The sequence below is a fragment of the Pan paniscus genome, chromosome 14 (genome assembly GCF_029289425.2).
Source record: "Pan paniscus chromosome 14, NHGRI_mPanPan1-v2.0_pri, whole genome shotgun sequence".
Taxonomy (NCBI): domain Eukaryota; kingdom Metazoa; phylum Chordata; class Mammalia; order Primates; family Hominidae; genus Pan; species Pan paniscus.
Genome location: NC_073263.2, coordinates 54,109,238 through 54,253,416, shown reverse-complemented (window position 1 = coordinate 54,253,416; position 144,179 = coordinate 54,109,238). Strand labels below are relative to the sequence as shown.

General features: G+C 44.6%; 2 protein-coding genes and 1 long non-coding RNA gene across 4 annotated transcripts; 1 reads left to right on the top strand and 2 right to left on the bottom strand.

Moving 5' to 3' along the window:
• Positions 1-60,230: 60,230 nt before the first annotated feature.
• On the bottom strand, positions 60,231-134,457 carry LOC129393643 (uncharacterized). The gene is made up of 3 exons (XR_010109619.1): positions 134,315-134,457; positions 134,026-134,136; positions 60,231-63,761 (listed from the first exon to the last, which is right to left on the bottom strand). It is a non-coding gene; the product is annotated as an uncharacterized LOC129393643 (long non-coding RNA).
• Positions 64,667-69,732, top strand: LOC100983617 (protocadherin-8). 2 transcript variants are annotated; one of them, XM_014347441.4, is made up of 3 exons: positions 64,667-67,710; positions 67,884-68,091; positions 68,583-69,732. In XM_014347441.4, the coding sequence occupies exons 1-3, from the start codon at positions 65,080-65,082 to the stop codon at positions 68,954-68,956; spliced, it is 3,213 nt and encodes a 1,070-aa protein (XP_014202927.4). In that variant the 5' UTR covers positions 64,667-65,079; the 3' UTR covers positions 68,957-69,732. The 2 variants fall into 2 exon arrangements, with proteins under 2 accessions (XP_014202927.4, XP_034792657.3); XM_034936766.3 differs by having other exon boundaries at positions 64,677-67,419.
• LOC100983955 (peptidyl-prolyl cis-trans isomerase A-like) lies at positions 91,706-92,984 on the bottom strand. Its single transcript, XM_034936767.2, has one exon. It carries the CDS (start codon positions 92,982-92,984, stop codon positions 92,463-92,465), a length of 522 nt encoding a protein of 173 aa, XP_034792658.1. The 3' UTR covers positions 91,706-92,462.
• Positions 134,458-144,179: the final 9,722 nt, after the last annotated feature.

Sequence of the window (144,179 nt, the reverse complement as noted above, 5' to 3'; positions counted from 1 at the left end):
GCCTCCAGCATGGCCAGAAGGTGAAAGAGGCAAGAAAGAATTCACCCCTAGAGTCCTCAGAAAGAGCACGGCCCTGCCAACCCTTGATTTCAGATTTCTGGCCTCTGGTACTATGACAAACTAAGCTTCTGTTGATTTAAGCCACCAAGTTTGGAGTAATTTGTTACAGCAGCCCTAGGAAACTAATACAATAGGTAAAACAGCTTTCAAAGCACCAGAAAAGAAACATAAGGGAAGAAGGCAGATATGGAAAACTTGAAGAATCAGCCTCTAGGTGGGCAGACAATAACATCAGTAACATGGGTACCAAAAGTGATCAGCCAGGCCCTGCTGTTTTCAGGAACCTCCACCCGGAAACAGTTCATCCATGGCTATGAAACCTCCAGCCTCTGGATCCCATTTGCCCACATTTCTGTAAACTCCTTCAGCAGATTGCAGACTACCTGACTTTAGGGACCACATCTTACTCTACTTGGTATCCCTAAAAGGGGACTACCTTACAAATGTAGTTGAGGCTCAGTGTATTGTTCATATTGTCACCAAAGTAATGTTTATGAACACAAACTTCATCGTGGCACTTCTTGACATAAAATCTGACAGTGCCTATACCTCTCCCAAGAGGGTATGTGTACTCTATACCCAAGTTACAACATGTGTAATGAAAAGACTCACATGGGGAACTTGTTACCAAAACACTCCCCCACTAAAATTGTCAGACCCTCTGAATGAGCATCTCCAGAGGTAAGGCCTGGCGGGGGGGGGCGGGGAATCTGTTTTTCCTTCTTGTTTCATTATTCTTTTCCTTGATAAATCCCCCCACTCTCCAACATGACTAATTCATTATCAAGAGAAACTGGATACTGCTGCTCTAGAGAAATAAGGGTCAGGATGCTGTTTGCCACATTATTTTTGATAGCATAAAACTGGAACCAACCAACATCTCCCTCAACTGGGAAACAAATAAAATGAGGTATTTATAAAATGGGATTTTATGCAATAGTTAAAATGAATGAGGTTGATCTATCAACATGGATAGAGTTCAAAAACAAAGTTGAGGTGGGGAAAGCAAGACACAGAATAATGTGTTACATAGTATACTACATATGTTGTAAAATGTGCTTTAAATGATCTGAAAGGATAAATACCAAATGAACAATAATCACCTTGAAGGAGGGATACAAAGAAAGGGGTTAGACTAGGTATGATGGTTAAGGGGACTTTAAGTGGATCTGTAGTGTTTAATTTTTTTAAAAAAGGCTAGAAAAAATAATAAAATTGTAACAGTTTTTAATTCTCGGTGTTAGGAATACAGCTATGAGTATCTATTTTTGTTTGTTTGCTTGTTTGTTTTGAGACAGTGTCTCTGTCACCCAGGCTGGAGTGCAGTGGCGCAATCTCGGCTCACTGCAAACTCCGCCTCCAGGGTTCAAGCCATTCTCCTGCTTCAGCCTCTTGAGTAGCTGGGACTACAGGCGCCCGCCACCACGCCTGGCTAATTTTTTTGTATTTTTAGTAGAGGTGGGGTTTCACCGTGTTAGCCAGGATGGTCTCAATCTCCTGACCTCGTGATCCGCCCACCTCGGCCTCCCAAAGTGCTGGGATTATAGGCGTGAGCCACCGCACCCAGCCAGCTATAAGTATCTATTAAATTACTTTTTGTACTTTATTGTATTTCTTAAATTCTCAAAATTAAAAGCAAAGTATGAGCTCCTGAACATGACATACAAACTCTCTGGGATCTGATGCTTGCCCTGAATCATCTCCTGTCCTTCTTCTCTGCATACCCTCTATATTCCAGTCATACCAAAATACTTCCACTTCTCCTCATAATAGTGTGACCAGCTTCCATGACTTTGCACATAGTCAAATATGACCTGTCCTGCCTCTCAAGATCCCCACATCTGCGAGTGATGTTCTTACTCATCCTTCAATGCCCAGTTCTACTGACACCTCCCCCATGAAGTGCTCTCCATCCTGCTCAGACAGAGCCAGGTGCTCCCCTATATATCCCTTAGCACAGATTTTACTCCTTGAATGTCCAGCATCCAGCCTAGTGCATGGGTCACAATCTCTACTCCATTGAGTCCATCAGATGAAGGAAGGAATGAAACAGAGCATATAGCTGGTTTCCTATAAGCAGGACTTGTTTTTACATATGAAATGTCAATTAAATAAAACAAAGCTATTTCAGGGACATAAAGGCCACTCTTCCATAGCTCTTGTGCAACAGAGATAAGAAATTTTATTTTAAGAAGGCTGAGGTAACCATTTTCAAACATATGAAAGGGTTTTGAATGGAGAATTGAGAATAACTGCTCCATTTCGACCAAGCACTGAGATAACATGCTTAAATTATAGCTGGAAAGATACTAATTAGATATTGAAAAGAACTTAATAAGAGCAACATACTATAGTGGGAAAGAGTTTGGTTTTGTAGTCATACAGACCTGACAATGGAGCCCAACTTCTCTGCCCAATGACTGTTTAACTTTGGTCATGTTATTTAATCTCAGTGTCCTCATTTCCAGACTGGACATAATAATACCTATCTTATGTGTTCATGAGAAATTTAAAAAGTGGAACATGGCTGGATACGGGCTCACGCCTGTAATCCCAGCACTTTAGGAGGCTGGGTGGATCACCTGAGGTCAGGAGTTTGGGACCAGCCTGACCAACACGGTGAAATCCCGTCTCTACTAAAAATACAAAAGTAGCCAGGCATGGTGGCACATGCCTGTGATCCCAGCTACTCAGGAGGCTGAGGGAGAAGAATCACTTGAACCTGGGAGGCAGAGGTTGCAGTGAGCCGAGATCGTGCCATTGCACTCCAGCCTGGGTGACAAAGCAAGACTGTCTCAAAAAAAAAAGCAGAACATGTAAAGCCCTTGGCACACAGTAGTTACTTCCCCTAAACCAGCACAGAACTAAAACAGAAAATCCCCCTGTCTTGCAGTTTTTGAGGTTACATTGTACATCACTTGTTTAGTAGAACCCTAGCTTAAAGCAAGAGGATGGGTTCCAGGACCTCCACGGGACCACTGGATCCTTCATGTTTATTGTGTAGTAGAGCCTTAAGGGCTACTCAGGGAGAGGCTGTTAGACTCCTTCTATGGGAATTAGCCTGCCAGAACAATGTCACAATTTGAGCTAAATGATTATTTTTGTGGCCAGGTATTCTGCACCGGTGTTTTTATTTCATCTCTTTAAAAAGAGATGTCACTTGTGGTCCTGATAACAGACTAGGCTAAACTGTTTAGCATTTTCATTTTAAAAGGTGATACTTAAATTGTCTTTTTAAACTTTCATTGTAAAAGGTGATAGTTAAACTGCCTTCCTTCAGCTCTAACATCCACACCTTCCCCGTTCCAGCCCTGATAATAAGGTCTGGAATTGTGCTTCAATTGCATTTCTCCTTCTCCTCTTCTCCCAACTGGAGATAGAAATAAAGACTTGCTCAAGACTCTTTCAGATTTTTTTCTGTCCCAGTCTATTCATCCTTACCCCTAGAAGAGGTGATATCAGATCATAACCTCTTCTTGATTATTTTGGGGATCATGAACTAGGAAATGAATTTATGCTGTGATTCTAGCAGCCTCCATTTATAATGAGATCAGTCTTCAATTTACCCTGCTCTAAATTGAGAATATATTTCTTATACAACAAGATTAGAATTTACCTCTAATTGGAAAAACATATGATCCAGGATTAACATCTCTAGCAGGGCTAGACTGACAGCCTAGATTGGGAATCTGAGTGACATCTGTTTTAAATCCTACTGTGCCACCCACCCCACCCCATCTTCCTCCTGCCCTCCACTCTTCCATTTCCCCCTCCCATCTCCCCTAACCTGCCCCTGGTGGAATGACAAAGAGGTATCTTCTCCACAACTCCCAACAATATGTTCCATAATTAATACAGCTCTTCCCCCATGGAACCATGGTACTGTTTACACTTGCCTTCTCAAGGAGCAACAGAGAGGGTGGTTATTTCCTTCACAGGATGTGACAGAGTTCAATATGTAATGAACAGAATGTCATAATAGCTCAGTAAAGGCACTTTGTAAAACACATGGAACAAGTAATTTTTAAAAACTCGAAATGAAGATTCAATTCCAAAGGGACGAAAGCCTTTGGGTTTTTTGACAAAGCAAAATATTCTAAAATTCAATTGTTTAATAGGGTTTTCCCCAGCAGCACTAGCACATATTAATTCTCATTTTAAGGCGGCATGTTTATTTTAGTTCCAACCTACTTTCAATGGTAGGTAATTAGGGAAACTAAAAGTGCATATCTTATTACTTAATTTAGAGTCTACCACTGTGTTTCTAGGCCTTTCTCAGGATATGTTTTAATGATACAGAACAGTGAACGATTTTTATTCAACTTTAAGTGCTTGAGAAAAGCAGTGAATAAAAGTCAGGTTACATATTCTGGTTTTTAAAAGAAACTTCCTATTATTTTAAATACCAGCTTTGGCACATGTAAGCTAAACGCTCCTGTAATAAATTTCACCAGAAGTTCCCAGAGCTCCAGACACAATTGCTCCAGTCATTTCTCTGAAGTCTGGACACTTGTCATATGATTCCTACCATTGTCACCAATAAAGATTGTCTCGGGTGACCATCGTGGAAGCCACAAGTGTTGATGGAGTATCTTTCTATCTAAAAAGAGGCAAGAATCCACACCAGGAGCAAGAGCAATTATACAGAATCACAAACTCCCAATGTTGGCAGAGACTTAGAGGGGTACCATCCAACAGAAATACAACATAAGCCACATATGTAATTTCCCTTTGTCTATTAGCCACATTTTTTAAAAAGCATGCAATTGATTTTAACAATGTACTTCATCTCACCCAATATTTGCAATATATTATTTCAACATGTAATATAAAAATTATTAATGAAGTATTTTATCCTTTTGTCATACTAACTTTTCAAGATCTAGTATTTTACACATCTCAATTCTGCCATGAAATTTTTGATGGTTAAAGTGAAATATCTAGGTGTGATGGCTCACACTTCTAATCCTAGCTACTCAGGAGGCTGAGAAAAGAGGATCGCTTGAGGCCAGGGGTTCAAGACTAGCCTGGGCAACACAGCAAGACCCCAATTTCTAAAAAAAAATACTAAACACATTTTTTGTAAAGTGAAATAAAGTCCTATCAGAACAAGAAAATACACTTAACAGAAAAAAATTTTTACACTGCTTTAGTTTTTAAATTTTAATTACAGTTAAAAATTCATTTTCTCAGTTGCACTAGCCACATTTCAACTACTTAGCTGCTACATGTGGCTAGGCTACCTCACAGGACAGCACAGACACAGGTCTTGTAGTCCAAGCTGACATCAGGCTCTGAAGCCTGCCAGCAACGAGGCTCCTGCTCCTCCCCAGAGGCGGCTCAGCCAGTGGTGAACTCAGGTGGTTAGAAAATTTCTCCTTTATGTTGAGCTGAAAAACGCTACCCTGTCCTTTCCATCTTCAGATCCCAGCTATGTTTCCCACAGTCTGTCCCCCTACCTAAGGGGTGATGAGAGAAATCCCACAGCCCAGCCAACCCCAGGGCTCCGGCAGCCCAGACACTCCCAGGTGGCTCTCCTGAAGTCTCCTTCCTACAAATCTGTCTGCCCAAAGGGCACCACATCCATTTAAGAGGAGTCAGGCTCTTTGAGAAACTCGTTCTCACTGCTGTCCCCTTGATCAGGACAGAGGAGAGGGTGGACCAGAGGAGCAGTTAATAACAGTTTTTCCCTGAGGCAAAGTGGCTCTGCTCACACTGGGCTTATACCATAAAAAGAAGCTGTACCCCCACTGACCCTGAATACAGGGAAAGGGCTTGCAAAAAAATGACCCCTCAGTATCTGGCAGCAGGAGATGTTTTCAGATAGGGTACTTTTGGGGAAAAGGTGAGCAGAGTAGGTAAAACTGGTAAACTGTGATACACATAGAAATACCAGTTGTAGGTGAACGGGATCCTATGATAAATGCTGTTAGTATGGACATCTTACCCTACCCCCCTCCTATCAGCATCCTCACCTCATTCCCATACCCCCGCCCCTGTAACTTGGTTTTTTGTTTTTGTTTTTGTTTTTGAGACGGAGTTTTGCTCTTGTTGCCCAGGCTGGAGTGCAATGACGTGATCTTGGCTCTCTGCAACCTCCGCCTCCTGGGTTCAAGCGATTCTCCTGCCTCAGCCTCCTGAGTAGCTGGGATTACAGGCGCCCACCACCAGGCCCGGCTAATTTTGTATTTTTAGTAGAGAAGGGGTTTCTCCACGTTGGTCAGGCTGGTCTCAAACTCCTGACCTCAGGTGATCAGCCCGCCTCGGCCTCCCCAAGTGCTGGAATTACAGGCGTGAGCCACCGCTCCCGGCAGTAAGTTTTAAGAACTCAGCATGTGTCCCAGATTTTCATCTGTGTGTAATCCAGTATAGCCCTTTACGTACACATGCACATGCGGAGTTTGAGCAGCTTGTCATGGTCTCTTTCACAAAACTGAGATCTTCTTATACACGCTTTCCTGCACCTTGCTTTTCTCACTTAACTCTTTTTAAGCTGGATGAGAAAGCAGAACCTTCTGACTATTTCCCACTTATCCCCGTTCGGCCCCTAGATTGTGGGGGCTGGCAGGAGACAAACTGCAAGATCACTAGAAGGGGTGCGCCTCTGGCAACACATGCTCTGGGGCTCCGCGTATCCTCGCTGCCAAAGCAGGACTGGCTCCCTCGGCAAAGCAGAAGAGAGATCAACACCAGGACTCCGCAGGCTTCAAAGTGGCTGGGAGTGCGGTTCTTCACGCGTCAGCCTGGCCAGAAGCCCCACTTCCCACGCCCCGCCCCGTCCCTTCCCTCACCTTCAGCGCTTTGTGTTGCGGCACACACACAACTTCTCCCCATCCCCAAGATTAAGGGAGCATCCAGGAAATTGAAATTCAAGCCCCTAATTGGAAACCTGGCAGGTTTACAGGTGTGACTGGAGTTCTTCACACCAGGTGTACTGAGTTGAAAGGAACAATTATGCAGCGGGTCCAGAGAGGAGCCCTCATTCATCTTGGAAATCGATCACTACCCATTATTTTGCTCACCTCCATTCTCCCATCCCTGCTCCGACCCCTTAGACCCAGACAGCAGTAGTGCCCCTGGCAGGAGCCAGCTGTGTCCCTCAGCTTCACTTGACCTCAGGGAAGCAGTGGAACTACATTCTCCAAAATGTTTCCTGCGCCGGTGTCTGAAGTACCCCCCGGAAATAATGAGGAAATGTTTCCTTCATCCATTTTTAATTGCTGCAGATTATAATTACATTCTTTGGGAAATAAATACTTAACCGCCTTCCTTTAGATTTTTTTTCAGGCCCAGGGAGGACTGTGATGTAAAGCTTTCAGTTAATAGCTTAGTTTATTCTGGTGTCATTTCTTTTATTTCCTTTCAGCTTGTTATTTATGGTTTAAATTTTTTGCACCCTGGTGCTTGGCCTGCTTTCCTCAGGAGGATAATTAAGAAAAAGAATTTAGATGTTCAGGCATTTTTTACATTGGGCTGCAGGCAGTAGAAGTGTTCAGGGGAAGAGAGGGAAATGTGAGAGAAAGGAGCAAACACCACTGCAGCCACCACCAAAACCCCACAATAAAATCCATTACTTCCCTAAAGTGCATTAAGGTGTTATTCTCGTCATTTGGGAGGGCACAACCCATTATCCTAACACTCAATGGATTCCCCTAGACAAATAGCTAAGTGACAGGACTCTTGCATGTGAATAAATTACCATAGAACTCCTCAGTGACCAAACAGTCCTATAATTGCAATGGGATCGACATTCTCTAAAGTGTGTCTGCCCCACAGCCAACCCGATCTTGCTGCATGTCTATCGGCCTGTAAGACAAATGAGATCAGAACAGAAGCCAAAATAAAACTGAAAGACTACTGCTCCTGTTACACAAAGCAGTGAGTGTTTAATTAGACAGGGGCCATGAATTGCAGCCTTCAAAATAGAGGGGAAAAAAAAACAACCTTTCTCCATGAGTGACTCTTCCTACCCTTGAAGACAATCATAATGAAACTGACAAATACACCTTGGAGGCCAGCTTCACGAATCAAATCGATTTATTTAATAATTTAGGAATCACTTGCAGCCATCTCTCCCATTAAAATCTGAAGGGCCATTGTATTCTCTATTTCCTCGGTTCCTTTCCTTTCTCTTAGTTATGCCTCACTGCCTTTAATAAATAAGTAATACAGAGAGAAGAAAACACTTATCTGGAGTACCTCGACTTCGCCTTCACCCTGCAGGGCTCTCTGATTCTTTTCTACCTGGAAATAAATGGAGTCAGGAGCAATCTTTTCTCCCTCAAAGGCTGGGGCGGCAGGGTTAGGCCCCCTAAGTGTGGTCGGTCATAGTAGCCCCGGAGCCCAGGGCACTGCTCAAGCCAGGAGAAGAGCTGCAGAATAAATAATGTGTTAAGACAAGCTCACAGAGGCAAGGGCTCATCCCAAAGGCTGAGTGAGCGTCCACAGGCTACTGTCCAGCTAGCAAATGGCAGGAAACTACTGCAGCTAGTAGGAAAATTCCAAAAGCATCAAAGTAAACTGTGATCATTTGTAGTTTATTGCTCAAAAGTGAGGGCTGCTGAACCCAACCGCAGTTATATTTCCTCATGATGCTTTGAAGAAAATGGGAAAGAGATTGCTATTATACAGTAGGTCTCAGAAAGCAAACTTGCTGATGGAGCAGGAGCGTAGACGACTCAGCTCGGCCACCCCCTGCTCTCCGGCTCTGGGCAATGCAATCCTCCTTCTCGCCTTGAAGCCACGGGAGATGTGGGGGTCCCACAGAGCTGCTGATCACCTGCAGCGGGGTGAGATCTTGCTCCCTGCAGAACCACCCTAATGATAACACAGGAGCCATACTGGTCATGGACAATACTGACTTCATCCACCATCCTAAGCCTCCAGGGTTGAGCTGGAGGCACAATTAATATTCATTTCCCAGCTCCTGTCTGAGCTCCCTTCCCTCGGCCAGCCATTTCTACTATTCACAGGTCCTTCTCCAGCCTTTAAAGAGTTACTCCCCAGTGGAAAGCTGCCCCTCTGCCTTTCTCCAATCCTGGTCTGTAGTCTAATTCCTTTTGGCCCTTATAGGCGTGAACCCTCGCCCCCAGGAATTTCCCCCCAGCACTGGAGGACATGCATGTCTTCTCAGTGATCATCTGATCATGTACTGTCTTTTTCTGTGCCTGTCTCCACTTGCCAGACTGAAAGCTCCTTAAGGGCAGAAACAAGCCTTCTTGGTTTTGTATTCCCATACCTAACATGGTGCACAGTATGTGCGTAAGAGACATATGTTAATTAAACGTTGGGGGAAGCTGAGTTGGCTCACTGCTGACAGATATAGAGCACTTGCCACTGGTTTATGGCATAAATTGTGCTTCCTGGGTTTTTCAGGTGGGAAAAAGAGAAAGAAGAGGGAAGCACAAATGTCTGTCTCTCCTGGAAACCAGAATCCAGAGTCTTCACCCCACAGCTGCTGGGAAGGTAATTTATCCCTGCCAGGAAAACATGGGCACCAAGCCACGTAGCAACTTCTCTCCCTCCACAAATTAATCATGATTCCGGTGTTAATTCCATAAATAATTCATGAAGTCAAATATAAAGTATCACAACACTCACATCAGCTATACTGTGCAGCTTCATACGCAGGAGAAATTTAAACAAACCTGGAAGCTTCTCTGGTTTGCAGGAAGTTCTGATATGGCTAAATGCACATTAAATTTAGCCAAATGCCCTTTGAAAGTAAATATTCATTGAACACCCTGTCTGTGCTAGGTACGATGCTGGGTGAAACTGAATAAAGGACAGTCTTTGCAGTAAAGGACACAGTCTCTCCCCTGCAGTCAAGAAGAGGAAACGAGAAAACATCACAGAATGTTAAGCGCTGAACAGATAACACAGCGAGGTTGTATATATAGCACAGTGGTTAAGTCTCTGTGCTGTGCAAACAAATCTGGATTCTAATCCTAATTCTTAGCTGTGTACCCTTGAGCCAGTTAATCTCTCTAAGCCTCAATGTCCTCTCCTGTCTCTTCATCTGCTAAGTGGTATGATGACAATAATAGTATCTATCTCACAGGGTGGGCCTACAGAAAAAAGGCAATTAATGTTGGAGATTAACATGATTAGCATTGCAACATTAACATTACAATATATAACACACTCTTGGGGAGTCAGAAAAGGTTTCTTGGAGAAGGTTTCAAAGGCTGCCTGGGGGAGAATGAGGAATGTGGGGGGAAAAAACAGTTCCATATTTTGTGGGGCCTAGTGCAATATCAAAGTGCAGGTCCCCTTTTTTTTTGTTTTAAGACTTCCAAGAGAGTGACAGCAGAGCATTGAAGCAAGTCAAAGTCCTTCTAAGAAAGGACACTGGGCACCTGCATAGGTCGTAGCCCCAGATGCTGTCCCTGAGAGAAGGCATGCTCCCTACAGTCCCAAACATGGGATTGATACTTGCAGGACAGATGGTTTTGACTTCCTAGAGAACAAATTCTAAGCCTCAGCCATCCTCCAAATGATGCTTCCGACTGAACCGCGATGTCAGAATTGACTTTCAAATTCAAGGTAGCTATATAATCTAGTGGCTAATATCAGGTTGTGGGCACATATGTAAATGATGTAAATGCACCTCCCATTCCTCTGATACTCTCTGTCATGCACAAGGGAATGCATGAGGCCACTTCCCCGGATCCCTTACTGGGTCTTAGATTCCTTGGGAGAAAAAAATTTTCAATGGGAAGTACAGAGTCTGAGAATCAGGAGTCCTGGGTACCAGCTCCAGGCCCTCCACTCAGGGCAAGTCACCTGGTGTCTTCGAACACCAGTGTCCTCACCTGTGAAATGCAGAGACAGAATCACTGATCTCTAAAGTTCTTTCTGGATAGACTATTCCATATTTCTGTGGAATAGCAGCAGGAGAAAGAAATAAAAGCCTGCAAAGCCAGAGTAAAGTAATAATAATTTTAAAACAAGCTCTATGCCTGCTGATTTTTTAATATACCATTTCTGGTCTGGAAAAAAAAACTATATTATGCAAAATAAAATGCGGTTGAAAATTCCCATAATGTCCCCGTGTGTGTTTCATTTAGCAGGTGTCGTGTATTTCATACCATTCAGGCTTTGTGTAATAGGGGCTCTGAAGCCCAATCACTGATAACACTCTTATTTAGACCACTCAGCATGGGGAGCATATATTTCCTGTACATCACTGGCTGGTTTTATTGCTTAAAACATTTGCATAAAGCCAAACAATTATCCTCAGGGGATGGATCATTTGCTCCTGCTTTTCCTTACCTGAAGTTGCGATCCTTCAAACCCCCTTCTTGGAATCACCTCCCTGGTTCCCAATTGTGAAATTATTCACTGAGTACGTCCAGGAACTTGGGCAGACTCCCAAAGGCTGCTAGGTCCAGGGGCTTTCTTCTCTAGAAACTCACCTAAGGAATTTCATATCTTAGGACGGTGGTTCTCAAACTGTAGTGTGCGTGGGAATTATGTGGAGGGCTTCTTAAACACAATTTCGGGGCTCCACTCCAAGTTTCTGGTTCAGTAGATCTGGGGTGGGGCCTGAGCATTTGCGATTCTAACAAATTCCTAATGATGCTGATGCTGCAGGTCCCAGAACCACACTTTGAGAACCACTGTATTTAAGAGAAAAATATTAATAGCAGCAAGGTCCTGGCCAACTCATAAATATCTAAAACACTATCAGGTGGGCCGGGCGCAGTGGCTCACACCTGTAATCTCAGCACTTTCAGAGGCCGAGGCGGGCAGATCACGAGGTCAGGAGATTGAGACGATCCTGGCTAACACGGTGAAACCCCATCTCTACTGAAAATACAAAAAAATTAGCCGGGCGTGGTGGAGGGCGCCTGTAGTCCCAGCTACTCAGAAGGCTGAGGCAGGAGAATGGCGTGAACCTGGGAGGCAGAGGTTACAGTGAGCCAAGACTGCGCCACTGCACTCCCGCCTGGGCAACAGAGTGAGACTCCAACTCAAAAAAAAAAAAATTATCAAGTGAAAGCTTACCTTGCTAATGAATGAAAGGCAGGATTCTTAGAAATGCTGTGAAGTGGCCGGGCACGGTGGCTCACACCTGTAATCCCAGCACTTTGGGAGGCCGAGGCAGGTGGATCATGAGGTCAGGAGATCGAGACCATCCTGGCTAACACGGTGAAACCCTGTCTCTACTAAAAATACAAAAAATTATCCGGGCGTGGTGGCGGGTGCCTGTAGTCCCAGCTACTCGGAAGGCTGAGCCAGGAGAATCGCTTGAACCTGGGAGGCAGAGGTTGCAGTGAGCCAAGATCGTGCCACTGCACTCCAGCCTGAGCGACAGAGCAAGACTCCATCTCAAAAAAAAAGAAAAGAAAAAAAATGCTCTGAGGTTGGGCCTACCCTAAAGAGGGAATCGTATCTTCCTACTAGGTTTCAACCTCTACATAGAGAGATGATTGTTTTGATTTCACCTGGGAGCTTGTTAGAAACGCAGAATCTTAGGCCCCAACCCAGATCTACTGAACCAGAATCTGGCTGGCTTTAACAAGATTCCTAGCAATTTGCATGCACATTAAGGATTGAGAGGCACTTCTCTAAGTAAAATAGGGGTGGAGAGAAACACCTCTGACACCAAGGAGACAGATTTCCAAAGGCGTGTCTCCTTCTCTTGTGGATTTTAGCCTGGTTGGAGTCTAACTGGGTTTGGGCAGCAGGTCCACACAGGAAGCATCCCCTGGGCGGTGCCCAGTCTGGCCTCAGCCTCTGCCTCTCCTGGCTGCCAGCAGCTGCCCTCCCCCACAACCCCAGCCATCCAGATGGCACCAAGAGCCTAATTGCCATTGTTAGTATTGATGGCTCATTCCAAACACACCTGGCTGTAGTAGATCTGGACTGGGAGATACAGGGGGGTGTTAATGTATGTGTAAGTCTTTTCTCTCTTCAAGTTAGACTCCAACCAGGCTAAAATCCACAAGAGAAGGAGACACGCCTTTGGAAATCTGTCTCCTTGGTGTCAGAGGTGTTTCTCTGCATCCCTATGTTACTTAGAGAAGTGCCTCTCAATCCTTAATGTACATGCAAATTGCTAGGAATCTTGTTAAAGCCAGCCAGATTCTGGTTCAGTAGATCTGGGTTGGGGCCTAAGATTCTGCGTTTCTAACAAGCTCCCAGGTGATGCTGCTGCTGCTGCTGGCTTAAGGATTTAGGGAGCACTGCAACCTTGGGGAAATGTGTTTATAATGGAGGCTGAGAATGAAGCCTCTTTTCACGCAGACTGAAAACTTCTGTGAGCAGTGGGTCATTGCTTCTTTCCTTCCAGTGCCCCCCAATATCCAGAAATGAATGACCATCAAGGTCATTTTCTTTTATTATCCTCAAACTCTAGTAACAATTTATTAAAGTACCCCTGTCTCACCCCAACTCTTACCCAAGTAGTCGGCACCCCCAAGGAGAAAGAGAGCATGGAGCAAGGCCCACCCCTCCCTGTCTGCCTCACAGAGACTCCCCTCTGTATTATCCACCGAGGATAAAGAGGGAACTTTACCTAAAATTACAATTCCCCCTTGAAGTCTCTGTAGCCAGGGCCCTATCCTGGAATCTGTGACCCTAGACTCAAACAAATCAGTACCTTGATCATTTTCAAAGAGTTTTCACATGCCTTTCTCATTTTGCTTTGGCCACAACATGGGTGCCAGGTTACACCAACTCCATTTTATACCCGAGGCTCAGACAGGAGCAGTGAAATCAACCAATTCTGAAATGGAGGCAATCAAAGCTGATGAAAATCAGGTTTGATTGGGCTGAGTCTGTTAACTGGGAATAATCACCATCTCTTTCCTTGAGGAACTCTCACAGTGACTCTTCGGCAGTTCATCTTGAGTAACTAAAATGAGTAAGGAAGCATCTTTGTTTCGTGGAACTGGGTTTGGGCGGCAGGTCCACATAGGAAGCATCCCCTGGGCGGTGCCCAGTCTGGGCTCAGCCTCTGCCTCTCCTGGCTGCCGGCAGCTGCCCTCCCCCACAACCCCAGCCATCCAGATGGCACCAAGAGCCTAATTGCCATTGTTAGTATTGATGGCTCATTCCAAAAGAGCAGAGAGGAACAGGCAGGAGAGAAAACATCTCTCTGTGGAGCCACCTACTGCCTGTGTTTAATGCAGATGAGCATCTAACTCTGTGACTTCTGGCATCTGTGTCCACAGGAAAGCGCTGGAAGCCCCTTTTTTGCTTCAGAAACTGTATGGAAGCCATTAGGAAGGGTGCCCTTGCCACTTACTGGCCCAACTCTCCTGAAAAGACATTAGCCTCAAAAATTAAAAAGCCTGACAAGACCAAGTAGTGGTGAACATGTGGTGCTTCTGGATCTCTTATACAGTACTCTGCAGAGGAGCCTGTATATTGGAACAACCACTTTGGAAAATTGTACATTATCTAGTAAAGCTGAAGATATCCATGTCCAGCAACCCAGCAGTTCCACTCTGAGATGTGCACCCTATAGCAATGCATGCCAGGATGCACAGATAGAACGTTGAAAGTAGGCCAGGCACGGTGGCTGATGCCTGTAATCCCAGCACTTTAGGAGGCCGACTCAGGCGGATCACCTGAGGTCAGGAGTTCGAGACCAGCCTGACCAACATAGAGAAACCCCATCTCTACTAAAAATACAAAACTTTTCTGGGTGTGGTGGTGCATGTCTGTAAGCCTAGCTACTAGGAAGTCTGAGGCAGGAGAACTGCCTGATCCCGGGAGGCGGAGGTTGCAGTGAGCGGAGATTGTGCCACTGCACTCCAGCCTGGGTGACAGAGCAAGACTCCATCTCAAAAAATAAATAAATAAATAAAGTTGAAGGTAGTGTCATTCATAATCACCACAAACTCCAAACCACCTGAATGTCCATCAGCAGTAGATTAGATAAATAAGTTGTGGTAAAGGCAATCAATACCTTTGCCATTGTTATTATATGAAAATGAATAAACATAATCTTAAGCAAAAAAAAAGAGACAAAAGAATATACACTGTAGGATTCCACTTATATAATGTTCAAAATCATCAAAATATCAAACCACACACTGTAATGTTTAGGGATGCACTTGAGCGTGGTAAACACCAAAGTAAAGCAAAGAAACTATTACCAGAAGTCAGTACAGTGTGGCTAATTCTGGGAGAAGAAAGGAACTGTAGAGGGGGATGGGGAGTTACTAAGGTGCAGGCAATATTCCTCTTCTTGACCTGGGGAAAGTGGCTACCCAACTGTCTGCTTCTGTACATGGGTGCCTTTGTGCATTATTCTGTTGATATGTTCCACTTCACACACACACACACACACACACACACACACACCAGAAAATGTTAAGAAGAAAGGCAGCTCCCAGCCGGGCGCGGTGGCTCATGCCTGTAATCCCAGCACTTTGGGAGGCTGAGGCAGGCAGACCACGAGGTCAGGAGTTCAAGACCAGCCTGACCAATATGGTGAAGCCCCGTCTGTACTAAAAATACAAAAATCAGCCTGGCGTGGTGGTGCATGCCTGTAGTCCCAGCTACTCAGGAGGCTGAGGCAGGAGAATCGCTTGAACCTGAGAGGTGGAGGTTGCAGTGAACAGAGATTGTGCCACTGCACTCCAGCCTGGGTGACAGAGTGAGACTGTCTCAAAAAAAAAAAAAGAAAGAAAGAAAGAAAGAAAGAAAGGCAGCTCCCCAGGCCTGATGGCAGCTGCCCCCTACTGGAACCCAAGGAAAGTGCAGGTTCAGAGGAGGTATTTGGTGGGTGGGAGGGGGTGTTGAAAGGGACACAAGAGCTGTTGTGGCCTCAGAAGAAGTTGTACCCAAATCCCTTTTGGAATGTTTCTTAAAGTTTTATTCATGAGTTGTTAAGCATTTTGTTTAGTAAATCGGTTTATCCCAACCACCTCTGTGGAGGTGGCAGATGGCACCTAAAGAAAGCCTCCTCCTAAATGCAGCCCAGTCTGTTTTCTCACCCTCTGCTCAGGCCTTGGCCGCTGTTCCCAAGGCTCAAAGAAGTAGTCAGAGAAGGAGGGGAAGGGAGGGAGAGAGGGGTTTGTCGGCAGCCGGCGAAGTCTGTGGGGATGGATAGAAACATGGTGTTTACAAGAAACAGCAGCCCCAGGACTGAGCCTTTTCCTTTGCTGGAAGCCCCGCAAATGCGCACCAATATTGAAGCCTGGGAAACCCAAGCTGCTAAATCTAACCACTGGGGCAACGGCAGGGGTGTGCAAGAGCCAAAAAGCATGGGAGCATTAATTTGTATGAAAATCCAACGAGGAATTGTGTTAAGAGTGAGGGTGAGAGCCAAAAGGATGGAATGCTTAACTCCTTGATGCAGTCAATAGTCCCATCTGGTCCTTCTGACTGTGGGAGAGAGTCTGCAGTGAGGCCTTTTCCAGGCCCTGACAATTCATCTGAAAAGGAAAAGCCAGCACAGACGTTTCCAAAGGCTTCAGTCCTGAGTGGGACAGGAGGGAAGTGAAAAAGGGACAATAAGACATAGTTCTATTATTTAATATTTTCTAAAATGGCATAACGGGGCTATTAATCAGGTTAAAATGTGATTTTCCTTGTGTCTCATGTTAGTGACAACCCAATTTAATAAAAGAGCAGGCACTTGTAAGAGTCCTTGGGTCTGTGCTTTTAAGTGACACTTTGTATCTCTCACCTTTTTTAATTTGAAGATGTTTGAATTTTCATACTCTAACAAAGACCTCCCCACAGTTCCTGAAAGAGTGTTTCAAGGACTTTGGAAGCCATTTCTAATTTGTTGCCTTTAAAGAACTGTCCCCAAGTATAATGATGTTCCCAAGCCCCAGGTTTCAGGCCAGGCACAGTGGCTCACACTTGTAATCCCAGCACTTTGGGAGGCTAGGCAGGAAGATTGCTTGAGGCCAGGAGTTCAAGACCAGCCTGGGCAACACAGTGAGGCCCTGTCTCTACAAAAAAAACTGTTTTAAAATTATCCAAGCATGGTAGCATGCGCTTGTAGTCCCAACTACTCGGGAGGCTGAGGTGGGAGGCTCGCTTGAGCCTGGAAGGTCAAGGCTGCAGCAAGCCGTGATCGTGCCACTGCACTCCAACCTGGGCAACACAGTGAGACCCTGTCTCAAAAAAGAAAACAAAAGGCTACAAGAAATAGATTACCTATAACTCTCCATTATTCACCAAACATGTGTTAAGTGCTGAGTAGATGCCAGACCTGGAGTGCATACTGCCTCATGGTGGAGCTTACCTCTGTGGGGAAGGAGGGTAAGACAGTATGATTTGGGGTGGTGAACACTCTGATGCAGGACAGCAGGGCATTGCAAGGCTTGTGGAAGGGGCACCTCACCCAGGCTCAGAGGCTCAGGGAAGGCTGCCCAGAGGGAGTGACATGCAAACTGAGATCTGAAGGAGGAGCAGAAGCTGGCTGTGTGAATGGCAGAGGCCAGCAGTGTTCCGGGTAGAGGAAATGGCACATGAAAAGACCTGAAGAGAGGAGAAAGATGGTGTGCACAGGCTCAGAGCGGGGAACTGAGGAGGGGAGAGAAATGACACCCAGAAGCAGGAGACTCCAAATCATAAGGGACCTGGAGGCCATCGGAAGGAGTCAAACTTGGTTCTAAACTCATGAGAAATCTCTGAATGGTTGGGAACAGATTTCTGAATTAGAAAGATGCCATTGTGTAGAGCTTGGATTAGGAGGAAAGCAAGACAGGCATCAGGAAGACCAGGTGGGAAGCTTCCTCAATATCCTAATGTAAGACAATAGAAGTGAGGCTGGATGGGGACTGAAGACACAGGAGAGGAAGGGCCTATGCCTATTTTGCCTCACTCGCCTGGTAAAAGAACATTTCAGAATACATCAATTTCCAAGACAAGCAATCAATCACTTTCTGTTAAGTGTGACTGTGTACCTACTATGCACCAGCATGGAGCAGTGCATGGACCATTGCTTCAACGATGCCAAGATGCCGCTCAGCAGGCATGCTAACATGGCACCATTCCAGCCTCATGAGCAAGGGCTCTGGGGTCAACCTCGGTTTAAATTCTGGCTCCACTTACTTTCTATGTGACCAGAGACATGATATTTAATGTCTTTAAACTCATTCTCCTCTTAATAAAGTGGGACAAAAGTGCCTGCCTTTTAGGTTTGTTGGGAAATTTAATTGGGTTAATATACGTAAAGAGTCTGTCGCAGTACCAGGCACAAAATAGTTGTTCCATAAATGCAGCTGGTGCTGCTGCCGGTGGTGATGGTGGTAGTAAACTTTTTGGTAGTGCTTTCATAGTTTAATTCTACAAATCCTGTTTTAGCATAGCTGGTAAATCCTGCGCAGACAAGCGGATGTTGTTCCCTGCATTTTTCCTGTGGTTGCCATGCAAGTGAAAGTCAATGCTGTGGTCCCGAGTGCCCAGCCGACAACATAGCACAGTTCAAAAGAATATTGATCAGACACTTACAGGAGTGGGGATGCAGTGAGATGCTGCCAGCATCGGTATGGTCACCTGAAGATGGTGACAATGACATCTCTGAAATACAGACAACTCTTTACTCTCAGATCCCATACCCAAGAAGATGCACAGTGGGCCCAGACAGTTTCACTGAGCAACACGAGGGTGTAAACTGACAATAAGAAGACTAGGAACACACCCTGGATTGCAGGAAATACTACATGCGTGGAGCTCAAAACATTCTCCTGTAACACGTTGCTGAGAGCTGCCCTGAACGCTGTTGCCTAGGCAGCAGAGCATCCAATGATGGACTGTGGAACAAGGAAATAGGAAAACAGATCAAGAAAAATGGCATGACCTTTGGGAGACTGAAAAGCAGAATGAGGCCAGAGCTACATTTAGCTCCACACTAAACCTATGCTTTACAGACCAAGAGTGTCTGACTTTCTTCTGAGCGCCACTATCTGCTTTTTTAATTTTTTTTTTTTTTACTTTGCCAACAACAGGTCAAAACAGAATCATCCTCAAGTGCTCCAACATTGAAGCAAATTAATCTGCAACTCAGCCCCATGGGAATGAAACCATATGGAAGATGGATATAATAATAGCGACGTAGTAGAAAAATGTTTTGAGATTTTAAGCAATGTTCTTGTGCCCTGCAATACCTTCAGTCCTTCTACCCACCCCTTTCTCCCCAGGCAGACACTTCAGCATCTAGCACTTACAGCCTCAGGAAAGGAATGGCACAGCAGAATCACTGAGAAAAAGAAAAAGTCAACTCTTGATGTGGGAGTTTCAAATCTGAAACTCACAACTGAGTTTAAGGCAAAGACTTTTGCATTCCAAAAGCTTAAGAGAAAGCTATTGTCCTCAGGGGTTCAGTACTGAAGATGATGGGTGCAGTCAAAGGGGAAGTGAAGGTGGCTGGACACTGGTGTGTATCCTCACCACACCTCCAGGCAAGTGCTGGTGGAGAGGGCCCAATAAAGACCCCACAGGGATTCTAGAGGATTTGAGAGCTTTCCAAGAGAAGGCAACAAGAAGTAGGGCAGGCCTGGGATGGCTGTATGGGGATTGTAGGCAGGCAGACCCGAGAGAGCCTTGCAGAGTTTCCCTACTCCCGGCATGAGGGGAGCAACCAGATCTTCCATGTGTCCAAAAAAAGAACAGAAATAACCAAGTAAAACACAGATCTGGAGAGGGCTTGCAGATGAGAGGAGAAAATGCAACCACCATCTTTGCAGACAGAAGCCCAGAGAGCTGATGGGAATTGAAAGGGAGGGAGAGCAGGAGGTCACAGTTACGAAGAACCAGACCTTCTCCCCAAAGATTCAAGTAGGCTGAGATCCTGAATTGATTGAGTTTAAATTTTCTCTACCTGGCAGAGACTTTAAAAATAAAAGAAGAAGAAGAAATTAAGTTCAGGTACAAAAAAAAACCAAAAAGTCACACTTTACATCTTTGCACTCCTGTGTGGCATGACATAATACTATCCTCACCATTGTTATTAGTGAGTATGATAGCTGCCCCTGGTAAATCACCTACTATATGCCAGCCATTGAGGGTGGCACATTGTACCAAGCCCTGTACAAAAATTGCCGTAATTATTTCTCCAAATAATATTCTGAGGTGGGATATTATTCTCTCACTTTTACAAATAAGAAAACTAAAGCAGAGATTTGAGTACTTTGCCCACAACCTCACAGCTATTAAGCAGATCTGGAATTTTACCCAGGTCTTTCTCTCCACTGGGGCATAGCCATGTAGCTTTTGCTTGACTAATAGACCTGGCACAACCATAGACAGTAGGGATAGAAGGAGGTGCTGAAATTAACATCACACAGTGAGGCATACTGACAAGGGCTGTGTTGCCACCCTTTACTCACATAAATGAGCTGACCTCTCCATGGGTGAGCACCCCAGTGACTCAGCATCAGTCAAACGTGTTCTTGCCAGGATCAGCGATGGATTTCCCATAACTCCTCAAGCCCATCCACATATAAACGTGTGCACACACAGTAAGCCCAGGCAGGGAGGTGTTAGGCCTGCCAGACTCCAGATGCCCCTTGACACAGCAGCCTGGCCCAGGACCAGCTCAGGCACCAGAAGGACAGACCCAACAGGAGTTTCGTTTGTGTTTTAAGAGATATCACAAATCCCTGTTCAATATGCATTTAGGGATGATTTATCATTTGCTCAATGAGATGATAGCTTCCTGCACTCTTTGATTTTAGGCCTCTCATCCTGCTTGGTGGAACTGATGATGGCAAGGCAGCAAGCTCTGTCAGAGGCTGGGAAGGAGCTATTTCAAACTGGCAAGGAAATAATCCTTTAAGTAACAGATTTGAGCTAAAAGTGGCGTTTTGCCCTAAACAGAGTCATTTATATAAAGTCATCAGCTTCCATCATGCACATCCTCTCCTCCCAGGGAGTAGGATTCCAATCAGGATGCGGTTTCCCCCACATGAGGATATTTGAGGACCATCTGAAGGTTGCAATTCAGACTGCAAGCATTCAGTGCTTAATTGTCACTATATCTAACAGCAAATCCTTTCTCTTCCAAATTAAATCATCCCTTCTAAATCCTAAAACCAATATCTTAAGTCCTTTTTACTTTTCTCCATTCCTTATGCATCAAAATCCATATTATGTTGATTCTCCCTCCCCAGTAATCCCCAAAAGTGTCCCTTCCCTGCTCCCTAGTTAAACCCCGCATTCGAGTATAAATCCCTTCCATAACAATCGATCCAGCCTCTCTAGCATGGCCCTCCCAGGCTTTTTGCTTCTGTGTTACTTTCCCTTTAATTTTTTCAGTCGGGCCCATTTTATCTTCCTCTAGGACCACAAAAGCCCAGATAAGCAAAAGACTTTTTTGTTTAAAAAGCGAAAGGAAAATACCTGAATCAAATTCGATATGGTCTTTTACCTTCACAGCTGCTCTCCTCCTTCCTGCCTCAGACTATGGATTCATTGTTGGTTAATGAGATAAATTTTCTTCCATTGACATAGCACCCAATAATACCAGAGTATTTATTGAGCACCCTTTCTGTGCCACACACCCTGCATGATGCTGGTGATATAAACATGTGTTCTTGCCAGGGCCGGCTGTGGATTTTCTGTAATTCCTCACACCCATCCACACATAAGCATATACACAGTATGTCTGGGTAGGGAGGGGTTGTTAGGCCTACAAGCCTCCAAGTGCCTCCCCGCATCCCCACCTGAATGCGTAGTTTGAATTGCAACCTTCAGATGGCCCTCAAATATCTCAGTATGCAAGGAAACACCTCGGAATTGGAATCCTACTGTCTGTGAGGTGAGAATGTGCATTAACAGAAGCCAATGATTGTAAATGATACTGCTTAAGGGATATAAAAATAAAAATAATAAAACACAAGCTCACATTTAACATGCAGAAAATGGGAATGTTCACAACAGCCCATAAATACTTCTAACTCCAGCTCTCAGCTCAGGAAGATAATCTTTCTCACCCCTTTGTACTTCCATCTTAGCACTTATTCACAATGAACTGTAATTGCTGGATAACCTACCTATTTCCCCCACTAAACAATGAGTTCCCTGAAAGCAGCAACTGCTTTATTCACTGTTGAGTCCCCAGTATCTGGCACAGTGCTTTGTACCTGGTAACAAGTGTGTGCTCAGTGACTATTTCTTGAATAAATGAATGAATGAACTAACAAGTGATGTGCCATAAGAACAAATAAAGGTGGGTTAGGAAAGACTTTAGGAGAGGCAAAGCCTGAGCTGTGCAAAGGCTTGGAAGTGTGAAACTTCTCCAGGCACTTATAGAATGGCAAGTAGATGAATGCACTAGAGCACTGGACCAGTCAGCAGCCAGAAACCAGGCTGGACGGCAGGTAGGGCCGGGCTGGGAAGAGCCTCATGTGCTGAGGAGGTTTGATAAAATCCTATGTAATAAGGACCATGTTCTGTCCTCTTGGTGTCCTCCAACCCTCTTAAATTACTCCTTCTCCTTCTGCTAAACATATCAACATATAGCTGCATTTCATTCGGGAGAGGAAAGTGTGATGGAAATAGAATTTCCTAAGGTCCACTCAACAACAAAATAACCCCAAACAACCCAATTTAAAAACAGGCAAAGAGCTTAAATAGCCATTTCTCCAAAGAAGATATACAGATGGCCAATACATACCTGAAAGATGCTCAACATCGCTAGTAATTAGGGAAATAAATGCAAATCAAAGCTACAAGATACTACTTCACACCCATTAGGATGACTACTATCAAATGAACAGAAAGTGGCAAGTATTGGTGAGGATGTGGAGAAATTGGAACTCTTGTGCATTGTTAGTGGGAATGTGAAATGGTAATAACACCACAGAAAACAATATGGTGGATCCTCAAAACTTTAAAGACGGAATTACTATATGATCCAATAATTCCACTTCTGCGTATATGCCCATCTACCCAAGAGCAAAAGGTAGAAACAACCCAAACATCACCAACATGAATAGATAAACAAAATGTGGCATATACATACAATGGAATATTATTCAGCCTTATAAAAGGAAGAAAGGAAAGGAAGGAAATTCTGATACACAGTACAACGTGGATGAACCTTAAAAACATTATGCCAAGTAAAATAAGCCAGACACAAAAGGACAAATATTGTATGATCCCACTTATGAGGCACCTAGAAAAGGCAAATTCATAAAGACAGAAAGTAGAATAGAGGTTTAGTGGCTCGGAGTAAAGGAAATGGTGAGTTATTATTTAATGGGTATACAGTTTCAATATGGGATGCTAAAAAATTTCTAGAGATAGAAAACGGTGATGGTTACACAATATCGCGAACTTCATGCTGCTGAAATTCACACTTCAATGTGGTTAAAATGATGAGTTTTATGTTAAGCATATTTAACCACAATAAAAATATTAAAATTAAAAGCTTTTAAGGCCTTGGTTTTTCTTTGACATGGCAAATTTGAGGGACTGGGGAGCATCCCATGTCCACCAAATCTCCTCATTTTCTCTCCCAGTTATAATGCTGGAACATATTGTTATGGGTACTTCTTCTGTTATCCACTAAACCTCTTCACCTCTTCAAATTCTTTTTTTTTTTTTTTTTTTTTGAGACAGAGTTTCACTCCTGTTTCCCAGACTGGAGTGCAATGGTGCGATCTAGGCTCACTACAGCCTCTGCCTCCTGGGTTCAAGCAATTCACCTGCCTCAGCCTCGCAAGTTGCTGGGATTATAAGTGCACCACCACATGCAGCTAATTTTTGTTATTTTTAGTAGAGACGGGGCTTCTCCATGCTGGCCAGGCTGGTCTCGAACTCCTGACCTCAAGTGATCCACCCGCCTCTGCCTCCCAAAGTGCTGAGATTACAGGTGTGAGCCACTGCCAACCTCTTCAAATTCTTAATGAATGTGAGTCTTTCCATGACACATTTCGGTCATCTCCCAGCTTTGAAGGGCTTTTCAGAGTTCAGAGGGCTCAGAGGTGAAAACATAGCACCTCTCACAATTAGGTTTACCTGGTTCCCACTAATGATTTTACCTAAATTATCCACCTAGGATGCCAAATTTTTAGCACTTAGTGTTTTTGAATATATTAAAAGAACTGTCAGCAACCCATAAGTAAGAAGTGTAATTTGCTTGCCTATAGGTGAGCAGGAGACTGTTGTGACCTCTTGAGGGAAGTTTTTCACCAATTTGTGAAAGGAGGAAAATGTCTGCCTCTTGCCCTCAAGAAGTGCCGTGTCTGGCCAGCCCCCTGTAACAGCCAAGTTACCCTCAATTTCTTGAAGGCATAAACCAAGATGGTGGTTGGGGCAGGCATGAAGGCAAACAGAGACGCCCTCAGGGAACACTGCACAGCACTTGTGGTTCTTTATCCTGAATATTAGTCAGTCATAGGTAATCATTTGAAACATTAACTGATGTTCGCCAGTATTTCCCATAATTGCAATACTTTCCGCCACTCAGGCAGATGAGAATTCTGTTTTTGTCTCCTCAGGGAAGGCCTGACACAGAAGAAAATGAGAGCAATAGTTTGAGAGAAAAGAGTTTTGAGTTTCAAAAGCCTAGGACTTGGGGCATAAACAAAAGATTTGGAATAAAATGTGATCAGTCGGAGCCAGTTTTTCCTGTTCCTGAGAGCCAGATAAAGTTTGTCCCAAATGAGGAAAGGAAAAAAGAATAAGAGGTTTAGAAACTACCAAGCCTCTGAAAAGGGCTCATTCCCTGCCCCTGCTCCTGCCCAAATCAACCCATGCCAGTTACGCCCAGAGAATGCCAGGTCTGCTTTGTGCATGCCCAGAGAGCCCAAAGATCTGGCACCGTGTCCCCACCATTAGCTGAGGATGGGAGTAGGAGAGGAGACATGCTGGGTTAGGTGTGAAGGTAGAAGGTCTTGGTCAGCTGTCTGAGTTTCCTGTGGCCCCAGAATGACAGGGAGCAACAGTCATGAGCACGTGTCAGGAAAGCAACTAAAAGAGAGAGCCAGGCTGGGAGAAGACATGGTTGGCCCACATTCCCAGGTGTGACCCAGGTGGACAAATGACTGGTCACCACCTAAGAACAAGGATGTCTTAGCAAGTGTGTATGGACAGAGGGCAACTCAGAACCAGAGACCCCCCTACCACCTCCTGTGAAAGGACACAAAGCCCCTCCACCCACCAGCCCAAGCGTGGCCCCTATCCCAGGAAAGGGAGAGGAGACTCTGAATTTATTTAAATTAAGTTTCTGCCTCTTGGTGCAACAAAAATTCAAATGAGAGATTCTGGAGTGATGGAGGTAACAGAGTAGTTCCATCTCTTAAAAACCTGAATTTATGGTCTCTGATTCACACCTCCTACATATGAATGTGTTTGTTGCTTGTTAATATCCAGTGAAGTCATGTTTGACTCAAGGGTTAAGTTCTAAAATTGGCCCATGAAGTGACAGCCAATTGTATATTCACAATTACCCTTGAAAAACTCTTAATTTACTTATAAAAATAGAGTACTGTGCCATCATTCAATAAATTCAAAGCAGCCAGCTTTTCCTGCAGCTTTGAAACAGATTGATGGTTTCTATTTTCCAATTGAGCACCAAATATAGTAATTGGCTTTTGTTTAGAAGTATGTTCTTCAAAAAAATAAGTATTTTATCTTAAAATGCTAAAATCACACACATGATTTCATCACACAAAGAAACCAAGGCCTAGTTAGGGAAACAGAGTCCTATGTTCCTATCTAACTTTAGGGTACCCTCTCCTGAGGGGAATGGAAGGAGAATCTGACCCACAACTTAAATGTCATTTACTCCTTCTCAGAGAGCCTAACGCTGAATTCACATGAGCATTCTCCACGTGTATTTTGTGTGGCCTGTGTTAGCAGTATCTTTAAATCTGACTTATGTAGGAGTGATATCAGAGGCTTTAGAACCAGAGCACTTCCATCTTGAATGGGGGCTGGGTAAAATGAGGCTGAGACCTGCTGGGCTGCCTCCTAAGGAGGTTAGGCATTCTTAGTAACAGGCTGAGCTAGGAGATCACAAGGTACAGGTCACAAAGACCCTGCTAATAAAACAGGATTCAGTAAAGAAGCCAGCCAAAACCCACCAAATCCAAGATGACTGCAAAAGTGACCTCCGGTCATACTTACTGGTCAGCACCATGACTGCTTACAAATGCCATGGCAAAGTCTAGAAGTTACTCTACATGGTCTAAAGGAAGAGGAATCCTTAGTTCCAGGAAATCCCTGCCCCTTTCCCAGAAAACTCATGAGTAATCCGCCCCTTGTTTAGCATATGTTCAAGAAATAACCATAAAAATAGCCAACCAACAGTCATCAGGGGTGCTCTGCCTATGGAGCAGCCATTCTTTTGTTTCTTCACTTCTCTAATAAACTTGCTTTCACTTTACTCTGTGGACTTGCCCCAAATTCTTTCTTGTATAAGATCCAAGAACCCTCTCTTGGGATTTGGATCAGGACCCCTTTCCAGTAACAGTGATACTTATGTGAAATGAACATTCTGGAAACTGTATATCAGCTGTAACTTCACACCAACATTGAGGTGAGACTTATTACTTCTTCACATTCACCAAAAGACCCTCTTACTCCAAAGCATTCTTCAGACATGATTTCCCGAAGGTTTTGCAGGTGAGTCAGAGGAGGGGTTTACATCACACAGAGCACAGCTCCATGTCAAATATCCCCATGAATCTCCCTCCCCAGCCTGACAGCCACTGGGTCCTCTTTCCTTCATCACCATCCCTGTCCAGCATTTGCCCCTCCAGGGTTTCGCCTTTCATCCCTGTTCTTCTCCTTCCCACGTTTCTCAATCTCTCCACATTTGCATACAGACTTCATCAATTCAAACTTACATCCTCCCTGCCATCAAGGCTTTTAACAAAAAGACACCTCCACCTGCCAGAATCCACTGTCTTAAAAGGTAAAGGAAAATGGGTAACCATTTATTTCCTATTACACATCTATCACACATTAGCTCATTATAAATATAATCTGAATTTAATTCATCACCTTGACAGCTACCACTTACTATTGAGCTAAATATGCTAGATGCTTTATATTTGCTATCCCAGTTACTTCCTACAATAATTCCTGGAATGGTCTCCAATTCACAAAGGATCAGAGAATTCAAAGTAAAGTCACATGTCCCAAGTCATGCAGCTCAACCTAAAGTCCATAAGTTTATTCACCACACTACAATGCCTTCTGCTGGGGAGAGTAAAATGGCTTTCTTACCCAAACTTCTGTTTCACACCAGATTTGTCCAGGTGGCCAGATTTTCAGATAACCACCCTGGAGTGATAGTCAGCCGAAGACACAACCACAGATACCAGGATAACAGTGCCCAAGAAGAGAACTATAACAAACACTGTTAGCCAGCTAGTCCAACCTCATCTACCCACCTTCCAGTTAGGAGTGGCTACCTGACACAATTCTGACCCATGAGATACAAATGGAGGTCACTGTATGGGGCTTCCAGGAAAGCTTTTCAGAAAAGAAACACCAAGTCTTCCTTCATCTTCCTGCCTAAAACACAGATGCCATGCCTGAAGATGCGGCAGCCATCTTGTACCCACAAAGACAAAAGCCACCTGCTGAGATGATACCATGGAAAGGTGGACAGAGCCCTGACAATATGGTTGAGACATATTTCAACTGCAGATCACCTACCCTGGTCTACTGAATGGAAAAAAAATACTCATTATTTCCTGAAGTAAGGTTTTCTGTGACTTGCAGTCAAAGGCATTCCTAACAGATCCAATTCCTCTCTGTACTGCTTTACAATTGATGGGTGGTCTCTTTTCTGCTATAGGACACACCTCAACAGCACTCACTAGCCAAGGACTGACCACTGTCTGCTCTACTCAAACCGCGGTCTTCACTTCTCAGATTAACAAAAGTCAAAACTGTCCTACCTGGGGGACAGAGTGGAACTTAGCAAATACTATATCTGAATGAATCAAAATTATACAGGCTGTGCCCTGGTGGAGTATGTAATTAAAAGGACTAAAATAATCATATGCTCACAGGGAAAGTTCTTTTCATATTTTCATAAATTTTGTTTTTAATGACCAACTTTTTCTGGGTAGATGGTGCCTCTGCTTAGTTTCAGCAGGGGCTCCTGATGCACAGTGAGATCTGAATAGCAGAGTTAAGATCGGAAAGAGAAATTCTGCTGTGTCACTTTCAAACCACTAAATGTGTTCCCTAATGATTCTGGGCTAGGAGTTTTGAACATCTGAAAACCAAAGGAGACACCAAGTCTGCTAAAAAGAAAGAAGCACGTTGGTGGTTGGCAGCCAGTCCCACATTGAATCCGGTGATGGCCATCTTACCTATGAGGCATCCCCTGCTGTAGGTCAGATCCCCACCAACAATAACCCACTTCCCACTAGTGTTACTAGGAACAAAATCCATGAGCGTCAGGGCTTGCCACATTCATCCTCGCATTAAAGGGCACAGAAGAGCCCTCGGCCTCTCTGGGTAAGCCAGGCAAAGACCATCATAGGACTTGCTGCACCACGACAGGACTGAGACATATCAAAAATTTAGACATTAACCCCTATTTACAACATTTGTTCACAGCATACGGCCGAGAACCTTTTTAGTAAATCACTTGAGATAAGCTGTCTGGCCCCAAATAAAAGATGTTTGCCAATTTCTTGGTAAGGCAGAAGAAGAGCTCTTTATCAAAAGCATATTAGCATATTTTGCCTCATTAATAACTTCACTGCAGCATTAATTTGCCTAATTATCACATTTGGAATTCAACATGGTATCTAATTAATTCCAAACCCAAAAAACAAATCCAGAATTATAAAGCACACTGACGCGCTCCCGCCTGTGCATTCCTTCTTTCCCCTGTGTGTGTGTTTGTATAAGCAAGTGTGTGTGCTCTCGTGTCTCCTCGGTGAGATCATATTCTTTATTCTGTCTCATGTAATAAGAATCCATTATTTGAATCCAATTTTTCTTCTAATGAGGAGATTATCTCCCAGGCCTAGGAGTTTTTGTTTTCTAAGTCATCTTCAGCCCTCTTTCTCTCTTTTTTTTTTTTTTTTTTGCTTTCTTCCTTATCATGGTCTTTCCTAAGATTTGCAGGAATGCAGACTTTCAGAGCCAAAGGTCTTGACTTTGTGACATAAGGAACTGTCATCAATTTTCTCTATCAGTCAACAACTTCCATAAGTAAACTAAGACTGTCCACATTTTTCCCTCCAGAGAAAAGTCCTCCTAACCAATTTTCAAAAGCCCTGAGTAAACATTAGATGGCACTATCAAAACTAAAAGTCAAAGCATATCAGCTGAAACTTCCTGAAAGGTTTGAGCTCTTGAAAAAATGAAACTGCAGAAAACTTTAGTTCCAGGGCTCAAACCAACAGCTTTTTACTCAACAACATCACTCTCCATTCACCCATGCACCTCTTGCTTCCCACAAAGATACCTGATGGTAACAATAGACCATATGCTACCATTACAGTGGAAAAATACAGAAAAGACTTAGATCTGCATGACATTGTAGAAGGATAAAATAGTTGTTTAAGTAAATGCTCTCCCCTCTATGCCAGCTTTGGGGCTATTTTTAAAGTGTAAAGTTGTGGCTAAAGTCAGATCAGGTCAACATACTGGGGATATTCAGATTTTAAGAGGCGTTGCAAAACACCCAATGGGAAATGCAGCCCTAGCAATCCAAGACGTAAAATGTGGAGCCTGCCATCTTCAATTAATGCGTCTTAACTCAAACAGGATATTTATAGATTACGAGGCATCTCCTGCTATAGGTCAGATCCCCACCAACAATAATCCACTTCCCTTGGCAGATAATTTTCTATATGAATGTATATTTCAAATACTCCTAGACTATAAGCCTACTGGATTTTTTTTTCTCTAGACTATACTTCATGACCAAGAATAGTCCAACTCCAACAGTTCAAGCATGAATATCAGCAATGACCAAGAATAAAAGATGTTGCCTTGTGAGTTGAGTTTTTCTTTCTAATACATGTAGCATCAACATGCTTCTGAAAGCACTTCCAAAATGCCCAAAATGAACAGCCTTAAAACCAGTCTAGCAAACTTCCACACTGCACATGGTAAAAGTCCATGGTAAAAGGAGGACCTATCTAGGTCTCGATATCTTATTTTGATATCCAAGCATCAGGAGTAGATCACAAATTTCTCAATATCAAAGACAAAGGCCTAATGAAAACATGAGCCAAGAAACCTTCAACAGAAGAATGAATCCATTCAAGCTAATCTATAAAAGAACATCATCGTCAACACTCTTTTATCCTGGAACCATAAGACTGCTTATCTGCGTCACTGACCACTGCAGCCCCAGAGTCTGCCCTTTACTAAAGGGAGGATGTAACAGAACCAAATATCTGCTGGACCCCCAGCCTTATGCCCACTGACAGACACAGGCTTTGGCTAAATCACCAGTGAAAGAAGGGAAAATGCATTAAAGGCTCTCTCGTGCTCCCCTGAAAATAGGCATGAATCCACATCGTAAACCTGCCACACCATCAGGAAAGATTTACTGTTTATTCAGGAGACACAGAAGCCCAGAATAACAAGGGTCCAAGGTTAAATAGCATAAGCAAGGAACTGTGTGAGCAGCTCTGGCCACCTCCCAGCCCTGCATCCTCACTTCTGTGAGCCCAGGAGGCATGGAGTAGCTTTTCAAACCTCAAAAATGTCTCAAGAAATAAAACAACCAAAACCATTTTTTTAATCCTTCATGCTCAATAAAGACTGCACAGACATAAAATCCCTCATTTAAATGCTTGCAGTTTTAATATAAAATGTATTATACAGGAAAAAGATTTTATTACCATTAAATGCTTGCTGCAATCCAACAAAAGAAAAAACTGACCTTGATTCTAAATCTTCTGCCTCCCCCCACCACCTTTATTATCCTTAGTGTTACTTACTGAACATACTTTCATTATTTCTCTTCCTTTTTAGAGAAATAATGATTTTTCCCTGGAAGGTTAGAAAACGTGCATTGTTTTCTAAAGACAATCCAACAGACTGTTTTGCAAAGAAATGCTAATACAAGAATAACTTCCGCTCTGGAAGCCAAAAAAGAAAAATCTCTCTATCTTAGAAAATAATAATGGCAATTGGCTTCCTCTGGTCTTCCAGACTAAGTTCAGAGAACAAGCAGTAAGGCAAAAGGAAAGTGATATCTAAAAAAAAAAAAAAAAAAGTTCTTCTGGAACTTATATTTAGGAGATCCTTAAGAAAAACAAACAAACAAAAAAGGACAAAAATCATCACTCTAATAAAAATAGTCACTAATAGATGCAAAATCAAGACAGCAGCTATGACATTACTAAGGTGATGTATACCTGTAACAGTTAAGGTCCCAGACATAACAAATGGCACACTCCAATTGGGCAATCCAATTGTCTTAATAAAGTGGCTAATTTACAGACCTGTGGGCAGTGTTTAGTGAAAACACAAGGGATAGTGCAGTCCCCAGGAACTAGCAACAGCAGGAAGCTGTTACTCCCCCAAAGCCCAAAGGGTAAGGGGAGGGAACAATTGTTAAAACCCTGAGGGCACTGCAAGGAGAGGGCCACCTGGCAGGATCTGTGGCATTCAGTAGAGAACCAGAACAGAGAGAAAACTGGGGATATGAATACCTGATGAAGTAGTCATTAGAGGTCAGTCTGCCAAACACAGGGCAGAGGGGAGAAGAATAGAGAATAGATCCGAAAGGACAAACAGACATCCAGCACATGAGGGCCAACGAGTTCAAACAAACACACAAACAATAAGAAAGAAAGTAGAAACTCAATCAAACCAATCATTAAGAGCCTCATAATAAGAATGGTGAATTCACATAAACTTCCGAGGTCAGACATATCCAGATTCAAATAAAGTCCAGCTCTGCCAATGACTGTGATGTTGAAAATCTTACACACTAAGCCTGTTTCTTCCCCTGTAAAATGGGGATAATACCACACAGACATTTATGAATCACACCTAAGGTAGAGCCAAGCATTTACCAGACTCTCGATAAATACTGGTTCTTCCACCCTCCTCACTCACACTCCTTTCCTTTCTACAGAGACTTTTAATGGAACTCATGTTACAAAGAAGGAGGAGGAGGAGAGTCGAGTCACATGCCTTTGTGGGTGCAGACACAGCTTGGCGTCACAGCATTGAAAGAATCAAGAACACCTCATTCCACCATTAGTTTCCGTGATTTTGTCCAGCAACCTGTTGACCAGGTAATGAGCCTGGAGAGGCCAAACTCAAAGCTTTGAAAGACCCTCTTCTGCATAATATGTTCTCCTGCTCTCCGTGGACGGCTCCTTATTAGGGTGGAATTGCTGTGGGCCTGTCATGTTCCTGGGCTACAGTGGGGCTGGCAGATCTTCATCCTTCTGCACCTTCTTTTCCTTTATTCACCTCGAATCAGAAGCAAGTGAGCACCTAACAGGACTGACACCGGATTATGCATAAGTCCTTCTAAGAACCTAATGCTAGGCTCTTTGCTGAATAAAAACAATGTCTGTTTCCTTTCATCTTCTGAGAGACTCTACATCTCATTCCTCAGGGCTGTGCCCCCACTCCCCCAGCACAAAGTTCGCTACCTCTCTAGCTTTCATGAGATATGAGGAAAGAAACTTTACAGCTTTTCTGCACTAAAATGTAATAACTTTCTCCACACGGCTGCACAAAGGATTTCTCTGGGAACAAGGGACCAAGTTTCACAGTTGCATAAATATAAACTAAAGTAGAAATCCATCTTGGAGTCTGCAGGCACACAGTCAACATTCCCATTTTTCAAGAGTCTCAAGGTCATTCTTCACTCTGTGTTCTTTTGGCTCGGCTTTAAAATTAAGCTGGTTAAATAATTCATGACATCATACCCATTAAATATGAGTATTTTCTACCAAAGGAAACTGCCTTTTTTTTTCCATTCACGGTGGAAGAGGCCCAGACAAGCCCCCGCCTAGGAAAGCAGTAACGTTCTGCAACAGCAACTGATGAAGTTTCAGAGAGAGGCTTGCAATTTCGTCTGCTGCTGCACACAACCAGTTTCATCAGAAAAGCCAGTGCCATATGCCAGAGGAGACAGGTTAAGCCTCTTAAATGTTCCTGACAACAATGAGCTTTCATTTGTAAAAAGTAAACATCTGCCTCCTGGGGAAATAATCTACAAAACAATGGGGATGGTTATTTGTTTGTTTGATTTATTGTTACTGCACTAGGGGCTGGGGAGTTTCAGACATTCACGGTATGTCAAAATATGGATAATTTCTTAAAGATTAAAAAAATGTTGAAAGCTTTTTTAAAAGACATCAAAGAAGAGCTCTGCATGCTATAGATACTTACAGGGAAAAGCTGATGATTTTAAAGATTAGGAAAGAGAAGACCAGAATTCAGGCACTGGCTCTGCCACTACTAGCAATGTGTCTTGGGCAAATTATTTAACTTCTCTGGGCCTTATTTTCCACATCTGTAAATGAGGGTCAAAATGGAATCTATTCTACTAAGTCAAAGGGTTATTATGAGGCACTGATGATTTATGACTTTAGAAGTACTTTTTAAACTGTACAGAAAAACAAATGTTAAGGTGGTGGTTGGTATTAAACAGACAAAAGGGACATTTTCGCTCTACACTTTTAAAAGTCAATGGGAAGATTTATTACCTAAATGGAAAATGAAATTTCTTCTTACTTATGAATCTTCCTTGGAAATGGCTGCATCCCCCAGCTTAACATAGCTGAGTGTGCAGGTGACAATGATCATCTGACCTGTTAAAAGCAGGGACTATAGTGATCACTGGTGTGGGTTGGAAGAAGGAAAGGTAATCAGCATCATCGTCATTATCATCATCATCAACACCTATGGTTTGCAAACATCCTTTTGGTCATTTTTTAATTTGATACCCATAAAAGCTGTAAGTAGGTATTTTTAGTCTTGTCCAAAAATGAGAAAACTGAGATTCAAAGAGGCTTTAGATTATGCATAAGTAGCAAGGACAGTATTATAATCCAAACCTAAGAGTAGAGAAAATAGTAATGATTGTCCCCTCCTTTTTTGTGCCCCACTGGGCCCCATACAGACATTTAGCATGGCACACATAAATGCCCTCCTACCTTGCTTTCTGTCTTTCTTCCCCTACAAACTGCAGAAGATTCTTGAATAAGAGCCAGCCTCTTGATCACATTTGAACCCCTAATCAATCCCTAACACAAAACTTGTCACATAGAGGCACCCGAAAGGATTTCTTGAAGGAATGGGAAAAGGAAGTGAAGAGTAAAAGAGGAAAATGATAGTGGTTTTGTTCTCTTTCCTTCTTTCTTTTTATTTATTTATTTATTTATTTATTTATATTTTGCTTAACTTGTAGAAATGTCTCTTTACTTCTGAAATTCCTTAGGCTGTGGGAACAGGCCCCTCTCTTGGGCTCAATTATGGAGTCCATAGTTGGAAGGAAGCCAGTGAGTGCAACAAGATTCAGGGAGGCTCCAGGCATGTGCAGCTGATTGGGGAGGCAGTGCAGAAAGGGGAAGTACAGCAAAATGCCTCTAGAAATCATTCCCAGAACCACTCAGGGAGATGTGTGCCAGAGTCTGATCAAAGCTGTCTACTATATTCTGGACCCAGACCACACAGGGCTTCGTCAGCTAATATAAGCAGCCAGCACTAAATACGGAGTTGGATAAGTGAACAGCATGGATGCCACAGTGTTGGTTCAGCATGTTCTGTATGACTCGCATCTTCAAGCAGATAATCAAATACATCTGCACTTAATGACACCTCTGAAGGAACAAAATGAGCTAGCTTGAGCCAATCATTTTTAAAAAAACATTTTACATAAAAACTTGCTGTAGAATTAACAAACTGCCACTGGCTTATACCTTTTCTCCTACTTCAAAACTGGGCACCCTTCCCAACTTCACCAACACTCCATCACCCAGATTTACAACCATGATACTTTTTTTGCCTTAGGAAGTTTTTAATTTGAAGATATCAAGCATATGCAAAAGTAGGGGAAAAAAGTATAATGCATTCTTCTGTACTCATAACCTAACCTCAACAACAATCATCTCATGGCCAGTCTTCTCTCACCAATAACCCACCCTCCCCACCATCTTCTTCCCTATATAGGATTATTTTGAATCAAATCCCAGACATTATATCATTCCATCCATAAATATTTCAGTATGTATCTCCGAAGATAAGAGCTCATTTTTAAAGCATTTCTGGCACCATTTTTAACCTTATTCTTCATCCTTCGCATCTAATTTATCAATAACTCATAATAGTTATTTTTCTGTCATGGTGTTTCCCTCTTGTTTGTTTGTATTTCTGCAAACCCCATCCTGATCTTAGTTCTCAGCTTAGAAAACCGAAAATACCGGCCGGGCGCGGTGGCTCACGCCTGTAATCCCAGCACTTTGGGAGGCCGAGGCGGGCAGATCACGAGGTCAGGAGATCAAGACCATTCTGGCTAATATGGTGAAACCCCATCTCTACTAAAAATACAAAACAAAATTAGCTGGGCGTGGTGGCGGGCGCCTGTAGTCCCAGCTACTCGGGAGGCTGAGGCAGGAGAATGGCATGAACCTGGGAGGCGGAGCTTGCAGTGAGCCGAGATTGCGCCACTGCACTCCAGCCTGAGAGACAGAGCGAGACTCCATCTCAACAAAAAAAAAAAAAAAAAAAAAAGAAAAGAAAACTGAAAATACCTCCTACTAAGTGTCCTGACCCTAAGCTACAAGCCATCTTGTGTTAAGCAGTTTTTATCATTGTTCATCAATACCCTCTTATTATCCCTTGTTCAAGAATCCATGGTGGAGACCTCTGTTTCCCATTATTGATATTAGACTAACCCTCCTACTAAAAGAAACTTGAAATTAGACATAACATATGAAGTAACTGTTCTCACAAATAACATACAAACTCACAAAACTGATTTCTTGAGAGATAGGAAATTGACAGGCTGAGATCCCATCTTTACACCAGGGGACAATTTCTCAACTGTGTGGTAGTAAGCGGGAGTCCAAGCAGGGCACAGCAGCCCTGGTGAGCTAAGTAGGCAGAGATCATAGCTTGAGGCAGTCGAAGTGGGTGGCATCTATGAGGCAGGGCACAAAATTGAGGGAGCTACACAGACGGATCTTCAGAAGTCCATGTGGGGATCTCCACAAGGGCTTAGCCAAGGACTGAATGGTATTTATGTAGGGAAAGTTTAGACAAAGCTGCTCAGAATGTGGCTTATTCTGGGATTGAGAGCAGAACAGAGATACCAGAGGATAAATAAGCTTTGTTGGGGGATGTTGGAGTTCCAGCTCTGCAAGAGGGGAAAAACCTCAGCAACACCTTGTTCACAGCCCAAGCATCCAGCCGAGACACCAGAAATGCCACTACTAGAGAGTAAGAATTACATCCCAGAGCAATGCTTAAAATAGACCTACCCTACCAAAGTTTAAAACCAAGCTTTCACAGGATCAACATGCCAGAAAAAAGATTGGAGATTGAGTCCCATGAGTTTAAAGGGCTTTGAAAACACCTTGGGATTTCCATGACACTTCCTAAGAAAGCATACAACCAAGCTTATACAAGTTCAGTGTGATCTATTAGTCATTCCACTACCTACAAAAACAAAAATAAATGGAGGAATATCACAAAATTCAGTGTCTGCAATGATTTATCACAATATGCAGTATACAACCAAAATTGACATGCACACACACACACACACATACACACACACGTGAAATATAATGCATAATAAATAGAAAAAGCAGATAATATAAACCGACCTGGAAGTGTTCCACATATGTAATATATCAGACAAAGAAGCTATTATAAACATATTCAAATAATTAAAATATGTTCAAATTATTAAAGGAAAATTCAATCGTTTTGGGTTTCCTGTTTTTTGGTTTGTTGGGTTGGATTTTTTTTTTCCTTTTATTTCTGGCAAGCTGTGAAAACCAGACTTTTTTTAAAAGAATATTTTTTAGAGATAGGATTTTGCTATGTTGCCCAGGCTGATCTTGAACTCCTGGCCTCAAATAAGTCTTCTGCCTTGGCTCCCTAGTAGCTGGGACTACAGGTACATGCCCAGCTTTGAAAATACAATCTTAATGAATGAAAAGATATAAGCTTTCAGCAGAAAAAATGGAAACCACTAAAAAATAGAAACACTAGAATGAAGAGTACAGTAACTGAAATGAAAAATTTACCACATGGCTTTCAGCAAAATTAAAGTGGCAGAAGAAAAATTCAGTGAATTTAAATATGAATCAACAAACATTATCCCATCTAAAGAAGAGAGAAAGAGATTGGATAAAAATGAATAAAGCCTCAAACACCTAAGGACAATATCCAACAGTCAAACATATGTAATTGGAGTCCCATAAGGAGAAGAAGGTGATAATAGACCAGGAAAATTATATGTGGAAAATTATGTGAGCAAACAGATGAGCTGTGGGACAGAGCTGAGTACTTAGGCATTGGAGCCAATTAAAGCAACAAGCCAAAAATGAAAGGGTTAAGTCTTTAATAACTTACTGTGATGATATATGCAAAAGGCTAAAACAGGAAAACATTGACTCCCCTTTGTTTCATTCTTCTCTTGGAATGGTGTATCTGTTGAGGCTCATTTTGGGCAGAGCAGATGTAGAGAACGTCTCACTATAGACAGAGCCTCAAATAAAAGCCCCCAGCAGTTTTATGAAACAGGGGATCAGGAGGAGGGGCAGGGGGAAGGGCTGGAGTAGAGAGAATTGCTGGGTGTTGGGTCACAGTAGGCCAGGTGCAGTGGCTCATGACTGTAATCTCAGCACTTTGGAAGGCCAAGGTGAGTGGGTTGCTTGAGCTCATGAGTTCAAGACCAGCCTGGGCAACATGGCAAAAACCCATCTCTACAAAAAGTACAAAAGTTAGCTGGGTGTGGTGGTGCATGCACATCTATAGTCCCAGTTACTTAGGAGCCTGGGGTGGGTGGATGGCTTGAGCCCAGGAGGTGGAGATTGCAGTGAGCTGAGAGCACTCACCACTGCACTCCTGCCTGGTCAATAAAGCCAGACCTTGTCAAAAAAAAAAAAAAAAAGGAAAGAAAGAAAAGCAATGTGAGCCTGACTGGCCAGGGGGACCTGAGTCCTTGACTTTAGCTCCCTTCAGAGACTGCAATGCACTATCTGTGTGCCAAGTCTGTGTGAAGAGGGCAGCTTTCTCCATGAGGTCTACTATACAAAGCCTTTTGAATTTGGTCGGGCCCAAAAAAAATCACACAAGTGTGTTTAACCAGAAAGAATAGCTGAAAATGTCTCACATTTGGTGAAAAACTTTAGCTTATAGATTCATGAATCTCAGTGAATCTCAAGCAGAATAAATACAAAGAATACTGGTGCTTCCTTGTCAAACTGTTGAAAGCCAACAGTAAGGGGAAAATTTTGGAAATAACCAGAGGAAAACAGACATCACATGCAGGGGAACAATAATACAAATGATGGTTGAGTTATCATCAGAAAAGAGGGAACTTTAAAAAGAAGGAGGAGGAAGAGAAGGAAAGGAAAAAGAATATAAATAAATAAATAAATAAAAAGTTAAAAAAAATTTCAGAACAAAGTTCTCTGAGGACAAAAATAAAATAAAATAAAAAAGAATGAAGGCCAAAAGTCAAAGGAATCACATCTTTAAAACATTGGAAAGAAAAAAATAAACTGTCAACCCAGAATTTTATATCCAGCAAAAATATCCTTTAAAAACAAAAGTAAAAAAAAGACATTTTCAGACAAAAAAGGCTGAGAGAATTTGTGGCGAGCAGACTTGCACTAACAGAAATGCCATGCCGGGTGTGATGGCTGATGCCTGTAATCCCAGCACTTTTGGAGGCTGAGGTGGGCAGATTGCTTGAGTCTAGGAGTTTGAGACCAGCTTGGACGATCTGGCAAAACCCCACCTCTACCAAAAATACAAAGAAATTAGCCAGGCATGGTGGTGCACAGCTGTGGTCCCAGCTACTCAGGCGGCTAAAGTGGGAGGATTGCTTGAGCCCTGGAGGTGAAGGTTGCAGTGAGGCAAGATTGCACCTCCAGCCTGGGCAAGAGAGCAAGACCCTGTCTCCAAAAAAAAAAAAGCCAGAGACTGTTCCTCAGGCTTGGAAATGATAGCAGACAGAACAAGAAGGAAGGAAGAGCACCAAAATTGGTAAATAAGTGGGTAAACATAAAACACTAGCTTTGTTTCATCTCATAATTTCCTTCAAGAAAACTACTCGAAGCACAAGTAGTAATACTGCGAGGTGGGATTTATGTTGAAGTTAAAGACGTGACAAATAGAACAAAGGCTGGGAGAGAGAAAAATGGAATTATACTGTTGTAAGATTATTAATTTGTGAAGTGAGAAATAGGGAGTTTGAATTTTCAGGTTTGAAGTAGGAGGTGAGAAGTGGGAAGGGTACCATATTGACTGACACCTGACAACTTCAAAATCACCTAACAAAAACAGAGAGTGTGACTCCTCTCCAGGGTATTTGAATTTTACTAACGATTCTGAAAAAGACTTGAGACCCAAAAAAAAAATGACTACCTCATAATAAAATGGTAAGCTATGGTGTTTGAATTTTGGAGTAGGAATCTCTGTTACCACCCCCTTGAGTCATCTGACACAGATGACTGCCTATTTTGCTAATGTATATGACCAGGCCTCATTCTAACTTTCAATTTGCTACAATCTTCAACTTACTAGAACCTCCTTTCACCCTAGTATCTGAGAGAGATATATATAGCATATAAGAATATGCTTTAATTTTTATATTTTACTGCATATTGTCATATATTCTATTGCATGTCCTATCTTGAATTATGTTTTACTATAATGTGTTAATGCTGTAACAAAAAATACCATTTAAAAAAAGAAAAAGATGCATATTGCATGGTATGTTATCTTTTTATCTATTATATGTTATCATACCAACTATTGTAAATTATGGCATTTTCTACCACAGGTTTGGGAAAACAGGAGCATAACAGAAAGTCAGCAAAGAATGGAGCAGTCCTGAAAGCCAGCACAGTGAAAAGGAATAGAGGGGATCTTCATCAATTCTTAGAAGCTAAGCCCTTTAGCTGATCAACATCACCAGAAAGGAATAATATTATCATGATTAGTCAGTATTAATTCAAAACTTGAAGCCAGAATGAAGAACTTGCAATGGCCAGTACCTATCAGTCAAATTTGTCTCTTTTGTCTACTTCCCTCCCTCCCCCAACAATCTCTCTCCCTTCTCCCTCTGCTCCTCACCTATTTCACCAGTCTCTTTCTTGTCACTGTCATGGGTCCCCTAAATCATTTATCTGAGTTCCCTATAAACTTTAACTCCATCCTCCTCTGGGGCCAACCATTATTTCTTAGACCCTGTCAGGCCCAAGTTTGTAATGTGAACCCCTTCACAAAGACCATCTCATCCTACACACATAAATCTGCCATCATGAAATAAAGATTTAGGCTTTAGTCGTGCCATTTTATTCGCTGTCCCTGAGTATAATTTGGGGCTGATGAATTCTAATAACAGTATATTGATGCCTTGATGTGTTTGATGCCCTGATGGACCAGACAGCTATAAACATCTTACAAATAGCCCACTTGATTTTGCTGGCTCTTGAATTCTCCACATGTCAGGACACTAGTTAAAATAATTTTTGATAGCCTGAACCTGTTACCACTTCAAGCCTCCAGCCTGGACCTTTGCAAATCAGCCAGCAGAGTGGGCAGTTTACTATTCCCACATTTTTAAAGTTTTCTTCTGATAATATTGCCTGAGTGGATTTTCTTTTGCTAAAGAGCTTTAGGTCAGTGCTGATACATCTGACAGCTGCTTTTCTTCATCGTCCCCAGGTGTCGGGGCAGTCAATTGGTCACTCTCCCATCTCCATGCTCCTTTTTCTTTCATTGCTTCTGACTGCTGCCTCTAACTTGCCCTCTCTCCCAGCACACAGAAAGACTGAGGTGAGGAGAGGGTGGACAGGTATGTCCTTTCCAATCTATGACTCCTTGTATTTCTTTTCTGTGCAATGTGTGTACACCCACTCCTAGCTTATTTTTTCCTTTTGGTCAATAATTCCCTTAAATATTTATAGAGTGCTTTCTATGCACAGGCATTGGACATCAGCAAAATATAGAGCTTATACTCAAATGTGGGCATGGACAGCAGACACGAAACAACTAATTAGTCAATGAACAATTTAATTACAAATGTGAGAAGTGTTAGATGGGAAAGATACTATGAAGGCATGCAAGTGATGACTCAGCCCAGTCCAGAGTGTCAGGGAGGGCTTCTATGAGGCATGATTTTGAGCTGAGTAGAACTTAAGGAGCAAAATGGTTAGAGGAAGAGAGGCAGAGGAAATTGGAGGGGCCAGACCAAAAGGTGGAAAGAAATGTGGCCATTTGGGTCCCTGGAAGATAGCTCTAGCGTGGCTAGGGTGCCAAAAGAGAGTGCCACCAAATGAAGGTGGTGCAGTGAGCAGGAGCTGGTTTCCACAAGGCCCAGCAGGGCACAGTAAGGACTTGGGGTCGATCTGAAATACAATGAAATTTGGGAGATTCCAGTCATCCATATCATCAATTGCAGTCAGCTCTATAACCAAAAAAAAAAAAAAAAACCCAAATCCACAAATGATGAGACATTGTCCAACTTCTAATGCCATTGAAGGCAGAGAAATCTAAATCCTCCAGCAGCTGCAGCTGAGGCTCTGCCATCCTGCCCAGGAATGCTCCTGGTTATATTAAGTTAACTGAAACAGCACAGTCAGCTGCAGTCCTGGCTAAATGGGCTGAGTGTGGTCCCACTTTAGCCAGAGATGAAGCTCTGCCTTCATGCCATCATAACCTTCAAGAGGTCCAAGTACCCTGCCCTCTCATCTGTGGGCACCTGTAAATGTGCTGGTGGTGTTCATAAATTTGGGGCAGATGGGGTATTGGGCAGAGTCTCACTGCACAGATGACCATTGCTCCAAATATGATCACTCATTGGACAACAGACTGATAACTAAGAATGGGTGGTCCTCTCCGGGTAGCAGTGAGATGTCCTCAGGCTGCTCAGCTTCAATGCAGCAACCTGGGACTAGCCACCTTGCTTACACAAAGAGGCTGCCATTTCTCAGTCTCACTTTCTGCTTGGTCTCATGTCCCCCTCTTCTCTCTAGCCTGCACACCTATGTCAGATGCCTTCCAGTCACTCCTTCAGATCCACTCTCCATTCTTGCTAGCAGACTCCATAATCCAGAAGTTTGGCCCATGCCCACCACATCAATGAGCTCCCCTGCCCTCCAGTTTCTAGCTGAAGTCAGCTCATGGGCAGCACTAGCAGAAGGACAGAGGGAGAGAAGAGAATGCATTTTGGGCTTATTACTTCAGCTCTCTCCCTAGGGGTCACCATGGGCTGACGATACCCTCAGCCAAAGGTCACTGCTCCTGCGAGATGGGCCTCTCCAGACAGCTGGCCTCACTGGCTCCAGATACTCCTCCCTCTTTCTGTTCCCTCAGGCCTGGGAGTGGCAACAGCTCCTGGTGCTGCTAATCCCTTGGACACTGCACCATCCCTCTTGCACTCCCTACACTCTGCCTGCATCATTGTAAATAACACCTTTATTAAACTCCTCAAGGTGCCTAATTTTAGAGTGCCAAGCTTCCCTCCCAAACCCTAACAGCTATAGCAGGAGACTCAGAGCAGAGCAATCTCAGCATTCTAATTCAATCTTGGGCCGATGACTACTTGTTTTACGTTTCTGGAAGATTTTGATTCAGATTCCCTAATGACTGACCTATGTAGACCCTCAAACAAAGTGAAGGAATTTGGTAAGTGTGGAGGAAAGAGAAACACATGGCTGATGTTTAGCTCCTCCCCTTTCTTAAAAGGCACCACCTGATCTGTGTCCCTCATCCACACCCCCCACCTCCAGCCACATTGGTCTCCTTACTGTTCTTTGACCACACCAGACACAACCTGCCTGAGGTTTTATAGACCTTATTCCCTCTGTAATACTCTTCCCAGCAAAATCCATGTGACTCACTCCCTTACCAGGTTTAGGTCTTTTCCTCCAATATCACCTTTACAACTAGGCTTCCCTGAAACCCTGTTTAAAATCATCCTCATCCCAGCATCCTCTACCGCCTTCCCTGCTTCATGTCTCTCCATACCATGTGTCACTTTCTAATGTACTCTGTAAGCACTGATTGCATTTATTGATCACACACACACTCCCACATCGGCACATGAATGCTCTATGAAATGCTCCAGGAAGGGTGGAACTCTGTCTGCTTGGCTATTACATCCCCAATAATCAGAACAGAAGCTCACCTGCAATTTGTTGAACAATTGAAATCCCAGTTCCAGGAAGGGACGTGTAGAAGGGAAGTGGCTGCATTATTTTGGTCCCCAAACTTCTGGTCTCTGGGCACAGCCCCTTTCTGCCAAGTCACACCTTCAGTAAGGGTCCATGCCTCATCAACAACATTCTGCAGGACAGAGAAGATGAACTCTGCTGGGTGGTGCCACATCTTGTCACATCCAGTTTGGCTGCATTCATGGGGAGGTGATGGGTCATTCTCTCTTGTCTCCATTTCAGAAGCTGAACTATGCACTGGAAGAATAAAGTTCCTCTTTATCTGGGAAAATGACCTCACTGATCCTGGAGGAAGATACACACTTTGAGCAGATATATCTGTTCACACTCTATTCGTTTTGAAAACTCCTACTACATGCTAGGCTTTGTGCCAGAAGCTGAGAAAGCAATGAATAAAATATGGTCCTTTCCCTCCAGGTGCTCTGACATACCATGCTGGACTTCTACGAGGTGAAAAGATGAAAGGCATTCTCTTCTGTAATACAGAATCAACGCATTAGACTTAGCCACTGCCTTGCAGTGCTACATCACTAAATACGTGGGGAAACTTTCATACCAGGAGAGCCAGGCCTTGACCCTGCATTTACAGGCTCTGAGAAATTAGAGACATGGTCTACTCCAATATCTGAGATCCAGAGAGTGAAAGCCCAAAGTCTGGGTGAGTTACCACCGCATCCTGGGATAGACAATGACCACAAACTCCTCAGGGCCAGGACAGAATCCTCGGGCTCAGCACCTGCAGAGTCCCTCACAAATAAGTTTGTTTTGAGTGAGTGAAAAAAATGAATGAATGAGAAAAAATAAAGGAGGTAGGTGAATTAAAGTCACAAGTGGGTCCAATAGTCAGTATAGCTTCCATTACTTCTAAACTATAACAGCTATGGTTCCAGAGCCTGCAGGTGTTCTGGGCTGAAACTCGCGGGCTGAGAGTCAGGGCCTCAAGAGGGGCTCAACATTAGGAGAACAAGCTCAACAATAGTAAAGATTAGAAACAGAGAACAAATCAGTAAATTTAGTTCAGGATTAGCTATTTGGACCCTCAGGTGTCAACTGAACATTGATTGTTCATTAGATAATGCAATTTCACTCAACAAAAGGCACAGCGAGAGCCCTGGGTGGTTTTAAATAGCAGAGTTGGGTATTTGCACCCTTTCGGTTCATGTGCTCTGTGAGAAACTAAATGTAGTTTCTAAGGAATCATGCGCAGGCACAGCTTTTTAAGATAGCTATCAATCTGGCCTAAATACATCACTCTGTTCACAGGATTTCCATTAAATTTCAGTAACTGTCTCCAAGAGGTTAGACTTCAAGAACCAGAATCAAGGATGCAGGCTCCAGGATGACCAAGGGGTTAGGGGCAGGTCACACAGAGGCCCCGTGCAAAGAATTAATTCTCTGAATGCTGGGCTCAGAGGATAGGATCAAACTTAAAGATCTGCACAGGCCACCTCCCAGCTGTTGTCCTATGTCTCTGTTGTTCAGGTGGGGCTGATAAAAACTCTTGTTCCACTGCATCTCAAAGTAGCACCAAGAATCTGGTTATAAAGCAACTAGATATGGAAATGACAATTTTATGTACTAAGCAGATGTGTGCTGCTTCTGCCATTTCTTGGGCATATGTAAAACTTACAGGGTGTCAAAACCTCAAAACCACAGCTTTAAAACAGTACCTGTTCTAATTCAGTTCAAATTTCTAAAATGATGGTTGGCACTGTCTTCGTGCAATCAATCTGAGAAAGCTTCTGTCAACTCCTTTGCAGATGCTTTCAGTCCTGAGTATTTCCAGAAAGAACAGTACTTTTCTGTGAATAGTCTGCCAGCTGGTCTGAGAAAAGCAGGTGCAGATCTTTTTAAATACCACATGTACTTGCATGCTTTCCCTGTACTTGCATACTCCCCTCCCTCCCCCGCCGCGATTTTGAGAAAGGATTGTTTTGGTTGTTTTATTTTTTTTCTTCTACACAATTTTCCCCAAGACTACTATGGTCAAAAGCAACAGTTATAAAAACAATGTAAAGTGTTCATGCTAGTCATTTTAACTTCACAGCAGATTCTTAACACTTTGTACATGACATTCTGTTTGTTTGAGGATCTGTCTAACCCAGGAAGAATGGCTAAGGCTGTTATGAAGAAGGAAAGAGGAAATTTGTCCCCAGTTTCCTAGGACCTGTGTAAATGATGGCATCCCATTATCTCGACAATGGGCTAAGAATGGCACTGTGCTGCTCACTCGCCGTGATCCTGTTTCCCAGAATAACCGAGGCAAGAAGCTGGTTGCACTATTTCTTTGTGGCCTTGCCATCACTGCCACCCTGCCATTGCATTAGATTTTTCCATTTTGGGCATGAATGAAAATAAAATCAGAAGACCCCAGCTATCTTTGATACAAGCCTAGAATAGAAACTAGAGAAATAAACAGCTCCAGTGCCTCACTCATCACTCTTGCAGGTAGAATCCTATTACATTTGAAAGTGTCCTTTGAAATTCTGATTAGTCTGAAGCCTTTGAAAGCAGATAGTTACGCAGCAGCCCATCTATAAAGAAATATTCTCTTGCTATCTCACAGCTTCCCAGTCTTTTGACCCTACACCTTCTGGAAACCTCTGGTCAGCCTCCTGCCACCACAATCAGATGTTTTTGAGCTCACCAAGGTAAAGACCCTCCACCCTTACCCTGCAGAGACTCATGAAGCTGGAGGCAAAGGGCAGAACCAGTCATGTTAGGAAAATAGTTACATAAATTGATCTGAGAGAGCAGACAGCACCAATATAAATGGAACCAGAGGGACACTGACTTCATTTACTCATTGATTTAACAAATATTTATTGAGCACCTATAATGTACCAGGTACTCTGCTGGCTGCTAAGAATACAATGGTAAGAAAAACAGACACTGCCTTCTCAGGTTGTACAGTCTGGTCAGGGAGACAGGCATTAATCAAATAATCCCATAATCATAGACACCAGCTGCTGAGGCCAGAGCAACAATGCAAGGTCTACAGGGTCCTGAGAGTGTGTGGTGAGGGCTCTAACCTAGCCATGGGAGCCAGGGAAGACTGGAAGATTTCAGTGGAGGCATCATTTGACCTGAGTTCCAGAAGGTGAAGGCATGAAGGAAGGAAACCAGGAAAGCCTTCACAATGGAAGTTGTTCTGGTCCTACAGTTTAATCCAACCTGGATAGACTCAGAGTGCCCAGTGTTCAGCAAGCTGCCTCACTTAGGCCAAATGTCTGACATGCACAGGACCAGTGAGGTCTCTTCTGTCGTTTCATATGTTCTGAGAATTTATTCTTGGTCAGATGCTGTGTTGGCCCTTTGTGCACATTATCACATCCATTCCTTACAGCATCCCTGGCGAGTCAGCAGTATCACTATCACCATTCCATAAAGAAAAAACTAAGGTGCAGAGGGGTTGAGCAACATGCCCCAGGCCAACCAGTAAGAGGCTGTGCCAGGATGTGAAGCCAGGTCCAGCAGCTGTAAAAATAATATTTTTGAGGGCGGGCGCGGTGGCTCACGCCTGCAATCCCAGCACTTTTGGGATTTGGAGGCCAAGGCAGGTGGATCACCTGTGGTTCTGAACTCTGTGCTCCTAACCCCACCCTTAGCCATCTCAGATTAGACATTTTGTTTCAGCTTCCCAGGGGGAGCAATTCATCCTTCTGAAGGCTGAGATGTTTCTTCTTTAGGTCTCATCAAAATTACTCGTTTGAAAGTAGCACCTTCCTCCCCTCTTTCATGAAATATAAGCAACAATTTGCCCACAACTTTTTCATTAAGCAACACACACACACACACACACACATTTTTTTTTCCAAAATTTATTTCAGTTCAGGCGGTGTATGTGCAGGTTTGTTAAACAGGTAAATAGTATTTCACTGGGGTTTGGCGTATGAATGATTTATTCATCCAGTTAATAAGCATATATCCAGTAGGTAGTTTTTTGATCCTCACCCTCCTCCTTCAGGTAGGCACTGGTGTCTATTGTTCCTGTCTTTTTGTCCATGTGTACTCAATGTTTAGCTCCCACTTATAAGTGAGAACATGCGGTATTCAGTCTTCTGCTCCTACGTTAGTTTACTTAGCATAATGACCTCCAGCTGTATCCATGTTGCTACAAAGGACATGATTTCATTTTTTATGGCTGCATAGTATTCCATGTACACACACAGCTTTAAATGCTTGAAGACAGAATGTGGGCACCATTCAGCTTTCTCTTCTCCAGGAATAACAAACCCATGTCCTCTGTAAAATGGATGTCTGCACCCAGAAGCAACAGCAGGATTTCTTGGAGCAAAAGAAAAATGAACAAGGCTCCTAGTGGGGTCAACTACAACATTCCAGCAGCTGTAAAAAGAATATTTTTGAGGCCTGGCATGGTGGCTCAATCCCAGCCTGATTACTCAACCTGTAATCCCAGTACGTTGAGAGGCCGAGGTGGGTGGATCACCTGAGGTCAGGAGTTCAAGACCAGCCTAGCCAACATGGTGAAGCCCCGTCTCTACAAAAAATACAAAAAAATTAGCCAGGTATGGTGGCGTGTGCCTGTAGTCCCAGCTACTCAGGAGGCTGAGGCAGGAGAATCACTTGAACCCGGGAGGCGGAGGTTGCAGTGAGCCAAGATCATGCCATTGCACTCCAGCCTAGGCAAAGAGTGAAACTCCATCTCAAAAAAAAAAAAAGAATATTTTCGGAGGAAATAGAAGAAAATATTTTTGAAGTTGGAGCCAAGTTCCAGTGTTTTTCTACAACTTTTTAATTTTCAGTTTCCTCATCATTCTTTTTTATTTGCCTGAGACTCCCAAATCCTAAGAACTGAGCTTTTGGATCTCCCCAGGAATGCAGCAGAGTCAGTCACTGGAACACATGAAACTAAATCATCAGGAGGATTGCTAAAGGACTCCAGAGCTTCTTCCAACATTACTGATTTCAGGGACAGGTTCTGACTGACAGCCAAAATTTTTAAAAGGTGCTAAAACTCGGTGTATTTGCATTTACACATTGTAAATCTCATTAGAGATGTGTCAGCGTGCTGGGTTCCAGTGTGGAGAGCTGGCAAGGCCCTGCTGCTGGGGAATGTTGCATGCTGTCAATCCCAGCACCTGTCACATGGACCAAAAGTCAGTTGCAACAACTTTCACTGTGTGCTGCTCACCACCTTGTGGATTACACAAAGATCAATCCCAAAGTTTTGTTTGTGGCCTTGGTTAATCAAGATGAGTGGAAAATTCTGGAGGTATTCAGAGTACAGAATATACCCCTGAAAAAAATGCACACTTTATTCCTAGCTGGAGCTTTAATCCCATATTCTTAAATAGTCTCTTAGTCTGGTCAGCTAGGCTTAACCGCACTTGAACGATCTGTTCATCAGGATTAGGTTCATTTGCATATGCTTTAGCATAACCAACATAGAAGCTTATTTCTCTCACATAAATCCAAGCCAAAGAGCTCACAGGGTGGCTCTGTGGTAACAGGGACTCAGGCTCCTTCTAGTTTGTTTCTCTGCCATCCTCAGTACATGACTTTCACCTCATGGTCCAGGGTGGCTGCTCCCATTCCAGCTATCACACATGTATTCTAGACCAGTGGCTGACAAATTAAAGCCCATAGGCCAAATCCCATCTTCCACCTGTTTTAATAAATAAGGTTTTATTGGAATATAGCCACGCCCACTTGTTCACATATAGTCTATGGCTGCTTTCACAGTTTAATAACAGAGTTGACTAGTTGCAACAAAGACCATATGGCCCACAAAGCTGAAAATATTTACTCTCTGGCCCTTTACAGAAAAAGTTTGCCAACTCCTAATCTAGATGATAAAAATAAAGACAAAGAAGATCACAGCACCCCAGGCCATTTCCCCAAAGTCACATATGACATTTCTGCTTATATTTTATTGCCAGAATTTATTCTCATAACCATACCTAGCTACAGGGAAGACTGAGAAATGTGGTCTTTATTTTAGATGGCCATGTGCCCAGATAAAATTCAGAGTTATCTTTCTACGGAAGAAGAGGAAAAGGAATTTGAGGAGTCAATTTCTCCTCCAAGGACCCTTTTGGTGCCTTAGACTCAGGACAGAGACAGGATGAATGGCTAACTCTGTCCCTTCCCTAGGTCCACAGACTAACTCTGTCCCTCTGGGTTCTAGCTCTCAGTCAGGGTTCATGGAAACAGAACCAAGCAAAGTTGAGTTCCTCCCCCTAATGACTATGGTAGAGCTGGCCCAAGCAAGAGACCCCTGCCTTTTTTGCTTTGAGCCACTGTTGGGTTCTGCTTGCCTTTAACAGAAAGGCTGTCCTCTGAAGGAAGGCAACCCAGGCCCATGTTACCACATTACCACGTGGGAAGGACAAAAAGCAATGCAAACAGAGATGGGTTAAGAGACAGAAGCAGTAAATGTCCATCAACAGATGAATGAATTTTTAAAATGTGGTATATATACACAATGAAATACTATTTAGCCACAAGAGAGAATGCAACTATGTCTTTTGCAGTAACATGGATGGAGCTGGAGGTCATTGACTTAAGTGAAGCAAGCCAGGCACAGAAAGTCAAATATTGCATGTTTTCACACACAAGTAGATGCTAAACTATGTGAACACATGGACTTAGAGAGTGGAATGATAGACAGTAGAGACTCAGGAGGGCGAGGGAGTGGGGAGGTGAATGAAGAGAAATTAGTCAGTGGGTACAATGTGCATTATTCAGGTGATGGATACCTAAAAGCACTGACTTGACCACTACACAATCTATGCATGTAACAAAATTAACATATACCTCATAAATGTGCACAAATATAATTAATTAATTTTTTAAAAAATGTTTTAAGAGGCAGAGAGAAAGAGAGGTGTAAGAGAGAGACCTGGAGAAAGCTTTAAGGTAGGTATACAATTTTGTTTAAAAATCCAGGTGTGAAAAAAAATTCATCACTTTATTTTCTTTACTAAATCCAACTGTAAGCCACCATCCTTCTGAGGTAGTCAGAAATTCATTGCAGTGAGTATTGGGGCTCCCTCTCCAGATTCAAGCAAAAGTCCCAGGGGCTTCTGCAGTGACACCCCCCACCCCCATCATGAGTCACGGCAGGTACACCGGGACACCATATGGTCTCTTCAGGTAAGGCTGGGAGACCCAGAATGCAAGACTCCCTAGAAGCACCACCCCTTCCCAGGCCTTGCCCCTCCCCAGGGCATGGCACTCCTGTTTCTTTCCCAACAAAGGGAAAACTCATAGTACACCCTCATCCACACTCCCAGAAGCATACTCCTTTCTCTCCTGCCCCTCTGGCTCTTCAAGCAGCTTCTACTCTATGTCCAGTGAAAATTATATAATTAAGGACTACCTTTTGGAATGGAAGGTGGTAAGAAAAAATGTAAAACTTAATATTTTATAGATAGGCAAGTAGATAGATGTCCGTCTATAAATCTAGATACAAAGAATTAAAATCTGTCTATCTCCCCTACCCTGTAGCCTATTTGCATGTCTCTATGGATTCCTGTAAATCTTGACCCCAAGATGGATTTCCTCCTGAAAGGGGCTGTTGGTGAATGGAATGATTAGGTTTGGAAAAGAGGCAGTCATCTTGAGCGCCCCCTGGAGGCATGTCTCCAAGTAGCCTGTACTTGCTCTGATAACCACACCTAAATTTAAGCCTATCCTGAAACAATCATGTATGTGGAGGTCCTTGTTGCCAGTGGAAATTGGTGTTTGCCAAGTGTGGGAAACAATCAGGCACCATTGATGAATGGAGTTGGACTGGGGCCTGTAGAGGGTTCCTCAGGGTGGGCTAAGCGAGTTAATATTCAGCCCAGATGCACCAGTAATGTACTTATTGTTAAAATACTCAAGTACAGCTACAGTACGTGGTGTAAATCACTAGTACTACCCTAGCCTCTCCCCTAGTTATCTCCTCAGCTTCCCACAATCCAGAAATTAAAGGGTTAATGCATGGCTCAGTGGGAAGCCTGCAGATCTTGCCCCAAGGCTAAGATCAGTGTCCATTCTAATTGGTCAATGTCCATGACACACCAGTTGTTGAATATCTTGAAATCACTCCAGATGAGATGTTTTAAATGGTGAAGAATATAAGATAAGGTGAGTCTTCACTTCAGGGGTCACCAGGCACTGATGTGCAGGCTGTTCACTGCACAAGTTCCCCTGACTGGGGAGTCAGTGGGTTCCAGCCTGTGCTCTGTTTGCCAAGCCACGTGCCCTGGTGTGGGACTGCATCTACCCAGAGGAAAGAAGACTTTCTCTGATGTGTGTAGAGGTGCCATGTGTTCTAGCAGCTGGCTCACTTCAGAAGCTCTTTCAAGCTTCCAGGCCTGGGTGGAAGAGGGCCTGACCTAGGATGGGGGCCATAGGCTGGGAAGTCAGAAATAGCTGCAAGAAACATTTGGAAGCATCATACAACCCTAAAAAGAACTGATAGGTTCAGGTGCAGTGGCTCATGCCTGCAATCCCAGCACTTTGGAAGACTGAGGGGGGCGGATCACTTGAGGTCAGAAGTTCAAGACCAACATGGTGAAATCCCATATCTACTAAAAATACAAAAATTAGCTGGGCGTGGTGGCGCACACCCATAGTCCCAGCTACTCAGGAGGCTGAGGCAGGAGAATCGCTTGAACCCGGGAGGCGGAGGTTGCAGTGAGCTGAGATCACTGGACTCCAGCCTGGGTGATAGAGTGAGACTCTGTCTCAAGCAAAAACAAAAACAAAACAAAACTGATGGTTAGAAGAGATGAGGGAGAGTGAAAATGTAAACCTACTTCCTATCTGAAGTATTGAAAGACTCTGTGCTGGTGACAGAAAGAGAGATCAGAAAAAAATTATCAGTTGGAGAAATGATGTGATGAATTTTGTTTGCTGCCTACTGGGTGGGAAATTATAGCTAAGTATACAAACAAGATGCCCAAGTAAAACAGAGTGGGAGTGCAGGCAAGTGGTCAGGGCTCCAGATGGAGAAGCTGGAGTTCTGCACATTGCAAACCTTGAGGGGCCTCTGAGAGGAGACAGAGGACCCAAAGAGCCCTTGAGAGTAAGAAGGTGGTGAAATAGGGTGCAGCTTCTTATAATGGAAAGCACTTGGGTTTTTGCACCATTAGAATTGGATTTAAGTCTGTCCTTGCTACTAACCAGCTGAGAGCCCTTGAAGACATTAACTTCTCTGAGCCTTGGTTTCTTTGAAACTTATCATAATAAGACCTACTTTACAGAGCTGCTAAGAGAATTAAATTAAATATGTGAACTGCCTAGCAGAATGTGTGGCTAAAAGCAAGTACTCAACACCCATTGCCATCATTAGAAGTATTATTGCTATTATTATCAGCAGAGGGCTGCATCTTAAAAAGCCTTGGTGAGCACCTACAGAGCAGGATAGGCGCGCCTGCAGAGCCAGTCAGGACAGATTAAAGGGATGTATCAGTGGCAAACTTCCCAAGATCTGTCCTAGGATTACGCCCCTTTCTCCTAGAGACAGAATTTAATATATGAATGTGATTTTGATAAATGACATGTAATATGAACTTATCTGTGAATGAACTAGAACCACCTTCAAGCTGGGTTTGGCAACAGGAGAGATGAAGGCTGGGAAGCAGTGATGCCATAACCATAAAGGCCCTTGATGAAGAAGAAAGATTCAGCAAAGGCCTAAAGGCTTAAGCTGCCTTGGCCAGCTGGAGTCAAGCAGGGGTGGCTGGGAGGAAGCCAGCCCTGTCTTAGGGAGCCAAAGTCAGTCTGGAGGCTCTCAGGGAAGAAGGATCAAATGTTTCCAGTTATGGAACCAGGAGAAGGCCGAACAGTCCAGATGTCACCCCGTCTGCATCTGTAGCATCAGGACTTCCTAGTAGTGCTGTCCAAGACCTGACCAGCCTTGAGATGCCCGTATTGAGTTGAATCTTTGACACTGCCCTGCCCCCATGGCCTGACTCACATTTACTAAAGTCAACCAAAAGGAGTCTTCAGCATGTGTGCAGGGCAGGGAGTCAATATATGTGCCGCTGATACAACTGAGGGAGATGTTATTTCAGAAGAGCTCTAAGGCCAAGACAGTCGGGTCTTTTCACTTCTTCATTCATTCAATATATCCAACACATATTTATTGGTGACTTCTTAATGCCACGCACTGAGCATGAAGCAGTGAAAACCTCCTGTCTAACCAATATCCAGCCTCTAGCCCCTCCTATCCCCAGCTAAACAGAGTGCTACCTTTCTTCCCTTTAGCACTGTTCCCCACCCCATGGTTCAAGGGCATCAAAACTTTCTGATTGACTTCAGCCCTAGTCCCCAACTTGCCTTTCAGCAGCTACCCCAAGCCACTTCCTTTCCTGTGTCATCTCTCTCCCACACTTGTCTCTGCGCAACTGGCTTAATGTCTCTTTAGTTTAAGCATCTCCATCAGCACTATGGCCTAATATATATAATGCCTTACAGTTCATAAAAGACCTGCATTCTTTATATCACAGAACCCTCACCTCTACTCTGAGATAGGTAGGGTAAGAATTATCCATTTCATTTAACCAACTTAGAGTGGATGAGGAGACTAGGATGGTACCCTGTGCCTCCTCCAATTCTCTAAATTCTGTATTAAAATATTGTTTTATGTATTGCTTATACCTGCCTACTTCCAAAGATAAATGAATACTATATTCATCTCTAATGGGATACTTTAGTCCCCAGCTCTTTTGGATACTGGTGGTTATAACTGAACTTTGAGGGTACACAGTAGCAATTATTCTTACCCTATGCATACTCGCAAGTCCAATACTTGGCCAGAAACAGCCCCTTCCTTCTCCCAAGGAACTCACCGCACTATCGCCTCTCCTTCTCAAATAAGTTCCTAGAATCTGATCTCCTTTCCCGGGCAGATCTCTATCTATAACTAACTACCTTACACTAAAGTTGGGCAACGTGACTGACACTGTGAAGACAGTGTGACTGTCTTCCCCACTGACCAACACACCCTAGAGGGCAAGAGCTTATACCCCAGTGCCTAGTACTGTGAATTACACACACAATAATGAATTAAATTCTTCTGGTTCAATTCTTCCTAAATACCATTCATGATCCCTTCTGCAAAGATTGCCCTGCAAAAAATATTTGTTCTTCAGCCTTCCCAAAGTGTTAATATTCATATTTACATTGCTCTCAGTATTTGTTTAGTTGTCCTAAGCACTTCTGTCCTAAGTACTTTTGCTTAAACAGGTGATTTAACCAAACTCTAAAGCACTCAGCATGCCTAGTTCCACATTCTGAAAGTTGCTCAGTAAAAGGTTTTTGATCTTGGTGGTAGGTTGATGGTGGTAAAAGTAAAAGCCATTAGGACTGTAATTAATGAAGATGGTTTATGCAAGTTTTCCCCAAGCGCAAGTGAGAGGACATGTAATCCCATTACCGATACTTGATCTTTCACTCTCGGGAGATTTCCCCACTAATTAGTCAGAAACTGTAATTTACCCTATACTTGAAGGAATGTGTCACATGAGGACACTTCTGATTTATTTCTGACCTTCTCTGAATTTAGAGGCACATATGCCGTTGACCAGCATTCCTCCCAATTGCCATTTTCCTGCCACCACAAAAAAAAAAAAAAAAAAAAAAAAAAAAAAAGAAGAAGAAGAAAAGAAAAAAAGGTAAGGATTTGTCTAAGACCTGAGAAGGGAAAGCAAGCTCAGAATACATGTCCTAGCACTCCACTTTTCTAAAGGTTTTGTCCAACTGTCCTGCTCTGTTTTCTCAAGCCTTCCCTCTACTGACCAATGAGCTTTCTTCTACATTTTCAGGACTTTGAAATGTACAAAGAAATGTAAGCAGAAGTGGTGTCTGTCATACCTGGGTGGAAACTTTAAAAGCTAATCCACAGCTTGTTCCATACCCTCTCCCTTCTGCCACAGCAAGGAGAAAGTTCCAGATGGTGGCTGGTCAATAAGCCTGGGTCCCCAAGTGAGAACAGCATGTAACACATCCCCCAGCCAATTCATGATGGACATGGAGAGTAAGAAAGAAAGAAACTTTGCTGTTTGAAGACACTAAGACTTGGGGGTTGTTTGTTACTGAAGCATAACTTAGCCCATCCTGATGGATATAATCATCCTATGTTATGGAAACCCTATCTCAGACTTAAACAAGTTATGTTTTGCTATTGCCCCCTACATTTTCTCCTAGAAGCCTACCTTCACAGTTGACCTCAGTGGGCAGCCTTTCCGGTCCTTATAGATTTCATGGCACCTTATTCCTAGAATTCCCTCTCCAAAATAATCTAGTCACAACATTCCACTCCTGGGGAAAGCCACTCCATTCCTCCTTTTCCAAAAGTCCAGCAAAAGCCTCCACTGGGGTTTGATGGAAAGGTGTGTAATCTATCACACATCCTATATTGTTCCCTTTTTCCAGCTCCCAGCCCTGAAGGATGCAGGGTCCGGCAGGGCCCCCTGGCCACTGAGGGAACAGGAGTCACCCAGTCGCCGTGTTCTGACAGCTTGTCACATTATTTTTCCCTGTGGGGGCTCTGCTCCCTCCATCTAACCTTCTTCTCTGTCCCCTTAGACCAGAGGCCTCTATACAAGGCCCCCGAGGCAAAGCAAAGCAAGATTGATGCCCTACGAACGGCCATGCCCGGGAGGGCTCGCGGTTCAATGCATAGAGCAGCCCATTCTTCCCCATTTCAGGTTCCCACACTGGACACCAAAGCGGGAGCTCAGAGCCAGGGCAGCAAGAATTCAACCTTTGTTCATCCTCCGAACACAAATGATCCACCACATTCCCCAATCTCTCCAACACAGGCCCTTGCACCTCGCCTACTCAAAATCTTTCTGAAGGTGTCCCAGGCCCTTTGGACAGAGGAGCTGGAATCAAAAGGTGATTCAAAAAGTTTAATTGTAGCATGAAAAAAAAACCCACTCATTTAAATACTGGCCAAGGAGAAACCCATCTCCCATTCCCACACCCACCAATGTGCCTTCCTCCCCACTTGCCCCATTAAAGCAAGTGGTGCTTGAGGGCTATAGGCTGGGTAATTCTGCTACAAAATCATAAATTAGCATGAATACCAATGGTTTACTTGCATCCCCAGTCTCCTGAACGTGCAGGTAAAAGCCTCCTAAAGGCTCAGACCTAAGAGCAGGGCTCTGGGACTTCCAGGGGCTGTCAGGCAATACATATAAAAATGATTTCATCTAAATTCCCTGAGAGGTTTCATAGACCAAAGCACCTCTGAAGGACAAAGAGACAACTGTAAAATTACCTGAAAATAAATGCTTCTAAAGCGGTTGGAAGGAATCCAGGGTAAGGGAAATTCGAGGGCCAATAACTAATCCATCAGCTCTTTTTTTTTTAATCCCACATCTGGATTTTTTTTTCCAAGGTCATAGCCTGTCACCATGCAGTTTATCAGCTGTCACTCCATCTCAATTCTGGGTGACGTGAGATCAATGGTGTAAAACTGCTCTCAGATCTATAGAGAAATTTATAACATCAGGCTCCACCGTGTCCTGGCTGGTCCTGGGTCCCAGGGTTCTGAGGCAGAGGCTGCCATGAAGACTTCATTTCCATTTCAAAAGTGGATTGTGACCCACTTAAAGCAAGTGAGTTCAAGCTGTCAGATGCAAAGGAAGACCTAAGTCAGAAGTCTTCTGCACTTACAGAACAATGCTTTGAGGAGGAAGAAAAAAGACTAGCCAATGATTAAAATTCTCTCTGCCTAGAAAAGGCTCTAGCGACCTGCCTTAATTTCTTTTAAGTCATGTGGGATTTATTAATAACAAAACCCTAAATTTGTAGCAACATATTTTAGGCTCTGAGATCAATTAATCCATCCAGTTTATGTAACTATACAACTCCTGCATGTAGTTTAGGCACAGATTTGTGGTTCTTCACTGAAGGTTTACTTCATTACCCACAACCTCTTTTTCCCCCATGAGCTCTGTAATCTCTTCTAATTCTGCCTCAAAGTGCCCAAGCACCAAAAACAAGGTCGTAGGAACCCAGGCCACATCCCATATCCCAAACCCTCCAGCCAAAAGGCTCCAGGGAAATTTTTAATTTCTTCCTCTCACACACTGAATCCTTGGGGTGTTAAGGGAAACACCCCTGGGCCATGGACAGCTGGAGAACATCCCACTTCCACCCCACCATCATTTGTCATGGACAGACGTCCAACAGAAGATACACTGAGGTGCCACTAGATTTGCTTGTGGTTGAATCCAGAGAAGCCTCAACTTGTTGAGAAAAAGTAAATCCTCTCTCCCACCACTGTCCACCTGCATTCTTCTTGGAACTAAACTCAAGAGGAGGCTCCCAGGAGGAACTGCATTCTCCAGAGGGCTGGTGATGGCTGGAAAACACCAACCAGCAACTCCTACACCGTTTGCTTCAGCTCCTGGTTGGAGGGAGATGGGACTCATAGTAGGAAACACAGTCCTCAGGCTCAGCCCATAGACGAACAAGTGTCATCAGAGTGTGCTCCTCTCTCCCCTGAGTCTCTTGGGATTTGGCCTTACCAGTCACTCACTACTCTTCCCTAAATAGTTACTTGAGAGAATTACCCTTGACTTTCCTTCCAGGTCAAATTTCCACCAGCGCAGGCTTCTTTCTCCACTTCCCTTTCCCTGCACCTGATTTTCTTTCACTTTACTCTGGTGAGCCTATTTATGTCAAGGTGACATCCTTCAACACTCTCCATTGCCTTAAGAGTAAAACCCAAATGCCTTAACAGGATACACAAAGCACCCACCTGCTCATCCTGGCTTTCATCACCTCTCTGTACTCACTAGGTCCTTTCATAGAGCCTTACACCCCAGCCCTGAGACCTTTGTTTCACTTGCTATTTGTCCTGCAAGGAATGCTTTTTTCATCTCCACCCCTACCTTCTCCCTTTCTACTCCTAGCTAATTTCTATTCATCCTTCAAAACTCAACTCAAATGTCACCCAAAAGCTTTCCCTGAGTATTCCCATTTCCCAGCACAACTTGGCCTCCCTCCTCTGGGCTCATACAGTCAGGCAGAGCATACCTGTACCGTTCTTAGGCCCCGTGCCACATGTCCAGATATTCCTCTTCCTCAAGAAGCCACCTGTGATCAGCAGCAGTGTGGGCCTTCCTCACAGCACTTCTCACACACATTTGCTGTCTGATTACTCTTCTGTCTCCTCATCCTCAGGGTTGGCAGGATCTAACTTTTTATTTCAGAACAGTTTTACATTTATAGAAAAATTGTAGCGCTAGTCCAGAGAGTTCCCATAACCCCACATCCCTTGTCATTAACATCTTACTCTGGTACTTTTGTTACAATTAATAGCTAATATTGTTATTATCTAAAGCCCACATTTTATTCAGATTTCCTTGGTTATTCTCTGATGTCCTTTTTCTGTGCCACAATACCACATTACATTTAGTCATCATGTCTCTTTAAGCTCTTGCTGTGACAGTTTCTCAGATTTTCATTGTTTTTGACTATTTTGACAGTTTTGAGGCATACTGGTCAGTTTTTGCAGAATATCATCCTTCAGTTTAGTTTTATCTGACGTTTTTCTCATTATGAGACTGAAGTTCTGTGGTCTTGAGGAAGATCACAGAGATAAAGTGCCATTTTCATCACACCACACCTAGGGTGCATACTGTCAACATGACCTATCACTGTTGATGTTGACCTTGAGGACCTGACCAAGGGAGTGTTTGACAGCTTTCTCCATGTAAAGTTACTCTTTTTCTCTCCACTCCATACTGTATTCTTTGGAAGAAAGTCACAATCCACGTAGTCCATACTTAGAGAGTGGGAAATTATGATCCACTTTTTTGTGGGCAGAGAATCTACTACATAAGTTCTTCAACAGTCTTCCTTGTGGTAGAATTGTCTCTTCTTTCCTATTTATTTATTTGATCATTTATTTGTATCAGTATGGATACTTTATTTTTTAATCTGTTTCCACAGCATTTATCACAAAGTCTAGAACTTAGTAAGTTCTCAATAATATTGGTTGAGAGAATGAAGGTGTTACAGACTGACCTCTGAAAACTCATAAGTTAAAGGCCTAACTCCTAGGACAACAGACTCTGACTGTATTTGGAGACTGAGCCTTTAATCAGATAATTAAGATTAAATGAGATCATAAGGGTGGGCTCTAATCCAGTATGACTGGTGTCCCTTTAAGAAGAGGAAGAGATACCAGGGAGCTCAGCACACAGGGAAAAGGCCATATGAGGACACAGAGAGAAGGCGGCCATCTGCAAGCCAAGGAGAGAGGTCTCAGGAGAAATCAACCCTGTTGGCACCTTGATCTTGTACTTCGTGCCTCCAGAATTGTGAGAAAATAAATTTTTGTTGTTTAAATCACCCAGTATATGGCATTTTGTTATGGCAGCTCTAGCAGAGTAATAGAGGGGTCAAACACTTTTTGTACCTTGGCTCAGTATAAGTCAGCAGGAGGTCACCTGCTGCTCCTAGGCATTCCACTATCCAGGCATTCCACTGTCCAGGAGGGAAAGTCCCTTGAAATATTCTGCTCCTCCAGAATTATGGGCTCCTGTCCATTAAATATCTGTATCTGTAGGTGGTTTCAGTCAGAATACATGGCTTTTATAGAAATGAGTAGGAAAAAACTCTACTGAGAACTCCTTTTTGTCAACATCTGATCTCAACTAGCAAGTAAGGTACCAAAAGGTTTTGAAATGACATGAGGGCACAAAAATTGGTGGAACCCTCAGGTGACCATTGTCTCTTTCCTCTGGGATCTATATACCTACCACAATACCTATTATTTCCAGAGAGGAATGAGGGAATTGGGGAGACAGTTGTCACCAAAGCAAAGAAGCAGACAGGAAATGGGAGAGTTATTTTTCTTTCTGAACAAATCCCTCGCCTATAAAATAAGAGGTTTAGATTACATAGTCTTTGATGTTTCTTCCCTGTGCTTTAAAGGGAAATAAAAAATAACATGTGTTCCTAAGCACCTGATATTATATCATCTTACACAGTCTTCAAAACAACTTTGCAAAGTACTATTATTATACCCATTTTGCCGATAAAGGAACTAAGATACAGACAGGCCGGGCGCCGTGGCTCATGCCTGTAATCCCAGCACTTTGGGAGGCTGAGGCAGGATGATCACTTGAAGTCAGGAGTTCAAGACCAGCCTTGCCAACATGGTGAAACCCCGTCTCTACCAAAAAATACAAAAATTAGCTGGGTATGTGTGGGGGTGCAGGCCTGTAATCCCAGCTACACAGGAGGCTGAGGCATGAGAATCGCTTGAGCCCACGAGGCAGAGTTTGCCGTGAGCGGAGATCACGCCAGGGCACTCCAGCCTGGGCAACAGAGCAAGACTCCATCTCAAAAAACAAACAGAAAACAAAAACAAAAAACAATACAGAGAGAAAATAATTTGCACGGGTCACACAGCCAATCAGTGTAATGATCAGATTTGAACCCAAGCAGGATGATTCCAGATCCTGCAGTCAACAGCTGCGTTCTGCTTCTTATCAGGTAAAGCAGGTCTCCCAGAGTGACACACAGAACACACAAAATGAAGAGTGGCCCAAGATCTGGAAATGATCCAGGGTTTGTGAGCATCTGGCACTGGAATCAATCCAAAATCAATGTTTAAATAACAGTTACCTTCACCCCCAAATTGTCTCATTGTCTGACTGCTGAATTCGAATCAGGGCTATGGAGAATGCTGCTTTGTGGTTTACTATACAGTTTAAAAGTCACCATGCCTGTACTGACAGCCCAACAAATACACACACAGAGAGAGATAACTTTAAAAAAAAAAAAAAAAAAAGAATTTGGAGTGTAGAAAACAGCTTGGTTGCATTTCTAGTGCACCAACCCCAGAAAACCCAGAGGCTTCAGAATTTGATGAGATTTTTGCAAAGTGTGTTTTCACTACAAAAATGAATTAGATGCCCCGAAGAGCTTCTTCTGTTCTTTGCTTGGCCGAGCACTTGCTGCAAACTTCCCTGAGGGGTTTACCCAATGGTGAGCCTGTAGGAGGAAAAACCAGGGCCCTGGGCTTATTTTTAAAGGAAAAAAAAAAAGTAAAAGTTTAAAAAATAACCCCTCTTCATTCATCCTTAGAATTACACTTTCCAGTGAAGTCTAGTACCCTTTCCTGGTAGATATAATCCTAATTAAAAATAAATTACATGCTGTATAGAACTTGAAATGGACAAGATAATCCTATTACATATGAGAATATATCCTGATTTTCTTTCCCGCTAAACTGTGGGAGATATCAGATCAGTCTGAGCCCCCCATTGTCGCCTCTTTGAAAACTTTCCTGGAGCCCTAATCCATCACGTGACGCCCATGTCAATCTTGGTGTTTGCACGCGAGTTTCACAATGCCGGCATTAGGCTCGGTAACAGAAACCCAGCTTTGCGGAGCCCGCAACATTTGCATTCCGAGAAAACGCCGGCCATTGTGGAGCTGTGTTTGTTCTCAAGATTGCGAGACAGTTGCCGGCGAAGTTGCTAAAACCGAGAGAAAGGGGCTCCTTTGAGCCTGCCCAGACCTTTTGGTATGATAACAAGGCGATTCGAGCGGATTTTGTGAGGCCTGATCAGCACCCGGGCGGGCGAGCTCCCCTCCCTTTCCCCTACTCCTCTCCAGCGCCACCTCCCCGGACATATTTTCCTTCCCGGGGAGTTGCTGCGGACGTTGATGTGCTATTTTAAATCGTATTTCCATAATCGAGCGGCTGTCCGCTGCCGGCCCGGAGCTCACGGTGTTCGCGTGCCTTCACACCTCCACCGCCGGCACGGAAAGACCTGTGCGCGCCGGTGGCGGCTGGAGACTCGCGGCTCCCTTCCCGGGCTCCCCGGCTCCCGGCTCTCAGCCTCCCGGCGCCGCCGCCGTCGTGGCTACTTCCGATCGACGAGGGCCTGGCCGCGGAAAAAACACTTTAGACCTGCTACCAGCCACCCTACACCCCTCCTCCCGCCTCCTGTCTTTTGCCTGCCCCTACTCCCCTTTCGTTTTCCCACTTTCAAGCACGCCTTGGTTTATTTCAGCCTTGAGAATGAGCATGCTGACGCGGAAGCACTTTGAGTAGAAATTGCAAGTAGTTCCGAATCTCTGGCCAAGCGAAAAACCCAAACTTAGCGCGTGGCGGGGCTCCCGAGTCCAGCCCAGAACTGCGGGGTGCAGGTGCGCAGGGGGCGCTGGCGCGAGGTCCGGGTCCCAGCCATTCGCGGCCGGGCTGTGCTCGCGGAAACCGCTGAAATCCCTTCCTTTGGGACTCCGGCCCCATTTCCATCCACTTTCCCCACCTTCCGGGTCCTCCGCCCGGCAGCAGCAGCGCCAGGCGGGCCTGACCTTGCCCTGGGTACGCCAGCGGAAGCGCTGAGGCCGCTGTCCACCAGCCAAGTTCTGAACCTGTTCCCGTCTGGGTCTCCGGGGGAAGAGGGGTGAGGAGAGATGACGTTAGCCTAGGGGCGCTAAAGGTCACCAGCCAGCCCCAGGTTGGGGTGGGAGTGTTGCGGGGCTCGGAAGGAAAATAGAAAGTTCCTTCGACTGCGTGTACCCCCCAAGGAATATCTCCTGGGCGGGGACGGTGGGAGGGCTACATACTAAATCGCACTTGGGAGATGGAAGACAGCGGAAGAAAGGGCTGCGATTTGGGCTCCTGTAGGGGGCGCTCCTCCTTCTACGTCCCCGCACGGCTGCAGATGCCTGGCCTTACTGCTTTTAGCATTCCCAAGACTACAAAGTGGAAGAGGTGGAGAAGGGAACCCAGAGACACACCGCTCTGAGGAAGTCTCCAGCCACTCATCATCCCCCTCCCCAGTCTTATAAGAGCTTGTATTTATGGATGGCTGGAGCTGCATGTTCCGCTCTCTGACAGTTGGAAGCACCTCTCATCCCTGCCACCCAGCTCCCTGCTTGGTCCCCCTACTCCAAGGAAACTCCTGACCCTCTTCTGAAAAAAAACCCAAAACACACTCCCTCGAGTTTGAGGGAAAGGAAAACATGGATAGGACGCTGACAGCAGGACCAAAATCGGGATTCTGAAGAATGTTTACTGAATTCAATCTGCTTACCAAACCTATCGCCTAAAAAGAAAAATTTCTTCCAGTGAGTGGCTTTTGTTTTTTACCTTTCCTCCTTCGTGTGTATTTGCATAGCCTGCTCAATAAAGCCCTTCAGTAAGAATCATTAAGAATCCGTCTTGTTGCAGATCCGAGCTCCATCTCCCTGGCCGTCAGGGATGGGAGGGGGCTATCTGTGGGGCAGCGCAGCGCCCGGCCAGCCCCAGGATCCGCCCAGCCCAGATTTTGGCAGTGCCGAAGCTCCACACTTTCCTAGGCAGATGGTTAAGTTCCCCCCACGTTCCTGCCAGGTTTCAATGTCACGCTGTGATTTTGTTCTTCTGGAACCGGACGAGTGTTGCTTCCCAGAGTGGCCCTATTAGAACAGAAAGAAAATCCTCTAAATAGGCGGAACAAGGCATCAGGAGGAAAAAGTTCTCTAAATGCACTTTAATACGAGCCGGGTGTTGTGTGGAATTCAGCGCCCATCACCGTTTAGCCGGAGAGTTATGGCAGTGATTGGGGATGAATAGAGGAACATAATGGATACATGTGGCGTTTGCTCATTATATTCAAGTTAGTCCAACTCCGCTGTGGAAACTGTTCAACTTTCTCTCCCCTTAGCTTGTCACAGTGAAATAATACAGACATTGGGGCCTCCAATGGGATCGCCTGCCACACCATTCTATTTCCACTGCTAACGAGGGCTTCATAAGCCTTTGATACAGTCTGATCTTTGAAACCTTTCCAAATCTCCTCAAGCTTATGCTAAATCCTATTTGGAACTTTTTTTTTCCTTGCCTGCTAGCGCCCATGGCTTAAGAAGGCCATTTGGACAGTGACGTGCATACTAACATATCGCGGGGCTCTTTTCTGAAAGGGAAGTGGCAGCTCTGATCACCGGGGCTCACACGAGCAAAACACAATTGCGTACACAAATTTGAATAAAATCAATTTTCCCTTATCCTTCAGGCTTCTTAATCGAGAGGCTATTCCAGGCACCGTAGCTAGGAGAGAAGGAAAGCAGAGCCTCATTCAGCAGAGCAAGTCTGTGGGTAGGGGGCTGCAAGGGTTTGGAAGCCTCAGAGGTGCAAAATGCAGAGTGTGTGTGTTGGCAGGGGCTGGGGGAAGGCGGAATCAGAAGCCACTGAGGTGAAACCCCAGCGTGTTCGCACTTAGTTCTAGCCGCGGCACGGAGGGAGGCAGGCGACAATTAACAAAACCATCCGCTCCTTTTACTCCTGGAGCCCTGTGCCAACTCCTCTACATGCAGGGTGCTGACAAGAAAAGGGGGAAAAAGCAAAAGGAGTTAAACAAAAGAAAGATTCCCTAATTTTCCTTTCTTGTTTTCCCCTCTAAGCCTTTCCACATTAAAGGGATTGTCAGAGGCAGGCGGAGGAGCGACGCGAGGGGGAGGCGGCCATTGGCTGCCCGGCTCGGGTGATTAGCATATCGGCGGCTATAAAGGCAAAGGCGGCGCGAGGCGGCGCAGCTTCTGTAAGAGACGGAGAGGCGCAGAGTGAGGGCGGGTCCGCGCGTCCTCAGAGCCCGCTGGAGGCTCGGAGCTGCTACCCGCAGACTTCTCCCGCACAGGGCTCGCAAAGAGCGTGATTCCGAGAGCCTGAGACTGACGCCCGACCTGGAAACCAGAGAAGACTTCCTTAGCCTTTCGGATCGCACATGAGGCTGGAGGCATGAGTCCTGTGAGGCGTTGGGGCAGCCCCTGCCTTTTCCCCTTGCAGCTCTTCAGCCTCTGCTGGGTGCTCTCAGTGGCCCAGAGCAAAACAGTCCGATACAGCACCTTCGAGGAGGATGCCCCCGGCACGGTCATCGGGACCCTGGCCGAGGACCTGCATATGAAAGTATCGGGTGACACAAGCTTCCGCCTGATGAAGCAATTCAACAGCTCTCTGCTCCGGGTGCGCGAAGGCGACGGGCAGCTGACCGTCGGGGACGCCGGCCTGGACCGCGAGCGGCTGTGTGGCCAGGCCCCGCAGTGCGTGCTGGCCTTCGATGTGGTCAGCTTCTCGCAGGAGCAGTTCCGGCTGGTGCACGTGGAGGTAGAGGTGAGGGACGTCAACGACCACGCGCCGCTCTTCCCCAGGGCCCAGATCCCGGTAGAGGTGTCCGAGGGTGCGGCAGTGGGCACGCGCATCCCCTTGGAGGTGCCGGTGGACGAGGACGTGGGCGCCAACGGGCTGCAGACCGTGCGCCTGGCCGAGCCGCACAGCCCCTTTCGCGTGGAGCTGCAGACGCGAGCGGACGGCGCTCAGTGCGCAGACCTGGTGCTGCTGCAGGAGCTGGACCGCGAGAGCCAGGCCGCCTACAGCCTGGAGCTGGTGGCCCAGGACGGCGGCCGCCCGCCGCGCTCCGCCACGGCTGCCCTCAGCGTGCGCGTCCTGGATGCGAATGACCACAGCCCGGCCTTCCCGCAGGGCGCCGTGGCCGAAGTGGAGCTGGCGGAAGACGCGCCCGTGGGCTCCCTGCTTCTCGACCTGGACGCAGCCGACCCCGACGAGGGACCTAACGGCGACGTGGTGTTCGCTTTTGGCGCCCGCACCCCGCCGGAGGCGCGCCGCCTCTTTCGGCTTGACCCGCGATCAGGCCGCCTCACCCTGGCCGGGCCCGTGGACTACGAGCGTCAGGACACCTACGAGCTGGACGTGCGGGCGCAGGACCGCGGACCCGGGCCCCGCGCTGCCACCTGCAAGGTCATCGTGCGCATCCGAGACGTCAATGACAACGCACCCGACATCGCCATCACCCCGCTGGCCGCCCCAGGCGCGCCGGCAGCCTCACCCTTCGCCGCTGCCGCCGCCGCCGCTGCACTCGGGGGAGCGGACGCTAGCTCGCCGGCGGGAGCCGGGACGCCGGAGGCTGGTGCCACTTCGCTGGTGCCGGAGGGGGCGGCGCGCGAGAGCCTGGTGGCCCTGGTCAGCACCTCGGACAGGGACTCGGGCGCCAACGGGCAAGTGCGCTGCGCCCTCTATGGGCACGAGCACTTCCGGCTGCAGCCGGCCTACGCGGGCAGCTACCTGGTGGTGACCGCGGCGTCGCTGGACCGCGAACGCATCGCCGAGTACAACTTGACGCTGGTGGCCGAGGATCGCGGCGCGCCCCCGCTGCGCACAGTGCGGCCCTACACGGTGCGTGTGGGCGACGAGAACGACAACGCGCCGCTCTTCACGCGGCCGGTCTATGAGGTGTCGGTGCGCGAGAACAACCCGCCAGGCGCCTACCTGGCCACGGTGGCCGCCCGGGACCGGGACCTGGGCCGCAACGGCCAGGTCACCTACCGGCTGCTGGAGGCAGAGGTGGGCCGCGCCGGGGGCGCCGTGTCCACTTATGTCTCGGTGGACCCAGCTACCGGAGCCATCTACGCGCTGCGCAGCTTCGACTATGAGACGCTGCGCCAACTCGACGTTCGCATCCAAGCTAGCGACGGCGGCTCCCCTCAGCTTTCCAGCAGCGCCCTAGTGCAAGTGCGCGTGCTGGACCAGAACGACCATGCGCCAGTCCTGGTGCACCCGGCGCCAGCCAATGGCTCCCTAGAAGTGGCGGTGCCTGGGCGCACCGCAAAGGACACGGTTGTGGCCCGTGTGCAGGCCCGGGATGCAGACGAGGGAGCCAACGGGGAGCTGGCGTTCGAGCTGCAGCAGCAGGAGCCGCGCGAAGCCTTCGCCATCGGCCGCCGCACGGGGGAGATACTGCTCACCGGCGACCTCTCGCAGGAGCCACCCGGCCGCGTGTTCAGGGCGCTCCTGGTCATATCCGACGGCGGCCGTCCCCCGCTCACCACCACCGCAACTGTCAGCTTCGTGGTAACAGCAGGGGGCGGGCGTGGGCCGGCTGCGCCTGCCAGTGCAGGAAGCCCGGAGCGTTCCCGCCCGCCTGGCTCTCGGCTCGGGGTGTCCGGGTCGGCGCTGCAATGGGACACGCCGCTGATCGTCATCATCGTGCTGGCCGGGAGCTGCACGCTGCTGCTGGCCGCCATCATCGCCATCGCCACCACCTGCAACCGCCGCAAGAAGGAGGTGCGCAAAGGGGGGGCCCTCCGGGAAGAGCGGCCCGGGGCGGCGGGCGGCGGAGCCTCGGCTCCCGGCTCCCCGGAGGAGGCCGCCCGGGGAGCCGGGCCCAGGCCCAACATGTTCGACGTGCTCACCTTCCCTGGCACCGGCAAAGCGCCCTTTGGCAGCCCCGCGGCGGACGCGCCTCCGCCTGCGGTCGCCGCGGCCGAAGTGCCGGGCTCAGAGGGCGGCAGCGCCACTGGGGAAAGCGCCTGTCACTTCGAGGGGCAGCAGCGGCTCCGCGGCGCGCACGCCGAGGTGAGGCCTTCCTTCGGCTGGGCGCCCCCCTCCGAGCTCCGCGGACAGGCTGGGGGAAGGGAGACTGGAGGGGTAGGGTGGGTGCATGCAGGTAGACAACCTGTCGCACTTGTTTTTTGTTTGTTTCTTATCCAACCCTCCCCCCACTCCCATTCCCCTATTCCCTGCTGCAGCCCTACGGTGCCTCCCCGGGTTTTGGAAAGGAGCCGGCGCCCCCTGTGGCGGTGTGGAAAGGACACTCATTCAACACCATTTCTGGCAGAGAAGCAGAGAAGTTCAGCGGCAAAGACAGCGGTAAAGGGGACAGTGATTTCAACGACAGCGATTCCGACATCAGCGGGGACGCTCTGAAAAAGGATCTCATCAACCACATGCAGAGTGGTGAGGACTCTTCTTTCCCGCCAAATTCGGCATTCCTCCCTTCCCTCCCCTTCACCACTGTTTGCCTCCTCTCAATCTCGGTTCCCAGCCCCCTTCCCTCTTCCCCACTTTTTCTCACTCCTACAGCTGCGGGTCCGGGCCTGCCTCACACGGTGAATTTCAAAATGCCAAGTCGAGGCAACTCCAGCTCTTGAATAAAACACACCCTCATCCTGTTAGGCAGCAGCATGGGTGATGCTAGCCATTAAAAAGTGGGTTCTGCTTATCAATTTTTTTTTTCACTTCCAGCTGAAGAAGCTGGACCAGCTTTGCATTAAGATGGCTTTACAGGAAGCAATGTGCCTTCGATTCTTGAGACACGGTGTATATCTATGCGCACAGCCTTTCCTTTCAGCTGCCCTGACCCAGGCTGACATGCTGAAGATGGAAGCCTGAGTATGTATAATCTCAGGAATAATCGTCATGCTGTTTCCTTTTCCCTTCCGTATTAGGACTGTGGGCGTGCACCGCTGAGTGTAAGATCCTGGGCCACTCTGACCGCTGCTGGAGCCCATCCTGCAGCGGGCCCAACGCACATCCATCGCCTCACCCACCAGCCCAGATGTCAACCTTCTGTAAGAGCACGTCCCTGCCTCGGGATCCTCTGCGCAGGGACAATTACTACCAGGCCCAGCTGCCCAAGACAGTGGGGCTGCAGAGCGTCTATGAGAAAGTACTGCACAGAGACTATGACAGGACAGTCACTCTGCTCTCCCCTCCCCGTCCAGGGAGGCTCCCAGATCTGCAGGAGATTGGAGTACCCCTCTACCAGTCCCCTCCTGGCAGGTACCTGTCCCCGAAGAAGGGAGCCAATGAAAATGTGTAATCCCATGCTGCATGTCTTCACACATATACAGGTCACTCCGAGAAGCCCCTAAGTTATTGACCGGTTTCAGTGTTGTATATATAAATATGCAAGATGTGCCTTACAATGAAGTTGTTGGAAGCTATTTCCAATCACATTGGTACTGTTTGGTATTTGCAAACAAAAATGTAGTTAATGTAATTTTTATGAAATGTGTGCAGTATTTAATTTTTCTTATGCTATTGACTTTAATTTCAATTGCGGCTTGCCATTTTCTTAGTGTTTTTAACCTGTACATTGTGTAATGTAATGTTTGTATATAATGAAATTTTGTTATATTTTTATATAATAAAAGCTAAAGTGGAAGTTATTGCCAAAGGAACTGTCTGTAAGACAAAAAACAAAACATGTTGGAATTACTTAATTGAAATTTATCTTTCACCTGAAACAACCTAGTGTTTGAGAAATTTTGCCTTGCCAAGTATAACTTGTATATCTTGACTCTGTGGTAGATTTCAAGTTCAATGTTATTTAATTACATTTGGTTTTCTGTAAACCGTGTCACTTATAAGCACAGTAATAAAAGATTTGTCATGTGTTTGAAGAATCTGCTAATTGCTTTTCATGAAGCTGCCTATAGTCAGACATTCACAAATAATTTGAGTATCAGAATGAAACCTTCTTTCAAGTGCTAATTATTTGGGCATTATTAATGTTCATGACAATATTAAACCTGTAGGATTTCAAGTATTGCAAAATGTCACCCAAGTATTAAAAACGTGTGTTGATTTCATAAATTATGTGCATCTCCATATGTATTAGTCTATAAAATCCCTGCTCTCATTTATTCACTAGGTAAATATTCATTGAGCAGCCACCAAAAAGTGAAGAAAGCTAAGTTTGGGTTGTTCATTCACTAATTAAACAAGCATCTGTAGAACTTTTACTAGCTGCTGGTACCTCCTCCTCAAGCTGGAGTTTGAGGTGAAGAAGACGTAGTCCCAAAGAGCCCTCAGCTTATTCGGGGTGTTAGTATCAAAAAGACTAACATCTTAGTCTTTTGGAATATAATAGGTTCCCACTACATTCTGTCCTACTTCCTCTTTCCTTGCCTTCCTCTGGAGCCAGTCTCCAAAGTAACTATCAGCCCTATTCCACTCAAATTTATGGGCAAAATGACATGATGTTTGGGATTCGCTTTAAAATGTTCTAGAAAAAAACACAGGGAGCTATGTGAAACAAGATCGATTTGATAAGATATTGATAATTGTCAATGCTAGCATAGGTGCATGTGAGGTAGGGAAATTTCGCCAGTATCTCTAAATGTTTGTGTTTGAAAATGTACATAATGGAAAGTCTTAAAAAAAGACACTCAAGAGTACTATGCCTATGTCTTATACTCTATGGATTTCATTTGAAATTAAAATGATGATAAGCATAATGAGACCTAACATTTACTGAGCAAGTCTTCTGTGAGCAGAGCTCCTTACCAAGCATTCTGCATGAATTATCTCATTTAATCAGCAAACTACCCCCAGGATATGGGAAGTATCATTAACTCCATTTTGCAATTAAAGAAACCGAGGCACAAGAAGGTTAGATAAAATGCCAAAAATCACACAGCTAATAAGTATCCAGGGTGAGATTCAAACCTAGGTTATTCAGTGCAAAAAATAAAACAAAGTAATGAAACAAGTTGTTTTTGGTTTGCTTTTTTTTTTTACCTGAAAGAAACAAGGAGTTATGTAGAAAAGTCCCAATGCATTGCCTTTGCTGCATGATTACTGTTTAGCCCTTTATATTTGTGAAGTGCCTGTGTTCCTTTATTACTAATTATAGAGTGTGCGGCAGTGTAATGAATAGAGAAGCCCTCAAAGCTGCCTGTTGAAGTCATAATTGAAACCAGTGGTAGCTCCAGGCTGAACATCAGGGTGGGTACACACAAGTGCTTCACCACCCACAGCCCGTGCAAAGTTCAGCCGTTTCTGCAGGCAACGGAGTCGCACATGCGCCTGACAAGCTCAGACCGCCCAGACCGTGGATTCCGAAAGAAAACATTACAGCTCCAGAGCCATGATGGCCAGGCCCTAGGGGAACAGACTCCCAGGTAGACCTACCATTATAAAATCTAAAACTTTATTCTCGAGCCAGCCTCATCAAACGCAAAATAGAAGAATGAATGATCCCACTGCAGTCTAAAAGCATCCAGTCTCTGAATGTGTTTGCTGCTTTTGTCCTTCAAAAGTAAAATAATGTTATTGTCATTATTTTATTTTGTACCGTGCGAATTATTTCGTTACTCCAAAAATTTGGGTTTCAAAACCTCTGACTTACTATCATTTTCTCCCTTAGCAAAATAACCACTATCAGATCTTGTTTTGATTTGAAACTTTAAAAAAATCAAACACACAATTTCAGTCCTCAACATTGTTTGCTTAAACAAAAAAGGTTGGGGTGTTCCTCTATGGGCCAGCAGCAGGAACTCTCCAAGAAACAGGAGCTGTATGTGGGAGGCTTTTCACTTGTCTCCAGAAATGTTTACTCTCAAGCACATTTTTAAGAAAATATATTGCTTTATTTAATTAAGTGAGATAATACATATGCAGAATTCTTGGCACAATTCTTGGCCTGTAGTAAGTTCCCACTACAGTCTATCCTACTTCCTCTTTCGTTGCCTTCTTCTGGAGCCAGTCTCCACAGTACTATCAGCACCGCCCCACCCACTGAGGAAGACAAAGTAGACCCAGGATGCCCAGCCTTGCTCTGACCCTGTTTTGCTGTCTTCACTCCCTCCACTTTCACCAAGTAGTCCAGAGCCTCATGTGTAGCCAACACTTTACAAACAAGCACGGCTAAGGTGAATATCATTGGCAAAATCACAAGCCTTAGAGGTTTGTGATTATATCACAGATACCTCTCTGGAAGTAGAGGCCAACAACCCTTGGACACCTTAGCAGTGAATACTGGGACATGAGAAAGCCCGTGGGGAAGACAGAGGTCACCTCAGGAGAGAAAGCTAAAGCCAGGCTTTACCTGTTTCACATTTTTGTCTCTGGCCCCATTGACTTGGATGTTCTACACGTCTTCCTATAATAAAATATCTATAAGGAAACCACTTTAGAAAGTTAAACTGTTAGTGGTTTCAACATCTATTGAAAAATGCATTCTGAAATAGAGCAAAAACAGGAATCATGTCTCTAAATACAAATATATATATATATATATATATATATACACACACACACACACACATACATACAGAGAGAAAAATATATATTTATAATCAGGATGAGTTCCATGCCATAATGAGCTAAATATCTGGCTTATTTCACTTGGCAAATATAAACTTTTAACATCTAAAAATTCCATTTTAGAAGACAAGCATATTCACTTTACTACTGAATATCCAATAATAGGATAATTGGAATGCTGTAAGCTCTGAAAGCAAACTGAAGCAAAGAAATACAATACTTGATGGGGCACTGTGCTCTGCAACAACTCAGAAGAGCTTTGAAATGCTGTCTTGGTTTTCAACAGCTATGCAATAACTCAAAAGGGTGTTTATTATTCCCTTTCTTCAGGGAGAGACAATCTGCAATGGAATTCACCAACAGGTTCAAAGTCAACTAATAAGTGAACAGCAGGTAGAAAGAGACACCAGGCTATTTTAAAAGCCATCACTTAAACCACCAGATTAAATGTGCAGGGGGGAAATCATTCATTATCAGAGTCAGGATTTGTTCCCACAAAATCTGTTTAAAGAATTTCAAACATGTCAAACTGAAGCCTGCATAGTTCAATATGGAATTAGGAAAATTCCATTTGCCAACCCAGTGTGACACTTTGCTATATCACAGACACCTCCAACTCAGGATGCCCAAATGAAAAGCAACTTCTCTTCTGTGCCATCACTATGGCCAAAACTACTCCTCTGGCAATTGTTTTAAACTCAATAAATGGGACTGCAAATTTTAGACAAAACTAGAAATGCAAAAGTCATTTTAAGACTCTACCCTATTTCTTACCCCTCAATGATCCAATCACTCATCAAGATCTATTGTCTACATTCCAAATATTGTTTAATTGTCCCTTCACTTCATTGTAGCAGATATGATGCTCTGTCCATGTTCCCATTGCTGACATCTGAGTCTACCTCAACTGCAGTGGACAGTTCCAGTTGCACTATGGCAGTTTCCTTCTCAAGCACCCATCTCTGCTGCTGCAGACTTGCTGAGCGCTTGCGGCCCCACCTGAAAGTTATTCAACCTCTGCACAGAGCAGCCTGGAAGTACTAAGATCTGCAGAAGCAACCCTCAACCAATGAGCGATAGGAGTTAGTGGTTAAATATCCCAGCTCTCCCATCTCTCAAAGGAATCACTTTGAGCTGTGATTTGCACAGTTCCCACGAGCGTCCCCAGGAAACATAAGCCTCAGTTGCCCACAGCAGCAGCCCACCCAGTAACACCTCCTTTATTGGCTTTCCTGCCTTTCCCTGCTCACTTTCCTCACTGCCTCGCTTGTGCTTCCTGGGATCACTTTCCAAATAAACTACCTGCACCCAAGTCCTTGTTTCAGTGTCTGGGTATAGGAGGACGGTCCAAGTTAGGATGGCTGCATAATAATAGGAATAAGGGTTTTCTTTCTTTTTTTTTTTTTTAAGAGAATACTGTGTTCCGCCAGGCACGGTGGCTCACGCCTGTAATCCCAGCACTTTGGGAGGCCAAGGCGGGTGGATCATGAGGTCAGGAGTTCGAGACCAGCCTGGCCAAGATAGTGAAACCCTGTATCTACTAAAAATACAAAAATTAGCCAGGCAAGGTGGCGCATGCCTGTAGTCTAAGCTACTTGGGAGGCTGAGGCAGGAGAATCACTTGAACCCGGGAGGCGGAGGTTGCAGTGAGCCGAGATTGTGCCATTGCACTCCAGCCTGGGCGACAAGAGTGAAACTCCATCTAAAAAAAAAACCAGAGAATACATGTTCCAAAACTTCACCAAGCACTTTATGGGTATTATCTAATACCCCCAACTGTACATTAAACCATCTTATATATGGAAAAAACAAGGCTTAGAGAGGTAAGGTAAATTGCCACAGGTCACACAGCTAATGTTAGATGGAGTTAGAATTAAAATCAAGATCTGAAACAGACTAAATCATACCACTGTATTCAACTTTCATTGCTTCTTTTTTGGGTTCTAGCATAAATCTTCTATCTGCTGTCTCTGTGTCCACTGCCTGTCTCCCTCCACTCCGTCTTCTACACTGCTGCCGTAAAGATCTTTTTCTAAACACCTGATCTTGTAACTCTCATGATTTCACATCACCTTTAAAGTCCAAAGTGCTGTCCATGGCATCTCAGATCCTTCGTGCCCTGCCTCCCTCCTCAGCCTCAATCCCGCTGCTGTCTTCCCTCCCATGCCCTTCACACACCTGATGCTTCAGCCAGAAGAATTACTTTGTTTCACCTCTCATTTCTGATCCTTCCTCCTGGAATGGCATTCTACTTCCTCTCCCACTCTCCCCACCCACACTTTTTCTTCTCTGAACCATTCCTCTTATCCTTCAAGACTGTTTAAGAATCACTTTACTAGAAAAGATTTCTGTGCCATGCCTTCCCCAACCCCCTCTCCCAGCCAACAGCCAGGTGAGCCCTGCCCCTATGTGCAGCCTCAGCACGGGGCCAGCTGAGGACAACTGTTGCTTCACTGCTGGCTCATGAAGTCAAGGACTGTCTGTGTCATTCAACTGGGTATCCCCAGCACCAGGTACACTGGCTGGTACATCATCAGGATTCAATTTAAAAAAGTGCTTGCTGAATGGAATGACTCCCTGAGCTAAGCACAGAAGGTCATAGTTATACACCATAGCCAAGAGGCTACAACCACTAGTCACCTTATCTCCCCACAGGGGGTCAGAGCTAAATAAGCCTCCGAATCAGACACAACCAATCGATTCAGCTTCTCATCCACCCCAGCTAGTCTAGTGACTGGAGTGTTTGGAGGATGCAGGAGCAACAACAGCCCTGGCCAAGTCCAAGTCACCTTACCCACTGAAGGTCAAGCCTTCTTCTCTTCCTGCCTTAGTGCAGCAGCATCTTTTTAGACCCAACTTAAAAGAGGCCCAGAAGTTTCTGCGGGGTCTCATGTATCTAGAGATTGATATAGTCTAGTCCATTTGGGTACCTTAACCCATGCAGCCCAAATAATCCAGATAATTGTCAAATCTCTACTTTGTTCTTTGCAAACACAGCATACCCTAAAGTTGATGAAAATATCAGATGGTTTTCTTTGCTAAGTGTTATTAGTTTCTTATTTTATTTGGCCAAATTTTCTTCCTGTCAATTCTAGGAAAATAGCAGTAGAGGAGTGAGGATTTGCTTCTAATGAATGTCACTAGATCATCAGAGAAAGTGCTGGGTTATGAGGGTGGGGGTAGAATCTCATTTTTATTCAGCAACGGACTTTCAGCCACCATTTAACCTCGTTGTGATTCTGCTTATCAGCCCAAAGTCCTTAATCACCACCCTCACTGAAGGTTGGAGAATGAACTAATGAAGATGCTTAAGTGCTTCCTGGAATGCTAAGGACTCAGTCAGCTAAAGAAATTCAATGTCACCATTCTGTCCCTGGTATTCCTCTCTGTGTCTGTGGTGGTGCATCTCCCAAACTATGTCTACAAACAAGAGTTAGTAAAAATCACATTCTACATAATTATCTAGTTATTTTTCAAGTACTCACATGGAACTTTTAAGCATCTTTATTAAAAAATCCTTCAATTCCTCAATTTTGTATTATTGTTTTCAGTCAAATTCCTGAAAAACATTGTCTGGGATAGGGATTCTTGTAAAAATCATTTATTGAGGAAGTGCTCACAGAAATAAAGAGAAGCAGCCAGGCTCTGTGACTTATGCCTGTAATCCCAGCACTTTGGGAGGCTGAAGCAGGAGGATTGTTTGAGGTCAGGAATTCAAGACCAGCCTGGGCAACATAGCAAGGCCCCTGTCTCTTAAGAGAGAAAGAGAGAGAGAGAGAGAAGCAAGCAGGATAGGATAGGAGAGAATCTCAAGAAATGGTGGTCTTTGTATCAGCCTGGCCTCATCCAGAGCTCTGGAGCACAAATTGGTCACCCCTTGAGGCAAGAGGCCAGACTTTTTATACCCCATGTCAGTCACTGGCCTCTGGATGGGGGAGCAGGGATGCATTGCCATTACTCCCATGGCAAGGGGGCTCCATGTTTGGTTAATGGCAATTCTCTCAAGAAAAGAGCTACCATGGGCCAGGCATGGTGGCTTATACCTGTAATCCCAGCACTTTGGGAGGCCGAGACAGGCGGATCACGAGGTCAGGAGATTGAGACCATCCTGGCTAATACAGTGAAACCCCGTCTCTACTAAAAATACAAAAAGTTAGCCAGGCGTGGTGGTGGCTTCTTATAGTCCCAGCTACTCGGGAGGCTGAGGCAGGAGAATGGCGTAAACCTGGGAGGCGGAGCTTGCAGTGAGCCGAGATCGCGCCGCTGCACCCCAGCCTGGGTGACAGAGCGAGACTCCGTCTCAAAAAAAAAGAAAAGAAAAGAAAAGAAAAGAAAAGAGCTACCATGAGCCTCTTGCAGCCATAATAGCTAGGAAGGAGTACACATGTTCTTCAAGTGCATGCATGTGGGGAGGGCCACCACAGCATCCAGTCTATTAGTGGTTTTCAAATCACTATCACCTGGAGGGGCTGTTAAAACACAGATTGCACTGGGCACAGTGACTCACAACTGCAATCCCAGAGACTCAGGAGGCTGAGGCAGGAGGATCACTTTAGCCCAGGAGTTTGAGACCAGCCTAGGCAACAGAGTGAGACCCCATCTCTAAACACACACACACACACACACACACACACACACACACACATTGCTAGATATGATACTTTGGGGACAGGATCCTTTAACTGACATGTCTAACAAGTCCACAGGTGATGCCAATATTGCTAGTCCAATGACCACCCTTTCAGAACCACTGCACTATAGAGATTGTGCAGTGTTGGGCCAAGATACCTTCTGACTTGCTATGATTTGGTCAGGTTTTACCCAGATATAGAATATAATCTTCAATCACTATCTTCAGAATGTTTGATTCTGTTGCTGGAAAGGGTCCCAATCCAGACCCCAACAGAGGGATCTTGGATCTTATGCAAGAAAGAATTCAGCCAAGTCCATAGAGTAAAGTGAAAGTGAGTTTATTAAGAAAGTAAAGGAACAGTCTGGGCGTGGTGGCTCACGCCTGTAATTCCAGCACTTTGGGAGACCGAGGCAGGTGGATCACCTGGGGTCAGGAGTTCGAAACCAGCCTGGCCAACATGGTGAAACCCTGTCTCTACTAAAAATGCAAAAATTAGCTGGGCATGGTGGTGGGCACCTGTAATCCCAGCTACTCAGGAGGCTGAGGCAGGAAAATCACTTGAACCTGGGAGGCAGAGGTTGCAGTGAGCTGAGATCACACCATTGTACTCTAGCCTGGGCAACAAGAGTGAAACTCAGTCAAGAAAGAAAGGAAAGTAAGAAAGAAGGAAGAGAGAGAGAGAGAAGAAAGAGAAAAGAAATAAAGAATTGTTGCTCCATAGATAGAGCTGCCCCAGGGGATGCTGGTTGGCTATTTTTATGGTTATTTCCTGTTAATATGCTAAAAAAGGGGTGGATTATTCATGAGTTTTCCAGAAAAGGGGTGAGCAATTCCTGCAACTGAGAGATCCTCTTCTCCCCTTTTCAGACCATATAGGGTAATTTCCTGACACTGCCATGGCATTTGTAAACTGCCATGGCGCATGGCACTGGTGGGAGTGTCTGTTAGCATGCTAATGCATTATAATTAGTGTCTAATGAGCAGTGAGGATGACCAGAAGTTGCTTTTATTGCCATCTTGGTTTTGCTGGGCTTTGGCCAGATTTTTACCGCAAGCTGTTTTATCAACAAGGTTTTTGTGAACTGTATCTTATGCTGAACTCTTATCTCATCCTGTAACTTAGAATGCCTAACCTCCTGGGATTGCAGCCCAGTAGGTCACAGCCTTATTTTATCCAGCCCCTATTCAAGATGAAGTCACTCTGGTTCAAACTTCTCTGACAATTCTATGCTTGTCACAAACACAAAGAGCAGGCATAAAACCCCTGAGTAGAGAAGGGGTAAAATGGTGAGGGTGGAGGTTACAGTTAAAAAGGCAGGGCCCTTGTCTCATCTACCAAGGCATCATCAACACCACTTCCTACCTCCTCCCCCTTCCCCCCTCCCCCTCCCCATCACAGCACTCAGATAGGAGGTACAGGAGGTGGCAAAGAGAGCATAGAGAAGTCTGCTGATAAGCAGTCCCTGCTGCACACAGATGGCCAAGCCCCCTCTGGAGTGCCAAGTACAGCTCTGAGTGGTACACCTTGTTAGGGACACAGAGCAACTGAGGCATGTTCAGGGAGGAAGGATTCAGAGATGAGGGGACTCAATGCAATAATGTTTTGTGAGGGAGACTTGGTAAACAATCCATAATGACGTAAGATACCCACAACTGGGATGGGCTATCTCTAGAGGTGGTAAATCCTTGTTACTGGAAACTTTCAAGCAAAGACTAGACAACCAGCTGATGGAATGAGGTGGGAGTGGAAGGCATCTGGATTGGAGGTTGAATCAGGCCGCTCCTAAGTTTCTTCCCAAGCCTATTAGTTGATGACTTTAATGATAATTTTAGGTGTCAGCTTGGATGGACTAAGGGATGCCCAGATAGTAAAACATTATTTCTGGGTGTGTCTGTGAGGGTGTTTCTGGAAGAGATTAGTATCTGAATCAATAGACTGAGTAAAGATTTGCCCTTAACAATGTGAGTGGACATCGTCCAACCCACTGAGGAACTGAATAGAATGAGAGCATGGAGGAAAGGCAAGTTTTCTCTTACTGAGCTGGGACATCCATATTCTCTTGCCCTGGGACATCAGAGTACCTGGTTCTGACAACAGTAGACACCTCCCCCACCCCCTACTCCCACTTTGTTCTCAGGTCTTTGGTCAAGGACTGAATTACGCCACCAGTTTTCCTGGTTCTTAACTTGGAAACAGCATATTGTGGAGTTTCTCAACCTGCATAATCACATGAGCCAATTCTCATAATAAATCTCCTCTTATATACCTGTATGTATCCCATTGGTTCTGTTTCTCTAGAGAACGCTGACTAGTACAATGACTTTATGCAAATTATTGGTGCATTTTTTTCTTCCACTCTCTAGATGTTCTTAGGATCCTGTCCTGCTTTACCTGATTCTCAAATGACAGAAAGCTTAGCACTCTAGCTCTTATCCCAGTTGGCTTGTAAGAGCCCCTCAATTCCTTCCAACTTTCTGAAAGAGCCAGAATAATTCCTGCTTCCCTGATTGGATGCTTAGCTGATCTGGGAGACTAAGGCTGTTATTTTCTCCTTTTATGGTATAAAGCCCAAGTCTTGCCCCAGTGAAATTGCTTTTGATATGTTGTAAGGTATTTTCCAAACCACCTTCAGTCACTTCTAAAATATACTGCTCACAATAGCCCTAGGAGAGCCGATGAGGATAAGCGGTCCATCATACAGAGAGGGAAACTGAGATTTTGAGATTATCAGAAGCAGCTGGCTTCCCAGCCCCTTCCTAGGCTTTCCACCTTACATTTCTTTAATGCTTATTAAATGGAGATATTTATTCATCATAAGTCCCCAGACTTATGTTCATGGTAAATCATTTAAGAATTGAGTCGCTGGGGTTGTTTTGGCCAACCTCCCGCATTCATTCATCCCAGACTCATGCTCTAGAATACAAAGGCACTGTGATTCATTTCTACTCTTCAGCTTCACTAATCAGAGAAGCCCATTGCTCTTGCCATGCACTGGCTGATATAACAGAAATTTCTAGGCTGAGGGCATTAGATTCAGACACAGCTAAAAAGAAATGTCAGGCGATCTGATTTACTATAGCTGTGGAGATGTGGGGAGGGAAAAAAAAAAGCAAAACTAGGTTGTTTGTGCTCTCTCTTACTCCTGAAGCTGTAGACACAGACAATTGCCATTTGCTTGACCAAGTCATCCGTGTGGGGATTGCTAGGCTTAAGTAGTTCCAACCAGACAAAAGGAATGTGCAGGCCCAGCCGCTGCATGGGAAACCAATTTATAATGAGCTTCCAAACTCCCATGAAATGTAACGAGATCCAGAAAATTATAATTTCCAGAACTCCTCTCAGAAGGAGTCCTGTGTGGCTGGCATTTTGGAAAGGGGGGCTCAGGCACATTGGGGTGCAGGGGAGGTTGGCTGCTAAACTGCCTTCCAAGGGGCAACTATCATAAATTGTGTTGCTTTTGTTTGCAGAGTGGGCAGGCGAATTTGGGGAAAGCTGAACTGCTAGGAGGAGAGGGTGATTATCTTCCTCTGCACTTTCCTCACACAGCACTCTGCCATTCTTCAAAATAAATGTGAAATGAATATTTAAATAATATAGGCTTAGGGGACTAAAATCTTACTTGTAATACTTTAGTTCTTTTATTTAAATAGATCTACAATAAATATGACAAAACATTCGCATTTGTCAATTCTGGTTAGTGGGGCACACAAGTGTTTGTCATATATTTGTTTTTATTTTCAACTACAACAAAATAGTCCTGCTTTGAAAGATCACTCCATTTATTATCTTGCCCAGGGTTTCCATAGGTCTTTATTTTGTAATATAACACTGCCCCCATTCTCTCCCCCACCTTCCTACCCCCCAACTGAGCACTGCTCTGAATAGGATAAAGATCAGCATATGAATGGTGGCCATGATCACGGACTGAAGATATGAACACATGGGTAATCTCGTCAGAGAGAAGCATATGAAGGTCTGGGATGATAGATGATGTCTCTGAAAGCCCATCTCTTCTCCAAAGACCACTTTAGTGTTGGCGCCACCATTCCCATTTTGCTGATGTGGAGAGTACAAGAACAACCCTTACAGGGCAGTGTTTATGTTACAACGGGCTTGGCGCTAGGCCAGGATCTGTCTCTAAGAGGGCGCTGACAACATAAATGAGCATCCTCCCTGGCACTGCCTGTAGGCACCTCTTTATGGATGTTGACTATATGATGTTCACACCCAGTCTAATATGGCCATGCTCCTGTGAGTAAACATGATCTCTTTTCACTTTGAAGGGCCTTATCCTTTCAAGCACCAAATAATCTAAGGAAGAGACAGAAAAGGGGAATTCAGATTATGGCTGATATGGTTTGGCTTTGTGTCCCCACCCAAATTTTATCTTGAATTGTAATCCCTAGGTGTTGAGGGAGAGACCTGGTGGGAGGTGATTAGATCATGGGGGCGGTTTCCCCCATGCTGTTCTCATGATGGTGAGTGAGTTCTCATGAGATCTGATGGTTTTATAAGGAGATCTTCTCTCTTTGCTTCCTACACACTCTCGCCTGCTGCCATGTAAGCCGTGCCTGCTTCCCCTTACTGCCATGATAGTAAGTCTCCTGAGGCTTCCCTGGGCATGCAGAACTGTGAGTCAGTTAAACCTCTTTTCTTTACGAATTACCTAGTCTCGGGCAGTATCTTTGTAGCAGTGTGAGAACTGACTAATACAGTGGCTTTTGGGTAGATTTGAGACGGGACTAGTTCTCAGTCTATTAGGTCTGGATGTAAAAGATTCTGGATGGGCTTGCAGTAACCCTGAGGAGGTAGAAGGTTAAAGCAGTGTTTCTCAAAGTACAATCATTGGACTTCTGGAGATTCTTTAGAATCTTCTGGAAGGTCCACTAGGATAAAACAATTTTCATAATACTACTATGTTATTTGCCTTTTTCACTGGGTTGACATTTGCTCTGATGATACAAAAGAAAGAGTGGGTGAAACTACTACTGGTGCCCTAGCACCAATCAAAATAAGAGTGCCACACTACTAATCACTGGATTTCTTGCACTTACAGAAAAAAGTCCTTAAGAATGACCTTGATGAATCAGTAATAAGTATTACTTTCATTAAATCTCAACCATTGAGTATATGTCTTTTTAACGCTAATATTCTGTGTGACAAAATGGACAGTATGCAGAGAACATTTCTGCTGTGTTCAGAAGCACTATGGTTGTCTCAAGGAAAAGCACTAGCCCAGCTGGGTATAGTGGCTCATACCTGTAATCCTAACACTCTGGGAGGCCGAGGCGAAGGGATCACTTGAGCCTAGGATTTTGAGATCAGCCTGGGTAACATGGCAAAACCCAATCTCAAAAAGAAAGAGAGAAAGAGAAAGAGAGAGGGAGGGAGAGAGATAAGGAAAGAAAGAAAGAAAAGACAGAGCTCTCTGCTGGTAATAATACTAACAAATGTTAATGTTTCTAAATTTAGTTGATCTACATGACTCAGTGAATCAGTATTTTCCCAGTGGACAGTGGATGATGTCACAAAGTCATGCATAGGTAAATGATCTGTTTAAAGTGCAAGACAGACCAATGTAACAAGGGATGAAAAGTTCATTGATCTGGTTTCAGATTCCAGGGCCACTAACCTGTAAAATACTACCACTTGTAAAGTTTTGGTATAGCGGATCACAAAGAGGGCCACAATTAAATGAAAGGCTAATAAAATACTCTTCCCTTTTCCAACTACATGTCTATATGATAATGGATTTTCTTTATATACTTAAACCAAAACAACATATTGCAACAGCTTGAATACAGGAGCAATTATGAGAATCCAATTATCTTCTATTCAGCCAGACACTAAAGAAATTCGTAAAAATGTAAAATAATGCCCATTTCTCATAAAATTGTTTTGAAAAGATACTTATTTTTTGTAGTAATTATATTATTTTGTTAATATGCATTGGGCTCATCATTTTAAATTAGTTATTAATATTTTTAAGAATCTCACAGTTTTAATTTTAATACAGTAAGTATATATACATAAAACATTCATAAACAAAAGTTCTTCAGAGTTTTCAATAATTTTCAAGAGTGTTACAAACCAAAAATTTGAGAACTACTGAAGTAGAGCATCATGTGAAGATTAAATTAACAAATATTATATATAAAGTGTGTGGCTTATAAAAAGTGCCTAGTTATAATATGAATAGCCAATATATATTTACTATGTTCAAGCACTATTATAAGTGTTCATTTAACCCTCACAATACCTCTGCGAGATAAGTACAGTTATCTTTTTAAAGATGAGAAAAATGAGGCACAGAGAGGTTAAGTAACCTGTCCAAAGTTAAACAGCTAGTAAATGGTAGAATTAGGATTTGAACCCAAATAGTTTGGCTCCAGATCTGGGTTCCAAATACTTATATTATATTGTCAGTACCTGTTGATGTTGATGTTAGTCATTGTTGGTAATGGTTGTAAGCTAGATTCTGTAGTTTCACATGCTGTATTTATTTTCCTCTTATTATTTTAGGCCTCTTTATAAGGTGTTATTTAATATTCAAAATTAGGCTCAAATCTGCCATGGGATATTAAGGGACTGGAATAAGAGATGGTATTAGTGGAGAAAGCAGTACCACCTCCTATTTTCATGATAGAAACAGAAATTCACAAAGAGCTCAAAAGAATCAGGGCTAAAAAGTCCGGCTGTCCTTCCTCATGCAGAGATTTCACCTCTACAGTCAACTTTAGGGGATTCATGCTACATTTGTCAAGTAAGTTGGCACTTTCCCTATATGCAGACCCCAGCCCTCAAGAAAATGACAATCTAATTGAAGGGAATAAAACAAACATATGAAATAACAGCTAGAACAGATGATAGTAGCTAATTAAGTTCTAAATTAATATGAAACCAGATTGAACTTAAAAAAAATCTCTTAGATGATTCAGAAAATACTTTGGAGCCTACAGTGCCTCTGGGTCAGAATTAAGAACAGTAATTATTATTGTACTCCTGATGTCACAGAATTCTGAGTTCAATTCTTTCACATCTCAATTTGGCAAACTTTTTTTCTACGACTGGTAATCCTGGATTTGGTTCTCAGTTCTCCCCTACGCCCACATAGAGTGCTTTTTCCAGAATGAGCTTTGCTTAGTTGCCATCAGCTACCATCCCTGCACTAAGGGATGCTTTTTCTGTGCATCACTGGGATGCTGTTGAGGACCTTTGTTATAACCCACGGAGTTTTGTTTTTTGTTGTTTTTTTTTGAGACGGAGTCTCGCTACGTCGCCCAGGCTGGAGTGCAGTGGCGCGATCTTGGCTCATTGCAAGCTCCGCCTCCCGGGTTCACACCATTCTCCTGCCTCAGCCTCCGGAGTAGCTGGGACTACAGGTGCCCGCCACCACCTCCAGCTAATTTTTTGTATTTTTAGTAGAGACCGGGTTTCACCGTGTGAGCCAGGATGGTCTCAATCTCCTGACATTGTGATCCACCCACCTCGGCCTCCCAAAGTGCTGGGATTACAGGCGTGAGCCACCGCGCCCGGCCACCCACGGAGCTCTTTTCATGGCTGATGCCTGTCAAGTACTGGTACCAACAGTGATTAGACTTCTAGGAGCTACTGGTCTGTTTTACTTTCATGCACATCATGAAAGTTGTACGTAACCACGTTTCTTTTCCTGTTTTGATATATAGATGTTTAGAGCCAAGTTTGGGGCTAACCTGTTGCAGGCTCCCTTTTTGGTATGTATTTCTATTTTGATCTTACTCTCAAGCTCATTTTTAAGTTATGTTCTTTTGTTCCTAATTGTAATTTTGCTGGCTTATATTTTACTTATCCTTAAAACCCAGTTTAAATTCTTGCAGGAATAAGGTGGGTTATAGATAACCGTTCTGTTCTGTTTCCAATATGGCCTTGTGCAAGGCCTTCAAATCTCTGGGCCTCTTAAATGCTCACCTCTAGAGTGCCTTTCAGCTCGAACATTTTACGATTCTTAGTAGTGGATATATCAGAATTATGGTTAACAGAATCTTTTAGGGCAATGTTAACCGAATTGTGCACTAAACATGTACAATATTTGCTGTGATCCGTCTTAGATGTTACCAATCAACCGGTATTTGGAAATAGATGCAAACAGTGGAGGGTGGAAATACCACTTTCACAATACTTCCCTCTGGTCTTTATCTGTGGCGAAGACATTTTTGCAATGCCTTGTTGAGCACCTACTTTGTGCAAGGCAGAATGCCAGGAGCAGAAACAGCGAATACAATATGCAAGATCTGGTCCCTGCACTTGAGAAGCTTAGCAAAGAAGGGAAACAAACTCTTAGGAAGAGTGTACAAGGGAAGGAGAAGTGAGAAAGGGCAGAAATGCTAAATCAGGGCTGAAATTAAAGGGCCAAACTCCTTAGCTACTCATAAGTAAAGCACAGTCAGCCTCGACCAGAGAAGAGGTGCTGAGGGCCAGGGAGTCCCTCGGCTGGCCGCGCTGTGGCAGCAGCAGCAGATGAGACCTAAGACCCTAGGGGAAGGAGACTGCTCGCCCTGCTGCTGGTGCCAGAGCTCTGCTCATGTTCATCCATAATAATAAGCGCTTCACACGTGAGTTCACTTGTCTTTCCAGGCTCTGCCAAGTTTAGGTGCCAGATGGCACTTGCCTCCCACATCTGATTTACTGTAGGGCAGACCAGCTGTGCCTCAGCCCAGGGCAGGCCCACATCTGGCAGCCAGTTGGTAAAATTCTCTCCATATGATGCTTGTGCCCTCATATCATATTCCCCAGAGCAATTCTCTTTCTGTCAACTTTATGTTTGTCTCTTCCCTGCTTATTCCTACGACTATTGTTGAATACCTCTTGGCAATGGATCTGCTTAAGCACCTTTATGTCAGAGAAAAGACTCTCACTGTGAAATGTAAATAATGCTACTACTATATTCTGTAGTAAAAATACTCACGGGTAAAGTAATGTGACAGACACGGATGGCTGCATACCCAAAAATTACTCCTTCCTTTTTCCTGTGTTGGTAAGGCTGACTATTCAGGGAGGCAACTCGCTCCTGCGAGGACCTCAATCCCCCAACCCCAAAGGATGTCAAGGGATTGCTCCAATGTGACTCCATTTCCCTTTTTAGTAATTGGTTTGGAGATTAGAGGGTGACAGGACTGGCCAATGATACATAAGTGAAAGTCTGGTACGGGGATTTTAGAAATAATTTTGCCCTCTACAAAGAGAGAAAGACATCATCCAAAACAAATAAAAACATACATGCACACAAAGACTTGTCCCTGAGTGTTCAGGGCAGCTTTACTCATACCAGCCCGTATTAGTCCATTTTCGTACTGTGTCCGAAATTGGCGGGTTTTTGGTCTCACTGACTTCAAGAATGAAGCCACGGACCCTCGCGATGAGTATTACAGTTCTTAAAGATAGTGTGTCCGGAGTTTGTTCCTTCTAATGTTCGGACGTGTTGAGTTTCTTCCTTCTGGTAGGTTCATGATCTCGCTGGCTTCAGGACTGAAGCTGCAGACCTTCCCGGCGAATGCTACAGCTCTTACAGCGGCACATCCGCAGCTGTTTATTTTTCCTGGAGAGTTCATGGTCTTGCTAGTCTCAGGAGTGAAGCTGCAGACTTTCCCCTTGAGTGTTACAGCTCAAAAAGACAGTGCGCACCCAAATAGTGAGCAGCATCAAGATTTACTGCAAAGAGCTAAAGAGCAAAGTCTCCACTGTGGAAGAAGACCCAAGCCAGTTGCCGGGGCTGGCTCTGCAGCCTGCTTTTATTCCCTTATCTGGCCCCACCCACATGCTGCTGATTGGTCCATTTTACAGAGAGCTGATTGATCTGTTTTGACAGGGTGCTGATTGGTGCCTTTACAAAACTTGAGCTAGACACAGAGTGCTGTTTGGTGTATTTACAATCTTTTAGCTAGACATAAAGGTTCTCCAAGTCCACACCCAACTCAGGAGCCCAGCTGGCTTCCCCTGGTGGATCCTGCACCAGGGCTGTGGGTGGAGCTGCCTGCCACTCCCGCACCTCCCGCCTGCACTCCTCAGCTCTTGGGCAGTCCATGGGACCGGGTGACGTGGAGCAGGGGGTGGCGCCCATCAGGGAGGCTCGGGCTGCGTGGGAGCCCACTGCGGGGGTGCTCGGGCATGGCAGGCTGCAGGTCCTGAACCCTGCCCCATAGGGAGGCAGCTGAGGCCCCACAAGAATTCGAGCCTGGTGTGGTCCTGCCGGCAGTGCTGGGGGACCCGGCACCCCCTCTGCAGCTGCTGGCCCGGGTGCTAAGCCCTCCACTGCCCGGGGCCAGCAGCACCGGCCAGCCACTCCGAGTGAGGGGCCGCAGAGCCCAGGCCCACCCGGAACTCGAGTGCCGCATGCAGCCCGGGTTCCCGCCAGCACCTCTTCCTCCACACCTCCCAGCAAGCAGAGGGAGCCGGCTCCAGCCTCAGCCAGCCCAGAGAGGGGCTCCCACAGTGCAGCGGTGGGCTGAAGGGCTCCTCAAGCGTGGCCAGAGCGGACGCCGAGGCCGAGGAGGTGCTGAGAGTGAGCAAGGGCTGCCAGCACGTTTTCACCTCTCACTACTGCTATAAAAAAATACCTGAGACTGAGTAATTTGTAAAGAAAAACAGTTTTAATGGACTCACAGTTCCACATGGCTGGGGAGGCCTCACAATCATGATGGAAGGCAAAGGAGGAGCAAAGGCACATCTTACATGATGGCAGGCAAGCGTGTGTGTGCAGGGGAGCTGCCCTTTATAAAACCATCAGATCTCCTGAGACTTATTCACTATCACGAGAACAACATGGGAAAACCTGCCCTGGTGATTCAATTACCTCCCACTGGGTCCCTCCCATGACAGTGGGGTTTATGGGAGCTACAGTTCAAGATGAGATTTGTGTGGGGTCAGAGCTAAACCATATCACAGCCCTAAACTGCAAACAACTCAAATGTCTGCCTGCAGGTGAATGGATGACAAATGGTGGTATAGTCAAACAACAGACTACTACTCAGCAAGAAAAGGAGTGAACTACTGATACATGCAACCACATAGATGAGTCTTAGAATTAGTATGCAGCACCTGAGTCCATACTTTGTGTCTAATTTCTATGAAAACCTAGAAAAGATCAATTTAATCTATAGTGATAGGAAGCAGATCACTAGTCACTGGGGGATGGTGGGGAGATTGACCGGAAAAGGGCTCAAAAGGACTTCTTGGGGTGATGAAAGTCTTCTGTATCTTGATTGTAGTGAAGATTATACAGATGTATACATTTGTCAAAACTTATCTGGCCATATACTCAAAATAGGTGAACTTTGTTACATGAAATTCTATTGCAATAAATTTGAAATGGAAAGAAAGAAGTAAGAAGAAAGCTTGTACCTTCTTCCTCCATGAATATTGTTGTACAGAGATGCATGCTTGGAGCTGAGACAACCATCCTGCAGCTACAAGATGATAAACCTGCAATTCCCAAACCATGCACTGAGGCACCCTGGAATGCTACAGTGAACTCCAGAGGCATCACAATGTAAATTTGCAGGGGAAAATTTTAAAAACAGTGATAACATATCAAGCATCATGAAAACTGCTAGATCCAGACAGTTCATACTTTCAATATTAGATTGCACTAAATTCCTTTTGATAGCATATCTTTGTGAAATGCGGTTTTCAGCAGTTGTAATTTTTTTAAAGTACTGTGCAAAAATGAAAATGCAATGGGAGTTGAGGATAGCAGTAAAGTTCAAGAAGTTGTATAGTGCCCATCAGAATTATGGATCCCATTAGTAAATAATTACAGTTATTTACCAATGAAATGAAAATACTTTGTCTTTCAATTTGCGTGTATTATTTTTTTCAAATGGCTACTAAATTATTAGGTCATGAATATCTACTAAATTGTTTGGACCTATTAATAATTACCCAATAAACATAAATTTTAGGTATTTATTTTGGCCTAGTGGCACCATTAAAAAAAAATCACTGAGACACTAAGGGTACTACAGACCAGAAAGTTTGGGACCCTTTGTAATAAACCTGAGTAAAAAGCCAACATGCTTAAGGAGTATAAATATACAGTTAGATAGAAAAAATAAGTTCTAATCTTTGATAGCAGAGTGGGCAACTGTAGTTAACAACAATGTATTCTATTTAAAAATAGCTAGAAGAGAGGACTTGAAATGTTCCCAACGTATAGAAATGAGAAATAGTGGAGGTGATGGAGACCCCAAATACCCGACTTGATCATTACACAGTCTATGCATGTGACAAAATATCACATATACTCCATAAATATGTACAAATATGTGTATCAATAAAAATGTTTGTTTAAGCCAATATGCTAAGAATGGCTGAGCAGATAAAAAGAGCTGGGGTCTTTAGTAATATCACTGCCTTGCCACACACGCATACAATGAAACACCTACCTCCAGACTTTTATGTAAGATACATAAATGTCAATACAATAAATGTCTTTATGGCCTAAGCCACTATGATAAGACTAAAAAATCAAATAAATAATAAGAATCATCTACATACCCCACATCCTGACTTTCCTCCTTGAAAGTAAGGCATGTATCCTTTGAGTGCCTTCTCTATGCATTTGTATGCAAATAGTTATCTCTAAGTGTGTTTATAACATAAATGTAACAGTTTTATAACTTGATTTTTTCACTTATGCCTTAAAGAGTTTTTGAAACTGCTGCTTATATCGCACTGTGTGAATGTACCATTCCATTATAGATGCGTATTCAGAGGATATCCAATTTTTAAGATAAGCATCATTGTGGTGAATACCCTTGTAAATGTTTCTGATGCAACATGCCAGTATTTCTGCAGCTATAGAGATGCCTTGGAGTGATAATTCAAAGAATGTACAAATTTTGAATTTTGGAAGATACCGATGGGCTGAACCAATTCAGTAGCGAGTAAGAGTACCAATTTCCCCATGCCCTTGTTAAAGCGGTCATGGTGGATGCCTCCTTATCCACGTGATAAGGATAAGCCCATTTCCCTTTCCAGAGATGGGTTTAGGGAGGGAAATGTGACCCAATTCTGGGCTAATGAACCATGAAGGAAAATGTGCCTGGGGAAACTTCTAGAAAGGTTTCCTTACTCCTAAAAGAGTCACAAGAGAAAAGATCCCCTCTTCTTGTGAAACTTTTCAGGACTGGATGTGGTATCTGGAACAGGCTTAACCCTTTTGCCACTCTTAAGAGTTACGGCCTTAGGATGAAGTTTGGCAGAGCAATAAAGAAAGGTCATTATAAGTCACTGAAGGTACCACACCAGGAAGTGGCCATATCTGTAGACATTTGGTTATGTCAAATAACAAATTCACTAACTCTTCAAGGCAGTTTAAATCATGTGTTTATGCTACCTACAACCAAAAAGCTTACTGATATATATGTGATATTATTGAATGGTTTCTATCATTTAAAATTTGTGTTCAATCTTAGTGTGGATAAAAATTGATGTCACATTCTTATTTTAATTTGCATTTCCCTTTTATTAATAATGTTGAGTGTTTTTCACATATATATTGACTTTTGTATTTCTTCTACTGTGAATTGCTTATTCACGTCCCTTGTTCATTTTTTTTGATTGTCTGTTGATTTATGAGAGTTCTTTAAGTATAATATACATTAATCCTTTGTGTATTTTATATCTTGCAAATACTACCTCCCACAGAGAATTTTTGTGTCTTGGATTTTGTTTTGTTTTGTTTTGTTTTGTGTAGTCAAATCTACCCATTTTTTCTTTTCTGTTTTTTTTAATCTGTGTCTTACATAAGAAGGCTTTCTCCATTTCAGTATAATTTTTCTTAAATCTCCTATTTTTCCAATATTTTAAAGTTTAGGTTTTATGATTAGCTTTTTAATACCTCACCCATTTATTTTTGTGTTGGCACAAGGTTAAATTCCAACTTTATTTTTCAAAATGAATAGGTACTTTTCCCAACATTGTTCTGAACATCACCTCCCACTACCTGAAATGCCATTTTCATCAAAAACTAAAGTGCCATAAATTGATTTGTGTTTCTGGATCCTCTATTCTGTATTACTAATCTGTCACTTTTTGCACAAGTTTAATTCTTAAACTTGAGGACCATATTTTGATATCTGGTAGGGCAAGCCTCTCCTCCACTATTATCAAAATGTTTCCCAGTTATTCTTATGCTTTTTCTCCCCCAGATTAATTTTAGTATATGTTTACCAAATTCTGGGGGTTTTATTTGGATGGCAGTGACTCCAAAGACTGCCTTGGGGAGCACTGTCATCTTTACAATGTTGAGTAATTCCATTTTGGCTGTGTCTCTGTTTTCAGGGTTCAATTCTTGGTTTTTATAATAATGTTGTCGTCATCATTTTATAGTTTTTTTCATTATTGCTCTTGCCCATTTCTTGTTAGGGTTATCATATCAGTATTCTTGGTGTTTTGTGCATTTTATTGTTGTGAATATGATTTGAATCTTTTATCCCTCTTGTTTTCTTAGTTATTTATAGTATATAGAGAAGCTATTAATTTGTGGAGATTAATTTTGTGCCTAGCCATCTTACTGACCTATCTTATAGGATCCAACTATTTGTCAGTTGATTTGCTTGCACTTCCTAGCCAGGTTATATAAAATATTGTTCTTGATTTGGTTTAATGCATTTGACCTTGACATTGTTTCATCTGATACCAAAATGACCATACTTGCTCTTTTTGTCAAACTTTTCCTGGGAAATATTTTCCCATCTCTTTATTTCCAACCTTAATGTGTGTGCATGTGGTATGTGTGGGTTGTTTATTTGATTTAGATCTGTTTTTTAGGCCAGGCATGGTGGCTTACACCTGTAATCCCAGAACTTTGGGAGTCCGAGGTGGGTGAATCACCTGAGATCAGGAGTTTGAGACCAGCCTGGCCAACATGGCTAAACCCCATCTCTACTAAAAATACAGAAATTAGCCAGGCATGGTGGCACATGCCTGTAGTCCCAGCTACTCAGGAGCCTGAGGCAGGAGAATCGCTTGAACCCAGGAGGCAGAGGTGCAGAGGTTGCAGTGATCTGAGATTATGCCACTGCACTCCAGCCTGGGTGGAGTGAGACTCTGTCTCAAAAAAAAAAAAAAAAAAATCTGTTTTTTTTGTTGTTGTTGTTATTTACTTTTTATTTCATAACCATAAACTTAACTCTGCAATCCAGCTAGACGTGGAAAGGAATAAGGAAAACATGGAACCCAAAGGGAACTGCAGCGAGAGCACAAAGATTCTAGGATACTACAAGCAAATGCGGTGGAGGGGTGCTCTCCTGAGCTACAGAAGGAATGGCGTGGTGGTTAAGAAAAAACACAAGTTGGCCAGGCATGGTGGCTCATTCCTTTAATCCCAGCACTTTGGGTGGCCGAGGTGGGTGGATCGCCTGAGGTTAGGAGTTTGAGACCAGCCTGGCCAAAATGGTGAAACCGCATCTCTACTAAAATTACAAAATTAGCCAGGCGTGGTGGCGTGTGCCTATAATCCCAGCTATTCGGGAGGCTGAGGCAGGAGAATCACTTGAACCCGGGGGCAGACCTTGCAGTGAGTGGAGATGACACCATTGTACGCTAGCCTGGGAAACAAGAGTGAAACTCCATCTTAAAAAGAAAAAACACAAGTCAAATTCATTAGAGTTGTCCACAGTCAACAATGGTGATCTTGCTGGTCTTGCCATTCCTAGATCCAAAGCGCTCCATGGCCTCCACAATATTGATGCCTTCTTTCACCTTGCCAAAGACCACATGTGTGCCATCCAACCACTCAGTCTTGGCAGTGCAGATGAAAAACTGGGAACCATTTGTGTTGGGTCCAGCATTTGCCATGGACAAGTAATTGGTTTGGGGATGTGAGGGTTCAGGACCTGTATGCTTCAGGATGAAGTTCTCGTCATCAAATTTCTCTCCATAGATGGACTTGCCACCAGTGCCATTATGGTGTGTGAAGTCACTGCCCTGACACATAAACCACACAAACCCTGGAATAATTCTGTAAAAGCAGAAACCCTTGTAACCAAATCCTTTCTCTCCAGTGCTCAGAGCATGAAAGTTTTCTGCTGTCTTTGGAAACTTGTCTGCATACAGCTCAAAGGAGACGTGACACAAGGGCTCATTATTGACAGCCATGTTGAAGAACACGGTGGGGTTGACCATGGCTGATAGTATGGGGTTCCTGGCAGCATCTGCAAAGCCAAGATCTGTTTATTAAAAAGGATTGTTGAATATCAAATCTTAGAACATCTATCCATTCATTCATTCAACAAATATTAATTGAAGGACTCAGCAGTGAACAAACAATTACAATCCCTGCCTTCATAATGCTCACACTCCAGCATTTGACATACTCACACACTTACTATGATCCCTGTTGTGTCTGGATTTATTCCTGACAGCTTGTTTTATGCTTTCTCTTTCCATGTGTTTTGTTATTTATTTTTTCCCCTTATTTGCCTTTTTTATTGGATTGGGATTTTCCCCCTTTATTGGTTTGGAAATTACACATCCTATTTCTATTTTTTTAGTAGTTGTCGTTTTGACAAATTTTTGACAAATGAATAAAATTTAAATTTGCTATTCATGCCTAGATTTACTATCTGTAGCTTCTCCCTAATGATATGAAACTCTTAGACACTAACAGCATTTCCATCCCACCATTCTCTCCAATGACATAGTAATTCAGAAGTTTAGTTCCAGACTACTGTGGAACTAAATTTGTACTATGCATCATGTTTATTTAGATTAATCACAACTTTTGCTGATGACTTTGCTCAACATTATTTTGCATATTCCATAGTCTTACATCTTGAATCCATTTTTTCTTGTTGCTACAATTCATTCCCAAGAAATTCTTTCAGAAAACTTCTGTGAATGGAACACTTTCTGAGTCATTACACATTCTAAATATCTCTTTATTTTGCCCTCGCACTAGAATAATAGTGAATGGATATAGAATTCTAGGTTCAAAGTTCACACAGAACTTTGAAGAATTCTCTGTGTTATCTTCTTTTGTTCCGTGTGGCTGACGAGAAGTCTTGATGCCAATCTGATTTTCATTTCTTTGCAGGTGCATACTACAGAAACAACTCAACTGCCTTCAGCAAAGTATGGAATTTGGTGACTTATCCCTGGAAAGTCCAGAGGTGGAGCTGGCCTCAAGTATGGCTGAGTAGTTCAAATGGTGCCACTGGGGTTTTCTTCCATGTCTTGTGACTCTGTTTGTCTGTATTTCTTTCTGTATGTTTGGCTCATTCTGTACTACTGCAACAAGCTTCCTCTGCAAGAAAGACAACTACATGCAGCTGTAGCCAACATTCCTGTGGCCACATAACCCCAAAGGAAAGAGACCAACTTCCCCATTAACACATGAAAATCCTGGGGAGGGCTTGGAGTGAGCCCTTTTTGGTGCCATGCCCATTCTGAGCTAATCACTGTAACCAGAAAGTGGGATTCTCTGATTAGTCATGTGTGGGTTCTGGGCTTCTCCCTGTGGCCTGGGTTGGGGTGGTCCTGAAATTCATAGTCCCATCTGAATGACATATAGAGAGAAAGAAAAGAAGGAGAAGGGAGGAAGGGAGGGAGGACGGCAGGACAGACATTCTTACTGGAAGAAAGGAGAGAAAAAAGCAAACAAGAAAGCTATAACTGTAACTACTATTGTCCACTATAGTAAATGGAATTTCTTTTGCTCTCTGGAAACATTTCAAATTTTCTTTTCACTGGTATTTTCTGGTGTGGATGTTTTTATATTAGTTCCATTAGCTTTCAATGGCTCATTTTTTTTTAATTCTTTTAGTATTTATTGATCATTCTTGGGTGTTTCTCGGAGAGGGGGATTTGGCAGGGTCATAGGACAATAGTGGAGTGAAGGTCAGCAGATAAACATGTGAACAAAGGTCTCTGGTTTTCCTAGGCAGAGGGCCCTGCCGCCTTCCACAGTGTTTGTGTCCCTGGGTACTTGAGATTAGGGAGTGGTGATGACTCTTAAAGAGTATGCTGCCTTCAAGCATCTGTTTAACAAAGCACATCTTGCACCGCCCTTAATCCATTTAACCCTTAGTGGACACAGCACATGTTTCAGAGAGCACGGGGTTGGGGGTAAGGTTATAGATTAACAGCATCCCAAGGCAGAAGAATTTTTCTTAGTACAGAACAAAATGGAGTCTCCTATGTCTACTTCTTTCTACACAGACACAGTAACAATCTGATCTCTCTTTCTTTTCCCCACATTTCCCCCTTTTCTATTCGACAAAAGCACCATCATCATCATGGCCCGTTCTCAATGAGCTGTTGGGTACACCTCCCAGACGGGGTGGCGGCCCGGCAGAGGGGCTCCTCACTTCCCAGACAGAGCGGCTGGGAAGAGGCGCCCCCCACCTCCCAGACGGGGTGGCGGCCGGGCAGGGCCTGCCCCCCACCTCCCGGACGGGGCGGCTGGCCGGGCGGGGGCTGCCCCCCACCTCCCAGATGGGGCGGCTGCCGGGCGGAGGGGCTCCTCACTTCCCAGATGGGGCGGCTGCCAGGCGGAGGGGCTCCTCACTTCTCAGATGGGGCGGCCAGTCAGAGACGCTCCTCATCTCCCAGATGGGGTGGCGGTGGGGCAGAGACACTCCTCAGTTCCCAGATGGGGTCACGGCTGGGCAGAGGCGCTCTTCACATCTCAGATGGGGCGGCGGGGCAGAGGCGCTCCCCACATCCCAGACGATGGGTGGCCGGGCAGAGACGCTCCTCACTTCCTACACGGGATGACGGCCAGGAAGAGGCACTCCTCACTTCCCAGGCTGGGCGGCCAGGCAAAGGGGCTCCTGACATCCCAGACGATGGGCAGCCAGGCAGAGACGCTCCTCACTTCCTAGATGGGGTGGCGGCCGGGCAGAGGCTGCAATCTCGGCACTTTGGGAGGCCAAGGCAGGCGGCTGGGAGGTGGAGGTTGTAGCGAGCCGAGATCACGCCACTGCACTCCAGCCTGGGCAACATTGAGTACTGAGTGAGCGAGACTCCATCTGCAATCCCGGCACCTTGGGAGGCCGAGGCTGGAAGATCACTTGTGGTCAGGAGCTGGAGACCAGCCTGGCCAACACGGCGAAACCCCATCTCTACGAAAACCAGTCAGGTGTGGCGGCGGGCGCCTGCAATCCCAGGCACTGGGCAGGCTGAGGCAGGAGAATCAGGCAGGGAGGTTGCAGTGAGTCGAGGTGGCGGCAGTACAGTCCAGCCTTCGCTTGGCATCAGAGGGAGACCGTGCAAAGGGGAGAGGGAGACCGTGCAAAGGGGAGGGGGAGGGAGAGGGGGAGAGGGAGAGGGAGCCAATGGCTCCTTTTAAATAAATGATTCTTGTCTCTCTTTAGCTTGAAGAAATATTTCCTCCATTATCTCCTTCCTGCCTCTGACTCTGTTCTCTGACTCTGGAATTCCTGTTCAATTGGTGTTTTGGGCCTTCCTGGACTGATCCTTTTTGTATTAACATTTCCTATATTTTTCATCTCCTTGTAGTTTTGCTCTACATTCTTTTTTTTCTAAGATAATTTATTATTGAATAAAGAAGTCACAAAGCAAAATGGAGTGGGACAGATGTCAAAGATAAATTGAAAACATAGTTTCTGTCAAATGTTATTATGGATTTCCTAAGTTTAGAAACAGGAGAAGTGCCAAATGAAAGTACTTGTTCAAATTAAGTCTTTTTAAAAGGTCTGTGATTTGAAAGGAAAATAACTTTTCACTAAAAATATTCTTATTACATGAAAGCCATAATTTAAGAGACTGAGAAAAAAGCTTTTTAATTAACAAATAAACTGCATCTCCCAGATACACTTAGGAATATTTGTTTTTAATCAGTCGGTCTTAAAATCACTGCTTCCACATGACAAACTAACATGAATCGACTATGGGTTGACATCATCTGATCCACACTGAAGTTTTCCATTTTTTGTCACACACTTCCTTTCCTGCAGCTTTCAGCAAAGCAGGTTTGGAGGGAAAGAGGATTAGAAAGAACTACAATTGGTTCCCCAGTGAATAACTCCTCTCAAAGTGCTAGGATTTCAGGCGTGAGCCACCATGCCTGGACTATTTCTCTCCTCTTTCTATCTTTTATGAAGTCTGAAATTTCCTCGAGGGCACCTTGGTTATTTCCCTCCTAAGCCCTCCAGTCACTTCAGAGGCCCTCTCCTGCTGGACTGTTTCCTCTCCTGTGTGTTTTACCAGCCTCACTGTTTGGCCAGAGGTTTAGTAAGAGTTGCAACTTGCCTTTCTAGTCTGAACGCAGCTCTCGTTAATTTCCTAACAGCTGCCCCAGGACTCTCTTCTTTACTGCATATGCTGAAGTTGAGCTCAGAGTTTCTCTCCTTCTACTCTTACTTCACAGTAGTCTTCTTCTAGGTGGGTTTTGTACGAAGGTTTTCTTAGCTCCTTCCAATCTCATTCATTTGAGGAATTTTTCTCAATTTCTGATTTTTAATCTCCTTTTACTGCATTGAGGAAATTGGAGAGAAGAAAGCTGTGTTCCAAAGCATGCATAAATTTATTTTATATATTGAACTCCCCAAGGAGCACTACAAAGGCATCGGTTTGCTAGAATTTAATTTACATATAAGAGTGATGTGAACAAAATTTTTTATTTTTATTATCATTATTTTTTTGAGACAGAGTCTCGCTGTGTTGCCCAGGATGGAGTGCAGTGGTGTGATCCCGGGTCACTGCAAGCTCTGCCTCCCAGGTTCACACCATTCTCCTGCCTCAGCCTCCTGAGTAGCTGGGACCACAGGTGCTCACCACCACGCCCGGCTTTTTTTTTTTTTTTTTTTTTTTTTTTTTTTTTTTTTTGTATTTTTAGTAGAGACAGGGTTTCACCGTGTTAGCCAGGATGGTCTGGATCTCCTGACCTCCTGATCCACCTGCCTCCGCCTCCCAAAGTGCTGGGATTACAGGCCTGAGCCACCACGCCTGGCGGAGATACTTTTTTTTTTAAGTACATCCTCCCCACTACTTTTTCATAATGGGTCTCTTTAAGAGGTGACAGCGTGCTGGCAGCCCTTGCAGCCCTCACTCGCTCTGGGCGCCTCCTCGGCCTTGGTGCCCACTCTGGCCGTGCTTGAGGATCCCTTTAGCCCACCGCTGCACTGTGGGAGCCCCTTTCTGGGCTGGCCAAGGCCAGAGCCGGCTCCCTCAGCTTGCCGGGAAATGTGGAGGGAGAGGCTCGGGCGGGAACCGGGGCTGCCCGCAGCGCTTGCGGGCCAGCGCGAGTTCTGGGTGGGCGTGGGCTTGGCGGCCCCGCCCTCAGAGCCACGGCCGGCCCACAAGCCCTGGGCAGTGAGAGGCTTAGTACCTTGGCCACCAGCTGCTGTGCTCAATTTCTCGCTGGGCCTTAGCTGCCTCCCTGCGGGGCAGGGCTTAGGACCTGCGGCCTGCCATGCCTGAGCCTGCCCCCCCACCCCCGCCGCCTGCTCCTGGGCGGCCCGAGCCTCCCGGAGAAGCTCCGCTACCTGCTCCACAGCACCCAGTCCCATCCACCACCCAAGAGCTGAGGAGTGCAGGCGCATGGCGCGGAACTGGCAGGTAGCTCCACCTGCCGCCTGGTGCGGGATCCACTGGGTGAAGCCAACTGGGGTCCCGAGTGTGGTGGGGACTTGGAGAGTCTTTATGTCTAGCTAAGGGATTGTAAATACACCAATCAGCACTCTGTATCTAGCTCAAGGTTTGTAAACACACCAATCAGCACCCTGTGTCTAGCTCAGGGTTTGTGAATGCACCAATCAGCACTCTGTATCTAGTTAATCTCGTGGGGACTTGAAGAAACTTTATGTCTAGCTAAGGGATTGCGAATGCACCAATTGGCACTCTGTATCTGGCTCAAGGTTTGTAAATGCACCAATCAGCACTGTATGTCTAGCTCAGGGTTTGTAAATACACCAATGGACACTCTGTATCTAGCTAATCTAGTGGGGACTTGGAGAACTTTTGTGTCTAGCTCAGGTATTGTAAAGGCACCAGTCAGCACCCTGTCAAAATGGACGAATCAGCTCTCTGTAAAACAGACCAATCGGCTCTCTGTAAAATGGACCAATCAGCAGGATGTGGGTGGGGCCAGATAAGAGAGTAAAAGCAGGCTGCCCGACCTAGCAGTGGCAACCAGCTGGGGTCCGTTTCCACCCTGTGGAATCTTTGTTCTTTCGCTTTTTGCAATAAATCTTGCTGCTGCCCGCTGTGTGGGTCCACACTGCCTTTATGATCTGTAACACTCATTGCAAAGGTCTGCAGCTTCACTCTTGAAGCCACTGAGATCACGGACCCACGGGGAGAAATGAACAACTCCAGACACGCTGCCTTAAGAGCTGTAACACTCACTGTGAAGGTCTGCAGCTTCACTCCTGAGCCAGCGAGACCACCAACCCACCAAAAGGAAGAAACTCTGAACACATCTAAACATCAGAAGGAACAAACTCCAGACACACCGCCTTTAAGAACTGTAACACTCACCGCAAGGGTTCTCGACTTCATTCTTGAAGTCAGTGAGACCAAGAACCCACCAATTCTGGACACACTTTCATACTCTAGGAAGAAGTCAACTCCCTGGAACAGTGGCTCCTGTAACTGCATCTAAAATAGGTTCCCTCCTTTCCCACCCATATTTTCTAATTCAATATTCTGTTTCCTCGCTTAACACAACTTGTAATTATTTTGTTTACTGTTGGGTATTTTTGTTTGTTTTTGTTTTTTATCTGTCTTCCCGACTAAATTGTAGGCTCCAGGAGAGAAACATTTCTTACATCAGCTTCTATTTGTTAAACTTACTTAAACCAGTGTTATTAAGAAGTAGACTGGGCACGGTGGTGGCTCATGCCTATAATCTCAGGAGTTTGGGAGGCTGAGGTAGGTGGCTCATTTGAGTCCAGGGCAACATGGCAAAGACTCGCCTTTACAAAAAATACAAAAAAATGATCTGGGCATGGTCACACGAACCTGAGCGCTTGGAGTCCTAGCTACTCAAGAGGCTGAGATGGGAGGATCTCTTGAGCCCAAGAGGCAGAGGTTGCAGGGAGCCAAGATTGCACCACTGCATTCCAGCCTGGGTGACAGACAAAGCGAGACTCTGTCTCAAAAATGAAAATAAAAAAGGTAAAGTAATTTTCCCCAAGCCAACAGTGAAATATTCAAGGTTAGGAAAAGAAGGGATATGTAAAAGCAAACAACCTGGAAAATCCTCACACTGTATATCATTTCATAAACAATCAAAAGTTAAATGTTGAACCAGAGATCTCACTTCTGTGTTCTCTACACATTCTCTTCTCAAGAAACGGCTTTCCCAGCCTTCTGCTGAAACCTCTGGCCAAAGATAATTGATCTAAAAGAGGCCACCTGATTGGACCAATTTGGTCAAATAACCATCTTTAGAATAATCCTATTGGTCAATCAGAATTGCTTATTGGGGGAATTTGGCTTGGGGATTCTGGGATTCTCTGAAGATCAGGGAAGAGGCAGAAATGCTTGGTGCATGTGTGACTTAAGAAAACCACTCAGCCGAGAAGAGAAAAATAAGCTGACAGAGGGAAGCAGGACCCTGAGGCCTCTTGGTGGCTTTCAGTTCAGGAACTGAGCCCCATTCAGCCCCATGGGAGCCCCACTGTTGTCTCTGCCCCTGGACTCTGTGAGACAAATTTTCCTTTTTGCCTAAACCAACTTGAGCAAATTGTGGCCAAACAGCCCCTGATGAAGGCAAGTGTAAATTGTTATTTCTCACCTCTTCGTGTGTGTGTTGTGTGTGTGTGTGTACTGAGGGAGGGACTATTTGACCTTATTCCAAAGGCCTTCCCCTTGGTATATGGAGATGATAAATTCTTTCTTACAATTAGGTTCTGTGTTACACACCAGCAGCATAAGCCATGGGGTATCATTTCTGAGACACCCCAAAAGCCCTTTGCGTTCTCTAAACTCCTCCTACTCTTAAAATTGTACCATTTCCATTTAATACTTGGGCTTAAATCTTGTCTTTCTGAAACACTGTTTCCTGGTAAACAGGTTCCTTATAAGCAGAGACTGGCCCTCTTCATATTTGAGTTCTCACTGCACATAGACTGGTATAAGAGTGGAACCTCGCAGGAACTCCAGTTGGAATAAATGAATCAAATGGGAAAATATGGTGAGGACGGAAAGTCGTGGGTGCCACACTCAGACGTCCTCAACTTCACCATTTTGGGCTCAACTAATTTCAATCCTAGGTGAGTTGTAAGATGTGACAGTTACAAAGAATTGAAAATTCCTGAACTGGGTGACAGACTTTACATCTGTCTTTGCAGTTTCCATTTACTTTTACAAGCATTAATGCCACCTGGCCAGATTCATTTAAATGAAGAGGAGCAGAAACGTTTATGTGCACAAGGGAATGGAAAGGCATAGAGGGGGAAGAAAAGAAAAAGAAAATTGCCGGGCAGAAAGGTGGAGTCATCTCAATGTCTCCCTCCTGCTTTCTCTCTTCACCACCCTTGCTCTATTTCATAAGTTTTATTGCCATCTTGACATTATCTAAATTATGATTTGAAATTCATTCAAGCAGACTAACTCGTGGTTATATTTGTAAAATTTGAAAAAACAAATTTAATTTCTTTCTTCAGGAAAAAACGAGTCTGATAAATACAACTAAGGGACTGTTCATGTGCACCCAGTGACTGGAACAAGCAGATGCATGTTTTTAATATCCATTCTCATAAAAGCCTGGAGGTTAGCCTCTCAACAGCACCCTGCAGGATTCCACACCATCTTTTCAAAGCACTTCACTAATGAGCTGCCATCATTTGTGCAAACAGCCTTGTGAGAAGGAGGAGGTTGTAGCTGTTCCATTTACAAATGAGAAGAGTGAGGTTTGAGGGAAGTAGACGAGTTTTCCCTACTGTGCAGTAAACCCAGATAGGGCTTTAAGCTCTGAGCTCCCTGCACTTGATCCCATGAGCTAGGTTACTATTTGAAATGAGACTCCTTCAGACAACGAATTCTTAGATTCTGATGTCACTAAAATGGGGTAGAATGAAGAGAGAAATTCCACAAATGGAGACAGACTTAAAGCATATGATATACAACATCCATGGACTTACATCCAAGGCAAATATACAATTTTTTTTTCACATGGCTCATGGACAAAGGCTTTAAGAAAAATAATAGCAGTCTCAGGAATCATGTTCTTCCTAACAAGCATGAGTGGCACACTATTCTATGTGGATGTAGGCCCAAGGAGTATTTCTGTATGCTATTCTGGGTCCAGCACAGGATATGAGTTTAATTGGAACTGTTTTAATTCACATCTGGAATTTTCCAAAGAATAGCTCATTGACTAATTGGCCCCTTGAGTTAACAAATGGTTGCTATTTTGATGACTGAGTTTTTTAAATCTGTAACAACTTTTTTTACTCCGTTCAGTTCAACATACATTTATTGGGCAAGCAACAATGCTGGATATTGGGCAAGGCAAGGAAGGATAGAGAAGTTGGGGAACAAAGGTAAATAATATGCAGTCTGTTGCCTCCAGAAACATAAAGCCTATTTGCATAAATAACTGATTTAACTATAAGGCAAATGGAATTTGATACTATAAAGGAGGCAAAGATATGGGAAGGCAGAGGAAGAAATAATGAGTGTTATAAAAGGTAATCAAAAGGGGCAAGAGGCAGGGAATTACAAGGCTTCATGAAGGAGGCAGCCTCTGAGCTAGGCCATGTAGAATGCATACAATGTCAATAGGTGAAGGAGAAAAGAGAATTCTAGGCAGAGGGAACAGGACAGAAAAGACACAGATGGAAGTAGAAAGGCTATGAGTGACTAAGTTGGAAGTGTAGGTTGAGGTCAGGTTGTGAAGGACCTTGAATTGAGTTCTGCAGGCAGTAAGGAGTCACCAAAGATTTTTGAGTAAGGAAGCCAAGTGCTCCCCTGCCAGCCTGAAACAACTGGGTTACTTCTAAGAAGCAATGAACTATTAGCTGATGTAAATCATGCTATTTGGGGGCCTCTTTGCTGCATCAGCTTAGCCTTACCCTAACCAATAAAAAGGCCCTCATTTTACAAATGAGGAACCTGAAGCTTAGAGGAGACAAGTGACTTAACCAGCATCATGTTACCATAACTCTACCATGTAGAACCAGGGCCAGACAGGAAATCTGGGCCTACATATTCTATAGCCCCAAAAGATGTGATGATGGTGGCGGTGGTGGCAGTGGTAATGGTAATATGATGGTGATGATGGAGATTTTTTGTTTTCGATAAACTGGTATTTCAAGGTTTTGTTTTTATACCTCTTCTTTACATTTTTCTATTTTTTAATGTAAAAGCATGGAACAGATTCACCATATAATCATTTTAATCAATTTTCTGCGGTGATAACTTCCCTGCAACTTAATTGGCAAAGTTGTTTCCCAAACTAACAGTACTACGGCATCATCTAAAAGTCACCTCAAAGAGACAGAACAATTCATTAAAAACCACTAATGTCTGCAGGGTTTAAAGATGTTAAGTGTTCATTTGGAGAATGAGAAATCAACGCACATTGACTTTTGCCATCCGGGTTTGTCACGCTCTGTGTCCATGGGATGACTCACATTGCTAAAGCCCAAGTTTAATTAACATGCTTATTCTGTGCCGCTACTTCCATTCTAACAAATTAAATGTTTAAACAGCCAGTGCAAACATTTAGATCTGAGTCAAAATTGTTTGCACTCTGCCAGTTTAGGCATTTAATTTATTATAATCCTTTCCATAATACATACTTTGAAAGTCATTCTTTTGCACTGAAAAATATTGTTAGTATTTCAGCTGATGCTATTGAATCTGAGACTATCAGAATGTGATGTGAGAACTAAATTGGACTGCAAATAAGGCCAATAAATGAGATAATAAATGAATCCTCATCTATCCTAACTTCCTCAATTGACCAAGTGATAATAATGACAGGTGCCAACTCAGGCCTGACTTTTGTCCCATAATCTCTGCTCTTGTGGAGAGATGCTACAAGATGAGACAAGGATCTTGCAAAGCTCGTAAACATTTCTTCTTAAGAGCCTTTCCTGGATTCTGACCTCTTCCTCCCTGCAGATGTTTTTTCAACATACAGAATTTTGCTAGCTTTCAACAACTTCCCCTTCCCTGGGCTAAAGAAACTGAAAATGCAATGGAAGAGAAATTATAACAAAAGCTTCATTGACGCAATGCTGACTGCACTGATAAAGATCTCAGGCAAGCAGCCAAAGAAGCTAGACAGAGAGAGGTTCCCAAGGAATGACCCTGTTTGGCCCCAGGTGACCACAAGGTGGCAGTGAAGGTCTTCTTCACCCTCCCCATTGGCACCACCCTCCCAGGCCCCGACCCCCAGGCACTGTGCCTCTTCCCCACTGTCTCCCAGGGAAACAAATGGATACACCCAGATCTAAAAAGCTGACACTTTTACATTTTTAATAAAGATAACTTGTGTTTTATTGTGAATAACATGGAAACTGGAAAATGATTGAAAATTTCCCCCAGTAGCCCTTGCTTGAAGAAAATGGAGCATGGCGTTGGAACCAAGAGGAAAATATTGTAGAGTAATAGATGCTGGTCATGCAAACTCATTAGATCTCAGCTTCCTCATCTACAGAATGAGAGGTTAGGTTCCTCTCATCCCTGAGGTTTCTTCCAGTACCCTTCCAGAGACAATAGCATGGATCAAACTCATCAACCAAGGGAGAGGGGTCAGTTTCAGGAGACACCAATTGGTTTGTTACTGTGTGCTAATCAAGGTCACGTGCCACTGAAAACCTGAATGCATTCACTCTCTGGTTCTTCAGGCTTCCATCTCCTGCTCAGAAATATTCAAGGTCTTCCACAAAACATTCCAGATGGTTTTTACTTTGAGATTGAATTATATAGAGTCAAGCTTGGTCAGATTTTATAATGAAGCTATATCTACCCAAAAATTGGCTGGTGAAGGAAAGGAGGAAGTCGTTGAATCTAGCCAATTTGTTGTTTCTGAAAGCAATCAACTCAGATCAATCCAGCTTTGTTTGTTTTTCCAAATAATGTAGGTCATTTAGACACACGATAGGGCTTTCTCCTAGAGCCACCTCAAGGAACTACCCATTCAAAAGGGCTTTGCTAAATGAGAATGGATGCCTGCACCTCAACACATGCTCACTATTTAAATGCCAGGAGGGTTAACTGAGAAGTAACAGACAAAAGTCTTCCCACTGAATATCTATGCTGAGGCATTTTTAAATGTTTTTAATGTCTAAGGGTTGTAATTAAGTGAGGCATTAATTAGCTTTTCTAAACCACTTTTTAAAAAGTTAATCATAATTAGCATTAATTAAATACTATGTTCCAGACAATGAGTTAAGCACATTATATGTATTACCTCATCAATTCTTATTCCAACCCTATAAAGAAGGAACTGATACTTCCCCAATTTTATAGATGCAGAAACTGAGGTTTCAGGAGATGAGGTCACCTACCCAGGTTCACACGGCTGAAAACCAGGTATGCATGCCTGATTGCAAAGTCCCAGCTCTCTCTTTTTTTTTTTTCAGACAGAGTTTCACTCTGTCGCCCAGGCTGGAGTGTGGTGGCAGGATCTCGGCTCACTGAAAGCTCCACCTCCCAGGTTCACGCCATTCTCCTGCCTCAGCCTCCTGAGTAGCTGGGACTATAGGTGCCCGCCACCATGCCTGGCTAATTTTTTTTTTTTTTTTTTTTTTTTTTTTTTTTGTATTTTTAGTAGAGACAGGGTTTCACCGTGTAAGCCAGGATGGTCTCGATCTCCTGACCTCGTGATCCACCCGCCTCGGCTTCCCAAAGTGCTGGGATTACAGGCACGAGCCACCACACCTGGCCACAAAGGACCCAGCTCTTGAAGGAAGTTTATCCAGCCCCAATTCCGTTTTTCATCTCTTCATAATCCCCGAGGATGTTTGTTTTTTTGTTTTTTTTTTTTTGAGATGGAGTCTTGCTCTGTTGCCCAGGCTGGAGTGCAATGGGGCAATCTCAGCTCACTGCAACCTCCACCTCCCGGATTCAAGTGATTCTCCTGCCTCAGCCTCCCGAGTAGTTGGGATTACAGGCACCCACCACCACGCCCAGCTAATTTTTGTATTTTTAGTAGAGATGGGATTTCGCCATATTGGTCAGGCTGGTCTCAAACTCCTGAACCCAGGTGATCCACCCGCATCAGCCTCCCAAAGTGCTGGGATTACAGGCATGAGCCACCACGCCCGGCTGATTCCTCTTTTTTACTGGCACCTGTGTCAGTATTACACATTTATAAGTATTTTAATATTTATAAAATGAGACCAACTCATCAAAAATTTGCAGAGGAAATCCCCAACTCCTTATAGTGGAAAGAATACCAGGGTCGCTTAGGGTTGCTCTCCATCTCTGTACCATTTACAAATAAATGCTGCTGGTCCCAGGCTCTGCATCAAATTTACCACCTAAGGAGATTCCACACTCTCAAGGAATCCACCACAGTGGCCTCAGCTATCTTTGAACTGCCTTTCCTCTTGTCTTAATGCTCAATGAACACAGAGAACAGCCAACTTTTCCTTCTGATTCTGAACTTGAGGACGATCAAGAAAACACACGATTTTTTTTTTTTTTTGAGACAGGGTCTTGCTCTATCTCCCAGACTGGAGTGCAGTGGCACAATCTCGGCTTACTGCAACCTCCGCCTCCTGGGTTCAAGAGATTCTGCTGCCTCAGCCTCCTGAGTACAGGGATTACAGGCGCACGCCACCATGCCTGGCTAATTTTTGTATTTTAGTAGAGACAGGGTTTCACCATGTTGGTCAGGCTGGTCTCAAACTCCTGACCTCATGATCCACCCACCTCAGCCTCCCAAAGTGCTAGGATTACAGGCATGAGCCACCACACCCAACCGAAAACACACAATTCTTAAGCAAGATATGACTTCAAGAGGTCCTCCAATCCTGTCTTCTGCTTCCAGACAGGGACTGTATAACTAAAAACCAAAAAATCACCAAATATGAACAACCATCACTAACTTTTTTGGACATTCACGAGAGTGCAAAGGGTTCTACCTGTATCAGCTCATTTTACAGTGGGGGAGTTTGAGGCACAGAGAGGAGAAGTGATTTTCCCAAAGCCATATAACTAGGCAAGGGTACAGGTGGAATTAGAATCAACTGTCCCCTGAATTTTATTTGCTAAATCTCTATTCCTTCTCCCTGGCCTAGGTTGATGTGGGGAAGACAGGAGCAGGCACCTGGAATCGTAGAATCATGGGCAAAGCACCAAAATGGTAGTAAACACGGGTTCCTGAGCCACCTTTGCCTCTAGCTGGCTGGGTTTCTTTAGATGAGCTCCCCCCATGCCTGGGCTTCAGTTTCCTCACCCACAGATTTCCCTAAAGGCCTTTTTTTTTTTTTTTAACTCTAAACTTCTAGGATTTGGGTTCAACAAGGTTAGTTGGGAGAAAAGCAGGGCAGAAACGTAGCAAGTTGGGAAACCAGCGGACCAGCTGGTGGCCGCAGCTGTCCTGTTCATTCTGCTAGAATTCCGCACCAGCCAGTGACTTTTCCTCCCATTCTCCACATTATGCATTCACATCAGACCTCTGTTTTATCTTCAGCATGTTAGTATTACACATTTTTATTTTGCCAGTTATCTCTTCTATTAACCCGGGCACTCTGCAAAATGACTTGTCATTAATAACGTGAACTGGCTTTTTCAGTTTAGACAGAAAGGAAGATACAGAATTGAAGGAACCGTGTTATCTAATGCATTTTCAAAGAGATTTGTTTGGTGAGAGCACTTGTTAGAAATACCTAAGCAGAGAGCATCAAATCTTTGACAAAATATATATTCGAAATATTTCATAGAGGACTTTTAGGGATTAGAGTCTATCAGCATGCATTGCTTCAAATTTTCGGATGAAATTTTAGCAGCAACTATATTAGAATCTTGTAATCACATTCACGAATGCCAGCGCCCAGATCACAAATGCCATCCCTACTGGATATGGATTTGAGGGTATTTTTTTTTCAGGAAGGTATTGTTAGCTTTAGGGTCTAGTCTGCTTGCTTACCTTTTTAAAGACAAGCGCAGAATTTTAGAATTGGGAGAGTCCAGATAGATTATTCCCAATCCCCCTGTTCCATAGATTAGGAAACTGCACCCAAGTACAGGAATGTCCCAAGGTCATACACCACAATGCATAGCCAGGACTCAGACCAGCTGCTTGATTCCTAGTCCCTCACTTCCACCCTTATGCCAACTGTCATGTTCTGCAAAAGGACAGAACCAGAAACAAAGGAGCATCAGAAGACTATGTCATTAATCAAATGATCTCTGAGCCAGAGATGGATGTCCTACAGTGCTCAATCAGAGCTTCAGAAAAGAGTAAATAGATCCGATATAGGGAACCTCTGTAGACCATGGGGAGCAACTGGGGAGGGTTAAGCTAGTAACTAATGCCCCGGGAGCAGAGGCCAAGCCTGGTGATTGACTTGGGAGCAGAGATTTATGTGGAATATGCCTCATATAGAGATACTGACGGGACTTTGGCAGGTAATGCAATGGGGAAAGAATGGGCTGTGGGGTCATGGGAGCTTTGATTGTGAACCCCAGCTGTCTCTCACTGCCTATGACTTTGGACAGCTACCTTGCTTCATCTCTCTGAGCCTCAGTGACCCCATCTGCAAACTGAGACATTTTTGTGTGCTGTATAATGCTGTGAATGTGTAAATTTTAATACTGTGGCTTACATTTGTAAGTACATATTTATGATACAGTCATAACTGGCCAACAAACCACAGTTTGCATCCTTTCCAGGGACACAAGCAGCAAACTGACTCAGGGATGTAGGGCTTGGGCTTGAACTCCTACAACCAAAGTGGTCACAAATTATGCAGTGTGGGCATGGGTTCCCAGTCCCAACCTTTCCATTCCACCAACCCACTATTCTGCCTAATCTGCCTACATTTGTTTACATTGATTCAAACCCCATCAGAGCCAGGGAAGACACTGTTGTTATTGAAGGGGAGGCCCAGGACTGGCAGAGGGGATGCACTAAACAGCCCCTGTGGGTGTGGAGGAAAGGGCAGGCAGAGCAGTCTGCCCTGGGAAGGCTGGGAGGAACCTGCCATGGGTTTGGACAGGCAGGCAAAAGACAGCTGCCCTTTCTGAAGGCATGCACCCTCCAAGGCCTGCCAAAAGGTCAGCTTACCATAGAGGACCCGAAGTGAGCCCAGAGCCTTTTAGGAACACATCTGCTATTAATGTATAATGTAACTGGATCAACTCTGAAACCAAGAGGCTTTAACCGCAGAGCTTGTCTGGAGGGAGATAATGAGGAGGAAGAAAAGGCCAATGAAAACAGAAAGTCCAGATAAAAAGCCCAGAAACAGATTAGGTCATCCCAGGTTTACTGTCATGGAAGAACCATTTCTCCAAGAGTGAAAAACTTGCAGCCCAGTTGCTAAACAAACTAACCTGTGGATTGTTTTACCTTCCTGGCCTCAGTTAGCTCCTTAGATCTTGGTTTACCTCCCTGGGCCTAGGTTAACCTCCCTGAGTCTCTCTTGGTTATCTTTTGGCTCTAACACCAGAGATTTCCCAGATTCTAAGTGGTAAGAAACATACAAAAAGTAAACTAAATAACATGTTTCCTTGAAATATTAATCAATCATGCTTTCCTTTTTATGACTCGCTTTTGAATCAGTCAGAGGCATTCATGTGGCCTCAAGGAGAATTAGGAATGCTTTAGTGGGACTGCAAAGGGAAGAAAATAATTTTTTTGCTTTCAAAATAAGCCTTCAGAGCTCAAAGTGAAGCCCTGGGGGAAGCAGGGGAGAGTTTTCATTATAACCATGGATGGAAAGAAGAGAAGGGGTGTCTACCAGGTGACAGTTAAACTGGACTGGGATGGGAATCAAGACCCAGGATGGGATGGTGGATGGGGTTGAGAGGAGGACACTAGACCTGGTGAGCAGGGAGGACACCCCAGGGAAAGAAGGAGTTCTTATGATCAGGGACCAGAACCTGAAGTCTCATGACAGCCAAGTCATTCCTTTTTTGGCTTTTTTGTTTGTTTTTTTGTTTGTTTGTTTGTTTGTTTGTTTGTTTGAGACAGGGTCTTGCTCTGTCACCCAGGCTGGAGTGCAGTGGCGTGATCTCTGTTCATGGAAATCTCCAACTCCCAGGCTCAAGCTATCTTCCCACCTCAGCCTCCCAAGTAGCTAGGACTACAGGCGTGAGCCGCCATGCCCAGCTGATTTTTGTATTTTTGGTAGAGACGAGGTTTCACTATGTTGCCCAAGCTGGTCTTGAATTCCTGAGCTCAAGTGACCTGCTCGCCTCAGCCTCTCTAAGTGCCGGGATTATAGGCGTGAGCCACTGGAAGTCTCAAGATAGCCAAGTCATCCTTGACTCCTCTCACTCACACCCCACATACACTCCATCAGAAGAGCCTTTTCTGCCTACAGAATGCATCCAGAATCTAATCACTTCTTACCACTTCTGCTCCTACCACCCTGGTGCCAGCCACCAGCACCTCTCACCTGGTTTATTACACACCTCCCAGTGGGTCTCCATGTGCCTGTCCTACCCTCATCTCTTCTCAGCACCGCAGTTGGAGCTGTGTGCCATGTAAGTCAGATCCTGTGATTCCTCTGCTCCAATCCTCTGACAACTCCCCATCTCAAGCATCCTCAAAGCAAAGCCTCCCAGATCGCACCAGGATAGGGCTCCTGTGACCTCTGTCACCTCCCATCATCCTTACTGCTCCTTGAACATGCCTGACACTCTCCCACCGAGGGCCTCTGCATGAGCCCTCTCCTCCATGGATGCTCCAGCCATCCTCATGGCTGCCTTCCTCTCCTCCCCAATCCCTGCTTAAGCTCGCCTTTTCACCCTACTGCCAGCTGCCTCACAAACACCCCCGACTGGTCTTGCACAAATTGCCTTCTAAGATATTACATAAGAACTTATTGGCCAGGCGTGGTGGCTCACGCCTGTAATCCCAGCACTTTGGGAGGCCGAGACAGGCGGATCATGAGGTCAGGAGACCGAGACCACAGTGAAACCCCATCTCTACTAAAAATACAAAAAATTAGCTGGGCGCAGTGGTGGGCACCTGTAGTCCCAGCTACTCGGGAGGCTGAGGCAGGAGAATGGCGTGAACCGGGGAGGCGGAGCTTGCAGTGAGCTGAGATCGCGCCACTGCACTCCAGCCTGGGTGAGAGAGTGAGACTCCAACTCAAAAAAAAAAAAAAAAAAGAATTTATTATGTTTAACCCTCCTTGTCTATCTCCCCTACTGGAATATAAGCTCCATGAGGACAGATATCTTTGTTCTATTCACTGATGTAGCTCAAGTACCTAAAAGAGTGCCCAGAAGGTGGTCAATAAATATTTGTTGAAGGCCAGGCATGTTGGCTCACGCCTGTAATCCCAGCACTTTGGGAGGCTGAGGCGGGTGGATCACAAGGTCAGGAGTTTGAGACCAGCCTGGCCAACATGGTGAAACCCCGTCTCCACTAAAAATACAAAGATTAGCCAGGTGTGGTGGTGTCTGCCTGTAATCCCAGCTACTCGGGAGGCTGAGGCAGGAGAATCGCACGAACCCAGAAGGCGGGGGGTTACAGTGAGCCGAGATCGTGCCACTGCACTCCAGCCTGGGAGACAGGGTGGGACTCTGTCTCAAAAAAAACAAAACAAAACAAAAAATATGTTGATCGAATGAATGAATGAATGAAACCATCCCCACCCACTGAGCAATGTCTATGTGGTCCAGGCTGAATGGCCCAGCAGCCACTGTTGGGTGAGTCTTCAATCAACAGCTGCCTATGGACTTTCCAGCAATAGGAGGTCCACGTGGGCCCCAAGACTTTTCTGAGCCTCATCCAAACTTGCCCCATACAGATATTCCCCCTTTAACTGCTAAGGAGGCTGTAGTGGTGAGAAGGGAAACACTGCACAGTGGTGAAGCCCACCCCATGGCTAAAGATCTGATGGTGCTCTTTTGTTCTATTTTATGCAGCAAAATTTTATTCAATGTGGAAACTAGTAGTGCTCAGGCCTTGGAGAAATTTTGTAATGAGTCCATACCAGAATATGTAAATAACTCTTAGAAATCAATAAGAAAAATACAGAAAACCCAATAGAAAAATGGACAAATGACTTAGATCCTTCACAAAAGATGATCTCCAGACAATAAATACAGTAAATTGGTTAATTAATCATAAGAGAATTGCTAACAAAAACTACAATGCACCCATCAGAATGCCAAGAGGAAAACGGAGGAAATTTGTGTTGGCAAGGAAGCAGGACAACTGCAACTCTCAAACACAGCTGGTGGAAGTGTAGTCGTACAACCACTTTGGAAACCATTTGGCAGAATCCACTGAAGCTGAACATACTCATACCGTATGACCCAGCAATTCTACTCCTAGGTATACACCCAGCAGAAATGCATCTATATGCTCATTACAGATATGAACTTGAATGCTCACAGCAACACTATTTGTAAAGCATAAAGCTGGAAACTACCTAAATACTCATCAACAGTAGAACAAATAAATTATGCTTTATTCATGCAATGAAATTCTTTAAATGGCCTATATCTACACACAAATATATGAATGCCTCTTACAAAAGTCAGAGAGGAAAGAGTACATACTGTATGACTTCATTTGAGTAAATTACGAAACAGGTGAAATAATCTATGGTGCTAAAAGTCAGGATGGTTATTATCCTGGTGAGGGTAGCGACCATAGGGGTTTCTAGGGTGCTGGCAATGCTGTTTCTTGATTGGAATGCTGATTGCATAGGAGTGTTCATGAAAATTCATCCAGGTCGATATACATACTATGTGTACTTTTTGTGTAAGCATTATATTATACTTGGAATTTACTTTTTTTTTTTTTCCGAGACGGAGTCCTGCTCTGTCACCCAGGCTGGAGTGCAATGGTACAGTCTTGACTCACTGCAATCTCCGCCTCCCAGGTTCAAGCAATTCCCCTGCCTCAGCCTCCCGAGTAGCTGGAACTGCAGGCACATGCCACCATGCCTGGCTAATTTTTGTATTTTTAGTAGAGACAGGGTTTCTCCATGTTGGCCAGGCTGGTCTCAAACTCCTGACGTCGGGTGATCTGCCCTTGTTGGCCTCCAAAAGTGCCGGGATTACAGGCATTAGCCACTGCGCCCAGCCTCAAGGAATTACTTCCAATGAGGGAGACAGACACATGAGCCATTCCTCACGTTGTAAGGTGGAACGAAGTGGGTGAAAAGCAGAAATGGAAGCCATGTGCTATGAAGGCCAAGAGGGACAGAATTCACTCTGACTTGGAGATGCGGTTCACAAAGAAAGCTGGGCTTTGAGGAAAAAAGCGAATAAATTAATGGAGAAAAATCCAGGCAGAGCAAAGACCAGAAACACAATACCAAGCATGCCTCATTTGAGGGCTGAGAGAAAAGCTTAGAAGCCAGAACTTGAGGGAGCGGGGAGGGAGGGGGAAGGAAGGGAGCGTCCCACGGGCCCTGCCTTTCCTACCTCAACACATTGCCATGTGTTGACTTTAGCTTTCCTCTAACTGACTTCTACAGAACCACAGTATGTTCACAAGTATTAACAAAATCATTGCATGGCCAAAGACATTAAGAAAACACTGCACACTAGATCTCTCTTGGAGATTCATAATATACCTTAACATATTAAAAGCTTGTAACATCCTGCAATCATGAAGCCTGCTGAATTCAGTGTTTCTCAAATTTAGTTCACTGTGGAATCTTTTCTGTCTCTCTCTCTTTCTTTCTTTCTTTCTTTTCTTCCTTTCTTTTTGAACGCATATTAAGATGCCATCTGATCACACCTAGGGTAATGCCAGCTCCAGTAATAAAGAAATCCCAATTTTTTTCAGTGCCTTCCACAATAAAAATGTACTGCTTACTGACATGGTACTATTAGTGAAATGCAGGAGTCACTTGTCAGTGGGTGGTCATCCATAGTGATTCAAGGCCCAGGTTTCTTCCATTTGGTGACTTTTCCATTGCCTGGCATTCAGAATCTTTAGCATCCTAGTCAGCAGATAGGGAATACAGAATGGAAAAGTAGGTTCACTTCTTGACCACCTTAACCATTGATAAGAATACTAGTTACATGTCCCCATCTGGGCACAAATGCATTTGGGAAATGTAATCCGTGGCTGGGCAGCTATTCTATGGTATTAGAGAATGCAAATTTTGTTGTGGTTTTTCTGCCACATCCAGTAACTGAATATATTCCCTAAGCCACTGCTTTTTGTCATCGCACCTTTAATCATGCCATTCCTTTTGCCTAGATAGTCCCTTCCCCTCCCACAAATACTTTCTCCAACTGGCAAATTCTTACCCTCCTCTGGAGCCCAAGAGAAAGGTCACCTGCTCCATGAGCTCTTTCCTGACCTTGACCTTGTTGATCTTCTCTGTGTACCCACATGACTTTGGTGAGAGGTCATCAAAACCTTGTGTCTATTTCCAACCAGAAGAAGAACCCTATATGGGCAAGGTCTCTACCTCAGATACCTTCATATCCCCAGTCCAGAGCTGTGCTTCATAAAACAGTCAGGGCACAATAAATAGAGTGGAAAGGGAGGGAGGGAGGGAAGGAAGGTAGGAAGGAAGGAAGGAAGGAAGGAAGGAAGGAAGGAAGGAAGGAAGGAAGGAAGGAAGGAAGGAAGGAGGGAGGGAGGGAGGGAGGGAGGGAGGGAGGGAGGGAGGGGAGGAGAGGAAAGGAAAGGAAGGAAGGAAGGGGAGGGAGGGAGGGAACAAACTGTGGCATATGAAGGAATATAGTAGGAGGATACTGCCCCTTCCAATCTGTTATTCTGTAATTAACAAGGGCAAAGGGGCTTTTTATAAGAGTTTTGCTCCTCTTAGGAGCCCAGGGGTTAGATATATGCCACTATAGGCAATTTATGCTCTAATCTTTTTCTCTGGGTGTTTTTTGTAGATGGCCTTTAATAGCATGCAAATTTGCACCCTTTTGTTCATTCAATCTCAGGATTGACACTAATGTAAACAATTATTGAAGTCCCATGTCTGGAAGATGCCTGGATAAATGTTTTGGTCTGAATGCAGTCAAGCTGTACTTGATGGTATATAATTTAAAATAACATAATTAAAATGGGTAAGAAAAATCCAGACAAGCCGGGCACAGTGACTCACTCCTGTAGTCCCAGTACTTTGGAAGGCAGAAGCGGGTAGATCACCTGAGGTCAGGAGTTCGAGACCAGCCTGGCTAACATGGTGAAACCCTGTCTCTACTAAAAAAATTAGCCGGGCATGGTGGCATGCGCCTGTAATCCCAGCTACTTGGGGTGCTGAGACAGGAGAATCGCTTCAACCCAGGAGGCGGAGGTTGCAGTGAGCTGAGATTGCACCATTGCACTCCAGCCTGGGCGAGAAAGCAAAAAAAAAAAAAAAAGAAAAAAAAGAAAAGAAAAGAAAAATCTGGACAAGATTTAATGCTCTAAAAAGAAACTTTAAAATGCAGTCTCACAATCTTTTTATTGATATTGTCAAGATAAAATATTATTCCCAGAGAGGTTCATCAGTCTTTCTTCAGTGAAAACCAGAAGAGGCACCTGATCGGGTGCGGGCACCAGAGGAGCTTTGCCTGCCTCAGCTCAGGGTGATGCAGGAGTCAGCTGCCCTGCCCTGCTCACCTGACTTCAGGAGCCTGAGTCAGAGTTCAGTCTGCACAGGCAGGACTTGAACCCAGACCCACAGAGTGAGCCCTTGTCAGCTGTGCTGAGTAAGAAATTAGAAATGTTGCAGGTCCTGAGGTGGGGTAGGTGGACAGTGGGATTCCTGAAGGATTCCAAACCACCTGGCAGGAAGAACAAATCAAATCCCTGGTTTTAGCACTGACTTATCTCTAAGACAGCATAAACAAGTTACTTAATCTTTGCTGGCCTTATTTTTGTTATCTTTAAAAAGGGACTAACTATATCAGTCCTCCTTTACCACCTCAGAGTGTTACAAAAACCAAATCAGACCAGAAATTTACATTAAGCCAAGAGTGACCAGGAAGAGGGAAAATGTCCGGACATCCTTGCTACCCTGGAGTTGTATGTCTTCCAGACAGGGTTGCTGCCTCACCCTAGGGTGTCCCTTCTGGCATCTCAGGTGTTGCCCAACCACACAAAAACAGAAGATCTGCCATGAGCAAGAGCTGGAGCCTGAGCTGGTGAATGTCCCACCACCTTGACAGTGGATATGCGTTTGGCCAGGGTGTCATGGGGGCTATTGCTGATAACCATGACCTTAATATCTGATCCCACATTTCTCATCTTTACCAGACTTTAGACAGAGCCATCCCTCTAAATGCCAGTTTGGTCTGATGCTTGATGCCTTGTTTTCAGCAGCTTTCCTTCCCAAGACATGCTGGCTTCATTGATAAGTGTTGCTAGCTCTTTATCGACATCATTTTAGGAAAGGTTGCCAAGGCAACAGGATTCAGGAATGATTCTCATTACTGTACAGTTCCCAACAAATGAGTGTCTGTGTGTATGTGGTCTCAACCAGTATTGGCACTCCCATCTCCAAGCTAAAACGTCAACACTTACAGTTTGCAGCACACAATTCAACATGCAATTATATATTGTCTCTTAGTAATTATACATTGTCTTAGTGAACAATGCAGCTGTGGGCACCCACAGCAGCTCACATTAATACCTCCTACGTTAACATCCTCCTTCACTGATGGGCCAATAATACACATTTGTAGAAGCCATAAAGAAAGCCAAGATATTCACAGAAACATATTTATAGACCAAACCTAAACTCTGACTTCTGAACACTGCCTCAGTTTCCATCATGTAGGACCTTATGGTTCCCACTGCTGGAATTGGCCAGACTGTGATTGTTTTGTTTTACCCATTGGTTTTCCAAGAAGGAAATACCAATACTCTCAATGTAGCCAGGGTTTGACAAAGACCAAGTGAGGTGAGCCCATTCAAACTGGGACAAATTTCTATATATTTTCTAAAACTATGGAATAGGAGTGAAACCACAATGTCAAAAGTCTCCAGCTTCAACCCTGGTGCTTCACTTGGGTGATGTCCCTGCTCTGTACCCAGAACTATGAAACCCACACCAATCACTTAGAAATGTCAGACTTGGCCGGGCGCGGTGGCTCACATCTGTAATCCCAGCACTTTGGGAAGCCGAGATGGGCAGATCACAAGGTCAGGAGATCGAGACCATCCTGGCTAACACGGTGAAACCCCATCTCTACTACAAATACAAAAAATTAGCCGGGCGTGGTGGCGGGTGCCTGTAGTCCCAGCTACTCCAGAGGCTGAGGCAGGAGAATGGCGTGAACCCGGGAGGCGGAGCTTGCAGTGAGCTGAGATCGCGCCACTGCACTCCAGCCTGGGCGACACAGCGAGACTCTGTCTCAAAAAAAAAAAAAAAAAAGAAGAAATGTCAGACTTTACTTTTCCTCTCTAGGCTGTGAAGGAAATCTATAGTGACAGTAGAGTTGAAGGGGGAAAATATAAATAATTTAAAATCTCTATGTGGGTTATAACATATAGCTCTTCCTCTTCCCCATCTCCTCCCTTCCTCCCCAAAAAAGCTTTAGAGGAGATAACTGGATTACAGGAGGTCTGGGATTATAAGCACTGAGTTGCATTTTGAAAGAATTGGTGGCTCCAGGTCATTTTAATCAAGTTGCATGTCAGCTTGCAAATTTTCCAAATTAGCTGTAGCTGGAGGAGAGCAAGATGCCTTTCTTTCCTAAAGAATCAAAACAGATTGTTGTGACATGTTCTCAGTCATAATGACAGATTGGAGCCACTGTTTGTGGTACAAGTCAGAAAACAAAGCAACTTTTTTTTTTCCCTAAAATTGTAACCCTTGATTGATTTCTGTTGAGATTTGGGCATCTCCCAGTTTGTCAGTGATGTTGATGGAGTTCACAAAAATCTTAAAAGCCAGATGCGGACACAGAGACTGATTTAAAGACTGGAAAAGGAAGCCTCTTGGCCTTGAGGGCAAGTTTTAGGCATGCTTAGTTTGGATGCTGTTCAAATGTTGTTCCCTAGAAATGAGAGGATGATAGAAAAGGAATAGTTGGCACTCCCTCATCCTGGGCAGCACTCTGCTTCTGAAACAGGAATACTCCTACAAATAAAAGCTATGCAAGCCATCCTGAATAAGGCCGGCTCTGCACAATCAAACCAATGGATCATGCCCAGCCGGGGATCTGTGTATCCCCCGATCAGTCCATGCAAAGGTCAGTCCTACATCATATCTCGTCAGAATGGCTGAGGCACAGAAGATTGGTTTTCACAAACCAGGCAGGAAGGGTTTTAGACCTGTCATTCATCTTGAAGTCACCCAGTAAACAATACAGCTTAAGACTATGGTTCCTGAATCCATAAATAGAATATTCAATTAATATTTGCATAATGCAAGGGAGGAACTAGGAAGCCAGGGTATGAACAATGACGGGATATGCTGGAACAATCCCTTAAAATGCCAACAAACCCAAAAATAAACAAGCACCTCCCACATTCTCAATATCTCAGTTTCCTTTACCAACTATTTCTCATTTTCTTCTTAAACCCACACCTTGTCTTAGTCCAGCTTTGAGGGTCATCTCCTCCCCCAAAGAACTTAGAGAAATGAGAATGAGTGCGTTTTCAGAAAAAGAATAGAAAATAGGGGAATGGGCTGGCCACAGTGGCTCACACCTGTAATCCCAGCACTTTGGGAGGCCAAGGCAGGTGGATCATGAGGTCAAGAAATCGAAACCATCCTGGCCAACATGGTGAAACCCTTTCTCTACTAAAAATACAAAAATTAGCTGAGCATGGTGGCTTGTGCCTGTAGTCCCAGCTATTCGGGAGGCTGAGGCAGGAGAATCGCTTGAATCCGGGAGGTGGAGGTTGTGGTGAGCCGAGATTGCACCACTGCACTCCAGCCTGGTGACAGAGTGAGATTCTGTCTCAAAAAAAAAAAAAGAAAAGAAAAAAGAAAATACGGAAATAATGCATTGAGCCAAAAGTTGCATAGATCTGGTATGAAAAGAGGAAGAGATGCCAAGGGAATGAGAGAGAAACAGTTCAGAAGAATGATGAGAACTCAGAGAATTGAATGTCACGGAGGCCCTCTGAGGAAAGAGCTTCAAGGAAGATGGGTTTCTAAGAGCACCCAAGATTACAGAGTATTAAGGGATAGGCACTGCGCAGCTTGACCATTGGAGAGATGCCCCTGATGTCAGGGGTGCCATCTGAATAAGAAGCTAGGGAAGGTACCCACTGAGGAGGTGTAAGCTGCCCCAGGGATATGCCCCAGATAATGTTGGCGGCAGATGAGGATGACTGGTAAAGAAGCTCACCAGTGAAAAGAAGTAGAACTGGGGGAGCGGGTCAAGTGTCTGAAAGCTGGAGAAGGGCCAGTGGAGAAAAAGAGAAACAATCCAGACTACAGGAGAGAACACAGGGTCCCGACAGAAATGATGGCCTCCAAGGCTGGCTCTGTTGAGGAAAATGTCCACGTAATCTTCTGAAACTGGAAAGTGGAGGGCAGGGGAGGTGACAAACCAGAGATATATTGGAGTGGAGGGGAGATGGCCAGAGATCATTCCAGTGGGCCTCAGTCTTCTCATGACCATCCGCCTAGTTGGGACAGAGGTAGGGAGCATCTGGAGAGAAGGGAGGACATTTGCAAGCACCTTGGATAGAACAGAATGGAAGGGGAAAGGGGAAAGTTTTAGGCAGACAGTGGGAATTGGATGAAGAATCAAAGTGCGCTGGGTAGGAGAATAAATGCATTAAAATCCCTGAAAAATCAGCAGTGGAAAATATTCTCAAGCTCTCTCTTCCTTCCTATGCTGGCCTAAAACGAGGCCACAGTCCAATCAGGCCTCCTAATATCCAATAAGATCAGCAGTGTGTAGGCTGTTCCTTGGGGCTCAAGTCCTAGACTCAAGGCTTAATGAGTCACCTGCTCTGTATTTTCCACTTCAGGCCTTTGGCTTTCTGGGACCTCAGTCCACTCAGCTGCAAAATTGACTTACAGGATCATGTCGATCGCCAGATGCTGCAGAGCAGAGCAGCGGGTCCAGCTTCTGCAGGTAAATGAACTGCCTGAAAGGGAATGAGCAGTGATTTCTCAGGGAGTCCCTTCTGCAATGTCGTTATAATGTCAGCTTTTGACAGCACAATGGTTTCAGTGAAAGACTCTGGAGCCTCCCCTGAAAGTGCCTGAGCCTTATTAAAATGATGTCAGGGCATGCTATGTTTCACATCTCACACACATGAAAACCCCACAGTGGGAGGACTTGGTTGCTCAAGCTACCATGATGCCTAGACCCTTGTGTGCATGTGGCCTATGGTATCCCCCATGACCCCTTCAGAAATTTCAGAATAAAGACAGTCAGTCTTGAGCTCAGAGAGTTGGAGTCTGTCAGTCCAGAGGGGCGTCTTCTCAGCATTAGCTCCAAACCCCAGCATTTGTGTCTCCATGAAGTTGTACCTTTCATTTCCTCCGCATTCTTCTCCAGTCAATAGGTCATGGCACATGATGCCTCTGGGCCTGGTATGTTCTGGTATGTTTTATTGAGAGCATTCTCTTTGGCCTCTACTAGAAGCTTGGCACGCTTTATCTCATGTTATCTTTATTTCATGAGGTTGATGTAATCATCCCCCCCTCCTTTTTTTTTGAGATGAAGTCTTGCTCTGTCGACCAGGCTGGGGTGCATTGGCGCCGTCATAGCTCACTGCAGCCTCGACTTCCCAGGCTCAATCAAGAAACACCCTCCACCTCAGTCTCCCAAATAGCTAGGACTATAGGCATGCACCACCACACCTGGCTAATTTTTTAAATTTTTGGTAGAGATGAGGGTCTTGTTGCCCAAGCTGGTCTCAAACTCCTGGCCTCAAGCAATCCTCCTGCCTCAGCCTCCCAGTGCAGTGGGATTATAGGTGTGAGCCACTGTGCAGTCCAATCCCCATTTTTACAGATAGGAAAATCAAAGCTCAAGCAGATTGAGTTACTGGCCATGATCACACAGCCAGTTGTTGAAGAATTTGAACCAATGTCTGTGTGACTCCAAAGTGCCTGCTCTGACCCTGGTGACACTGCAGAATCATCACATCATGATGGGGCATGAACTGTAACTGAGCACACAGGGTGGGATCCCATTCTCTGTCAGGGGCAGTGAGGCCAACACCATCTGCATCCCAGGAGCCCCACAGCCTCACCCAGAGGATAAATCTAGAAAGGCTCTCTGTCTGCACTCTCCCAGGGCCCCAAAGTCATCAGCATCTGCCTAAGGAAGCTGACAGGGGGAGCAGATGTGGAGTGTGAGCAAGAATAGGTTGCACATCCATCCCTGATGTATTGGCATAACTTTCCCAGTATCCCAGAGTAACTGTGAGCAGCCCCAGCCAGCTGGACCTGGGTGCTGCTACCCCTCTGCTTCCCTGGCTCATATATTCTCTCTCAGTTGACACTGACAGCACTCCAGGGATGCTGTCCCCCCAGGGCTTGGCCCCTGTGTCTTCACAAGCAGGGGCTGAAGGAGAGAATAAAACAGCATGCAGTGGTCCTTTAAAACACCATCCCATCTAACCTTCACAGCAACCCAAAGGCTATTATCATCCCCATTTAATGATGAAGAAACTGAGGCTCACAATGGTGGGATCACTTGCCGATGTCCCCCAGCTGGTCAGTGATAGAGCCAGGATTTGATTCTGTAATTCTCTGCTCCAAAGCCTGGGCTCCCACCCAGGCCTACACTCCAGTTCTCCCCATGGACTTGTCAGAGAAGACAACTCAGCTCAGAGGCTTGACCTTAGTTCTGCAAGAAGCCAGACTGGCTTGATCACCTCATTCAATATCTGCATCAACCAGTCAGCAAGTGTTTTTTGGGGTTTTTTGTTGTTTTTTGTTTGTTTGTTTGTTTGTTTGTTTTGAGACGGAGTCTCACTCTGTCGCTCAGGCTAGAGTGCAGTAGCACAATCTCAGCTCACTGCAACCTCCGCCTCCCAGGTTCACGCCATTCTCCTGCCTCAGCCTCCTGAGCAGCTGGGACTACAGGCGCCTGCCACCACGCCTGGCTAATTTTTTGAATTTTTAGCAGAGACCAGGTTTCACCATGTTAGCCAGGATGGTCTTGATCTCCTGACCTCGTGATCCACCCACCTCAGCCTCCCAAAGCGCTGGGATTACAGGCGTGAGCCGCCGCACCCGGCCTTGTTTTTGCTTTTGTTTTACAACTGTTTGTTTGTCTTTGAGACAAGGTCTTGCTCTGTCACCCAGGCTAGACAGAGTGCAGTGGTGTGATCATAGCTCACTGCAGCCTTGAACTCCTAGGCTCAAGCACTCCTCCTGCCTCAGCCTCCCAAGTATCTGGGACTACAGGTGTGCACCACCACACACGGCTAATTTTTCAATTTTTTTGTAGAGATGGGTTCTCGCTATGTTGCCCAGGCTGGTCTGGAACTCCTGGCCTCAAGTGATCCTCCCACCTTGACCTCTCAAAGTGCTAGGAATACACGCGAGAGCCACTGCACCTGGCCAAACAAGTGTTTGTTTTTGTTTGTTTGAGATGGAGTCTCGCTGTGTCTCCGGGCTGGAGCGCAGTGGCGCGATCTCGGCTCACTGCAACCTCTGCCTCCCGGGTTCAAGTGATTCTCCTGCCTCAGCCTCCCAAATAGCTGGGACTACAGGCACACGCCACCATGCCCAGCTAATTTTTTTATTTTTAGTAGAGACGGGGTTTCACCATGTTGGCCAGGATGGTCTCGATCTCCTCACCTCGTGTTCCACCCCACTCGGCCTCCAAAGTGCTAGGATTACAAGTGTTTTTTAAAGCACCTTCCAGGCTGTGAGGGGAACCAAAAGGAAATATGGGTGTATTACCTATCCCTAAAGAGCTCACAGTGGGGAGGGGAGGGGAGGCAGGGGGAGGGGAGGCGAGGCAGGGGGAGGGAAAAGTTGGCATACGAGAAACAAGAAACAAAAGAAAATGAAACCACAGACTGGCCCTGGCCCTGCGGCATGTAGTGCAGCGGGGAGGAAGCTGAGGCAGGGGCAGGGGGAAAAGGGAGATGGGCCTGGAAATCCAGAAGCATTTGGATATGTGGAGGGGCGAGAAGGGTTGGGGGTGCAGGCAGGGCTGGAAGAGGGCCTTCCTTTTTGGGGAAGGGGCTATGACCCAGGGAGGGAGGTGGCTTTGCAGGGAGTGATGGAAATGGGAGTGTTCAGAGAGAAAGACAGGGATAAAAGGTAAAGAACATAAAAATAAAAAACAATGGTGAAGGTGGAGACAAGGAATGGTAGGGAAGGAAAGAGAGGAAAATAGAAGATGGGGTGGCAACCCTTGACAAAGGCACAGGGGGACACGGGGGAGCTCATAGTTAGGAGTCAGCGCACTCAGGCTTCTGGTAGGAAGGAAAAAGAAGGCCCTTGAGAACCTTCGCCCTAGTCTTTTGAAAAGAGCTCAGGGCAAGTGGGAGGAAAGGTGTCTGGGACTAGTACTGCCATGGCCTGGATGATGGATTTCTCAGCAGCCGCTTTCTAGGAGTGGGGGCCGCGTGCCCTACCAGTTACCTTTCAGGCTGTGGGGTGGTGGCCAGTGGGGGTCTGTCTGCTGGGGGGTCCCCTGGGCAAGGCCAATGCAGCAAGGCCAGCACTCTGGTGACTCAGGAGAGCTAATGTGGCTCCCGGAAAGGCCTGAAGACACTGAGATGGTGGGCACTCCTTGGCCGGTGCAGAGAGCAGAGGAGTTGGAGTCAGGGTTGAACTCCATGGATCCCTCCTCTCCTGGCAATGGCTCGGCAGAAGAACTAAGGGGAAAATCCTGAAAGTCTCAAACTCCACCCTCCTGTGCTCCCTGGAAAATTGCAGACACAGAAGGGGAGCTCCAAACATGACTGTGTGGAGGGACAGACTCTGCTGACATAACGGAAGTAATGGCCTGGGACATGGATGGGAGGGATGAGAGAGGGGCAGCTTCACAGCTGACATGATTCAAAAGTTAATTCGCATTGTTTCCATATTGAGTTTAAGCTAAACTTCCAGATTAGCCTAAAATGCAAGATATGAAAATATAATTTTTTGTGTTTGAAACTTGCCTAAACTTTAACATACACTTTGTGGCCAAAACAGAGGGAGAAAGACAGAAAGAGAGAAAAAGAGGCATTTTTTTCTTCAGGAGAAATGGCTAGCATTTGTAGTTCTCCCTTTCTCTCCATCTGAAGCAAATGCAGATGTTTAAGCCTCACTGCTTCGGAGAAAATTGTTGTTCTTTTTTGTTGTTGTTTTTCAGATTGAGTCTTGCTCTGTTACCCAGGCTGGAGTGCAGTGGTGCCATCTTGGCTCACTGAAACTTCAGCTCCCGAGTTCAAGCGATTCTCCTGCCTCAGCCTCCCGAGTGGCTGGGACTACAGGTGCATGACACCGCACCTGGCTAATTTTTGTGTTTTTAGTAGAGATAGAGTTTCACCCTATTGGCCATGCTGGGCTCAAACTCCTGACCTCAAGTGATACACCCTCCTTGGCCTCCCAAAGTGCTGGGATTACAGATGTGAGCCACTGCACCTGGCCCGTTATGTTTAATAATTAATATAGACAGCCTGAGCACTGACCACTCAGAATAGATGCTGGACCTAACAACCAGATGGCCCAACCAGGGTGTGGCAGCTGACCATTAGCGTGGCTGAATCTTGTTCACGTGCACACGCACAGGAACACGCATGCGCACACACACACAAACACACACACACACCACTCATGCGAGAAAGTTCTGCCCCAGTTTGCTGATTGCAGAAGGACCAGGTACTAAATACCACATGCATTTCCAGTCTAATTTAGCAGGGCTTAGTGATTTTCTAAAAATAATTCTTCAAGTCAAGTTTCTTCAATTCTCTAGCTGCCGTTTCTAGACACGGCTCCCCTGACCTTTTCAGATTCTCGCTATGCAATTTGCCTCTTGTTCAGATAATTTGCAATTACCACACACCAACTGGTTGCTGATAAAGGCTAAATGTAAAATACCAACAGTATCCGACTTCAAACGGGGGCTTAAAATTGGGGTAGTTACTAACAATGCGGATCAAGGAGATGGGAGGAACAAAACCTAGGCTTAATTACATATTAGATGGTGCCATCACAGCTCTAAGACAAGTCCAATTCTCAGCAAGAGAATCAATTGCCCTCAGGATGGAAACTCAAATCCATAGAGATGTACAGATACTAGCTTTCTTTTAGAGCCAGGTTGGCAATTAGTTATTAGACTAGTTGTAAAGAGCAGAAACTAGGTGGCTAATCTGCAATTTCTTCCTTCCTCTCCTCCTCCTCCTCCCCTTTGCCTTTTTTTCTTCTTCTCCTTCTCTCTCTCTCTGTCTCTCCCCTCCCACTCTCCCTCTTTCTCAATATTTTTATTCTTGTTTATAATGGGCTGGACACTGTACTGGGCACTAGGAATATAAAATAAGAAAGACCATCCCTACCCTCAAGGAACTTACAGCCCACTGGGAGAAAAAGACACATAGAAAATCCAAATACAGTGAAGGGAAATTCCAGGCATGCCTGGAGCACCTAACAGCAGCAACCTAGTCAGTCAAGAGTCAGATCAACTCCAGCACCTGGACGGCGCCAGCCTGATGGGGCTTTGGAGGACAAGTTGCCCAGAGTGCCCTGAATGTCCTAGTGAAGTACAGGGCCCTGGGGCTATGAAAGATCTGGGAAAGTGCAGGAGGTGTTCAGTGCCTTCGGCTCAACACCTAAAGTGAGACAGGAGCTGAGCTCAACCTAAAGCAGCTCCTGAATTCCTCACTGTCTCTGCTCAGTAGTGAACCAGGAAACTCCTAGGTGTCTGAGGTATCGGCCTCACTCATACAGGAAGGAGCGAGTTGGCTTTGAGAAACTATAGGGGAAATCTCTCAGATGGCTTCTCTTTTACCTGTAAAGGGAATCTGGAATTCCACCACTGAAATTTCATTTAGAATCTAGAAATCTTGCATCCTTATTAAAGTATAAAGTTCCCTGGAAAGTCCTGCCCTCAATTTATAAGGAGGTCCCAGGTGAAGAGGTGAGCAGCCGAGAGCAATTTCCTGTGAGGCCCCAGGGGGATCAAAGACTCCTGGGAAGGGTCCTTGGAGGAGGAGAGGAAGAGGGCCTGAGTTACTGAGAGCAAGAAATATGCCCTTTAAAGCATAATGAAGCCAAAATGAAAAAAAGGCATTTTTTTCCTTTGTAATTTCAGAAGTGGGCAGCATTTGTAGTTCTCCCCTTATCTCCATCTGAAGCAAATGCAGACACTTAAGCCTCTTGGCTTCAGAGCGTTTCATTCTTTCACCCTGCAGACTGTATGGAGCACCCACTGTGTGCCAGGCTCTGTGCCAGGCTGGGACAGGAGGGGGTGTCAGAGGGCTTCTTCCTGCCCTCCAGTCACTTTGTGTGGCCAGAGCCTCTGGCACTGGGGCCAGGGATCAAAGGTGCCATGGTGGTGGGCAGTGCCCTTCCTGCAGCTGACTTTGCCCAAAGACCACATCCAGTGCCCTTCAGAGAGGGCCGGACCACCACAGGATGCATCAGCAAACAGCACCTTGTCAAAAGGCTTACCTAAAACCCAGTGCCTGCAGGTTAAAAAATAAACCAACAGGTGAAATGAACATTAGAGGAACAACCTGCCGAGCCTCTTAATCTGTCACTTAAATCTAGGGCTTTTAGCTATAATTGAACATCCTACTGTGACTATTATGAAGAGGAGGAGGAGGAGACATTGAAGTTGTGGTTTAGGAGGGTGGAGGAAAATAAATTTTCCTTCAAAACCAGTCAATAACAATGCCTTTGTGTTAAAGGGATGGAGTGCTGGCCCAGTCACTGCAGAGGAAAACAATACAGCCAGTCATGGAAGGCGGCAGCTGACTCACCGTGGAGGCTGCCCATTACCCTGTGTGAGTGTAGAGGACCGCTGACAGGCCCAAGGACCAGAAAAGCACCACTGACTTCTTCTAAGCTTGAAAAGAAGCCTCCTTGGCAGATGACTGTAAGCAGTATCATCCTAACTGCTCAATCCGACTAAAAGAAAGAACAAAGAAAAGAAATGAAAAATAGTGGGGGAGGAGGAGGGAGAGAAGAAAAGAAAAAAAGAAGGAAGAAAAACCCTCCATAGACTATGGCATCAAAAACTCCATTTGCAAGCTCTGAGAAGATCACAGGGTACAGGGGTGATTTTGTGAAGAACAAATTCTTTCAGGCTGATCACCACCCAGCCTCCTGGGAGTTCAAGAGGCAGCGATAGCTCCTTGTCTTCTGGAAGGAGAGAGGATCTTCAAAGCATTCTGTCCCTCTGGAAGGGCAGTGTGGTATAAAAACAGGAGGTTGTTGTGGTGCCTGTATTACTATTATTATTTGACAGAATTGTCTTTGAGAGATTGTTCTCCTGCCTAAGAGGGAAATTAGGCTGAGGGAGCGAATTGTTTCTGCAAATTTCTTCTTTAGAGAAATTGGGCTCCTGGGGTATGAAGAGACATAGTGAGGGGGTCTATGGTGGATACCTCAGCAGGCAGACTCATTACATCTTAATCTTTACCGAGAACCAACTGGATGTGTGACCTTGTGAGAGGTTGGGTGGAACTAAATTTGCTGTAACTCTCTTCAGAAAGGATCAAAATGAATAGTGTACTCCTCACATCAAAGCTTTTCCCAAGAGCACCAAGCAAGGGCCACTTTCTTGCCCATCTGGAGTCCCTGCCCTTTAAGTGATCAGAACAGATCCTGAAACACTCCCTTCTTCAAGAATCATGGTCAGAGCCAGGGCAAGAGGAGTGGTGACCCGCTTCAACCTTCCTTTGAATAAATGTGAGTCACTCAGAATACTCCTTCAGCTCATCATGCCAGAAATACAATGGTTGATGCCTTGTTCGCAATCTGAATCTTAATTCCTCCCTACTGTAACACCTCTTTGATCCCTTCCTTGTCAGGGGATGAGACACGCGGGAGGAGTGAAAGTGCCATGTAATTTGGGCTTACTCCTTAAAGCACTGAATCATAAAAAATAAACAAGGAGCCTGGTCGTACTACATGCTTTCCTGCTGAAATAAACAGAGGACATTTCATACTTGAAATTTTATGATTCAGGCCATCGTCTTGAATGAGCATTATATTGTGCGTTTGTAATTCACATACAGTGTGTAATAAAAGGCTAAGTAGTGGTGATTTCTGCCTGTCTGGCTGATGCTTTTAATGGAACTTGATTTTTGAAGCATTACATGTTATTAACTACTTTCTGTAAGTCTGCTCAGGATTAACCCTATCAGGGTTAATGAAGGAAGTGTTAAAAAGACATGGCTCAAGGTAAGAAGTTCCATTACAGAGATCAAAAACCATGTCAGTAATTCATTCCCAGCATGGCTGTGAGCAAGGAGACTTGAATAAATGCTCTTTTGTGTAATGAGGTTGGTGGCCATGGCAGGGAGAGGCATCAGTTAGGATTCTTGGTGTGAGCAACAGAAACCAACTCTGGTAACTTGAGCCAGAAAGGGTATTTATGGGAAGAATTCTAAGTGGGTACCAGTGTTTAAGGAAGGGCTGAACAACCAGGTCCCAGAAAGAACTAAGTGAAGGCTGCTCCCATGAACTCAAAAACAGGACTCACGGACCCCTCTCTAGGATGCTGACATACCATCATTCCACTGCAATCACCTCCAGTGCCTGCGTGTCTCCACTCAAGAGCGGATTCCTGGGAGAGGTGAGGGTGATATAATTGGCCCATTTGAGGCCATGAGTCTATCCCTGCACCAAGTAGGTGGAATCCTGTATTTGGCAGCCCCATAAAACCCACAAAGAATGAAGAAAGGGCATCTCTCCCAAAGAAAGGAATGTTGAGTGGACAAAAATAACAGATCTCCATTAGAGACAGCCTCACTGACACAAATCTACCCATTTTCACATTCCCTAAAGTCTAGACGCTCCTGGTTTCATCTGAATATGTCTTCCTATCCCAAGAACTGGCCTATAACCTGTTCTTCCTTCAGAGGTCGTCATAGGCAGAATGTACTCCCCCGCCTGCTCCACAAAAAGGTCCATGCCCTAATTCCCAGAACCTATGAATAGGGGCCTTTGCAGCTGTGATTCAGCTCATGGACTATAAAATACAGCAATTAGCCTGGTTTATCCAGTGGGCCCACATGAGTCAGGGAGATTCAGGACAAGGAAAAGTTGGAGAAATCCTGAGCATGAGAGGAACAAGATGCCCTGCTGCTGGAGAAGGGCCACATGGAAAATACAAGAAGGAATTCAAGTAGCACTGAGGAACAAGGATAAGCCTCTGACAGGCCAGCAGGAAACCAGGGACCCCATCACACAACTGCAAGGAACTTGATTTAGCCAACAACCTGAACGAGCCTAGAGCTGGGTTCAGACGTGGAGATTCCAGAAAGGAACCCAGCCTGGACATCTTAATTTTACCCTCGAAGCAGAGAGCTCAATAAGGCCACACACTCTACTTAAACTTCTCACCCACGGAGCTATGAAATGAAACTTTGTGTTGTTTTAAGCCACTAAATTTGTGATGATTGGTTACGGCAGCAATAAAAAACCAATACAGAGCTCATGTAGAGGTCTCACCCACTATAGCATTAATGCCAGCATCTTATGATTTTCTTGGTGACTCTCTGGGGGGATAATCTCTCTGGGTTTATCAACTTGGCTCTAGTTCTTTTTCTGCATCATCAGCAATAACAACAATAACAAACTTAAAAAACTATTTATTAAGCACCTACCATGTGGTATATCCTTTATAGCAATTATAATTTTTAGTCCTCACCCAAAAAAAAGATTTTACAGATTAAAAAGTCTCCATGCCACTGCATTTTAGAACATGAGGACAGTAATAATGCCTACTTCACTGGAATTTTACAAGGATTGACTAAGATACAGAGAGGTTGCATAACTTGTCAAATTCACACAAATAGTAAGAGAGAGAGCTGGGATTAAAACCCCATTCTGTCTGATGCAAACCTGTGTTCCTACTAAGCCACACTGCCGCAACAATATAGCTTGGAAGCACACAAAATAACATGTCACTCAACTGGAATCCAGTATCACTTCATGGCCTCACGTTTCTCCAGTGTCTTTGACATATGGTTCAGTGGAAAGTGCACTGGGGTCATCTGATGAGGTCTCCATCCCTCTACCAATTTGGTCTGTGTGAAAGTTGGGGAACACATTGAAAGTTGCAGCTAGTTCTCAGTTCTTCTTGGTTTTCAGTCTCCCTGGGCCCTCTTGGGTCTTCCCTATGCAACACAATCTTCCAGTCAGCCAGGAATATGTGGAGGATTTATCTCTGCTCTTTGGTGGCACTCTTTTATTTCCGGCATCTCCCCATTAAATTTCCTGCTGGTCCACAGCCCACCCCAACTAAGAACACAATCTTGGGCTAGCAAAGTCACAGATTTTCCTCATTCTTTCCCAATTGAGTCTTCCACATTTAGCTAGCAAAGCCACAGGTTTACACACACACACACACACACACACACACACACACACACACACACCCCGCGAAGTGAGTCCATCCCTCCTGGCAGCAAATTGCTCATTTTCATGGCCAGCCCTGCGCTTTTAAAGGCCCAGTTCTGGCCAGCTGGGCTTGTGGGAGAAGATGGAGCAGCTCCAGGCAAGAAGGCCAAAGACTCCTGCTGTTCTTACCCGAAGCTCCAGCAGTTTTTCAGGAATAAAAGCTTCACAATTTGCTGTCCGCCTTTGGTCAATTTACAGTGCTTTGAAATGGTTATTCTTGACAATTTTATTCCAGTTTTCTGCTTGTTTTGTGAAGAGGAATCACTGACCTCTCATGCTGCAGTAACCGGAAGTCCCACCCACCATCTTCTCAAGAGACTCCAGCACAGAGGCTCACCCAGCAGTGGGGAGTTCTTACTCTATTTACTCAGTAGTCCTTGTCCACAGGCCCAGACCAGCCCCAAAACTACTTCAAGGAGCCAATGTCTATGCCTCTCAGAAACCCCTCTCTCCACACCTCCCAGCTCTTCCCTGGGATAGACAAAATGGAGTCCGAATTTTGCAGTAAATAGAATCTGTTTCTGTTACACGTATCTCATATCAGAAAATGCACAGGCCTGGCTGCTGAACCTTCAGCTTTGACTGTCTCTCTGTGTTTTTCACTGCAGTTAATGAACCATAACTGCCCCCAAATACTTTGGCTCTCAGACTATTTCAGCCAACATTCCAAATTGGGTATCAATTCACCATTGCATTTATATGAAAGAACAAGAAAGAGCTTTGTTTTCATGGTTTTTTTTTTTTCTACTCAAGCCTCGTTCCTCGTAGCTGACAGCTTAGCCTTGGACCATTTTAGAAAAAGGACCAGAATGGTTTAGCCTTCTGCTCCTCTTTCTTTTTGCTACACTATCCCTATGTTATTATCCCCCTTTCGTAACTCTCAGAAAGTAAAGGAAACCAACAGCCCTTCATGGCAGTGGATGGGAAAGTCATCTAGTGAGGTGGTGACATTATTGCAAGCTGCCCACAAATCTAAATGCCATCCAAGCATCATTGGTAGTCTGAATAAATAATATAGGTAAACCACTTTTGAAATGCATGTACATCTTCATTGTAAAGTGCTGGCAAGTTTACAGTGGCTAGTATTGTATTATTGTACATTTTCTCTAACGTTGAATATCAAGTCAATAGCTGCTATATCATGCTGGAAATGGGGAGAAAGATCAATGAAATTTATCAATGTAAGAATGTATTCCTCATTCTCAGGCTGGGCGCAGTGGCTCATGCCTGTAATCCCAGCACTTTGAGAGGCTGAGGCAGGCAGATCACCTGAGGTCAGGAGTTCAAGACCAGCCTGGCTAACATGGTGAAATCCCACCTAACTAAAAATAAAAAAATTAGCCGGGTGTGGTGGCCTGCACCTGTAGTCCCAGCTACTTGGGAGGCTGAGTCAGGAGAATCACTTGAACCCAGGAGGTGGAGATTGCAGTGAGCTGAGATCGTGCCATTGCACTTCAGCCTGCGTGACAGAGTGAGACTCTGTCTCAAAAAAAAGGAAAAAAGAAAGTATTCCTCATCCTCAAAAAGATTGGGAATCACTGCTCTGGAGAAACTGGACCTCTAGAGAAACAGCATTCCTTCTCTTCTTTGGCCTAGGGTGGAAGTAATATTAGGGACTGTGTCCCCATCCCCCCACCCCACACCACCTCCTCTGGCTCATGCCCATGATATTGGCCCAGTGTTGAGAATGGTACCCTTGTAGAATAGGGTAGACACTGGTCTGGGAGTCTGAAGAGCCAGTTTCTACTGTGGTATGCCATTACTTGCTGGAAAATCTTGGGTCTTTGGCTTCACTTTCTTGAACCTTCATTTATAAAACAATTCACTAAATGGTGTCAAAGACCCTTGCTGGCTCAGCCATTATTTGACTCAGCAAATTGTAATTCTAAGCATCTTGCGCACATCCTCCTTATAAACCCCAGAATGGCCACACATCTTTTACAGATAATTGTATTTTCCAGCTAAGTGTCAACAGTCTCTTTGCTTGGCTACTGGCCATAAAAATAAAGTGCAATTCAGGGTATAAGTGGCCAATAGCATCAGGACTCAGATGGAGGAACGCACCTGTGTTAATAACCACCACCATTTACTGAGCACTTGCTATGTGCAAGGCACACTGATAAGTGCTTTTTGTGTATTAAGTAATTTCATCCCCTTAACACCCTCTGAGGCATCCTGTTATTTACCCCTTTTTCCAGGTGAGACGACCTAAACCCTTCCCCAGCCTGCATCTGCATCATCTTCATATCCTCTAGACGATCTTCCCCTTACAGAGAAATGAAGTATGTATTTGTTCTTAGAATATAATTCATAAATGTATAAGCCATCACCATGTGGGTTCCTTTCATGAAACACAGCAAGATTCAAGGAAGAAAATAAAAGGTTCATTTAACTATTAACGTTGAACATTTCCTTCTCTGAAGCAAATGTCAAATGTCTGTGTAATTATCCTTAACTCTCACTGGCAGCAGGAAAGAATTTGGTGATTCAAAGTTTGCCACTCCTTTGAGTTAATCTTAAAAGGAGAACATATAAAGCAGTGAGAAAGGCATAAACTGGACACAGTTCCTGACTGCTGAAAGCCTTCAGTGATGAAAGATATCATGACTTCTGCCACTGAGTCAATCAGCCCCATCCCTAATCCCACTGATAACTTCTTCAACCAGAACCCAACCCAGAGAAGACTGGGTTCAACCCATAGAACAAATTAGAACAAAAATAAGCAAACAATGATTACCCACAGGGTTGAGAATGTTGCTATGAAGTCATCCTCCACAGATAATGCTTGTGTATATAGTATATATATAAGAATAGATTTGGAAAGTAACATGACAAAACTAAGCAACAACCACTCTGAATCTGATTAATAATTTTTAGAAAAAGAGGTAAGGGTGAATTCAGGAAACAGCTGCAGTTAACCAGCTTAAGTCAAACCAAGATGGAGGCATGGAGACTGTGGGCTGCAACGCAGGTGTGAGAGCAGCTGATGACCCAGTAACCAGAAATAGGCTAGAAACCGCAGTGAGAGTTAGAAGGAGCTGGGTATGCCCATCACATGGATAGGACGGACTAAGCCATAAGGCTTCAGGTATCTGCCTCTGCCGGCTGCCTCCTTTATTGCTTCAGCCTAAAACAGTTGTGCATAGCTTCTAACACTAACAATAGCTAATATCCTATTTGTGAGTTCTTACTATTGGCCAGGCTGCATGCCAAAACTTTGCACACATTATCCTGATTTCATTCTCCCTGAGTCCTAGGAGGAAAGCACTGTTCATCCCTTTTATAGATCAGAAAACTGAGGGACTAAGCACCTTGCCCAAAGACATGTACTGTACTTGGGCAATGTAGAAGCTCCCAGTCAAACTCAGAAACCTTCATTCCAGAGCCTTGTACCTAATTGCTTCCTGATTTCCTAACCACTTTGCGAGTTTTCCTTGAAATGGAAAGGAAAAATGTGATACAGGTGGTAAAGAATCAAAACCCAATTTTGCCAAATTCACAAATCTGTTGGGGTTGGACCTGGGCAGGGGACAGTAGGAAGCAACAGGAATAACACTGTCAGTGGGGACAGTGGCACCCCTCATTCCAGAAGTGACCACCTGAGCACACAGGGGCTCACCCACAGAGACCTGGGGTGGGAGTGCAGAACGCACCTGAACGCTGAAGAAAATCCTGCTCAGGTAGGAGAAGGTGCTGTTGCCATGGCTACCACAAATTCTTGGCCCAATCCTAGGGCAGTAGCTTCGGTCCTAATTCAGAGAGGCCTGGTTTTCAGGGGGAAAAAAAGAAATAAAACAGAAAAGAATCAGAGCCTCTCTCAGCCACAGCAGCCCTCCACAAAGGGGCAGTGTCTCTGCCCAGCTCGCAATCTAAACAGATTAACCGCAAATGCCTGGAGGCCGCTGAAAGGCGCCTTGCAGAAGATGAAGCGCCCTTTCATACCTGACAGTATCCCAGATGGGGCTTAGCATGGCTTTACGAAGGAAGCTGCCAGAATAAATACACACACCGTTCCGACAGGATCCCGTTCCACTCGTGGGTCTCCCGCAGCAGCCTACAGTTGGCCCCTCACAATGCTGGCTTTTTCCCAGCTAGTCAACCCTCATTTACCCAACCAAGCTAAGCCCTGGAGGCGCTGGGTGCTTTCCCACTCAGCTGCCCGCAGCTCTGCCTGCAGCTCAGTGTAGTCCTAAAAGCCCCCTGTTTAAACAGAGGCCGGGTTGTAATTCCTCTGCAATGATGGCTTGCTCCTTTAGTAAGAATTCAGGCCTAGCATGAGGAGTCCTGATGCCACCACCTTGCCTCTGAGTGTTGCCTGCTTTGCTGACCCCAGTGCACTGCCAGGCATACATGCACTGCCTACACACCTGGAAAGGCACCCCAGAGTCCAGGACCAGGGAACTGACTGCAGGAGCTTACCCTCCCCATCAGGTTGACCCACCATGGCCACCATACTATTCTGGAACCCACAACGGTCACCAGCTAGGAATTGTGCAAACTGGGTCCTGCTTCTCCATTTTTTACCCCTGCACTGAAGTGCCAGCAAAAACATTCAGTGCCTAGGGTGGAAAAACAATCTACCTAAATCCTAAAGCTTCCTGTACCTCAGAAGGGGTCAAAAATAGTGGAGCCAACTAATTACAGCCTAGTGACAATAGGTTCCGTAATCCTTTATTTTTACACTTATATCTTAGCTCAGGCAGAAATTATTGAAACATTAAACAGAATTCTAAATAAGTGAAAGAAAATATTTATTCCATTTTTGGACCCTAATGAGGTAAACTAGTTTCATTGGTCTGCATGCAACTGCTATTGTTTTTCATTTTTCCAGAGAACTTTTACTGTTACATCGCATCTAAAATCTAACCTCATGAGAAGAGTAAACTAGGCTTTATTATCCCCGTTCCACAGGTGAGGCTACAGAGGCCTAAGAGATCCAGATGAACTCCTTAAGGGCAGGGGCTCAGCTGTTCTCTCAAGACAGGACCAGAGCACTATTTTAGTGAGTCTTGGTCTATGGCCCAATCCAACTTCTCCAGAATATCATAGGTCCCCGCTACGCCAATGTCCTGGGTTGACCCAAGGCCTGAGTGGATTGAGGAGATAGGTTTTCCTTTCATAAACAGTATCAGTGATTGCCTCGAGGAAAGGGAACTGCGTGAATGGAGCCAGGGATAAGAAGATTTTCTTTTTACTGTATACCCTTTTGTGGCTTTAAATTAGGTACCATATACATGAATCAATTATTCAGAAAATAATTAGCACTTCATTTTAAAGGCGTTCCCTTTACAAGTCAATTTTATCCTACCTCCAAACTAATGGAATTGAAACATGTAATTTTAAGATCTTTAAGCCCACATTATGGGCTGTGAGCCCATATCATAGATGGACCCACAACCAAGCTCAAAAGGAATAGACTGAGATGGAAAACACTGCACACGGGGTTACCGCACTACACCCAAAAGATGCACAGTTCAATGAAAATAAGATAGCCAGCATTTTATTTTTTTATTTTTTGAGATGGAGTCTCACACTGTTGCCCAGGCTGGAGTGCAGTGGCGTGATCTTGGCTCACTGCAAGCTCCGCCTACCAGGTTCATGTCATTCTTCTGCCTCAGCCTCCCGAGTAGCTGGGACTACAGGCACCCGCTGCCACGCACAGCTAATTTTTTGTATTTTATTAGAGACGGGGTTTCACCGTGTTAGCCAGGATGGTCTCAATCTCCTGACCTAGTGATCCACCTGCCTCGGCCTCCCAAAGTGGTGGGGTTACAGACGAGAGCCACCGCGCCCAGCCAATAGCCAGCTTTTAATTATCTGTGTTAGAAAAAAAAAAGTCATGGGGGTAGGTCAGCTACAATGTAAGTAAACATTAAAAGTTATATTTAATTTATATACAGCTTTGGAATGTGTTTGTACAGTGCACTTTGGACTATAGATCTGTTTTCTTCCATGAACTTACAGCACTGTAAGCTAAATAAACCCAAAGGACTAAAATATTGGGAAACTGTGTCTCTTAGGATGCTTTTGGCTACTGGAAACAAAAATCCTAACTGACACTGACTTAAGCAATAAGGAAATTAACTGTCTCACAAAACGGATCAGGATCTCAGGGTTTGTTGATCCCCCAGCTCAGCAATGTCAGTGGGTCCCAGGTCCTTCTGTCTCTTTCCTCTGCACCCCTCAGTGCTGGTTTCATTCTCAGGCTTGTAGCAGTATGACAGAAGAACTCCAGGCATCACTCCCCAATCTAACAAGGTTAAGGGGAAAAAGGAAACACCTTTTCTTAGAAATAGATACCTCTCTCAGAATCTTCCCGCCTTCACTTTACCCCGAGACATCCCTGCATTCCTCATTTCATCACGTGTCCTTCCAGAATCAACTATGAGCAAGGGAACAGAATAATTGCAATAGGCTTACTCTAATCAAAGGGACAAGAATGGATGTTGGCCAGTCAAACACCACATCCTCTGCACATGTCCTCATTTCCCCTGTCCCTGAAGTCACTCCATGAGAGCATCACAGGCAATAGACTGAGATTTTTGACTAATGCTGAATTTCATTTTACATGTAGATGCCCCCCTCCCACTTCCTTCTTTTTGGTCCTGCTAAGGAATGGTGAGAAACTATGCATTTTATTTTGAAGTTCCTGCTACCTGAGTGCTGTAAGTAATGCAAATAAGTATAAACAAAGATAATGTTCACATCATTAAAAGACAACTTAGACTGAATAGGGGATGAGTTCAGTAAGCCATTAAAAGCAAGATTTGCCATGAGGGAACACAATAATAAGCAGCCAGCCCCATATTCAAGGTGACTGTGTCTATCAGGATTAGTATCTTGTGCATTATTGTCATTTCCAGAAATCTACCTGAGCCAAGAGTATGTTTCAAGGCTAATGATCAGATGAAGGGTGTAGTGAACAGGTGTCGTTGATTCAAAGGTTCCTGTGCAGAGCGGGGTGGGTAGGTCTCGTCCTTGGCTACTGCCCCTGCCCCAGAGGCTCAGAAGTGGACACTCGGAGAGTGTGCTCATTAAAGGCATACAGTCCCACAGGAGAAAGGATGGATTGATGTCACTAACTTGCTGAGATAATAACCACCTCAGCTCCACAAAGCCCCAGTTGGAGGTTAAGAAGAGAATTGCCTACAAGCAGTTTACACAGAGCAACTAAGAAATAAAGCACTGTGTCAGATGGATCACTGAAAAGCAACATGGGAATCTGTTCCCTTTTTTTCTGGAAAGAAACAGAAGGTACAGCCACTGGCCACATTTATTTTTGGAGCAGAGAGAAGAGAAATAGATAGAAAAAGATATAGACATATGGATTGATCTGATTCAACCCTAGAGAAACATCCATCTCGCATGTCAGGGTTAAGAAGGGCCATACACTCGTGACCTGCACCATCAGAACTGCACAGTTTGGTCTTGCTTTTTAATAGTAGAAAGTGCAACAACGCCAGGATGGGATCATTCTGGAATCAAAAATTGAAGAAAAAAAATCCCTGATTCCTCTTATATCATACACAGCCACACTGTGTTCTCGGGCAGTGCTTCTCAGGCGTCGGCATCATATGAGTCACCTGGGAGCTTGTACAAAGGCTGACTCTGACTCGGGAGGTCTGGGGTAAGGCCCAAGGGTCTGCATTTCTAACAAGCTCCCAGGTGATGCTGATGCTGCCATCTGGAATGTAAATTTTGAGTGGCCATGTTCTAGGCTACCTACAGTGTAGCATAAGGTCTATTGAGTTACTGTTGGTGGGATTTTAAGATGTGTAGGTTTTCGGACAAGAAGAAGCCTTTAAAAGTCAGCTAACACAGTGGTTGTTAAAGTGTGGTCAGGGAACCTGGGGGGTTCCTAAGACTCTTGAAAGGGTTCATGGGATCAAAACTATTTTTATAGTAAACTAAGATGTTAATTTCTCTGTTTCACACTCATTCTTTCACAAGTGTCCAACAGAGTTTTCCAAGGGGGTTTTGATGTGTGAAATCATAAAAGACTAAATAGAGAAGCAAGTCTAAGAATCCAGCTGTCTTCCAATAAATAAGAGAATAAAGAAATTTGTAAAAATGTTTTTTTAAAGTCAGTTAACAGAGATTAACATCCAAAGCATATTAAAAAATAACTCCTACAACCCAACAAAAAAAAGCCCAATTTAAAAATGGGCAAAGGACTTGAATAGACATTTCTCCAAAGAAGATATACAGATAACCAATAAACATGCAAAAAGATGTTCAAACCTCACTAATTATTATTAAATTTTTTTTGAGACAGAGTTTCCCCCTTGTTGCCCAGGCTGGAGTGCAATGGCATGATCTTGGCTCACTGCAACTTCTGCCTCCCAGGTTCAAGCAATTCTCCTGCCTCAGCCTCCCAAGTAGCTGGGATTACAGGCATGCCCCACCATGCCTGGATAATTTTGTATTTTTAGTGGAGACGGGTTTCTCCACGTTGGTCATGCTGGTCTCAAACTCCCAACCTCAGGTGATCCGCCCACCTCGGCCTCCCAAAGTGCTGGGATTACAGGCATGAGCCACCATACCTGGCCCAAACTTCACTAATTATTAGAGATATGTAAATCAAAACCATAATGAGATACCACTTCACACTCACTTGGAGGGCTATTATTTAAAAACAACAACAAAAAAAAATAAAAATAAAAAACAGAAAATATTATTGGTGAGGATGAGGAAAACTGGAACCTTTGTGCACTGCTGATAGAAATGTAAAATGGTACAGCCATGATGGAAAAAAGTATGGCAGTTCCTCAAAAAAAATAAACATAGACCCATCATATGGTTGTGTATATACACAGCAATCCCACTTCTTCATATATACACACAAGAACTGAAAGCAGGTACCAGAATAGATATTTGTACACCAGTCTTCCTGGCAGCATTATTTCATGGTAGCCAGAAGGTAGAAACGACCCAAATGTTCACTGAAGGATGAATGGATACACAAAATGTCGTATACACATACAGTGGAATAGTATTCAGCCTTAAGGGAAATTCTGACACGTTTTACAACATGAATGAACCTTGAAAACATTATACTAAGTGAAATAAGCCAGACACAAAGGACAAATATTGTATGATTCTACTTCTATGAGTGATATGGTTTGGATATGTGTCCCCACCAAATCCCCTATTGAATTGTAATCCCCGGTGTTGAAGGTGGGACCTGGTGGGAGGTGATTGGATCATAGGGTTTTCTCATGAGCGGTTTAGCACCATCCTCTTGGTGCTGTTCTTGTGGTAGTGAGTTCTTGTGATATCTGGTTGTTTAAAAGTGTGAGGCACCTTCCACCTCAATCTCTCTTCTTCCTGCTCTGGCCGTGTGAAGTGCCTGCTCCCGTTTCCCCTTCTACCATGACTGTAAGTTTCCTGACGCCTTCCCAGAAGCCAAGCAGTGTTGCCACGCTTCCTGTACAGCCTGCAGAACCATGAGCCAATTAAACCTCTTTTCTTTATAAATTACCCAGTCTCAGGTATTTTTTTAATAGCAATGAGAGAACAGACTAATACAATGAGGTACCTTGCATAGTCAGATTCATACAGACAGAAAGTAGAAGGGTGGTTGCCAGGAGCTGGGGAGAAAGGAGAGTGAGGAGTTATTGTTTGATGGGTATGAAGTTTCAGTCTGGGAAGATAAACAAGTTCTGAAGATGGATGGTAGTGATGGTAGCACAACAGTGTGAATGTAATTAATGCCACTGAACTGTACACCTAAAAGTGGTGTAAATGGTAACTTTTATTTATTTTTATTTTTATCTTTTTGAGATGAAGTCTCGCGCTGTCACCCAGGCAGGCTGAAGTACAGTGGTATAATCTCGGCTCACTGCAAACTCCACCTCCCAGGTTCATGTGATTCTCCTGCCTCAGCCTCCCAAGTAGCTGGGATTACAGGACCACACCACCATGCCCCGCTAATTTTTGTATTTTTAGTAGAGATGGGGTTTCACTATGTTGGCCAAGCTAGTCTTGAACTCCTGGCCTCAGGTGATCTGCCCGCCTTGGTCTCCCAAACTGCTGGGATTACAGGTGTGAGCTACCAAGCCCGGCCAGTAAATTTTATATTATGTATATTTTACCACAAGAAAAAAGGCTAACTTAACTCTCTGGTAATATATGAAGAGGGGGAGGCAAAGGATTATTATAAACGGCTGAGCAGAGAGGCACAGCTGGCTGGCGATGGAGACCAGACAGAACCCCTGGGACCTGACTCCCAATTCTGTGTTTTTTGGCTTCAGAACTCTGACCCTGGGCTGCCCTGTAATGATGTGCAGATGCAAAATGGTGTAGTGAAGAGATAAGAGGACCAGGTACCAGGAAACCAAGATTCTAACCATAATTCTGTCATTCCTGGCTGTGACACTTGAGAGGAGTCTTTGACTTTCCTGGAACTAGTCCTCTGGTCAGTAGAATGTAGAGATTGACAACGTTTTCATCAGTGAAATAAAGAGAATGTCTCCCAAAATATTTTGCTTGTAATACTGATGTCAAGAGATATCTGTGGGGAAAAAATATGGTTTTGTAGTCAAATATTTGGGACATGCTGCAGACTTAATCCCTCTTTTGGATATTCACAAAACACATTAGCATGTTAAAGGATCTGCAAAGTTCTGTGGTAAAGAAATCTGTTCATTTTTCTTTACCCACGATCTTACTTTAGGCTCCCGAAGCAGACACTGAGCCAAGGATTTGAATACAAATAGTTTATTTGGGAAGTGAAGGGAAAACAGTAAGGAAATCAGGAAGGAAAGTCAGTCTTAAAGGATACGTAATCAAGTTAGCTGCCCTTGGGACAACCAGCTCACAATCCCACTGCAGAAATTCTAGAAGCTAGAGTAGGACACAGTTCAGTGATCACACCTAAGGGGTGGGGGAGCTGGGGTGTTTATACACCACCTCCCGCCAGTCATAGTCTGAGGACGGCTTGTGGTGAGTGTCAAGCTCCTGGCACTCTTGGCCCATTATTTGAGGACAGAACAGCCCTCCATGGCTTCAGAAAGGACCCTAGACAAAAAGATTCAGACTCGAGCTCCTGGACGTCAGCCTCTTGCACTGAAGCAGTAAGACTAGAGGGATACAGCAGAGCACCGGCAGCATCTGCTAAATCAGCTTTTCCCAAACTGCCATGACCCTAGAACGCCTCCTCCCTTGTTTCTCAACACCTAAAAATATCCTACAGAACCTTAGGAAATAAGACAATTTGTAAGATCCCTCTGGCTCTAATGTTCTAATGAACTCTGATTTTAAGTTACTTAAGAAAACTTACCATGCCACTTCCAAGCTCAACGACCATTCTATTTCTCAGCTTTGACCCTACCTGGCTCATTCTGGGCAAGGCCGGCCTCCTGCTGCGGCTGGCAGAAAGACAGGATGTCCAGCTACGGCAGGTGGAAGAGATCAAGGACCTGCCCTCTTCTGCCGTCCCTCTAGTGCCTCAGATCCATGGGTGTGTGTCTCAGGCTTTTCTCTCAAAGGAGAATGCACCATCTGTGAGAAGTGGTAATCTCTTCTTCAAACGCACACATTCCTTGGCTATTATTAAAAAGTCAAAAAATAACAGATGTTGGCGAGGCTGGGGAAAAATGGGAACCCTTTTACACTGTTGGTGGAAATGTAAATTAGTTCAGCCAATGTGGAAAGCAGTTTGGAGATTTCTCAAAGAACTAAAAGTGGAACAACCGTTCGACCCAGCAGTCCCATTACTGGGTACATATCCAAAGGAAAATAAACCACTCTTCCAAAAAAACCCACATGTAGTCATATGTTCATCACAGCGCTATTCACAGTCACAAAGACAGGGAATCAACTGAGGTGCCCATCAATGGTGGATTGGATAAAGAAAATGTAGTACATATACACCATGGGATACTATACAGCCATAAAAAAGAACTAAATCACGTCCTTTGCAGCAACATGGATGCAGCTAGAGGCCATTATCCTAAGGAAATTAGCACAAAAACAGAAAACCGAATTTTGCATATTCTCACTTATAAATGGGAGCTAAACATTTGGTACACATGGACATAAAGATGGGAACAATAGACACCGAGGACTACAAGAAGGAGGAGGGAGAGAGGAGGCAAGGCTTGAAAAACTACCTGTTGATTGCTATGCTCACTACCTGCGTGATGGATTCAATCACACCCCAAACCTCAGCATCACACAATAAACCCATGTAACAAACCTGCTTATGTACTCCTGAATCTAAAATAAAAGTTGAAATTACACATACACACACACACACACAGAGAGAGGAGAGAAGAGAGAGAGAGAGGGAGAAAGATTTCTTTAAAAAGGAGGGCTCTTGTCTAGGTCCCCAAGTTCACATAGTTAATTTTTTTTCTCCAACAGCAAACCGACCTCCTATCTTCAAAAAGAGAACTCTTATCTGAGCCTAGGGAAAATTTGAGGCCAGAGATCAATCACTAAAGTCTAATATCATACCTGTTTGTAATGAAGAAAAGAAAGGACAAATCCTTATCCACGAAATGTGGATAATTCCTCCAGACAAATGGGCTGTCCTTAAAGAAGTCACATGCTGACGAACAGTCATTCCCATCCAACCCCACCGTCAGTGTTCTCTCAGAGCCAGGCAGTTTGAAGGCTTCCTTCGGGTAGAAAAAATTACACTGGCCTTGGTTCAAGCCTCCTCACTTTCTTTAGCTGACAAGTCTTAAAAAGAAATCAAGAACCAGAAAGAATTAAAGGTTTGCCTATTTTTCCTCACAGTCAGAGGCGGTGCTGCTTCTAGAATTCATCTTGAAGTTCCTTTGCAATCTCTTTCTCCCTGCACAAACACATCAATAATCGTCCCATTATACACACACCTGAACTATATTTACAAATTGCAAGTATAAATTATCCCGCAAATTGTATTAACACTGTGAATAAATTTAAGGATGTTCGTGTGAGACAGAAAACCAGCCTATTTGTAAACAACAAATACCAATGTAAAATCTATTCAAGTCAGTTCAGTCAAGAGCCTGGCTCGGTGCTGAGTGCTGAGGAGACAGCAGGCTAGACTCTGTTGAACTGCTGTTTTTGTAGGAAGAAAAAGGTCAGATATTGGCGATTTAATATGGTCAGCCTTACACAAAAATAAGTCACACAAATCCTGCATGCAAGGAGTTTACAGTTCAGGAGAGAAGACTAATATGTGAAACAACCAAGGTTGAAACAAGGACTTAAAAACGTACAATGTGCTAAGGAGCCGAGGGGGGTAACCAGGGCAGGTGACTTAAGGAAGAGTTTTTGCTGTTTATGTTAACAAAAAAATCAAATATTATACAAGTATTTTATTTATTTATTTATTTTTAGATGGAGTTTCTCTCTTGTTGCCTAGGCTGGAGTGCAATGGCGTGATCTCAGCTCACTGCAACCTCCATCTCTTGGGTTCAAGCGATTCTCCTGCCTCGGCCTCCCGAGTAGCTGGGATTACAAGCATGTGCCACCACGCCTGGCTAATTTTGCATTTTCAGTAGAGATGGGGTTTCTCCATGTTGGTCAGGCTGGCCTTGAACTCCCAACCTCAGGTGATCCGCCCACTTCAGCCTCCCAAAGTGCTGGCATTAGAGGCATGAGCCACCGCACCCGGCCATACAGGTATTTCAAAAAGAAAAATTCCCGCCGAGTCCTTCCCTCCAGAGATAATTTACATTATCAATAGTTTAGTGTATTTTACATTTTTTCTTTGTACTTTTATTTCTGCTTCTTTAAAGAAAAGTTGGGGCCAGGCATGGTGGCTCATGCCTGTAATCCCAGCACTTTGGGAGGCCAAGGTAGGCAGATCGCT

Bases quoted from the DNA above. Each gene is read 5' to 3' on its own strand.
- LOC100983617 (XM_014347441.4), top strand. From the start codon at position 65,080: ATGAGTCCTGTGAGGCGTTGGGGCAGCCCCTGCCTTTTCCCCTTGCAG. The intron at 67,711-67,883 runs GTGAGGCCTTCC...TCCCTGCTGCAG, and splicing joins TCCGCGGCGCGCACGCCGAG to CCCTACGGTGCCTCCCCGGG. The intron at 68,092-68,582 runs GTGAGGACTCTT...CTTCCGTATTAG, and splicing joins CATCAACCACATGCAGAGTG to GACTGTGGGCGTGCACCGCT.
- LOC100983955 (XM_034936767.2), bottom strand. From the start codon at position 92,984: ATGGTCAACCCCACCGTGTTCTTCAACATGGCTGTCAATAATGAGCCC.